Source organism: Anopheles ziemanni, chromosome 3 (assembly GCF_943734765.1).
Source record: "Anopheles ziemanni chromosome 3, idAnoZiCoDA_A2_x.2, whole genome shotgun sequence".
NCBI classification, from domain to species: domain Eukaryota; kingdom Metazoa; phylum Arthropoda; class Insecta; order Diptera; family Culicidae; genus Anopheles; species Anopheles ziemanni.
The window spans coordinates 51528710-51671236 of NC_080706.1; the positions used below are offsets into that span (position 1 = coordinate 51528710).

At 44.6% G+C, this 142527-nt stretch overlaps 10 protein-coding genes across 10 annotated transcripts; 7 read left to right on the plus strand and 3 right to left on the minus strand.

The window, feature by feature from the left end:
- Window positions 1-617: 617 nt before the first annotated feature.
- On the plus strand, window positions 618-1294 carry LOC131284960 (pro-resilin-like). Its single transcript, XM_058313817.1, has 2 exons — window positions 618-644; window positions 821-1294. The coding sequence occupies exons 1-2, from the start codon at window positions 618-620 to the stop codon at window positions 1292-1294; spliced, it is 501 nt and encodes a 166-aa protein (XP_058169800.1).
- A 2763-nt stretch (window positions 1295-4057) lies between these two features.
- On the plus strand, window positions 4058-5252 carry LOC131288256 (keratin, type II cytoskeletal 1). The gene is made up of 2 exons (XM_058317373.1): window positions 4058-4075; window positions 4578-5252. Exons 1-2 carry the CDS (start codon window positions 4058-4060, stop codon window positions 5250-5252), a joined length of 693 nt encoding a protein of 230 aa, XP_058173356.1.
- Window positions 5253-15846: 10594 nt separating this feature from the next.
- On the plus strand, window positions 15847-20603 carry LOC131288248 (sodium-coupled monocarboxylate transporter 2-like). Its single transcript, XM_058317363.1, has 5 exons — window positions 15847-16794; window positions 18499-18999; window positions 19070-19429; window positions 19503-20165; window positions 20234-20603. Exons 1-5 carry the CDS (start codon window positions 16592-16594, stop codon window positions 20322-20324), a joined length of 1818 nt encoding a protein of 605 aa, XP_058173346.1. The 5' UTR covers window positions 15847-16591; the 3' UTR covers window positions 20325-20603.
- A 4831-nt stretch (window positions 20604-25434) lies between these two features.
- Window positions 25435-29871, plus strand: LOC131288245 (protein pygopus). The gene is made up of 2 exons (XM_058317361.1): window positions 25435-28055; window positions 29633-29871. Exons 1-2 carry the CDS (start codon window positions 25531-25533, stop codon window positions 29751-29753), a joined length of 2646 nt encoding a protein of 881 aa, XP_058173344.1. The 5' UTR covers window positions 25435-25530; the 3' UTR covers window positions 29754-29871.
- A 3736-nt stretch (window positions 29872-33607) lies between these two features.
- LOC131288246 (tubulin polyglutamylase TTLL13-like) lies at window positions 33608-39861 on the minus strand. Its single transcript, XM_058317362.1, has 6 exons — window positions 39488-39861; window positions 36770-36835; window positions 36044-36337; window positions 35719-35976; window positions 34284-35409; window positions 33608-34174 (listed from the first exon to the last, which is right to left on the minus strand). The coding sequence occupies exons 1-6, from the start codon at window positions 39859-39861 to the stop codon at window positions 33608-33610; spliced, it is 2685 nt and encodes an 894-aa protein (XP_058173345.1).
- A 4487-nt stretch (window positions 39862-44348) lies between these two features.
- Window positions 44349-45752, plus strand: LOC131288252 (zinc transporter ZIP3). Its single transcript, XM_058317369.1, has 2 exons — window positions 44349-44816; window positions 44879-45752. The coding sequence occupies exons 1-2, from the start codon at window positions 44389-44391 to the stop codon at window positions 45477-45479; spliced, it is 1029 nt and encodes a 342-aa protein (XP_058173352.1). The 5' UTR covers window positions 44349-44388; the 3' UTR covers window positions 45480-45752.
- Window positions 45753-48408: 2656 nt separating this feature from the next.
- On the plus strand, window positions 48409-51125 carry LOC131284961 (uncharacterized). Its single transcript, XM_058313818.1, has 3 exons — window positions 48409-48593; window positions 50008-50462; window positions 50533-51125. Exons 1-3 carry the CDS (start codon window positions 48409-48411, stop codon window positions 51123-51125), a joined length of 1233 nt encoding a protein of 410 aa, XP_058169801.1.
- A 10191-nt stretch (window positions 51126-61316) lies between these two features.
- LOC131288243 (uncharacterized) lies at window positions 61317-69023 on the minus strand. The gene is made up of 7 exons (XM_058317359.1): window positions 68338-69023; window positions 66082-66191; window positions 65872-66004; window positions 65546-65747; window positions 65229-65450; window positions 63451-64614; window positions 61317-63384 (listed from the first exon to the last, which is right to left on the minus strand). The coding sequence occupies exons 1-7, from the start codon at window positions 69021-69023 to the stop codon at window positions 61513-61515; spliced, it is 4389 nt and encodes a 1462-aa protein (XP_058173342.1). The 3' UTR covers window positions 61317-61512.
- A 1653-nt stretch (window positions 69024-70676) lies between these two features.
- LOC131288250 (presenilins-associated rhomboid-like protein, mitochondrial) lies at window positions 70677-72187 on the plus strand. The gene is made up of 5 exons (XM_058317365.1): window positions 70677-70842; window positions 70916-71144; window positions 71223-71520; window positions 71596-71918; window positions 71976-72187. Exons 1-5 carry the CDS (start codon window positions 70793-70795, stop codon window positions 72165-72167), a joined length of 1092 nt encoding a protein of 363 aa, XP_058173348.1. The 5' UTR covers window positions 70677-70792; the 3' UTR covers window positions 72168-72187.
- Window positions 72188-72262: 75 nt separating this feature from the next.
- LOC131288254 (S-formylglutathione hydrolase) lies at window positions 72263-73326 on the minus strand. The gene is made up of 2 exons (XM_058317371.1): window positions 73195-73326; window positions 72263-73129 (listed from the first exon to the last, which is right to left on the minus strand). Exon 2 carries the CDS (start codon window positions 73125-73127, stop codon window positions 72276-72278), a length of 852 nt encoding a protein of 283 aa, XP_058173354.1. The 5' UTR covers window positions 73128-73129; window positions 73195-73326; the 3' UTR covers window positions 72263-72275.
- Window positions 73327-142527: the final 69201 nt, after the last annotated feature.

The following is a 142527-nucleotide window of genomic DNA, read 5'->3' on the forward strand; positions in this document are numbered from 1 at the left end:
ACCTTCACCTGTCTTCTTCCTGCCGGCGATGCTCCTAGTCCCCGTCTTGTGCGCAACACATCGGATTTTCGATCCGCCGGTGCAGGGGGGGTAGGAGAGGCAGGCAACATGGAAAAACAATCGCACGAACTGAACGGTATGGTTGAAATTAATTCGTCTGCCGCGGCACTACCGGGCCATGTATGGCATCGGCGATCGCCGACATCTTCGCAATTCGGAAGAGGATCTCGTCTCTTTCCCGCCCGCGTGGTCACGGCGCTGGTGACGCGCCTCCGAAGCCGGAGCTCCCCGGCGCAGGTTCTTGGTAGCACACAACAATTAGCCGCTCGCTCTCGTAGATTTAACGGCCGCTCGTTTGCAGCTAAGTAGCAATACGTGCCATCCGAGGCGCACACGTATCTAGCGGCTAGATCGATCGCCGTGCGCCGGTTGGGATCCGATGGGCACACACATTATTTCTCAAGGATACACCGGATCCGCCGGTTGGCAACATTGTGGTATAAATCGGCAGGAACCACCGACCGTCCAGCACATTCTGCCGAGTGGCGTTCGGTTGTGAGGAAGAGGTTCCCTAGTTTCTAGTTTCTAGCAGCAGCAGCAGCAGTAGCACTGAAACGATGCGAGGTTTTGGAGTAGCGATAGTGGTAAGTTGGCCAAGCGTTCCCGCAAGCTGGAATTCCCATTCGTGGTGCAGTGAAACGGTTGTCCACAACAACCCCTTAGTGTGATTAAATCAGTGTGCAAAACAGAGTGTAGCTTTGAATAAGTGCTTTCCGTGTTCTAATGAAGTATTCTCTCCATTCTGGGATGCTTTCTGTAGTGCGTAGCGCTCGTGGCTACGGCTCTGGCCGAAGCACCCCTGCCGGGCGGTGGCTACCCCGGTGGAAATGGATACAGTAATGGAAACGGTAACGGAAATGGCGGCCACAGCTTCGGCGGTGGTAACGGTGGTGGTGGATTTGGGGGCAACGGAGGTGGTGGCGCTGGACCGCTGCTACAGAAACCGACCGGGCCGCAGACCACCGAGGGACTGATGATCGATCCGCAGCTGCTGGAGCAGGTGAAGATGGTGCTGCTGCAGCACGAAAGTGAATCGGCCGCGGCCAACGGTGGTGGCTCGAGTGGCCCCAGCACATCGTACGGTCCGCCGCGAGGAAACATGGAACGCATCGTCGGACTGATGCTGGAGCAGCCCGTCCAGAGCATCCAGCTGGCCGAATACTGGCAAGGTGATCAGCAGCAACCGAGCGGCTCGTACGGACCGCCGAGTAGCTCGTACGGTGCTCCTCAATAGATTGAAAGAGAATCCGTGTGCGAGTAGAGCAAATCGAAAGGAGAGAAAAAAAACAAGAAAAATTGCAAGAAAAAAAAACGAAAAATAAATAGAAAATTTGTCACCGTTAAAATGGCACCCTGAATGATTACTCAACGAACATATTTGGTGCATTAGCCAATCAGCAAGAGATACTCCATTACCATAGCCAATATGTACCTCGAAGGTTATTGCTTTTTAATTTTATTTTTGAATACTTTTGCCCAAAACTTAAGCCAATTTAAAAAACCTGAATTTTGTTCCTGTTTCTGGACACGTGATATTTTTATTTTAAATGTACATCTGCTTGCAAAATCATTAGTTTAAACCACAATTGCTAAAGTTCCAAGTAGCTACAGCTACCTGGAAAAGTTTATAGGAAAAAGGGATTGAAGTTCGTGAAGCGAGTGCATATTTAGACCAAAGCTAATCGTTTCCTTTGCGCCTTCATATTAAGAAGAGCTGATACAAGGAGACTGGACAACTGGGAAGTTGATTTCGGCTCATAGGGTTCATCGTAATTTATTCAGCCTTTTCTATTCACATCCGGCAATTACTGTTCTATTACTTTTCATCAGTAGGTAAGTAAGGCAGTGTTATCAGAACGAACATCTCTTGCTTGGCATCCATAGATCTACCTCAACTGTTGAGAAACAACATTGTATATAAGGCGGCCACTAATTTGTAGATCCACTACAGCAGGAACACAGTAGTAAAGTAGTTTTGTTAGAACCTATGGTATTATTTGTGTCATGCCATATGGTAGCGTCCTATCCCGACATCCATGTGCTTATTGCATCCTTTAAATCCTAAACCAATCGCGGACTCGTGACACCCATTAGTCAAAATTTTGCTACACGGTGGGTCAATTGGCGTCATGCGAACATAAAAATAACGCATTTTTCACATAAATCGAATGTCACTTCGTTTTCGTTTGAGCATCTTTTTTTAACACTCTGTTTGCAGAGATCATAAATATCGTAATGCATATTGATCAGTTTGGTGTCTACCTTGACGCCTGAATCCAAAAAGGAAGCCATTCCTCCGTTTTTGATCATAATTTTATAGTCTTGCAAGATGCTCGAAGCTTCGTGCATAGTTTACCTTTTTTTCAACCAATAATGAAACAGTTTATGATACTGCTGACCGTCTTATACGCATGGGCAGCCTATTGGGCATCTTAATTAATGCACTTTAGTATTTTCACTTCAGAATGCATCGGACGACGAAGATGCCACTTCCACAAACGCACCGGATGGTGCGGGTAATGATAAGTTTGTCCTTTTTTTTCGCCAGCATTGCGTGCCGTGGACTGTCCCCATCCTAGCCGATGGGTATCGATCTTCTTCGGCGCCGATCATCACATTGCCTCCCCGGGCTCGAACACCATGCACCATCCCATCCACGACAGCAGTGAAGGGCCATTCGGTGGTGGCCAATCAAGGTGTCCGTGGTGCCATCGTGGGCAATAAATTCGAAACCGGTCAGAAGAGATCCACCACCGGTGGCCGATTGTCGGTTGGGGGCGGGTGGAAAAGTCACCAGATAAAGTCCGCATTCCCGCGCTGGCATGGTAGAAGAACGGGGAAAATGAAAAGAAATTAAAGATAAAACTGCAAAATGTGAAAACGAAACGCAACTGCCGGTGACGGCTGAAGATGGCACTAGGCACCGCAGAGGAGCTTACTTGGGTAATAAAAAAAAACCCCTGCAAGTCTCCACTTCAGCCCAGGGAAATGCTGCCAAAAGTTGGCGATTTTCGATGGGCCTCAGAAAATAAAAGAAAGGCATCTTAACAAGCAAGCCAAGCGGCAGCGGCCTGATGCACACGGTGAGTGATGAAAGTGAAAAACAAAGAAGACTTACCTACCGAAGATAAACCATCTTCCCGGTGCGCAGGGCACGACGTGCGGCGTATCGTTTTCTTGCTGCAGGCGCTACGACTGCTCACGGTTTGCCGGGGACGTCTGTGGGACGGCGAAAAAGAACATCGAAAAGCCCACTGGAAGCACCCCGGCAAGCCTCTCCTGTGTGCGCGCGGGTCGGTTGTTTCGCGCGTGAAGTGGTTTTCGTGAAAATGGCGGGGCATGCGGCTCGACTAGAGAGGGCTGCTTGGACCCGCCAGATATTGGAACGAGCTGGCTGTTTTGTTGTTGTTGTTGTTGTGGCTGTTGTGCTGTTTTTATCTCGCACAACCCACCGGCGCGTCTCCGCCGGATGGAGATGGTACGGGCGGTCGTGAACGCAACCCGCGGTAACGACGACGGTAGTCATGAGAGCGTTGGGCTGAAATTAGAGAAAAATAAAATCAAATAAACCTACCGTAAGCAAATCTCGTCTAGCATTCCGAAATGGTAGGCGCGAATCCGCGCGCAACCCAAGCAACCCCTTTCCAGCGCGCGCGGGAAAGAGAAAGGCTCCAAAAGGCGAACGATTGGCGAACCCGCCCGGCCATGGGAACGATGAAAGTGCCCTATAGTGCGACGGGGCCCAACAGAGACAGCGTTAAAAAATAGTTTTAAAAAAACACAGCCACACACACACGCAAACAAACAGAAGACACTCGCCACTCCAAAAACGTCGTCGGCCGGCGGGAACCGGGTTTTTCGGGAGCTCGCGGGGGGGAACTCCGGATCGGGTATAAAGACTGCTATTTGGCCAACGGAAGGCACACTCGGTCACAACACTCGCTTCAGTTAACATCTAAATTTTAGTCCCCGTGTTTTTTCTATTACCTTAAGCACCATGAACAGCTTTGCCGTGGTAAGTAGTCGTAGTAGGCGATATCCTTGCACTGAAAGTGTACCGTATCCTGTGGTGTGTACGTGTGTATTTGTGCATGTGCTGGTGGTGTTATTCAAATTTTGTGTTCTGATCTGTGTTCCTCGGGACAAAAGTATTTCGCAAAGGGTTCGCTCGAACCAGCCATTGTGTAATTTTTCTCGACTCTTCGATACTTGTTCAACATCCGATGGCGGGAAGTCTCGCTCATTGAGGAGAGCCGTTTTTGGTTCCCGGGCTGCTCTGTTTTTCAAGTACCACCGTGCGATTTGCCGGGGTGGTATGTGGCCGAAAGTAAAAGTGTGTTCACTTGTAAAACCGCAGAGGTAGCCGACGGAACAAATAACAATAAACAAAACAAACAGAAACGCCATCAAGTACAGCCATAAAGTTGGCTATTTATGGCACGAAGCACCGTCGCCACTTCACACCGGAAGTGTCCAGCTGATCCGTGGCACTTAACACCGTCCTCTTGTTGTTACAGTTTTTGGCGTTCGCTTCGCTGGCCGCCGTTGCCGTTGCCGAGCCGCCGTCCCCGTACAGTTACAACCGGCCGTCCGGTGGACACGGAGGCGGCAGCGGTGGTGGCTACAGCCACGGAGGTGGCAGCGGTGGCGGCTACAGCCACGGAGGCGGCAGCGGTGGTGGCTACTCGAGCGGCGGTGGCGGATACGCCAGCAGCTTCTCCAGCGGATCGGCGTTCTCGAGCGGCGGTGGTGGCTACCAGGCCGTCCCGGCCGGTGTGCAGACCTCCGAGGGCCTGAACGTGGACCCGCAGCTGCTGAACGAAATCCGTCAGATTCTGCTCCGCGAGGAAAGCCAGTCATCGTCCTCTTCGTCTTCGGGTGGCGGCTTCGGTGGATACCCGTCGGCGCCTTCTAGCAGCTACGGTGCACCATCCGGCTCGTACGGACCTCCGTCGTCGACCTACGGTGTCCCCAGCGGTGGCTACACGAGCCGCGTCGTTGGCATTGACCTCGAGGGTGTGAAGCAGGCCATCCAGGTGGCTCAGTTCCTGCAGACCTCGTCCGCTTCGGTCCCGTCCGGCTCGTACGGTGCTCCGTCGGTTCCGTCCGGCTCGTACGGCGCTCCGTCGGCCCCGTCCGGCTCGTACGGTGCTCCGTCGCGCCCGTCGGGCTCCTACGGTGCTCCGTTCTAAGGGTCGCACCGCTCATCGGCCATCATCGGAATGCAACAATCGTCATTCCGTAGGCCAAACCGACCCGGACCCTTTCGCCGGACACCACCGTGGACACCGGACAATGTAGGACAACGCGAACAGCCATCCCGAAGCAGCAGAAAAAATGCAACCAACACGCCAATGCACGTAAAGCAGAAACACATGGAAAAAACACGCAAAACACAATCCGCCAAACAACATCCTGCGGCGAGCTAGAACACCTGTCCCACAAAAGCACTGCGGCCACGGGACGGGCCGAGATCCGTGCGGGTGCTCCTTGCCAGCGTCCGCACGGGTCGGGACAGGTGGTGTAGATCCGTGCCGTGGCTTGCCAGCTCCAGATCGCCCTCCTCGTTGCCGCTAGCAAGCTCCATCGCCCCGAGGGCCACCTGAGAACCCCCGAAACACCATCTTCATCAACACTGACCGTGCGCTACCGCACATTCGGCTTCCAAAGGGGGTGGTCTTCTACGGCATCACGAGGGGGAGGGGCGGTTTATCGGGCCGCAACCGTATGGCACGGATCGCACGTGATCTGAGACTGTGACAGCCTTCTTACGTCACCGTTTTTCCATGTAAATATCTCTCTTTATCCTAGCTTCCTTCGTTGTAGTTTAAAGTTTTTGTGTAACTCAAGCAGAAACCGTAACCGAGAAAAAAACTATAAAAAAATAAAAAAATCGAAAAATTTGTCACCGTTAAAAAAACCACTCCGTTTACTTTATTTAGTTACCTTGAATCCACCGCTCGTAGTCGATAAATATCAGCATCAACTTTACGTAAGGTATGGCAGGGTTAAACTACAAAAAGTCTTTCCGAAAGGTAAATCGTTCCGAAGGCAACGAGGTCACAAATCCAATCAAAATTGGTATAAAAAGGGAAAATGTCATTACAAAGTCCAAGAAGAGGGAACAACACTTGGAGATGGAGAATCTATTGTGGATGATCTAATCGGATCATCAACTTATTGTTATAGTAGACATAGGAATAAGTAATTCACGATTACTATGGCAACGATAATACTATATATAAGCAGTGCATCTGCTAATAAAGATCATTCGGTTAAGGAACCATTCTGCAATAGGTTATGGGCCCAGAAGAGTAAAAGCAAAAGTCGAAAATGAGTACTGGAAGTTCCGTTGAACAAAACGCTACGGAGGGAAGAGGAGCAGGATTGCCGACGGCTGGCGTAGGACGGCTCAACGGAATCAATCTTCCCATGGTAGAAAGGTTACGTGGACGTGAAAATTACTCAACATGGGCGTTTGCAATGCGGATGATCTTGATCCGCGAAGGAACTTGGAGTGCCGTGGAACCTGATGAAGGCGAAGTAGTGGACAAAGAGACAAAATTGCGTGCATTGGCAACAATCTGTCTGAGTCTGGAGAGTTACAACTACAGTCTGGTTCAGGACGCAACGGATGCAGCTTCAGCATGGAAGAAATTGGCCGCAGCATTTCAAGACACCGGATTGACCAGGAAGATCGGCTTGCTTCGGAAGTTGACGAACATAAGGTTAACCTCTAGCATGAGCGTAGAAGAGTATGTTAACGAGCTGATGTCGACTAGCCACAAGCTTGCTGCGATCGGATTTCAAGTAGACGATTCCTGGATGGTAGCATTGCTTTTAATGGGATTACCGGATCATTACGAACCAATGATCATGGGGCTGGAAGCATCAGGAGCGAAACTTACGTCGGATGCGGTAAAGGCAAAAATTCTGCAGGACGTGAAGTGTGATAGGAATCTTGATGGCAGCATGAATAACGAAGCATTGTACATAAGAAGAGAGTATAAACCAAAGGCGCAGTATAAGAAAAGGAGCGAAAAGACGTGCTATAATTGTAAAAAGCCTGGACATTTTGCAGCCAAGTGTCCAATGTCTGGAGAAAAAGGAAAATCAAGTTCACTATGGAGTTCGTTTGCTAGTGGCGATGCAAACAGTGAATCTTGGTATTTTGATTCCGGAGCAACTTGTCACATGGCAAAACCGAATCAACATTTTAGTGATGAGACAACGTTGCAGCAAGCGATATGGACAGCGAATAATGGCAGCATGATGGCTATAGCACGAGGTACAGTAAAATTAGAAGAGAATAACGCTAACGTATATGAAGTTCTGAAGGTACCTAATTTGGCTACGAATCTATTGTCTGTGAGTGCAATATGTAAAAAAGGGCACACTGTGATTTTTACAGCAGACAAATGTAAGGTTATAGATACAAATGGAAAAGTTATTGTATCTGGGAAAGAAGAAAAAGGCCTTTATAGATTGCTACAACCGAAACAGACCGGAACACCGCATGCTACAGGACAAAGCAAAGAAACTCAGCCAGTTTTGAGACGAAGTAGTCGCCAGCGTAATTGTCCAAATAGATACAATGAGTTTGTAAGTTACAACACCATTTCAAACCATCCACCGGAAGAAGATATTCCGCAGAGTTACGATGAAGCTATGAGGAGACCTGATCGTGAAAAATGGATCGAGGCAATGAAGCAGGAGATGGTATCCCTGAATGAGAACCAGACGTGGATGATCACCGATTTACCAAAGGGTCGAAAAACCATTCGAAACAAGTGGGTTTTCTCCATCAAGCGAGGATCTGATGGAAATGTGGACCGGTACAAGGCGAGACTAGTTGTTAAAGGATGTTCGCAGAAACCGGGAATCGACTATGAAGAAGTGTATGCTCCTGTAGTGCGATATTCAACTGTCCGATACCTGATGGCACTTGCTACGAAGTTTGATATGGATGTGGACCAGATGGATGTGGTTACCGCATTTTTGCATGGAGAACTAGGTGATGAGCAAATTTTCATGGAGCAACCCGAGGGGTTTGCAATTCCAAATGGAAAAGTATGTAAACTGAAGAAAGCGTTATACGGTTTGAAGCAATCGAGCCGGGTATGGAATGCAAAGTTGAATGAAGTACTGCTAGAATTTGGCCTACAACGATCGAAAGTTGATACTTGTTTATATTGGAAGATGAATGAAGATAAAATGCTGTTCGTAACAATATATGTTGACGATCTGTTAATTTTCACGAATGATAATCCTTTGAAGAAAAGACTAAAACAATTTCTAATGCAGAAATTCAAAATGAAGGATTTAGGCACAGCATCACATTGTCTTGGCATTCGAATCAAGAGAGATCGAAGTGCAGGAATATTATCACTAGATCAACAGTTATATATCGAAGAGATTGTTAGGCGATTTAGAATGGTCGACGCAAAACCTGCAACAACTCCCATGAATCCTGATCTTAAATTGGAAAAGTCAATGTCACCAAAGAATGACGCTGAAGTTGAGGAAATGAGAAGTGTACCGTTTAAAGAAGCAATTGGATGTTTATCCTTTGTAGCGCAAATAACTCGACCTGATATTGCCTTTGCTGTGAATACTGTTAGCCAATTTTCTTCAAATCCCGGAAGACAACATTGGGAGGCTGTGAAGAATATAATAAGATATCTGAAAGGTACAGCGAGCAGGAAATTGCAGTACAGAAAGGATGAAAGCGGAGAATTGGCAGGATATACCGATGCTGATTGGGGAGGAGATCCTGACAGTCGCAGATCAATGAGTGGATACGTGTTTATGTTGCAAGGTGCAGCAATAGCATGGGGCGTAAAGAAGCAACCAACAGTAGCTCTTTCATCTTGCGAAGCAGAATACATGGCTCTCTCTCGAAGCATTCAAGAGGCAATATGGTGGAAAAACCTTTGTTCGGAATTCAGCGATGTAGGAACAGTTCTGATTTATTGCGACAATCAGTCTGCAATCATCATCGCTAAAAACGGATCGTATAACCCTCGGACGAAGCATATAAGCATACGCTACCATTTTGTGAATGAAAGCTTAGAAAATCAAGTGGTGAAACTCGAATATGTATCGAGTAAATTACAACTGGCCGATGGATTCACTAAGCCTTTGCAACGGATGAACCAGGCTAGGTTTTGTAATAGTATAGGAATCGTGAATTAGGGAGGAGTGTTATAGTAGACATAGGAATAAGTAATTCACGATTACTATGGCAACGATAATACTATATATAAGCAGTGCATCTGCTAATAAAGATCATTCGGTTAAGGAACCATTCTGCAATACTTATAACCCTTTCAAATCAATTTTGGAAGGTTGCACCGTCGATCCAGGAGAGTTTGGTTTGATTGCAATAAGCGATTGCTAGCCTAAAAAAAGACTAGCGACGAGTAAATGCGTGTCAAGAGATTCGAAAGGAAATTGGACAGTTTAGATTAATTGAAGATCAAGCTTTTCAAGCTTTATGATACCATCCCCATCCATTGGGCCATCGTGAAACGGCATGTTAAACGGTTTTCTAAGCCATCAGCATGTTTGGAATTAAATTGTAAATGTTCCTTCCAGATTTGTGACGCCAGCTGCAATAAGCGATGCATTAATGCTATGAATGGAAAATTTGATGAAAAAGGCCACGGCGTTTCTCAACGGTATGCCACGGGAATGGTGATTACGTGGACCAGAAAGGAACACCATCGGTCGCGGAGACTCGCTCTTGGGCAAAAACTTACGCTCAATTGTTGCTGTACACGATGGCCCGTTTTGCGTAACATTGCCATTGCCTCATAATTCCTCCGCTGCTTCGCTGGGATTCCCGCTAGGGTTAATGTCTACCCAAGGGAACCGGCCGACCGACAGGGCCGCTGAGCGCTGTCCAATGGAACGCCAGTGTTATGTGTGAGATGTTTTCCCACCCCGAACTGCACCGCTTGATTGGGGATGGATACGGTGGCTTATAATTTCTTAATCTCGTGTAAACTACTACCTAAAGGTTCGTATAAACGAAAGTGAAAAAATAACTAAAACACGTGCTAACGGTGTGCTAAAACTTGAGAAACATATTCCATCGTGGATCAATTCCCCTTCTGTGTTCACCAGATTTTCACCCAGTTTGTTCTGCTCTTGATTATGACTCAAGTCCCCGGGCAAGCCCTTGTGGGGAAAGCATTTTTCATTGACCGGATTAAAGATGAAACGGAGGCGCGTCGAGGTCGACTTCTTCGGTGGCGGCCAAGCGGTATTGCGCAACGGATGCCATTTATAATTGTAACCACCGTGTCTATCGCGAGCCTGGAGATAACGTGACCTGGACTTCCGCAATTCGTTTTTTAATGCACCTAAACGGTCCACTGCAGTATCGTGAGATTACGTTGCGAGTGACGCTTGACATAATTATATTCATAGGTTACTTTCTTTGCCCACTCCCATTGACTATCAATGACCAAAAAAGTAATTAGTATTTAAAAAAACATGTGCGAGCGTAAGAAAAGACGTGTGCCAAGATGATGAGCTGACTGAAAACTGGACTCTTTATTTCATCTATGGTACCAAGATTGGATCGCATCTATGCAAAGCGATCCACCACAAACTCATTTCAACTTTGACCTTCGAAAATCAAATCCTCCAACTCGAATACATCTTTTTTCGGCTTCCGTTGCGAATAATGGGGAAAGGACATATTGTTGATTGGAAACATAGCTTCGATCAACACTTGTTGCGATAAACGTTGATTATTTAGAATACGTCCTTTCTAGCGTTCAAGCCATCCTATCACTTTGTTGCAAAAACATTTCTTCTGACGTTCCACGCGAAGGTCAAAAACCGCTTTTGCACTTTCTCATCCGCATCGCGTAGACAAATAATCGCTGCTGCCCTTATGCAGTGAATGTAAAATAATGCACAAGAAGACACGACAGCCTCTGGCACACTGCAGCAAATAGCAAAGTTTAATCCATCCTTCCCCCCTGAGCGCCCAAACTCGACCCGACGGCTGCCATGTGTCTGGAGTGCATCCACTTTCTCCCGCGTGGGATGCAGCAACGGCGGAAAGAATAGGTTCGGGCCAGGGCCAGGTTAGGTAGGTCACCTCCTTCATTGCATTTTACTTATTCTTCTTCTTCTTTGTGGGGCTGTGAGAAGACGTTCTTCCGGGCCGGCGTATCATGATCATATCATGGTTCGTGGAACGAAATGAAAGCGCAAGGTAAACCAATCATCCCACACTCTAGTTTGGAAGATCCGTTGATATTTCACTTTTTGTTTTTACTTTTTTGTGTGTCGTGCCGATGCAATGTAGCCACGACTGCGTCAATTTGGCGCATCCCCAGTGGAACGCAAACGAGCTACAATCAAATGGCATCACTACTCCGATGGAGAGTAAAAAAGGCAGTAGTTTGAGGCCGAAACCGAAAGCAGAAGCAGTCACGACGGTGACGATGGATCGTCATGCTGTGAAAATTTAATTTCATTAATTTTGCGTTCCAAGAGACTTACGGGCAACCAAACGGAACAGCACACAAAAAAATAAGAAGAAAACTATTATTTATAATTAAATAAAAAAAAATTAAAAGATAACTTATTTTATAATTAAAATTAAAATGTTTCTTAACACTCTGCTACATTTAAAAATGCTGAATACAATTATTATGAAGAATATTATAACTATCAGCAGCACTTTTGCACTTGTTTTTATTTATTAAAGTTCATAGATATTTTTGAACTGTAACTGAACATACATAAATTTTATTAAAGTATAGTAATCGTAAAATTAGTTTATTTTACTGTTACTAAATAACCAATGGAGTGGAATTTTCGTTTAATAGATGCCACTTCACAAACTGACTTGAACCGGGAAGTTTTGGCTGGTTCCTGTGGACGTGTAAATTTTAATTCAAACCGCACTGTTGAGTGAACATTTTATTTTATCACAAAAAATATGTTTCTCTCACAAACAACGGACCCGTCCATCCGTTTCAGACACATTTCATCATCGTTTTGGAACTGCTCGTTAACATCAACTTTCTACAAATTTGCTTCATCTCGATGCTAGCGATAATTTGCATATCAATGCACTGCAGTTTTTGTTTTGCTTTCCTTTGCGCTCAATCTGATGAAGCTGATTTTGCGGAACTAACATTTATGAAATGGACATGCGGGGTAGACGAAAGCTTTTAATAAAACCATAGTTAAATGAAATGCGAAAGGCCATTCGTTATAACGGAACCAACGAAAAGTTCGAAGGATGTTTTTGGATGTCCTCTATGGGGCACGTGGTGAAATGTCCTCGTAGAGACTAGAGAGAATGTATTTTTTTTTTCAACTGTCAAACCTCCAATAAAACCCACAGCTGGGGATTGTCCACCCCTAGGGCATCAGCGACTAATGCACTCGTCTGCATTGTCTAGGTTATTTTTTTTTTTTTGCAACACTATCTAAAGACACCCATAAACGACCAGAGAGGAAGACTCTGGCAGCACATTAATTTATGGGGTTCGAAATGACCCACACCGATTAGCGGGAGCTCGCATAATTTGTGATCCTTCTCCTCCTCTGGCCACCTGCCTCTGTGAGTCCACAACGTGTCGGGTTGTTTGTTAGATAGATATTCAAATGACGCTGACGATCTCTCATTTTTGTCTCCCGAAATCATCGATTTAATCATCACTTTACGTCGCCCGGCGCGGCTTTCCTCCCAGTCCTCACACAAGCTACGAGAGCCTCCTCATAACCAAAGCAGCTACCGTTTGCGTTTGGGTGTGTTTGAACAGCTCGGTTAAGGTAGATTCCGACGGCGTCTAGACAATCCGAAACCATCCACACTTTCCTCGCGGACATCGGTATTCCAATTCATTAGCATAAATGTTTTACGGACGGGTGCAAACATGAACAAATATTAATAGGCGAATGGCTCTCGTACACTTATACTGCACACCTTTCAAGATGCCCCCGGGAGCATCTTCATTAGTGTTTAATCACATTCCATTTCGAGCATTTTTGGAAAGCCCAAAAATACGACGCTGAGCGTCAACAGCCTTGTGACGCAACCGTGGTTATCAATGACGACACGTCGTTCGATTCATTAATTTACATCGGGTACCATTAATCTGTGTTCCGGTCGGGTTTTCTTTGATAACCACCGCCTCTGCTGAAACCGGGCCAAATTAGATTCAATGATATTGAATACCAGCAAACGGTCGCAAAAATAGTTGCTTACTGATAAAAATACCAGAATTATAAAATGAATCAAAATACCAGATGACCATTCACCACCGCTGGGATGCCGTGCCGGATATAATGGATTCCGGTGAGACCACAATTGCTAATATGGCAAATCCCGGTCAGCTGTTGAATGGCTGTCATCGTTCTATCAGCTTCCGAAGGTTGTGTTAAATGGCCTGACTCTGCCATGCATTGCCGAGAAAAATACCCCTGATAAGAATGGCTTGCTGATTGGGCCGACTTGGTGGGGCTACTAAAGCACTACACCACTGACTGGGGAAATCGGAATCAGCGGCCACAAATTGGGCAACAGCGGAACACAAACTTTCGCTTAATTGTACATTCCTCTCGACCTATGCCAACGAATTTACGACAAGGAAGCTGCAAACTTGTTTTAATGAACGTGGATGCAGTTAATGAGTTCAATGTTAGACTTTGATTGTACCTACAACGACATTCGCGGGCATGATTAGAACGGTACGGTGTTCTTGTTCTGTTCTAATCATGCCCGCGCATGTCGTTGTTGCTACAATCAAAGTCTAACAGTGAGAGGGAACCAACGGGTGGGATACAGCATAGACAGACGTTGCTTTTGTTGTTGATCGATAACATTAAAGAATGTTTAAATAAAACCTAGAAGTGAAAAAATCTGAAGTGAAGAAGAAGTGAATTTGACCATCGTTTTACAAATTAAAAATATATATTTATTTTCAAATTATTTCCCACAGCGTAAAATCGAATAGAAATGTTGTCTCTGAGTTTTGAAAGTGCTTTGTTTGGGGAAGCCTTTACAGTAGGCGTTCGAATGATTGAAACAACAAATTTTTCAACCATCTAATCTAGTTGTAATGGTCCAATTTAAACCAATAAATCATATCAGAAACCAAGCGTCACTATCAGAGGCAGAGGCTACCGTGCCGAAAGATGCATGGAACTGCATCCAGCTCACCTTCCATGGCCTTTGTGAACATTTGAACTGATACAACGGCTTATTTGGGTGAAATGGTCATCAGTTATTGGTTCCGTTTTTAGCACTGTTTTTCCCTACCGGATCGAGATTGGGACTTCAGGAAGATACAAAGTACGTTGTTCATCTGCGGGCAGAGTGAAGCATTTCAAACACGTGCCTCAAGCGGAAAAAATGATTGACGAGTCGTGAATTACGATAAGGCTTTGTTCATTACTGGACGCGGATTTAATGTACGAGACCGCTACGCAGAATAATAAAATCAATCAACAATTGTATTGGTTTCGTTCGAAGGCATTATGGAAATGTTATTGACGTCGCGAATTTAATCATAAAAATAAACGATGGTGTTCGTTATAAAAAAAGGATTCATTAATCTTTTGATGCACTGAAATCTCCAGTAAACTACTTAAACGGTTTCGTTCGCAGTGTCGACGAGTTTCGAGTGTTACCCAAATGAGTTTACTTTAAACACTAAATATTGATAAATACTCGTGACAAAATTGAAGCATGGGAACCGACACAAGGGTGCATTGAACGTACCGAAACCGGCCGGTTTAAAGTCGGCATTCTTTTTCGAAGCCATAGTAGGCGGGTGCAAATGAGGTAGATGGACTCGAACCCGATCCCGACCAGTGCGCTGGCCTTTTATTTGTTAGGCCTACACGAGCTGCTGGTGTTTTCTTCATTCCTAAAATGGGCATTGCTCTTGTTCCAACAAAAAATCACTGTTTCAATAAATAAAGATATTGTTAGATTTAGTTGTCACCTTTCTCAGCACAATACGTTATGCAACAAGATTAATTATCGTTCATATTTTCTCCCAACAGCAAACATTATAATTGTGTGTAATTTGCTATTAACTGTGTACGTAGAATACGCTTTAAACGGCAACTTTAATAGGCGTAATTTTTGCTCCATAATTCTTCAAATCAACTCCAATCTACGAAGCCCCGAAGGGCTGTTTAAGGATCATTTACACTTCAACATGCGACAGTTCACTACAATGGGATCGGTAGCGCCTTTTATCGGTAGCGCCTAGGGAAGACCCATGTTCTACTGTCGTGCTAGTAGTTGCTGGGTCGTCGGCACGTGCTGTTTCGTGCTGTGTGTAGTCTCTAACCGGCCAGATGTACTGAAATTATGGATAGCCCGGCTAGTTCGTATCATTCTTTAAAACGACAACAGATAAACTGGTGATCATCCTGCGCGTCTGTTCCAGGCAATGTCCTGGCCGTGCCAACACCTAGATCGCGAGACACCAAGCACTAAACCATAAGCATCGCAAAACCGCAGTCCGATTGCTACTTACTCGGGTGTGAAATAGTTTCTACTACCCAAACAGTGTCTGTTGACCCAGTTTGGCTGGTGCCATCGTTTTAAGTTTCAGCGTGTTCCTTACTGCACGCCAAGCGGCAAATCGATAGAGAAATTGCAATGAACCAGTAAACCCCACAAAAGCGCCCCGTATCCGAAGCCCTTCCACAGTGTGCGGATTTAATCGAGATCAATTGTCGATCATAGCTGCAGTTGTGGCTAGATTTGCGAAGTGATCAGTTAAAGTTTCATGCAAAGCTGGTTCGGTGGGAAGAAGAAACAATCTGCCCCAAAAGATCGATGACGGTGACGAGCTGCAAACCGGATTGCTCCTGATAGTCGTATCTCACCCATGTGGCAGCCATTAAGTTCTCGACGTGCTGACGAACCGCTGTAGGTCGGGGCAGCAGCCGAACGGATCGTGGCGAAATTTTCAGTCACTGCCAGTTTCGGGTACCGACGGGTACACAAGTGCCATTTGGACGAGCTGGCCACTCCGGGGTTGAAGAAGCGAACAAGATTATACAGGATTATTCCGCTGTTCGGGTCGTAAATGACAAAAGCCCACTAGATCAAGTGTGTCCATTATCAACCTGCATTCAAGAAAGGCTCGGCGGAACTGCGGGTACAGACGGGTAGAAGAGGAACTAAAAAAAACAGGTGATAGTGTCATTATATGACGATTGCATCCGACGCATGTGACGGGTAGTATTAGGCGGAAATCCAGTACCCCCCGTGAGAGGAGAAAAAAATCCGGGGCGGAAAAAATACAATCGCCGTAACGCTTCGGCAAATCAATTCTTATCGGTGCTTCAGGCGTAAACCGATCGGTGGTCCGGGAGAGTTCTAGACCGTCCAGAGTTAGTCTTCAGACATCCACCGGATCAGTCGGACGGTGCGGAAGGCAGTAAGCAAGCGAGCGTGGGAGAAGTGAGTGTTGGGACCAGGATACAAAAGGATACTTCCGGCATATCGAACCACAACCAACGTCATCGCAAGATGGTTAAATCGATCTCGGACAACGCGCAGGGCCAGTTTTCGGCGGAGGACTACACGGTGTTTACGATCATGCTCGGGATCTCCACTGCGATCGGTGTGTACTTTGGATTTTTCCAAAAGAAGAAAAACCAAACTACGGAGGAGTACCTGTTAGGTGGCCGGAAGATGAAAACGTTTCCGATTGCGATTTCACTCATTGCCAGGTAAGCCGAATGGACGTACAATGACGGCACAGTGACAAAAATGTTTGAAATGAATGAAACGAACGGTGTGGCTTATGGTGTTCGCGCGTTTTAGTATGAAGTCAATTAGTGATACTTGAGTTAAACATTTGAATTGCGGCCACGAATGATTGCTCCGGAATTGTTCTTTAAAGGCCACTTTAAAAGAAATGTTTTAATTTCAATAATATCTACGTTACGGTAACAATTTTATATAAGATCCATAGCCATAATTGTTCCTTACTATCTGACCTAGATGATGTTGCTGAGTGTGCATTGCAAACGATTATAATCAAAACCGTTCAAGGTTTTGATAAAACTAAACACAAATTTGGATAATCGTGTCTTGTTTGTGGTCAACTTTTTTTTGTGATAAGCAAATGCTAATGTTAAAAGATAAATCATCTGTTGCGGAAGGGAGTTTGTTCAGAGCAAGATCGGCGGGGTGTTTAAGATCGCATAAACAGGGAAGTGAATCATCTTTTTGTTGACTGCTCAGGAAAGAAAGTGATTTACGCGGCTCCCACTTCGCAAGGGTCGCAGAAATTGTCATAGCAAAATCCAATAAAAGTAGCATTTAATTTCTAAATTTGATATAACATTACACCCATTGTGTTATCCTCAACAGTTCCTGCACTAACGGTTTAAAACAATACATATTTTCAAACGAAATTATCTGATTCTTCCGATGATGTTGACAACCACTACTTTTTTTGCGAGAATACCACAGACGGTCTTTGTACGGGAAAAGGACGCTAGAAATTATTGAACAGTGCACCCGTCGTTAACAGGTTTGTTGGCTTTTGTGTTCTTGGAGTAATAAGATAGTCAGGCATCAAATTACAAAAACGGTCTTATTAATCTTCAAAACGGGTGAATCATAATGCAAAAAAAAAAACAATTAAATTTCAATAAGTAATATTTCATCACAGACCACATCTTATTTGAAACAATTGCTCAATTTACGTCGGGACTAGGGCATCTTTAAAACAAACAAGCTCGTTTTTGCTGCACAGGAAATTGAATTTTGCGAGGAAACGATCATGTTTTGTGATCTTTTTGTGTTGTCACACTGCCATAGACAATAAATTGTGTGGTGAAATTGATACGTAGTATGAATTTTTAATTAAGAGGACGCGTGGCATGATTTGCCATGTTTTCTCCTTTTTTAGGTCTCACATCAGAAACCAGCGGACGATTAGTGTGATAAGCCAAAACATCCTTTTTTTGTTGATTCCTTCAACCATTGCGCATTTTGAGTTTTTTTCCTTGTTTTTCTTTTGTTCGATTTTTTTATGTTGAAATAAAAAAGGCTAAACCAAACCAAAAAACAATGTTAGGCACGCGCGTAGTTCGAACTCGTCGCGTTTTTTCCCCGGGACCGTATGGTGAAATCACATCTTAAGCTTCCGTTCAGCAGGGATGTTCCTGTTTTACTCACTAGCTGTTTAGACTATAAATCAGTCCAAATTTGTAAAAAAATATTAACATGCCCATCAACATTTTACGAGTTGTACCCCTTAATTTCCTGTGCTAACTAATCGTACTACCATGGTCATCCCAAATTTGGGTTGTCGGTCGCTTATCGGGCGGTACTTCTATCAACAATAATTCAATCCTACCACTGCACACTACAATTTGTCATTTAATTGCTTTCTTTTCTTACCCTCCCCATTTCCGTTTCAGTCAATTGTCCGGCGTGTCGATAATGTCAGTTCCGGCGGAAATGTATTCGTACGGGGCCCAATATTGGATCATTGCGCCAACGATGATCATCATAACGCTGATCATCAACTACATCTTCGTGCCAGTATTCTATAATAATCAGATCACCAACTGCTACCAGTACCTGGAAGATCGGTTCAGCCCGGCGGTGAAAAAGTTCGTCACGTTTACGTACGTCCTGAACATCTACCTGATACTGCCGATCTTCATTTTCATCCCGGCGCTGGCCTTTTCGCAAGTGAGCGGCGTCAACATCCACCTGATCAACGGGATCGTTTGTGGCGTGTGCATCTTCTACACGATGCTCGGCGGCATCAAGGCCGTCGTGTGGACGGATGTGGTGCAGGGTCTGATCATGTTCGTGTCCTGTTTTCTGGTGGTGTTTATCGGCGTAGCGAAGATTGGGGGTCTGTCGGAGGTATACGAGCGGGCAAGCGCAGCCGATCGTTTGGAAATATTCGAGTAAGTTCGTGGGAGGTTGCAAATAGGTAGATGATTTTTTTTCAACATGCTTTCCTTTCGCTCGCTACAGCATGACCCTCGATGCGACGACTCGCCAGACGTTCTGGACGGCCAGCGTGGGAAACATTTTTCTTTGGACCGGCTACCTTGGGCTTAGCCAGAGCTGCGTTCAGAGGATCGTAGCCGTTCCGAGCATGCGTCATGCTAGGACGGCTCTGTGGATCTTCTGTGCCGGGTTCATCGTTATCATGACATTGAATTGCTTCACGGGCATCGTGATCTTTGCAAAGTACTTTGATTGCGACCCGATCAAGGTCGGTTTAGTACAGAAAGCAGACAAGTTGTTACCATTCTTTGTACAGGACGTTGTTGGCAATCTGAAGGGAATGCCAGGTGTTTTCATATCGTGTGTGTTTAGTGCAGGGTTAAGGTAAGAAATTTGGTAGGATAAAAAATTGTAAGATTGTAAACACTTACCCTTTCAAAAAATGTCTACCTTCCAGCACAATGTCTGCCAATCTAAACTCTCTTGCTGGACTGATCTACGAGGACTACATTCGACCGTTCAAGCTATTCAAGCACACCGATGCCTCGGCCAATTCGACCATGAAGTTGATCATTCTCATCAGTGGTGTGTATTGCATTGCGATGGGTTTGATTGTGGAGCAGTTTGGGCACATCCTGCAGATGGTGGTAACGATTGCGAGCGTCACCCAGGGAGCCGTTATGGGTATATTCTGCCTCGGTATGCTGTGGCCGTGGGCCAACAAACACGGAGCTCTGTGGGGTACGGCTTCCAGTGTGATCGGGATGTCATGGATCATTGCTGGAGCACAGATGGCAATCAGTAACAAGGAGCTAACCTACCCGCCCAGACCGACCAGCGTGGACGGATGCTACGATTACGGTTACAACGTAACGGCCAATGACTTCCCAACGCTGATAGCGCCACAGGATGAAGCTGGGTTTTCAATTTACAACATTTCCTTCGTGTGGTACTCTACGATAGGGACGTTGATTGTGTTTCTGGTAGGCATCCCCGTAAGCTATTTCACGGGGTCACAGGATATGCACAACTTCCGAGCGAAACTTATCTGTCCGCTCGTGCAGTGGATGCTTCCCGATGAGGTGCGACAAAACGAGTTTTCGCTGAAGGCTGAAAATCAGTAAGTAGTACAGTTATTGAATATTTCCTTAAAATAAATTGGCTACAACTTGTTTTTTTCTCTGTTAGGAAATTGACCGCAGATCCGATCAAGGAGTGGACATTTACCGCCAACGAAACCGAAAAGTATAAAGAACGAGTGATTGAGCAGACACTATGATCGCCATACAGCAATGAGATTTAATATGGTACATTATTTCTAAAGCAACCATTCTAGGGTAATTTCAACTTACGTTCCATATAAGACTACATATATCAGTCGGATTGATCACTTTTCTCGTTTTTCATCTACGTTCGTTGCTCATCTCATCGGTCAGTTGTATTTATGTTGTCAATTTTAAATAACGTCAACAAATGTTTGTTTTGATTAATCTACTAGCGTTTATTGTATTGTGTAAATTGTGGTAATAAAACTGTAAGCCATATTCCCGGCTATGTGCAAAAACATTTGTCTCTAATAATAGGAACTATTTTTATCACAGATTAATTTTAGATAACAGTATAGTGTGCGTTGCAAGTTCTGCTGAAAAAGCATAACCGTAACGGCGTTTTTAAAAAGAGTTTTTCGCACGGAACACGGGGTCCACACTACAGCGCGACGTCGCCTGACAGGCGCTGAACTCCATATAAAAAAAATCTTGCGCGATGTCGTGCGAATCGCGCTAGGTTGTTTTTTGCATGGAGTTCAGCGCCTGTCAGGCGACGTCGCGTTTCGCGACGGTGCAGTCTAGAAAGCGTGGAAAATGATATGAGCTCTAGACTGCAGCGCGAGGTCCCGTCGCGAAGCGCGACTACGCCTGACAGGCGGCTGAACTACACTTTAAAAAAAATGTCGAAACGCGACGGGTCGTTGCGCTGGGGTCACATATTTATGGGGTCACACGTACAAGTCGATTGAAAGAATAAAAAATATTAACAAATTTGTTTTTTCATTGGAAACTACCAACCAAGGTTTCTGTATCCAAGACCCATTCAAACATTGGGTAAAAGAGTAAATGAGGCCCCGGGCTAGATTCTCCTCTTCCTACTTGTTCACATTAAGCGCCTGAAGCTATGCAAAGCGCGACGCATGCATACTTTTCAAATATTTGATCGCTAACGGTTCGCTTAAAAGAACATAACGGTTTAAACTAATCACGCAGTGGAGGTTGAATGCGGGTTAATATACTTTTACATGTTAAGTTACTGTAATTTACTAGTAACTAAACTATACCACACATGATGGACAGTATGAAACAATGAGTTTAGCCGAAGAAATGATTTGGAAACGGCGGCGCGCCCGCAGCGAGCGCAGCGAGCGGACTGCGCTAGGTCTACCGAAAAAGAGAGTTTGTTATAGTTTTGAGAAATAAGGGGGGCCCGTGGGCCCCCCTCATACCGCACCCCTAGGTTGATTGCGTAGCCGAAATTAACGGTACACACTACGATTCAAATACTCGTAGGTTGAATTTAAAGAATTAATGTATCACCAATTGCATACATTCAGTTTAAACGTCCACAAGAGGTGTAGCCACGATCGAAAACATGGCGGCCGGGGCCTCATTTACTCTTTTACCAAACATTGTTTTCAAAAACTATTAATTTTGGAAAAATATTTGTTTTGTATATTTCAAAAACTATGAATTTAGGAAAAATATACAGTTTTTAACAAAAGGGCTATTTCAATCAGTATTTCAAGTTGTTACCAAGGTTTTTGAAGCTTGTTGGCGCGCTGCAACTTGGTTCTAGTGGTGGGTAAATCGAATCCCCAAATCTGAATCTCAATCACTCAAACAGTCGCGAGACGATGTAAATCAATCAATACCGGTTTGGAAACCGTGTACAGTCGATATCCGACATACGCGGATAATGGGGACCAATTTACATATTTATTGTTGTGGTTGTACATCTCAAGAATTTACATCGATGTTATAAACCCAATCTACTGTCAAATTTTGAAAACCGCGTTTTCTCCGAATCCGCGTATGTCGAGTACCGCGTATGTCGGATATCTACTGTATCTTCCTAATCTGAATCCCCATCAAATCACAACTGATAACTCGCTTTTTCCGTAATAAAAACATGCTACACATTTCCGATGTGAGGCTGCATGTAGTTCTGTTGATCTTGAAAATCAAAAACCGTATGGAAAAGATGTGCTTCGCAGGTATTGAGATAATCGGACACAGTTATTTTTGTTTGTAATACTGTCTAAAGATGATTCTCGATGGAGAGTAATGTTTTAATAAAAATCCGGTAAAAATTTAAATTTAAGTTAAATTGTTCAAAATCCTTAAACTATGTCCAATCCATTCTAACCAACGTCCGAGTCGAGTCAACTGAAATCAATCACATTGTCTCTAGATTGGCTTGACTAATTGAACTCACTTCGTGTCTGGAGCGGGTTACACCGCGTGTCTACATTAAGCGTACCAGTGACGATGGTGCGCTAGAAAGAGAGAAAAATCGGATTTTACCACCTGGGCCGCACCAGTTTTGTGGTATGGTACGCTTAATGTCAAAGTCAATCAACAGATAGGTTGCAGCATACCATGTAACGAGCCGAAAACCGCCCGCTAGGCAGCTCGAAATATCGTCCTAAAAACGTCCTACGTGCGAACAAACGACCTCTGTTAATGTTAAAGGACCGGCTGCTGGTTGGGTTGGGTGATAAACCCTGCTACCAGAATGAAAAAGCTGGTAAGCTCAACAACCAACAGAAAAGGTAATCGACCCTACAGACAGATATTTAGTATAAACAGAAACACAAACCTTCATATATAACACTGGAAATTCAGACGAGAAGAATGTACACATCCAACGTTTGTTTTGTGTCAGTCAAGTCTTGAGTAGGTATTATAAACGTAAAAACTGTAGTCCACTAGCTTCGGTTTTCGTCGGTGTCAAAGTCCCTTTTAGTGACGAAAACCGGGGCCAGCCTGTACCTATTTAGCGAAGATTTTGGCGGAGATCTCCCACAAGTATCCTAGAAATTTTTGTAAACATTTTTTCAACAAACTGTCACAACAATGGCGGAGCAAAAAACAGCTTTGTCCCGATCTGTCTGTTGATTGTCTTTGCTTAAATGTAGTCATGCGGACATAAAATTAAAATAGATTTGGATCAACTAAGAACCAAATCAATTCGAATCCCAAACGAATCAAACTGATTCGAATCTCAATTGAATCAAATTTTTGGAATCCGTCAAATGGGATTTGAATCTTTAGAATCCGTCCAGGGATCGAATCTTCGAATCTTCCGAATCCCGATTCTGCAAACACTAGGTGTACTACATGGTGCTACAACATGGACGCTTCGTAAAGCGTCGACGGATTATTCGCCGCCGCGAGCAGTTTTTACGGAAGAATTTGCTGGTTTGTGGCAGTGAAAGAAGCCTAAGACTGCTTGGAGTGTGAAATAATAAACGTAAGCACTGTTAGCGTTATCTACGAATGTGCCGAGCGGTGGATTCGTCGTGTGTCTGCGAAAGTTATGTGACGTGAGAAATCAACGAAATCCGTGCGCTGGATTTGTCAAACGGATTACAATCAGTTCTTGTTCACGTTCGCCAAGGCCGGAAAGAAACCGCCGAAGGATGCAGCTGTAAGTGGGTTTACGAAATGGCGTTCGGTGATATCGCTTCGAAATTGCATTCTTGACGAGTGAAAGAAGATCCCGTGCAGGAGGCAACGTTGGAAATTATTTTCCTTCACAGATCTGCAGCATTTATTTTCCTCCAACAAACGAAACGCACCGAAAGCAGGGGCAATGGAGACAGTGTGAACTGTAGTGGTCCTGTTTCCTCGTAAGTGACGGCAGAGCGTGTGCGAGAAAGGGACCACAATATGCGTGGTGTGCTACGCTTTCTGTTTTTGGAGGTACCAGAACACACGGCAAAATGTTAGGTTAGCTTTTGACATCTTCGGAAAGGTCCATCGCAGCAGCTTGGTTGGATTTAAAAGTGAGGCACAAGCAGTGTTTATTCCGCCGTCTGGTATCGTTTGTTCTATGTTCACAGTTTTCCCTCATTCGAAGAGTTCAATCGAGCGAACGCATCAAGACGAGGGCAACGTTTATCGCGGTCGTAAAGATTTTCAAGGATCTTCTCGCTTCCTAGTGTGTATCAGGAAGTCATGCGCTTCCTCCATGGCGAATGAATGTCACACGTAGTTTGACAGTGCTGCGTTTCGTTGTTGTTTACTTATTTGTTTCTTTTGTTTTGCCAATGTCGCCGTTTCTCGCAAAATGCTGCTCACGATAATCGTTTCCACTACTCGTCGGTTCTGAACTAGCAGCAAACCGCAGCAGACCGCAAAAAGGAAAACGTAACATGCACTACGAGCAGCTGTTCACCGGAAAGGTTGTGAACATCTTCGATTTGCATCATTTTCTGAGCAAGCGGACGTATACGTCGGCAACACGGCGATTGAAATCTACCGATGCCTCGCCGGCATCCCAGTTGGTTTGTTGTGCTATTGGGATGATAACGTCGCTGGCTGCTGATAGGCCTTCCTGAGTCATTTGTCGGTTATTTTAGCAGTGTGTTTGCGGATGGGGCACATTTACGATCATTACACCATACACCATAGGCGCCCCCTCGGGAATGAAAAGCCAAAGTCAAGAACATGTTTCCCGTAATCGCCCGGGGTTGTACAGAAAATGTACGCTCGGTTTAGCAATGAATTAATATACGTTCTTTTCACTTTCATTTTAGATTATGTAGCACCGTCCATCGAAACGTTCAGGCACAGCTAAACGCAGCCTTTGCGCTGGAAAAATGTACGATGATCGAATCGTGCGAAATTGGACCAGATTGATAAATGGTGTGGCGTATTCTGCACTAGGAATACCGAATGCCAGTCCCTCGGCAAACACTGATTTAGCGGGGCAAACGATCGTGCTGTGTGCGCGGAGTGACGGTTATCAAGTGTGGGAAACCACAGAAAGCATAAACCATGAGCAATATTAAAGATTAGAACCAACAAGAAACCGACAATTGTATGGCGAAAATTGTATTATTAGGTGTAAAAAGAAGCGTTCACTAGCAGAGCCCTTCTGTCGTGTCTGTGTGCTGTTTCGTGTGAAGGTTGCAGGCTTTTCGTACCTTTTTGTAAATCGTGTAGAGTGAGATACGTGTGTACAAAACTATTGTAAAATTGTGTACTGGTTATATTGTAAAGACTGCAAGTGAGTGTGTGTGTGCGTGTGTGTACGATGGAGTGTATGATAAACAATTTCACGTTTTAGTGGTTAACCGACTCTCCTTAAATACGACCTCCGCGAAAACGCGAGAAAAGTCAGTGGACGAGAGAAGGGGAAAAGTGTACAGAACCGTATTCTGAAAGGAAAGACGGAGCCTACTGCTATTGTAACACAAGCGTTATAGTATGACACACAATCTGGGAATGGCGTCGTATCGGCTACCCGGACCCGGACTATGTCCACCAGATTTCAAATCGCCATCGGAGTCCCCCCAGCTGCCCATCTCCGCGCCGAGCAATCCGAAGAAGCGGAGAAAAACGTCCAACGTCGCGAATGCTAATGCGGTCACCGCGCAACCCACGCCGACACCTTCCCCGCAGGATCTGTTGCCACCTCCGCCAACCGGGTATGGTGATACGATAGTGGCTTCGAACCCTTTCGACGACACGCCCCCTCCGACACCCGCCTCGCACATGGGTCACATGGGCCACCCGCACGGAGGAGGTGGGCACGGACCGGGCCCGGGAATGATGGGGCATATGGGAGGTGGCGGAGGAATGGGACACGGTGGGCCCATGGGCATGAACCATATGGGACCGATGCATGGCGGACATCACATGGGAGGACCGATGGGTGGCCATCCGCACGGGCCACCACACGGTGGACCAATGGGTGGACCGGGAGGGCCGCATGGAGGAGGAATGCCGCACGGGATGCCTCACGGAATGGGACCGCACGGGCCTGGCCACGGATCGCCCCATCCCGGCATGGGTCCCGGGGGGCCACCGCATGGCCCGCCGGGAATGGTGGGAGGACCGGGAGGTCCGGGTGGACCACAGGGCCCCCCGATGCGGGGCATGAGCCCGATGGGTATGGGCAGCCCGATGGGACATCATCATCCGGGAATGCACATGAACGCCGGGATGGGCCAGATGGGTGGAATGCCGCACGGAATGCAGCGGGGTGGCATGAGCCCGATGGGACCGACGATGCCGGGTGCCCAGATGGGTGGTCTGAGTCCCATGGGCGGTGCCATGAACCAGAGCATGTCCCCGATGGGCCCGATGGGCGGTATGTCGCCGATGAGCCAGCAGCAGCAGCAGCAGCAACAGCAGCAGCAGATGAACAACAAATCTGTCGGTAGCCCGATGAGCGGCGGCAACATTGGAAGTCCAATGAATTCGATGCCAGGAATGGGCTCCCCGCACGCGGCCGGCCAGGGCGGTATGCTGGGAAGCCCGATGAACACTAGCGGAGGGCACATGAACAATGGACCGATGGGACCACCGATGAACAGCCCGCTCGGTAATGGGCCACCGAATCACGTGCCACTGGGGCCGAACTCGGCCGGTCACAGTCAAACGCCACAGCCAGTGTCGGCGGCGAATGTAACCGTCGGCGGGCAGACGTCGCCGAATGTGGTGGTAAGCGGCGGAGGACCCGGCCCCGGAGGTGGCAATCCGGGCATGAACAGTAGTAATAGTAGAATGAACCTACCGAACGGTGCAATGGCGACAAATCAGCAATCAGGAAGTATAAATCAATTACCTCATCAACTCGGACCCATGGGTGCGAATCAGCAGCAGCAACAGCAGCAACAAGGTGGTCAGCAGCAAGGTGGCCCGCAGCAGAACAACAGTAGTCAGGGACCGAACAGTCAGGTGCTAGCCGGCAACCAGGGACCCACGCCACCCGGCAATCAGTCATCACAACAGCAGCAGCAGCAACAGCAACAGTCACAACCGCTACAGCCTCATCCGCCACCGCACGGAGGTGGTGGCCAGCATCAGCAGCTTCCCCTGCCTCAACAGTCACCTCACGCTCAACACAACCCCGGTGGCCCCGGTAGTGGGGGTGGTGGCGGTGGCGGTGGCGGCTCTGGTCAGCAGCAACACCAGATGAACCAGATGGTTGGCCCTGGCGGTGGTCCACCGATGGGCAACAACAGCATGGGCGGACCGATGGGCGGTGGCATGATGGGCCCGGGAGGTCCAGTGAATTCGATGGGTGGAGCCGGAATGAACCACCACCCGCATCATCATCACCATCACCATCCGGGAAATCATCAGCAGGGCAATCCACACATGGGCGGCGGAATGGGCGGCGGTGGACCTAACAACATGCACCATCACATGGGCGGTGGTGGAGGCGGAGGAGGTGCGGGCGGTATCATGCCCCCGCACGGGAACATGCCTCCCGGCGGCCTAAGGCCACCGATGCACGGTGGAGGTGGTATGGGAGGCGGAGGAGGAGGCGGTGGCGGCGGTGGAATGGGCCCAGGAGGAATGATGGGAGGCCCGCCGATGGGTGGCCCGATGGGTGGTCACATGGGTGGCATGGGCGGTGGAATGGTTGGAGGAAGTCCGATGCAGTCGCCGCACATGATGGGACCAGGTGGACCGATGGGCGGTCCTATGGGTGGTCCGGGTGGTATGGGAGGCCCAATGGGACCCGGTGGCGGCGGTGGAGGTTTGGGACCTCCGGGCAATGGACCGAACGGACCGAACCATCATCACCATATGGGCATGTTTGGCCCGAAACCGATGCCCGTGACGTCGGGCAAAATGTACCCGCCCGACCAGTCGAAGGTGTTCAACCCGCAGAACCCGAACGCCCCGCCAATCTATCCCTGTGGCGGATGCCACAAGGAGGTGCACGACAACGACCAGGGAATTCTTTGCGAGTCGGGCTGCAACTTTTGGTTTCATCGGTAAGTGTTCATATGTTTATGTTTAATAACAAAACTCTGTCGCTCGCATGAATAGATATTTTAATGAACAAATGCCTATTTATATGGGTTTTTGTTACTGAACATTGGGCTTTCTCAATTTGAGATAAGCGTTTTTGTTACTATTTTGTAATGAAGTCTTTTGTAATAAATCCTTTTTTATACAACTATCTTAAAAATTGAGGAACCCGTAATGTACGTGTCCCTAACAACTGATAAAAATATAACAACTCTGTTAAAGACAACTACGTTTGGAAACTTACATTTTTCTTTCTCTTTTTTAATAATTTTGATATTATGCCAGCAAAATTTTAATGGACGTGCCATACTATCCCCATCCAACGAGAAATAAGTATTTCCTTAAGCGATCAAGTATTTCTAATATTCATGTGTATATACTTGTTGGGGAAAGTGTGGCAAGATGCTCCGTGGGGTAAAAAATGTACCGGTATATTTTTAGCTGAATTAAAAAGATATTAGGTAGTAGAATATGTGCATTGGCGTGTCTATATTTTATGTGAATTTTACGGCTCTCAATTAAGGTTCATCAGAGTAAACAGGATAAAACGCTAGCAATCATGTAAGATTTCCTCACAATAGTGTAATTTGTAACAAGTGTTCAAATAAAATATTGCAATCAACCAGACAACCAAGACATGTTGGACGTCTTATCATTAACTAATTGGAATTATTTAACGAACAGAACAGAACTTGGTTCATAACTCCTTTTATTTTGGTCAAAGGGGCAGGGGCAATATACATCAGCTTACTTAGAGTAGAGTGCACTCCATTTACAGCAAAACACTCAACATTTCCAGAATTTATTCAATATGGCATTGTTGCAGCAGTAATAACTCTATGTTTCACGTATTCTGCAGCAATAGTGCATGCATGAATAAGTAAGATGTTTCGTATTGAAATATATGATTTAAAGTGCATTCCAGCAAAACAATTTGGAGTTGGAGGCAACTCAAAGGTCAACTGAATTTTCTGACGTAGTCTACCTTGTTTTCAAATTGTACATGTACTCAAAAAATCTCAAGTCTTGTCAAATAGCTCTAGTTAAATAATTTTTAGCGGTGTGGGATCTCCCCACTCTCTGAGCCATTCTCCTCCACAGTTCCAAATTACGCGTAGTAAAAAGAGCTCTCAAAACTCTTCGTTTCGTGTAATTATTACAGTCTGAGAGTTTTAATGTCGTTTGATAATTTGTTGGTAGTAGTAGAGAGGGTGGAGAATCGATCTGTGAATTTGGTTTATTTATCTTGGATGGATTGCGAGAAATAAAAATGTTTCGCTTAAGGGAGGTATATTGCCTCACATTACCTTACATTGTTATAAGTTCCAGTGCTGTGGATTCAATAAATGGTCTGATGCATTCAATAAACGCTTAAAAGGAATTGGCACAGCGGGAGTGAGTTGACACATGGATATAAAAGAAAATCTTAACCGCACTACCAAAACTATCGGTTGAGACCGCCTCTATAAACAAAACAAACAAAAAATCGGTTGAGACCGCACCGTGCTGATCGATTTCTTTTTAATTCTTCCCTCTACAGGACCTGCAGTGGACTGACGGAGGCGGCCTTTAATCTGATACACGCGGAGGTGTACGCCGAGTGGTGCTGCGACAAGTGTTTAAACTCTAAAAACATACCGCTGGTCAAGTTTAAACCGTAGTAGAAGCAACCCCGTAGCTCGACCGGCCGGAGCACCGCGGTGCAGCAGCGGCGGGCCTGAGCCACGATCCAACGCAACACAAGCCCGATCGAGCGGCAACACGGTGGTGACGACGACGACGACGACGACGATCATGATCATCGAACGTTCCACGCGCACTTCTTGCGTTGTCGCATTTTTCCTCGGAAATTCCCACCGAATGAGAACGAATGGTTTCGGTGGTGGAATGTCCATTATCGACCAGCAACAAGATGGAGCGGTCACGGCACGTTAATATGAGACCAGGAAATTCATGAGGTTAAGCGGTGTAACGAAGAGATCATTTGGGCATAAGTAGATTGGAGGTTTGCTTGGAGGATGTGTGTGCAATTTTTAAAAGACTGGACTAGACTGCCACAGATAACACAGAGAAAGAGAGAGGAAGGAGGAGGAGGTGAGGAAGAGAGAGGGAGAGTGGAAGCGGTAAACGAAAGTGTTATCTTTCTATTTTCCAGTACAACGCTGATGTTGGTGGCTTGAAGGGTTTTGTTTGTGACTTATTCATCCCGTAACGCACCGACACATCATCTTGCCACGTCAAGATGTACGAAATTATGTGTATATATTTTTTTTTATACTTTTAGAACCCGGTACCTATAATGACGACGTCTATTTATTACCATTGCGTGTGGTCGTTTTTAGCGAAAACAAAGTCTATCCTCATAGAATAAGGACACCGGGCGATAATCTGTACAACGCAACAGCAACAAAATAAAAACAAAAAATGCCTGCCCGTACCTGGTCGCTAGTTGTTCCACACCTAAATACCGGGTGTCACAGCCATCCATCGATGATTATGACCGATGGCTGCGCCGGCCACGTTCTCCTCCTTCCTGGCTAGTCATACTTCTGTTCCTCTTGCCAGTAATGACGACCGGCCGGGAGTTCGCTGTGCAAATGACGGAAGAGGTAGGATGCTTTCCTTTCCGGAGCACCCACACAAACACAAGTGTGCGGGACCGGGTTCCTAACTTCCTTTCTCCCCTTTTGCCGACGCCCACAGCCTCCCGTATGTTAATTTTACACGCGATCGTTTTCTGCGACACATACCTTAAAACACACACACACACACACACATCCTCCCGTAATGCCATGTTAGTCGCTGGAGAATGGGGGAAAATACACCATTTGTTCCCTCTATCTCCTTCCAGCCGGATGAGTGACGGAGCGGCAGTAGTATACACAGAGATTCGGGGATGATAGACATAAAGTGGCGATAAAAATATTAAACCTCAAGCTGTTTTTTTTTATCGAATCCACCGATCGAGGAGGAACCGCCCGTTACTTACCTTTCCAACCGGAAGCGTCGGGCTGGCAAGCATAGGGAGTAGTAGTGTACAAAGCAAAATTGCGTTTGAACAGAGGGGTGTGCCAGTGTTGTGGCGCAGTGTGTCGGGGTGGTCGCACGTTGGAGGTGGTGTTTTGATGCCTTGCTCCACGAGATTGAAAGGAACCGATCGGCGGGTAGCAGTACGAGGTCCTAAGGTTAGAAGAGAATCATGCTCCTTGATGCGAGTGTGTGTATAAGTTAGAAATGAAATCAAAAATGGCCTTCTCAAATATAATGCATATATATACATATAAATATATATATATATATACATATAAATATTAAGTATAAAAATAATTTAATTTAGAACTATAAGAGACAGGACAACAGAGCGAGAAAGCGAATAACAGAGAGATCAAGAGGAATTTGAACATCGCAAATCATTAAAACCTGAAACGGTCCGGAAATGTAAAGGACAAACTCCGATTCGCCGATTGGACACTCCGTACACCACTGGCTAGAAACGGAAGCGTGCTTGTAATGAGAAAGAGTTACGCCACAAAACTTTCGAGGGCGGAGTTGATATAAAATTTAGTGAAAAGTTTTAACGGATAAGCTGTAAGTGAAAATATTTAAATTATTTAATGCAAAACGCGCGAACGAAACCGGTATGTGTGTGTGTGTGTGTGTGTGTGTGCTTTTGTGCGTGTGTGAATGAATGTGGTTAAATAATTGCGAATGAATGCGAAACACGCGTTTTGATGTACACTCATCGTTCGGGGATGGTTGAATGAGGCAAATACAGTGTCCGCACAGTTGTATGATAAACCAACAAACAAACAACAGCTCTAAATCTCTCCAAATCGAGTGGAGGGAATTTTGGGGGAAAACAAGAAACGTTGGAAGAGAAATTGTACATTAAAGCAGGCTGGTATGGAAGAACACAACCTGATATAAGAGGGAAGGAAACTGCTGTCCGCAAGAGAGCGGGTCACACAAGTAATACTTTCTCATAACTCATAAGCAAGACAGTGGAAATGGCACGCTTTATAGCTAAACGGAAAACTCGCGAGCTGGACACGATGGGAAAAAGGGATGGATGGAAGATGCACACACAATCACAGTTTGGAATCTAGATGTCGACGGAAATGGCTCTTGCAGGGTTGAACGAAATGTCATATAGATGCGTACAGTTTAGAAGCCTTTGGAAAGGAAAATGAAAAGCAAAAAAAACCTGAATGTGATAGTCGAAGTGTGCGGCGAAGTTGGTTGGTTGGTTGCCACGTGCTGGTTGTGAGTTGCGCTGGTAGAGAAGATGGCAAACAAAATGGAAGCTCATTTGTGTACCCGGTATGCTCTGAATCCTTTTTACCGTGGTCGTTAATTTCCTAACGGTCCCATTGCAAGTTAATAAATTTGTAAAGTCAAAACACGCTTACCGTTTTCTTTTTCTTTTACTTTTCTTCCAAAACCCATCAGAGCATTGTAAATTAATTCATGAATCATGGTTTACCAAATAACCACCATGACTTCTTGTATTGCACCCATCTCGCACCATTCGTGTCCATCTCGCACCAACAGCAATAATTAGACTCAACGAAAACAAACAAATGCTATTTCGAGTGCCATGTTTCCAGCGTGTCTCCCACATGATCCGTTGCCGTATGCATTATGTTTTGCCCGGGGGGTTTCCCTGGGCTGGCGACACTTGGCCATCGGGTACAACCTCCTCGCCAGACCGTCATTATTGCCGAGATTCGTGGCCCCGGGTGTGTCGGTTTATTATACATTGAGATTGTTCTGCTGCTCTAGTACTGATTTACAACGCTGTAAAAGTCACTGCACGGCACACGCGTGGCAGCAAAGAAGAAAACAAAACAAAAAAACAGAAACCTACTTCTTGTATTGTAACGTGTTTAGTTAAATTTTTATGTTTAACGATGAAGGGGAGGGGTGGTGAAACCGGACAAAATCACAACGGCAGATCACAGACGTGTCAGAAGCGATAGAGAATGAGGTAAGGTGAAAGTAGCGCAACGAGCGAAACAGACACAAAACAGAAAGAGAAACAAAAGATTGTTCAATTTACCGTGTACATATAGATTCTAATGATTATTATTTGTTATTCCTTTATTATTAATAAACATTAAATTTTTAATCAAATGATGCGTGTCTGGGTGAGTTGTCCCGGGATTTTTTTTTTAGGCGAGGATATGCCAACTATTCGCGGGGGCTGGTGATTGATCCTCGTACATAGCCCACCCTGGCGGCAGCAGAGTCCCTCACAATGCGAGGAATGAAGACATACGGTTTGATTTCGGAACTGAACGCTCGATATGGATTGCTAGAGCAAGGCCCTCTAGGACCGGCCAATAAAGTAAAGAACACACATGTGTTTGCAGTCCGATAGAACATCTGGAACATCTTGGAATGCAACCGTCACCATCCAGATTTTGCCCCCCGGTCGTGGTTCTGGTCCTTGCCGAAGGCTGCTGATGGTGAGGGTTGTATCGCACGGCCTGGTCGCACCGTGCCGAAGTCAATACTAGATAATCTTGTCCGAGGTGTAGTACTGGCGTGATTCCATACTGTGCCGTTTGACCACGTTCGTCACCTGGCGCGCCATCGTTGATTTGGTGCTGCGGTAGTTGGTCGGTTGCGTGGCGAGAAGATACGGCAGTGGGGGTCGGCTCTGCACCGGTACTTCCGAGCACTGCATCCACGAGGTGACGTCATTGATCGCGACCAGACTTTTGATTTGCAGTTTCTGGAGCTGCTGGCTTTGCTGCTGCTGCTGCTGCTGCTGCTGATTCGCATGGTGATGGTTGTAATGATGAAGATGATGCGCGCTCGGATTCGGCAGACTGGGCAGACAGGTGGTGGTGCCGTTGGCGGTGGAGCTCAACGTGCCACCACCGTGATTGCCAGGGTAGGGAGCGACCGATCCCGCAACGGTGCTGGTGCTGTGGATGGTCGAGAACGTGTGGTTCGATTGCGGTGACGACTCCGACTGGGTGAGGTGATCGTTGGCGATCAGCTTCGCGTACGTGTCCTTGTACTTGCGCCGATCGGAGTCTGTAAGCAGTTTGTTCCGGTGGAAGTTGATGTACAACTGGGGCGATGGAGGAATTAAGAAGCAGCGACATTAGAGTGAGTATAATTATTCCAGATTAGTGGCCTAGTTCGCATGAAATACTATCTACAAAATTCGGTACACTTACACTCTGCACCAGTCCACACGTGCGGATAAGAAAATCCCGCTGGCCCAGCAACGCCATCCGCTCCCGTTCCTCGTAATCCGCAATTGGGTCCGGCGTGAAGTCGTCGTGTTTTTTCGTCACCTTCGAGACCTTCCGCTTGCGGATCTTCTTCTTCGCCGCTAGCGATCCGGCACCGGTACCGCCGCCGCCGCCACCCGCTCCGTCCTCTCCTCCGCACAGGCCGCCCTTCTGCAGCTTCGGATTGTGCTTGTGCAGGATGGCCTGGTTCAGCCGGAAGCGTTCCTCCAGCTCGATGCGCTGCTGTTTGGCACACTCCTCGCGTCGCTTACTTGCCGCCGTCTCGTTGTACACCGAGGCGTGGCTTTGGGCGATGAAGAACTGCAGGTACCGGTTCGGATCGCCCGGTGCGGGCAGAATGCGCCGGTACCCGCCGAGATGTGTCTCCTCCCAGTTGATCTGTTCGGCCCACGGGCCCATCCCTTCCTCGCCGGACAGATCGTCATCGTTCTCGTTCGTACCGTCGCGGCTCCCGGACGCACCCGTCTGTCCCGGCTGCTGCTGCTGCTGTCCCTGCTCCTTGGGACCAGTCTGCTTCGAGTAGTCCCGGAGCCGCTGCAGCAGCCGATTCTGGATGCGCCGTTTGTCCTCCTCCAGCACACGCTTCTTCACTTCACCGTTGAGATTGAGCATAACGAAGGTGTCCGCGATGAGGGCCTCCTTGATCTCCTTGTCGATCGCCTCGTCCGTATGGAACGAGGGCGAGTGGTTCACCTCCAGCACGTACGGTTTCAGCTTGTGGTCGATCAGGATGTCGAAGCCAAGCACCTCGAAGCACGCCTGTATAATGTCGTGCGTCGGGAAGCTTGCCGTATAGGTGTGCTTCAGCATCGGCCATGCGCTCATCACCGTCTTCACGATCACGTCGTCGATGTTGCTCCACAGCTCGGCTATGTCGTAGCCTTCGGCCGTCAGGATACGGTTCAGCGTCGAGAAGCGACGCTTCGAGCCGGCCTCGTCGTCATTCGAAAACGTCCGGCTGTACTTGTTGACGGAGTAGTTTGTCAGATGCATGAAGTTGTTGGACGCATTTGTTACACACGGTTCTTTGTACTTGTTGGTAGCGAATCTGAAAATAACATTTTAATCCAGTGAGTGAACAGTTTTGATTCAGAGGTTTGCATACCATGATAGGCCTTAAAAGTTTTACCACCTATTGGGCGACCTTTCTCAGGTTGCAAATCAATTTTAATTAGATAATAAATGTATGTTTCACAAATTCCAAACTTTTCGTCCAGATACTACTCAAGGCAGCTGATAGTCTAGGTTTATTCTTTCCCAATTTTGAATAAACCATTTTTATACCACCCACCACCCAGTTCTAAGGATAGTAACGTAACGGTCAGTTCAGAACTATGTATTGTGATGTATAACTTACCTTGCTAATCCCTCATTGTACACGAAAATTCGCAGTGGATCGGTCGACGTGACCAGCGTGTAGACGCGCAGATCGAACTTGTAACCATCGATGAGCAGCGGTTTCGTGATGTACACCTGGCAGATCATCCGGTCCTTCGGGTTGATTTCTTTAAGATTTTTCGTCAGAAAAATGCCCTTTCCCTGCGAACCTTGGTCCGGCTTCAGGATGAACGTTTTGCTGCGATGTGTCCGGCTGTAGGCGATCGCATCACCTAGGCTAAAGAATTGGAATGCAGTACTCGTGAGTGTCGGGTTACCGGTTAACCGTACCATGGCGTACTTACTCTGCCGGGAAGCACCAAGTTTTCGGGAAAATCTGATAATCCAACGGGAATAGCTTCAGCATGCGATTCAGGTTCCTCGCCAGCAAATCCTTGCGACAGATTTCGAACATGCCCGGAAAGTGGTTCACCTTCTGGAAGCGGCGCATGTCGCGGCAAAAGTCCACCCCGACGAACGAGTCCGTCCAGCAGACGTTCCATAGGTCGGATTCACCGACGAGCCGGTAGCCAAGTCGCTTGCAGACCCGCGGAATGATGTCGTAGCGGCAGTTGAGAATGCAAATACTGATCGGTAACCTGCACCGGAAGCGGCAGATCGGAAATGAGAATTATGTTACTATGCTGTGGTACATCGGAAGGATAATGGACGATGATGATGGTTTTTGAAAATAACCCGAAACGAATACAACAGGACGATGAAGAATGGAACATCCCAAGAGGCGCACCGTATGACAAAGTTATAGCTTAACAATATGATTCCATTATAGTGGTGATTAGTGCAGCGCAAGATGAATAAGCCTTCCGGTCCGGTACCGTTCCAAGTCTCATGTTGGCGGTATATGCAGCACAGAATGGCCATTTGTTCCAGGTTTTTCTGCGGCGTTTAAAGTTTCTGTTAAAATTCGCGATGATCAACACTTCAAATGATAAGTCCGCTAAGCGCACGATGATGGTCATGATCGGAAAACATAGTAATGGATGGATTTGGCGGATTTTATTAGCGCTTACGTTTTCTTCGATTTCTTGATTCTATGTACATGGCGCGCATTTTGGTCGAGAGCACTTCTACAACAACTGCGGCAGCCAGCGAGCCAACAACGGAAGGAAGGAATTGGAAAATAAGAGAAAAGAAGACACAGATGTACACACACACTCACGCACGCAAGATTATTGTTGGAAAACCTACGGAACACGGCTTTGTGGTCCGGTTAACACTCTACTTCGAATAACACTTTGTTGATACACTATATTGTGCCGACAAAGCATCGGTGTTCTTCATTATCCACCCAACACGCTCATGTGTGCTCATCCTAATCAAACTACTAAAGCGAATACATGTACTAGTAAAATAAAATATTTATATTGCTCAAAGGAACTTGTTACACAAAATTTATAATTTGGTGTTTTATGATTTTTTTAGAGCGTGTTTTTTAGTGCTGACAATTACACATCCTAAATAGCTTTTCGTATAAAGTATAATTCCACAACTTGTATATGGATAGTTCCTTTTCAGATATTCGCTTTGTTTCAAAGATAACTTTGCGAACTATACTAATTAAACTTTTTATATTTACTGTAAATTACACATACTGCATATTAGATAATCGATCTCTTTTCAGACTCTACTGCACTGCCCATACTCGCATATCAGTCCCATTTGACTTTTCATCACTTTTGAGTTAGACCCATGACTAATGTTCATTTTCAATATATTTTCCAAAAAAAATCTCATAGTGGCCATTTAGTGCATGCTAATGTGAAAAAAATACCCAATTGACTGCGTCCCATATTGAAAGTACCCGCATAACAGTCCCATATATGACTTCTTTGCTTAAAATACAGAAAAGTTATAGTTATTGAAAGTTCAACAATTTTGTAATGTAAAGTAATTAAAATAATCAACAAATAGTAGTAAATCAAGTGTTTTTAACGAATTATACACTGTTAAAATGCAAATATCCGTATGGAATGAAAACCCTAACAACGATGTTTTGACAAGCAAGGTAAACAAAGTATGCTATAAGATGGGACTGATATGCGAGTACTTTTGCTTTCGCCTTCGAAAGTACTCGCATATCGTGTCCCATCTAGTTTATTTTCACCATTTTAATATCAAAAGCGTTTATTTTATACAAAACGTCATTCTCAGTGAAATGTTTATGTTACAATACAATAGTTGTGATCAACCAATCATGTATTTTGTATCACTAATAACAGCAAAACAATTTCTAAAGTAAAAATGTTCAATCGTTATTTTCTCAAAATGGTGATTTTGCAAATGGGACTCATATGCGAGTATGGGCAGTGCATTGCAGCTCTAAAATCTCTCCCATATTAAAGGATATAGAAAACCACAAAGGCGTCTACGATTCGGATAGAATGGCATGTTTAGCGGACTTTGATCCTGAAGCTTATTTATGTGAGACACACAAATTAACTAATCACATTACCAGCGAAAAGCCTAAAAGCTACGGGTGGGGGGTAACAAACTTGATACATTAAATTACTTCATGAAAAAAAGTATACTATCAAAACCGCACGGTGCTAAATTTAACCTCCCCGAAGCATCCTGCCAACGTTCCAAATCGGGAAGTTGGTGGTTCCAAAAATAACCACCTAATAAATAGTGTAGTATTTTCTACAACGAATTTTGGGTTACCGGGCGGGTGCGATCGACCAGAAGGTAAAGGAGCCAGTTCCATTCTTTCGAAAAATCACCCGCGGCACGCAAGGGCGGGTACAAAGGGTTTAGCTATGAAAAGTGAGCTTCGAAGTTTTTCCCCAATTTTCTCTTTCGGCCCTCGCGGACAGCAGAAGCTGAAGCAACAAATAATCAACAAAACTTCGTTCGCAACCATTCACCACGAGACGGAAGCGAACCGGGTACGACCACGGCCACCCCGGGTTGCCTAGGCGCACGGATTGGGGACTGTTTAGGCGAAGGAGGACTTTCCTAATGGTCGTGGTTCTCTGCCATAGCGCGACACAGCAAACGGCAACAGTATGCCTATCGATTTAAGCAATCTAGCTGTCGGTTGGTGCTACTCCAGGACTCACGCTTACGTTTCAGGACTCCAGCTCGCAAGGGGGCCGCAGTGCAACGCCATTTTTATTGCCATTTTACCGCAACCGCGTGGTTCTGGACGAGCCCCCGTTCGGTCTAGGGTGGCTAGACAGCTGGATCACCAGTTAGAGACACAGCTTGAGTGAGGCAAATAGCCGGAACACCAAGGCGAGCATGGAAAACTGTCGGACCAGAAATTATCCATTTCCTTTCGCATTCTCTTGCGGCATTCGGTGGCTTAGACTAAGGGCGAACATCATGCTCGTGAAAACGCTGCAAAACTGGAGCAAACTTCATTCAACTCCTCAAAACGTACACACCCACACCAACCGGAACTCGATGGACTGATGGCCTCCTTTTAACGAGTGGAGACCTCTTTCTTCCTTCAATTCGCAACCATCGAAATAGGGTTTATAGAGGTGAAAGCAAAAAAAAAAGATAAGATTCTCGTATTATGTTCTAAGTATGATAAGGCGAATTGTACTTCAATCTGTAAGCACGTGACTTTTCAAAGTAGTTCAAAGCTACCACAGCTTAGGCAACAAAACAATCCTACCATATCAGAATCAGAGTGATGGCTTTGTTAGACGCTTGCAACAAAACATACTAAATCCTTGTTCATAGTAGATAGAAGCATGGACGTTTCGCTACGGAATACTCACTTCACCTCCTTTTTACTCTCATCATCACCGTCGCGGTGATGATGGTGATGATGGTGGTGATGATGATGATGGTTGCAGAGATGTTTCGCAGATTTCGGACCCGACTCGCCGCAGTAGACCGCATAGTTGCGATTGTTCATCCGCAGCAGGCCCTGCTGGCCCTGGAGTTGCTTGCACGGTTGGCCGGAGTTAGCGCCGCACTCGGTGGCACTTTTCGACGAAAACGACGTCTCGGTGGTATCCATTTCGGACTCCGTGTCGGAGCTTGTCCCCGACTCGGCCGTGCCAGATGACGTCTCATCGTTGGAGTCGGCATCATCGCTCGAGCTTTTCGGTGCACTCTGTTTCAATTTGTTGTAGCTACGGTTGATCATTTCGGGCGGTCGGTATACTTCCGGGACAAGGGGAGTACTTTGCTGCGGGAAAGTACTGTGACAATTTTCACACCTGCAAAATTTGTCCAAGAACACAACTTGAATGCTTCAACGACCGTAGACCAACAAGCGTTTGCAAATTCGAGACTTAGATTTTCATAGAAGCGATACTAACCAATCGACACATTCGCTAGTTAGACACCACCGAACACTTGAACACTTTGGCGCTGATATTATGACACTTCTGTAATATTTAGAACGTGCCGTATTACCCCCACACTGTTAGGGGCTAGATGCTTTTTCCAATTTTTCTCCAAAATTATTTGTCCCCAGCAATATCGCCTGGCATTTAGCAGTACCACACTCAATACACCGTCAAAAGCTCGAAATACCAATCATCCACGTAGACTGGTATGAATACACTTGGTGCTTACACTTTTGTGCGAAAACTCCTTGAGTACTAGATGCAGACGGAATCGCTTCCCTAAAATCCACATAGGCGCGTACCTCTAGGGAGTGACTGAACGAAATGAAAGCCGATGCCGAACTAAAAATAGTGGTTCGCCTGAGTTAAACTCGGAGCTAGAGAACCGACAAAGGACGAGCGAACCCTAGAATTAGCTCCTGGTAAGTCTTCTTGTCAGTTGGCTGTAGGCATACGTAGGTTATAGATACACCCCCGACTACCTAGGGGTGCAGCGCCAGTCTGTTTTAAGTTTTGCCGGAAAAATGGTGAAAGAGAGTTCTGCCAGTGACGAAAGGGAAGTGCCTTACCTCGAGGCACTAGTGGACCACATCACTGCAGGGGGGCTCATAGTAGTCGTCATCGCCGTCGTCATCGTCCCCATGTCCGCGGTTCCATACACCCCAACAAGCGCTGTACGATTGCGCGGGAAAACTTTTTCGCGTAGTAGAGTTCGGAGGGACCCTGGTGAACCATAGAGCCGGAGAAGTGACGTGCCAGTCTGCCGAGGTACCGCACTGTCTGATATTGCAATCAGTCTACGAACGATGTCATGGCGAATGGTGCCTGGTTTCTGGGATTGAGGCCCCACAAAGCGGGGGTGGGGGGGCACAGGATTGCCGGCTTTAGTCACGAACTTGTGCGCTGTTGGGCCGTAGTCGCTACCGCGATGGTTTTAGTTCCGGTAAACAGTGTGCCGTTGCGAAGGAAAGGTTGAACTTCATGGGAAAATTGAAGGAATACAGGCACCGACACTAGTTGGTTGTGACATGCGACATAGGGATTCCTCGCTTTTGAGAGTGAGAGCTCGTCCTTTGAAACGATGTATGAGACGGTGAACACTGATCGGGAGTTTTACCCACAAAACTAGTTCGAAACAAATCGAACCAGAAGTAAACCTTGGTAACAGTGAACCCATATAAAAAGTTGCCTTTTATAATGTTATTAAAAAGTTACACAATGAAGTTTTAAGTAGAAATACTCCGTATTCCTAACCGTTTTCCATTCAATCGAACCACCAATTGGAGGAGGAGTTGGGTAATGGTATACAACAAAGATGATTCAAAACCTAATCCAGATTGGGCTTGCAGAACCTCTTCGTTAATCTGTTTATAGTTTAATAAGCTGATCCTTATCGTCATAACCACTTGGTCATAAAACTATCTGAAACGTTCCAAGAAAATTCCATTCCCCTTCATTCCAGAGTCCCATCATAGCTCTGGAGGCGAAAGCAAAGGTCTAGAATTGTTTATGAATCATCGCTGGTCACGAAATTGTCAAAGGAGAACATCCTAATTCGCCCATATATTACCGGTGTGTACTGACCTGCTTTACTGGGAAACTTTTTCTGATTTTACGGACGATGGGAGGAAAAATATAATGACACACATAAACGGTTTGTGGGGTTGGAAATCAGATAATTTGATGATTGATTTTTGAAGGACACGCATTATTCAGCACCGATGGTGGGGTGAAATGATTTGCAAAGAAAGGAAACATGCCGATTCTGTCCATGCCATCAGCGACTCGTTCACAGTTAAGACTTCGTTTGTTCGTTACGTAGAGCTGTGTGTTTTTTGTAAAGGAAAACGTGTTGCATGTTACAATGAGAAAACAAGTGGAGGGTAGGGCCTCACATTAATTAAGCCAGCATGATTCCCGAACAGATACTTTGTTGTTGATACAGTTGACCTTTAATGAGACCGGTGGCCTTTACATGCAATTTTCTCTAAGATGTTTCGAAGGAAGAGTTGAGTTGGAAGTTGTGCTGGGTTAACCAAAGGACTTAATTAGATCATAAAGATTACAGATTACAGAACGCAAAAAACTCTCCGACGGCCACTGCTCCACAATTCCACTTATCTGAGCGTTTGTGGGGAACCTAGAAAATTATATTGATATTTGAGTTTTTGTTTATGTTTTATGCCATAGTTTATAAACGGGTCAATAAAGTCTCGACCGTGACCATAGCCTAACAAGCGTTAACGAATGGGAACAATGTTTCATCTACTGGCAAAATATAATTACCATCGGAAACACGTTTTTGTCGCCTTGCTTCAAACAACGGTTGCGATTGTTATAGCAACATCGAAATAATACAACCAACAGTCAGCCGCGACCGGTAGGTATGTTTTTGGGCTAGCCAGCCATTTCTCCAGATACGCCGTCGCACGCCGGTTTAGTTTCCAGTACGTGCTTGTCGGGGCAAGGTAACCGCCGAGACGAAGATGGTGAAAAAAAAACGAGCGTCCAGGAAATGTTAACTGCAACTAAAAAGTTAAACATAATTCAGGTACATGGCATTGACGTGAACATAATTGGAAACACTTTTGTCCCTGGCAAATTTGCGTAGTGCTTCGCATTGTTGGAGAGCTACGCCGAAAGGAGGGAAGGCGAAAGAAATTCAACACCGCTGACAGGTAGGGGTTTCGGTTTTAAATGTTTTGAGCAAACTTTGGCAAAGGGGTGCCTGGTGGCAACATATCACAATGGAACACTGAATTTTATGAAAAATGTGTTTTTTTGTACCTTCTAAGCACGATGGAAATCTAAGATAAAGCTTCTTTGGATCATTGCCAGTGATGTCCAAATAGCTTCCAAATAATGTATTTTTCAAGAAGTAACATATACTAGGTTTTTTCCAATTTTTAACATGGCCCATTTCCATTTTTAACATGGCATCGACATTGAAACATTACGATTATTTTTTAATTCTCGAGGAATACTGGTCGATTTGAATTTGCCTTCAAAACGGCAACTGTCAAACTACACTAGACGACCTGGTTTCATCTTGTGCCTTGGGTAGTCAGATGTTTATGTTGTTGATTACTCACGAACGTGTTATTTCAAGGTCTTGTGCAGTGGTGGGAATGCGGGGAAGGCTTACAGAAAAACAAAATCGACTCGTTCGCTTGTTTGCGGTTCTGCTTCAAGCCTCGTCACCTGTGCAAATCTATGGTGCGTCTACGTGAAAGCAAAATTAAACTTCCAGTACAAAGTCTTACCATCACTTGAAAGGTACGTTGAATTCAGGGTGGTACAAAGCGCGCGTTAATGTGCTTTAAAGTGTGTCGACAGTGGAATTGTATTTCGTGCTATAAAGGAATCTAGTCGGACCATTTTTAGTTGCAAAATCCTACTTCATTTTGGTTCGATTATACCTTGAGAAGAACGTGCTTTGTTCTGCCCAAACAAAACGTAAACAACGAGCATATGATTTGTGGTAGAATCGATCATGCGTCGTATGAGTACAGGGTGACTCATTTTTAGTTTGATTATTTTGAAACCAAACATAACGGTGTTGGTGATTTTATTTGTTCCCATGGTTCTTGTCTCCTTTCAGCGATTAACTTCTTTCTGTATCAAACCTCAGTTCGCTTTTTATGTGCTGAAAATTAATCTAACCAGACAACAAGCTTTCGAGCTGTACGTGTTTGGTCAAGTGTGCTAGGAACAGAAATAAACAGCCTACGTTGTTTTTACCTGTTAGCACCCGAGCGATGGAGGTTGTTTTCAGCGATACTCGATCGCCATTGAAAGATTTTCAGTTATTATTCGATCGCTCTCAGTATCGGTTCGTTTTAACAGGTACAAAATGGTATCAAAAACACACTCTAAAGACGATTTCTTTTACCTCTAAATTATTGCTTTGCTTATCTTCCATGTTGTTTCTCTTATCGTCCACCCATCGTGCTAATCTCTGCTCTCGGTGAACATTCTATTCCATTACTTTATGTAATCTTTGCAAACATTGACCTCGTTAGAACCGAAGCGTGTATCTGAGCCGGCACAACGCACGGAGATAACGGAGATAAATGAGTCGACTAAAACTATCTCATAATTATTGCAGGATACACCACCGTACGGAATGTGACGCGCTGACAAGACAGTAGGACCGGACCTCGTGGGCGGTAGATTTGCTATTGCATTTAATACGAACATTTTGAGATCATCGGTGGTGAGTTTTGATCACGCTCCGTTATTTTGCAACAACCCCTCCTTGCACCATGGACGAAGCGGAAGCACATGTGGCGACGAACAGCTCGGGAGACAGTACTGGTAGTATGGGTTCCAACGAGGCGAAACTGTTGGCGATCGTAGTACTTGGTGCAGGTAGCTTTATGTGCGGTGTGTTACCTCTATACTGCTCGCAGCGTAATCGGCAACGACACCCGGGGATGCTTTCGTTCCTGCTCTGCTTTGGAGCGGGTGTACTGCTGGCCACATCGATCGTTCACATGTTGCCCGAGATCCGCGAAGCGCTAAACCAGTACGCCGAGATTGTGTTCTGTACGGGATTCTTTCTCATGTACGCCATGGATGAGCTGATGCTGTTCTGTGGTATCGGTGCCCACGATCACGGGGAACAAGAACAGATACCTGCCGTACGCCGGCGTAGTGTCGATGCAGAATCGGATACCAATAGCGTTGGAAGCGCTAGCCGCTGTTACGGTTCCAACGAGGAGACAAAATCACTGTTAGAACAGCAACGGTAAGCAAGGAAATTCCGCGTCACACAAAAATTCACTTCATTTGTCTTCCGTCCATTTCCAGAAGTGACTCCGAAACTCACCTCACTCATCGATTGGCGGAAAATATCCTCGACGTCACGAACGTTCGTACGAGATCGACCCCGATCCCGACCAACCGTCCCGTACTGCAATCAACTGCTGTCGAGGCGCATTTGACGGGTGTATTCGGTTTGCTGCTTGCCCTAAGCATGCACTCCCTGTTGGAGGGACTAGCGATCGGTGTGCAGAATTCAGGCCCCAAAGTACTGCTGCTCCTGGGGGCCGTTAGTGCGCACAAGTTTGTCGTCGGCTTCGCACTTGGCGTTCAGTTATGTGCGTACGGCACCAGGCACCGTTGCTCGCACATCCTACAGGTGCTAACGTTTTCCCTCGGCTCGGTAGCTGGCATAGGGATCGGGATGGGCTTGGACGGTTTGAATCAAACACTGACCGATCTCATCATGCCCGCCCTGCAGGGCCTTGCCGGGGGAACGCTCCTGTACGTAACGGTGAGCGAAGTGCTGCCGAAGGAACGAAGCAAACGGCAGCACATCTCGCGAAGGTTTGGTCCGGTGCAGCTTGTAGCGGTTATACTAGGGTTTTCTCTGATGTCCGTCCTGAGTCTCGTGCTTAGCGATGAGTAGTTTGGGGTGGCCGTGAGGGCGAAATTGTGATCTGGTTTAAAACATTAAAATAGCCAAATAGTAAGATAACCAAATGGTAAAACGTTCCAAGGAGAAGCAATCACCCTGAACCTACGTCACCAACAGTGCCAACATACTTCATTGATGGACATTCATCTGGAGAGAAGCCCTGAGAAGCAGCTGATGGTGGGCAGCAGACTGTAGCTTTTAGTGTACTTTTACAACACTCGAAATAGTTTTTTTTAATACGGTACCGTTAGGAAGTTTTACATATTAATAAAAAAAAATTAGCTTATAGTACCACACCAAGTTTTTTTTGTAATCAATGCGTGTCCATATTCAACTGGAATTGTGAGTGAAAAATGGAATCGTCGCGAGGTGAATGCGCCATGTTTTTTTTTAGTTTAACACAGAAACAATATTCTCTTCCATCAACTGGCTCAATAATATCGTTGGGCCTTACCGGTGACCTACTTCTGCAACCGGATCATCCACACATCCAGGCCCGGTGTGGTAAAATGTAAATTTATCACTTCCAGCGAAGCAGTGCCAGAAAAAAAAAACAATCGGGGCAATTCCAGCCTACTCTCAAAGGAACGGAACAGCCGTTGTCCTTGCCAAGCTTATCTTTGGGTAGGGGGTTTGTTAACAAAAACAAAAAAAGGCCCACCATCACTCAAACCGGCTCCGCGGAAAAGATGTGTCGAAACAGCGTGCAGCGTGAAGGCACTAGGTTGGCTGAACAACAACCGCCCGTACATCGCACAAAGAGAAATGCAAATATGATTTGAATGAGCATCATCGTGGGGATGGAGAGGGGAAAAAAACTCATTGGCGTCAACCGGCGGTAACCTTCAAGACACGGCGGCGGCGATAACGTGGTGCGCGGTGGAGGCAAAAGTGATAGCAGCGTGTGTTTTGGGTAGCGCCGGACACGATCGCACCGATTCGCGATCATCGATGCAAATTTGTATCGCCTTTCCTTGTCCCGTCCGGATCTTGCTGGATGGGCCGTCCTCTTCATGCGCGATCATTTCACTGGGGACTTTCGAAAAAACGGGAAATCACACGGGGCGCCAGTGAACGATGGGAGTTGCTAGCGGGGGTGGGTGGACATGTTTACTGTCTACTAATACAAATACGTGAAATTATGATGTAGTACGGTAACATTAAGTACAAAAGAAAATCTATCTTAGGCATTTTAGTTAGTATTGATTTGCTGGAAAATAAATTATCTGAATGCTAAAACTACTAAAGATTTAATAATAATTTATTTTTTCATTATCTTGCTTCTGGATGCAAACATTTTCCATTTTTGATTGCCTTAGGTGGGTTCCTTGTTGTACAGGGAAACTATACTGTTAGCTACTCAAAAAGCTTTGAAATCCAAAACTAATAGATCTAAAATAAACGAAATACACTACGCTACTTTAAAATTTACCTTTGCACGAATTATTTTACGTTACTTTATTATTTTCCTCGGTTCTTGTTTTACTTTACACCAAATATTTTCTCTGAATTATTAATGGACCGACAGAGTTAGATTAGGTTGCTTACTTTGGAATGATTTTTTTTAGTACTTGTTTATGCTCTTGGTTTAGTTTTTTTATGATTATCCCAAAGTCAATTTATATTTTTGGATAATAATAAAACAACTGAACAACTCATTCAGAAATGTGTACCCTGTCATGTTTTTCCTAACCGTGTAAAACTTAGTTTAATTCTACAACATATCGAATAAAATATATCCTTCGCCAGTATCGTTTCGGGTGTTTCGTGTAAGGATTCAATGCATCAATGCAATTTTTGAAGCCTATATATACAAAACCGGAATTCATTTAAAAGAAATTCAATATTTTTTCCCACCAGACACTAATAAAAAAATCCCACTGTCCAGTCTTCTTGATCCAGGTTCGCGAATGTTTTGCGCCGATCTTTCGTATTTACTCTCGACCGTGTATCGGTTGTTGGGGACAGTGAAGACAAAAAACCAAACAACCGAAACATACATATCGGACCATCAAACCGACATGGATGTCACCGACGGCGGTGTCCTTTCCCAGCGTCCTCCTTCCTTGCTTCAGCCTGTGGCGCAAAAGCTCGTGCGGGTAAGTGTGTGTGTGTGCTTCGAAACGGATGTAGAAAGTCACCAACCGATCGTCAACCCCCCGGGTCCGCACAGAGTCACCGGTCCTTCTTGTGCTGCACGAGAGCACCCTTTTTGCTGGGATGGTACGGTCGGACTGGTGTTGGCCTCCGCTCCGGCTGACATTGCGCAAACGACCATACGTGCGTACGGATCGATCGCGGCTCTCGTGCGCGGGTTTGAGTCACTTGAATATCTCTTTTTTCACACGTTTGGCGTGATTCAGCCAAAGCACCAGGCTGTCCAGGCAGGTAATTGGGTAATAGCCCTTCTACGGTAATCCGTCAGCAGTGCGATCAAACAGACGATCCGAGAGTCAGTGGCCAGACGCGGTAAGAGTGAACAAAGGTTGAACGAAGAAAGCACTCGCCATTCCGGGGAGACACGCACGCACGCACGCAGACCGTTTTTTTTCTGCCCCACATATTATTCTACGCCAGTCCGGTTCCGGCTACCGGTGTTTGCTGCGGGCGCGATCGCGATCGTTAGATAATGTCATTCATGTGTCGCCCACTTGTCTGACCGTTGGGGCGGAACAGGGCGGAAGCGACGACACGTGTGACACGTTGAAAGTGAAAATAAACGCAAAACGTGACGCAACGGGCGAGTGTGATCGATCGCGCTGAACCATTAGGTGAAATTGTTTGTGGTGTTTTTCCCAGTGGAAGCAAACGACTAACCACCATTGCAACCACCGAAGCCAATGTCAGTGAACCCCCGATAACGCGTCCGATAGTATTTCAAACAAATAGAGTGCCAAATTGAACAACAGTGGAAAATAAAATGATGCCATTGAAATATTGCCACGTGGCTTTGCTGCTGTTCGTTGCAGCCGGTGTTGGTGTTGGCGCGATCTACGTGGTGGAAAGTGGTGGCCGGAAGTCGTTTGTGCGGCTCGGGGCGCACCACTGGACAGATGGCAGCGACGGTGGGCTGTGGTCGAGCCTGCTGGAGGAGTACACCGTGGGGTAAGCAATTTAGATTCGGGTTCGGTTCTAGAGAGTGTAGAGTATGCTGCATAGAAAATGGATACATACGAGGGGGGACACAAAAGTAACGGGAAGTAGGTAGTAAGGATGGGTGGCGGAATAGGGGGTCAGGTTCAACATTTTATGTTTGAAGCTTAGCCTTTCCTTGATCAGCATGCAAAGTTTTGTAGCGTCTTTGAGATTTTTTTCACTGTAACGATTTTTTTCGAAATCATATTTTCAGCCCATGCACAGCATAAATCAGATTGTAATGAAAATCTGCCAACAAATGAAGATTGGTGAAATCATAAACTTTATATATAATCAGGCAGGAAGTAGTATACTGGCCAAAAAGAAACCACTATCGCATTATATTGCGCGAAGTAACGGATTTGAATTGAATTTTATCTTCAACAAAATCTACTTTTGCGTCCTTTTACAAAGCTACTCTGTATTTTAAAACCATTTAATATACTTTGGAGGCTCTATCATCAAAGCGAAAATCATATTAAAGTTAGGAAGATTTTTTTAAACTCAACATACCGCTTACTGAAATTTAACAGCTTTCGGCGTTCCTTATAATGAATTTGTTAGTAATCATGTTTGTTTCATGTATCTTTTTCGAAATCATGTTTGTAGTTAATTTTTCGAAGAATCAATATGAAGTTCTATTTGAAAGAAGAGAGCAAGAAGTCGGTCTATCTTACAGTAGATTAGATTGAACAAGGATATAATTGCCCATTGTATGTGTATGTATGTATGTACACGAAATTTTATATAAAATATTTGGCATTCTCTCTCAAATTCAGTGATTGTTTGTAAATTGTATATGGCTTGGAATGGCTGGAATCCGATGAATAGTGCGGCCCGTTGTAGAATTCTAGAAAGACATTTTTAATTGTTTTTGCAATGGTTTGCAAAGTGAAAAAATAATAAGGACATCGAATCCGTTACTGGGGTGTGCATCGTAAATACCATACCTCGATTCTCGATAAAAAGGAAGGCTTTATAATTTGCGAAAGACGCTGTTCAATGGTACATTATTTTTAACCATATATTTTCCGGGGAACTGCTGGAGAAAACTTGTTCCGGTGTAAGGGGCGTAGCAGAAGGGTGTGCTTGATCACGCCCTGAGGTTACTCCAGGAAAAATAAAATCGAGTCTTGACGTAGGTATGTTTGCATGCAGCCTCGATCCGATCGACCGGACGCCATCGAAATGATTGTGCGTCACCCGGCAATTTGTAAATGCGCGCGTTATGCACGCGAAATCGAATTGGAAAGGAAGGCGTTACGCCGATGGGGTCGATAGAAAGCCGGCACGCGCGCCCCTACCCACACCCAGTGTGTGTGTTTGTGTGTACATTTTGTGTGTTTTGATCTCTGTGAGGTGTTTGTGTTTGCTTATTTCGTAGGTTGAACGGCAGCACCGGGTTTTCCAGCGCACCGAGGGAAAGTCGGGTAATGCAGGCGACCGTCGTCGCCGGGCCGAAGTACATTCCCACCTCCAGTTTCTACATCAACAAGCGGATCGGCGAGGCGCTGGAGCTCGATGGTGCAGCGCAGCATCGCCCGCATCGGGTCGCACCGCCGGTGGGGAAAGTGATCGCCAGCACCGGCGCCGGGGGCAATCTGTTCGGCGACGCGAGCCAGGGGCACGCGGGGGCGACCTTCACACCGATGCGCCAAACGTTCGGTGGCGCCAGCCCGACCGAGCTGCTCGCCTCACCGCGGGAAGTTTCCGAGACCGATCTGTATCTGCTGGGCGCGATCGAGAAGCTGGTGTACCGGGTGGACTACATGGAGAACCGCCTGCGCCGGGCAGAGCAGATCATCTACTTTCTGATGGCAGGCAACAGCCAGAAGCAGGGTATGGGACAGACTTCTTCTTCACTCCCCCGGAGAGCATGTGATAATGGCATTTTTCTTATCCTCTTCAGAGCCGTGCCCGCAGAACTTCACGCAAGTACACGATCGCTGCTACCACTTCGACATCGAGCGAGGTCTCAACTGGAAGTCGGCGAGCACGATGTGCAAATCGTACGGCGCTCATCTGGCCGAATTTGAAACGATCGCCGAGTTCCAGGACGTCGTCGCGTACATCCTGAACAACCCGGTCAACCGCGGGAAGGACTTTTGGCTCGGTGGGCTCAACCCGGGGCTCCTCTGGATCTGGGCAAACTCGGCCAAACCGGTCAATCCCAACACCAACCTCAGCACCATCACCGGAGCGACGAAGAAGCAGTCCATCATCACAACCCCGGCCACACCGCTCGATACAACCAACGGTGGCGGGACAGCCAAGCAGGAAGCAACCAAGATCGTTAACAACGCCTCCAAGCATCCGACGCTGGAGATCACTGGGAACGGGCGATGCCTGCGGTTGTCCTACAATTCCGCACTCTACACCTACGGCTACCGCGGGGAGGATTGCTCCGCCCAGTTCAACTACGTGTGCGAGCTGAAGGACAAAACACTCGATAACGAAATTTCCCGGATAGCGAAAGAGTTGAAGCTTAACGACATCCCGTAGGTAAACATCCGTTACTGTTAGAGTCCCTTAAATTGTCCAATTATGGTAAGACGGTTTTGTTACGCGAAACGTAATGAAATATATTTATTGCCCCACTTTTCCAAACCGTCACTTTTCTTTCTTCGGGCTCGGGTGCGAATGTTTCGGACCATTTTCGGATCAACAAGACGCGCAATGAATTGGACGGCGTACTACAACGATTTCTACCATATGTTTTAGCTTGTTCGTATATTTGTTTTAGGCACATCCATCATATGAATATAAGATTTTCATTGTTCGTTTTCCCACTCGTCGTCTCAAATCGTTCGATCGTGACACAATTTCTATCTCCCCTCCGCACCCTACCGCAACAGACATCTATCGCCACGCACCGCGGGATTGGTTTTGGTACGCGATTTAAAATCGCTATGTCCTCTTTGTTTTACACTTTTGCCACCACAACATTGCGCGCTAATCCTAAATATTTCTGTTCTATCCGAAATGTGTTTAAGGATACATATATATATGTATAATAAGTCTAAACGCTTACTTGCGTGTTTTGTTTCGTCGTTACGTGTTGTTGTTGTTGTTGCTGTTCGATCCTTTCGATTGGATTTTTGTTTCTTGTTGGTAAAATAAAATGGAAACACAGAACAAAAATCCAACATTCACAGCGGCGCCCCTGCTTGTACGAGCGGTTACACGGACCCGTGTCTTCGTTCCGATCGCAAACGATAGTATTAAAATTAGTAAACAGGGACGTAGATTGATTAACATTTTAGTTTAGCCTAGCATGTAACGCGTTTGCAGATTGAAAGATAAAAAATAACAAACAAACATTCATAACCAAAATATATAGATATATCTTTGCGATTGTACGCACTTTCGCGCTTCACTTCACGCCCAATTGGGTGTTTTGCTCTTTGCTCCGCGTTGAGGGCGTTCCTTGAAACCCTTCGATTGGGACGTGTGTGTGTGGTGACACTTTTTGTTCTTAAAGAGTGGTATCTTATGGTATAACTTACGCTTGAACGTAACTTTGTTCTGAAAACTATTTTATTCCTTTCCACTCGCCACTCCCCCTCCGTATCCTAGCTTCTCAACAGAAACAAAACAAATAAATGTAACGTTTGATTTTGCAAAAAACATAACTCAACACTTAACAATTAATTTGCACTCTTTGTGTTTATGCGTAATTGGGTTTCGTTTTTGTTCTATCCGCTCTTTCCTTTCCGGTGCGTGTATGTAATCGAAGAAATCTTTCTGCACATCGAAACAGTGAAATTAAAACACGTAAGGATCTGCGCACTCCTCCGCCTTCCATTTATACCCTCCCTGCTAAAATGTGCACCGAGGGGAACCTGTTTTTCCATCGTTTTTTTCTTGCTTTACTTCCCCCGGATTTCGATGTGTGACTTTCACTCTCTCGTATGGATGGGTTTGCTTAAGTTTCATCTACTAATAAAAGTGCGCATACATATATCGCATCCGAGGCCGAACACGACGAACGTGTGCTCTTGCCCGGAAGAGTGACACTTCAGTTCGGTACCGCTGAACCGGCCTCCTGGCCGTTCGAATTGAACAATTTCACAGTTTAGCTACTACTGCCGTTTTGCTTTGTTTTTTTTTTGTTACCAACCGTTTTCCGTTTGATTTTGGTGGGTTTTTATTGTTGATCGGTATCGCGCCAGACGAGAGAAGCTCGTTAGGTCCTTTCCACCGTTGGCGGGGGTTTTTGTACATCCCCCCGTAGAAGCCACCCCACAAAAAGGTGTAGATTATCTGTATGTTTCTGTACTCGATAAATTTAATTTTGTTTTGATTTCCTAAAATTTGTTAATTTGTTTTTAGCACTTGATGTTTTTGTTCTATACTCTTTGCTTAAGTTTGGTTCACAATTAGATTTTCCTATTCAGTGTAAATAATTTTGGTCCGAGATTTAAACCTTCCGTTACGTGATCTAACCCTTGGCTCCCTATCGTTTCGGTGCAAAATACGTTATCCAAATGTTTGTGTATGCGGTTTAAGTTTCTTTTTTTTTTCATAGCCAAAAGTTTGTTGTTTCTGTTTAACATTGACACTAGTTGGTGAAATAACACGGTTAGACATATCTACTTGCTATTTTGCGGTGGTTCCAGATTGGTTTCGCCTACATTCTTCTTCACGTGCCATCATCAGCGTTTGGTGCGAGTGTTTGGTAGTCGTTATAATTGTTTGCAAAGTGACAATAATTTAGAGCAGAAGCAGAAAAAAGCAGTTTGTTTGAACATGGAATTAATGTCCTTTCCAAAGTTAGCGCAAGAAACTATCCTTGAAAGCTGCGAGTAAATATAAATATTTTTCTTTATGCCGAGATTGTACGAGAAAGTTGCTAAAGTGCGAGATCAAGAGAAAATGAGGAAATTGAGTGAAGGAAGTGCCCCAGTGGCCATTGGTGACCACAAAAGTTTTCCACACTCGACCGCGCAAACCTCTGGGGGGAGGGGGCAAGTTTGTATAGTGCGCGCCCGACGCAAACAACTGTTTGATTTACAAGCAATATCTGTTTGTTTGACGTTTGACTTTAAATTCTGTATGAATAAATAACACATTAGAAAACGGGCAGATCGTTGGTTGGGGGAGAAGAAAAAGAAACCCAGCTGCTGACCGTTGCATTGGCACAACCCTTTTGCCCAGATGCTCTTCCCGCATCGCCCGGCCGGTCAATCGGCGAGCCTTCGATAGTGCGGCGGGCTGCTGTTACTAGGCTGCCTAACTAAACATTACCCACACCTCGCGTCGTGTCCTAATCAAGCGCGCTCAGTGTGCTCACCACTAAACAAGTGCATTTACATAACGCCTGACGCACTCCACTCCTGCTCTTGGCCAGCGTTCGTTCCACCGGCTGCATTCAGCCTGCCAACCATTCCCTCCACCCGCCTCCCGGTCCCGGTGGTTCGCGTTTCGGGAGACCGATATAAGCCATAAAATGTGCAGTTTATTATTGACGCCGGTGAGTGGGTGGAAGGTGTGAAGTGGTGCGAAGGTGGTTAGAACGACACGTGGCGTATGTGGGAAAGATCGAGCCGGCTTGATGAGTGAGCAAACGATTAGGGACGCTGATAGGGGCCCGATCCCCGCACCCTCCGGTGACGTCAGCGCCGAACGGGGATCGGAAAAGGGGGTGTTAGGTGGTATGATTTATATACCAACCAACAGGTATACTCGACCCAGTACACAACATTGTGTGTACTATCTCCCCCCCCCCCCCCTTCACCCCACCCACGGGACTTCCTTACCATCCCCCTCCATGGGATGGCCAGAATTGAAACGTAGACATTAAGTGAATTATCAATACTACGTCCGTTGCAAAGAAAGGAAAGTGTTGGGTGAGTAAAGGCAGTGCACAAACAATGACCTAAAGAGGCGCATCTTGTGGGGAGCGTGTGGCATTGGAGCATACATGGACCCCCATTGCATCCCTCGCGCCCCCCCGGGGGGGGTGCAACCGTGTCGCTCGTGCCGTTAGAGTGTGGTTACACAACGACCACGTTTTGGTGAGCGTATGTGTGTGTGTGTGTATATAGTACTAGCAAGTCGATGAACTTGCGATGCCGTTCAAGGGCAAGGTTTCATTTTTTGCTCTGGATGCGCTGGAATAGCGACGCGATGCCATCAATGCATTCGCCGGAGGAAAAAGTGCACCCTGTCTGTGCATCGAATAAGGTTTACTTTCATCACCAACTCTATCGATCTGTGTTTGGTGTAATAATTTGCCACCTATTTTTAACACCCACTGGCGTTCACAGGGTATCCACAAAGCGTGCTCGAGTTACCGTAGAATGGTTAAAATTAGCAACCGATTCCAGGAACACGGGAACAAGATCGTTCGGTCTGTTAACATCGGTTTTTGTCGAGCCATTTGGGACGGTGTAAGTGCAAACTTTCACCCTACACACCCGGGCATGGCGGAGGCCATACGCCGGTGCACGTGAGGGGACGCTTATCGGACCACCCCTACGGTCAGGAATGGGTATAACACATTCCAGGAAAGCCCACCCGGGTAACACACACTTGATCCGCGGTAGCACATGGTTGGCCGGCCAAGAGGGAGGGAGGGGGAGATAAACGTACAACTCATATGGTCATCGTATCGGCAATCATGTTTTTCCCGCAACTCGAGGCAATGGTTTCTCTTAGGTGTCGGGCCACCTCGATGACGTACATCTTGTGAATGAAAGTGGAGTAGATTGCTTCCCCGTGGAAACACGGTGCAACATTGGGAATAACATTCCTTAAAGATAAAGGAAACCCCCAGGAAGATTATAACCCCAGTGTGAAGTCTTTGATTTCCAAAAGTGTGTCCAGAAATAAAAAAGGGGTCCATGAGTCCAGAGAATACAAATACTTTTTCAGAAAATGGGTATGAATTTAGTCCGGTTCTTGCGTTAGTTGGTTAGAGTCCTATACTGGGTGGATAGCACGAACCTTTTGACAGATTCCGGTTGGTTTCACCATTTGTTTACAATGCGTACTTTGATTTATTCTTACCAACTATCAATGAAACTACATCAAAGATTCGTTACGTGTGAACGCTAAAAGGTTCGGCGAACCTTTTTTTGGCATTCGTTTGGAATAGTGTGCGAAAGGTTCGCCATCAAAGGTTCGTCTCGTGTGACCGTACCATATCAGTTTTAAGTTGGATTCGTGTCCTAGCACCATAAGATTAGTAAGCCCAGTAGAGATTGAGATGAGTTAGTTAGATTGATAGCAATTAAACGTCCTGATGAAATCAATAATGAATAAGTGTGAATAATTAAATGAATGCGACGTCGTATTCGATCTTATTTGAAAAAATCAAAATCATTCGCACGCTATTTGCAGATGAAAATTGGATAAGCCATGGACTACTAGAACTGAATTAGTTCTGCGTAAAGAAAAAGTATGGAAAAGTAAGATTTAGTGAACATTGATCATGACCAGAGTGGATGACGGAAAGATAGAAAACGATGCAAATTAATATTGAAGGCAAAGCACATTTAATTAAAATTTAAATATATAGACATGATTCGTGGACAGCATGACAAGCTCTAGGACTTTTGTCTCAGAAAGTCCGAATAAAATGAAAAACTAGACAACAAATTAAAAGGGTTCAAATGTTAATGCTAAAACGGACACAGCATGAGACATATTTTTTTATAAAAAAAACTTCAACATCTTTCATTTATCATTGTGATTTTTATCTCGCATATGTTAATTGCACTAGCCTCTCAGAAAAAAGACCGCTATGTGTCTAGTTCATATGTTTGGGCACCTCACGTAGTCATTGTACACTGTTCAAAAGTACTATTTTTGATTACTCTCGTTATAGTTGTTTTCCCTTTTGAGAAGGATTTTATTATACAATACCTCTTTAACCATTTTTCGTATTACAGTCAGCCGCAATATTGAGCATAAAACTAAACGAGCTGTCTTTTTTTTCTATAACTCGCGCAAATATTGACTTAATTTGATTTTTTAAATTTATTTTGATAGCGAAGTTGTCGGACAACACAAATATACACTTTTTTTACATAACCGGTGTGTATTTTTTATGGTAAAATAATGAGTAAAAAAGGCCTATTTGCCGTGAAGAATCTTGCCGACAGAGGACGAAAACGGATTTTGACTCTAGCTGATAAAGAGAAAATTATCCGCACAATAACTAAAAGATCCTAAAATATCCTCCATTACAAAACTGGCCTAGGAATATTCCAACATCATTGGTAAATCTGTGAGCGTTTATACTATCCGGCGGTTTGCTCACAACAACAATCTTCACGGTTGAGTTTCTCGAAAAAAGCCTCTACTTTCCAAGATGAAAGACTCTTATTTGCAAAAGAGTATGTTGGGAAGCTCAATGAGTTTTAGAAAAACGTTTTATTCACGGACGAAACAAAAATTAATCTATCTGCGTCTGATGGAAGGCAGATGGTGTGGCGGAAACCTGGTTCGGCACTGAAGACCCAACATTTATGCCCAACAGTCAAGTATGGAGGAGTTAGTGTAATGTTTTGAGGTTCAATGGCTGTTGGTGGGTCTGGAACAATGCAGTTTATTGACACCACCATGGACAAAATGGGCTATTTGAACATCTTCCATAACCTAAAACTCACTGTTGAAAAATTGAACCAACCGCGCCACTTCTAGTTCCAGCAGGACAACGATCCAAAGCATACCTCATAAATGATACGCGAGTGGTTACTATAAACGTTCCTAAACAGCTGAAAACTTCTCCTCAGTCACTGGACTTAAACCCAATTGAACATTTATGGTGGTAGGTGAAGCACCGCCTGACTAACACCAGCAGCGGCCGAAAACTATACTAGAGCTCAAAAAGACGATCCAGGATATATGGAATAGTATCCCAGAATCGGTGACCAAAAACCTAGTGGAATCAATGCCAAAATGGTTGCAGGCAGTACTGGATGCAAAAGATGGCCATACAAACCATTTTACTATATGTTTTTTTAATTTGACCCCAATTTGGGCCTCAGATTATGAAGTACTCAAACTCAAAAGTACTCGATCTGTACGCTTAATTTTTCGTTGAAGGAAATAGTCCTTTTTCATTTATTGTTTTACTATAAAAAATACAGACTAATTATGTAAAACAAAGTGTATATTTGTATCGTCTGATAAACTTGCTATCAAACTAAATTTAAAAAAATTAAATTAGGTCAATGTTTGCGCGAGTGATAGGAGAAAAACCACAGGTCGTTTAGTTGTATGCTGAATATTGCGGCTGACTGTATATACTTGGAAATACTATATAAAACGTTTACTCGGTTGATTATGTGTTAACATAATACAAAGCACTAAGTGGATAATAGTCTGTAATAATTTAAGTGCTTTTTCAGGAAAATTATGAGAATGTCGAGATTAGCAGGGCATGCATATGATAACTCGATAACTAAATAAGTAGCAGTAATTCATCGCCAATTCGTTGACTGGTACAAATGCAAGCCATTTTTCCCTGTTTGCATTATCAAAGACCATGCTTCGGTGGTACCTTGCCATATTGAGCGGCACAGACTCCCGTTAACGGAAACGTATCTTTGAGGCATCAATTTGCCCTGCTGCTGATGCATAAATCAATTGCATACCTGTACCTTTCTGGTACACAGCACGGCGCGACCGGCGAGACCAATTTAGATTTTTCAATCGCCTTGCCATGTAATGGCCACCCGGCACGTGTACAATAACCGTGCGTAAACGTGTTTTTTTTCTGTTTGCTTAACGCTGCACGTCGTCTAGTATGAGACGGTTCGACGATCGCGATCGGCAGCGGAGCATGTTGCAAGTGCACCGGCTAATTCGCAAGTAAGTGACACTACGGTAAACAAGTTCCTCGCGGGGCACTTTTCGCTGTGCAAACAAGCACTGACCGCGACGAAGAAATCTTTTCCGGCAGACATTTCATTGCATACCCTGGGGTTTTTCTAGATATTTATGTTTTTTTTTAATATAATTGAAGGACCTAGGTCGCATTGAAATTAAAGTCACTTCAGAAGCAATAAAATAAATTGAAAAAGTTGCCTTATCGAAAACAACAACCATAGGGCAAAAATATGCAACAAACCAGAAATTAATGTATGTCATCGTCGTCTTGGGCGTCTAAGCCAAGATAGAACGAAGAAAATTTTGCGCAAGAATTTGGCAACAGGTGTAAAGTTTGAACCAGGAAAAGGTGAATATAGTTCAATTGCGCAAAGGAAATGTTATAAGCAAAAGAGTTGACAATTTGAGTCCACCGTTGCATGTACACGTGAGCGTTTCAATCGAACATTGAATAAAGTCAGACCTATGATGATTGATGCTTCGATGGCTATATCGATGTGCTATAAATCAGCTGCAAAGGCGGTATATTTAATGAACTGTAGTGCAACAGTAGCTTTACCGGAAAAAACAAAGCTGGCGGAATGTTGGTTCCGAGATATGCCAAATATAGTTGGCGGAGAAAACCCAGAATCATCGAAGCAAGAGGGGGAAGCGTTGCAGTTACAGTTGTCGAACCAAATGAAGATTTGGATGGCGTTGAAGCGGATCAACATGAGATGAAATTACAAGAGATTAACCGGCTAAGGCGCAGTAAAAGGAAGCGCACATTACCTGGTCATATCACAGGTTTTGTAATAAGAAGCGAATTTTTGAAACAGTAGTGAATCGCTTTCGAATGAAGAAATGCAATCCGACACAATTTTAACGTTTGGTGAAGCAAATCTAAATGTCGGATTGAGAGGGGGTGAATCTACTATAAATTATGGGTATCCCGAATTTAACAATATACCCGGATTTGAAGTTTTCGGGTGACGATAGTTTTTGGATGCGGATGGTGTTTTGCGTTCTCCATAAGCCATCCACCCTGATTTTTGCCAATATGAATGTACATTGGTAAACAAAAAGTTCCATCGTTGGTATTGAGATGAGATGTGGTCAAGCATGAGCAACATATTCGCAAGAAAGCCTGCAACTAGTCTAACGCTCCTGGGAAAACAGCTTCGTCGATGCGGTTGATTTGTTATGCTTTGATTAACTAGTATGGCAACTGAAAACAGCCGGTGCTTAAAGAAAGAGATCCTGTGTCGCAGTTAAGTAGCTAAAGCTTGCCGGACTCATGCGATCCTCTAGTTGCGGCACTAGGGCTAGGGTCGTGTTTTGCAGGTTCCTCGGGTTACTTTAATTTCCCACTAAGCCGATGTTATTGAATCGAAGTGATCCAGCGCAAGGTCAGTTTACCAGATTATCATCCTCGTTTTCTGCTATTAGGATTAGAACCATTCGATAAAAGCCACAAAAATGTTCAACGTAACTGGTCTTCTCTGTGGTTACATTGACGCTCCCCAAATGTCCTGACCAATTATAATTTTAAGTTCCACAGCTTACTTTGAGGCAGCGTCTCTTTCTGTCCAAGCCAAATGTCCTGGCGATAGTATAGGCTGGACAGTTTCAGTTTTTCACGTTGATACAATAAATGCGGAACGTGGCAATTTCGAAATAATCATTCACAATCGTTCGATCTATTTTGTCTAATCATGATTCTATAACATCCCACACAGTTTTGCGTTGCCTAAAGAACAACCGAAGCATTTTCCACACACATTTGACATTAAATGATGCGATCATTTGTGTGATAAATTAACATCAACAGATTTAAAAACTTTCTCCATTCCACCAAACAAACAGATGGTATTGGTAAGATAATCATTTAAAGCGAAGGCGCAAAACGACGCAATTATTTTAAAACGAAGGTGTCCCTTCACCAGATCCCTGCTTGTACCTCACCCGCGTCGTGAATGATGAAACATTTCCATTTACCGTTAATGTCCAACCATCATCCCCAACTAGACGCAATAAAATCGTAAACATCGTACATGCGCTCCTCAATGCACGACTAAGACGGTCTGCTTGGCGTAGATTGCAAGCGCGCATGGAGGGTGTGGGAAAGGGTGAACCATTATCGACCACCAATACTGGCCCAATTCTAGCCCTATTTTGCAACCAAACGCCGATCGTGCCAAGTCGAGAGAACTACGAGAGATGATGGCTGGCCGGCCGGCCGGCATAACCTCCGTTGGCGGATGGAACGAAGCAAAGTCAAACGTCGCTGAATGCGGCGTCGCTACTAGCGTTTTCCCTAAACCCTTCCCCTACCCGGTCGTTTTAAAGGCAACGTGGCTTGCTGCATACAGCGAACGGCGAATGGGGAACATGACGTGGACTGGCCGTGACCGTGCGGCGCTCTCATGCGCAAGTGTGAAAAGTGTGTGCACTATTTCAAGGCCAATGTCATGGCTGTAGCGCAACATAGTTGCATTCCGTATCTCCGTGTGTATGTGAGTCTGTTCTAGGGATTGACTTCATCTTCCCACATCCCACATCCTCCCCCGGATGGGTACCAATCCCCAACCGGTGCTGGATTGGGGACGGGAGGTGGGTTTAGTAAATGCAATCTAATGGCACTTGTTGGACGAGTGCCCTAAAGTAGTGTATGCGAACGGATGCAGTCGACACCACCGCAACCTTTCCCCGCCATTGGGTTCCATTTGCCGTCACCGCACATCTTTCTCTTTTTCACTTCCTTTCCCTCTTTCTCTCTCTCTTTCTCTCACTCTTGATCTCACTTCCTCGCTATAAGCTCGATGCACTTGCATGTAGACGACGTTATTCCGAGGGTAATGAACGGCCGGCGCGCACTCGCGCTTATATACAAACGTACAAACAATCTGAACCGCAGTTGATGGCACGTGGTGAATAAATTACCAAACAAATAAAACTACCCGATACACAATGTGGCTACAATGTAGCGCCACGCCGCTTCCACCAGATACGACGACGATGACGCCCGATGATCCCGTCCGGCGGGCATGTTTTGGGGCTCATGACGACTCTACAGGTTCTGCAGGAGCTCGGAATCGATCATCGAATCGGTCACACTGTCCAGATCGTTGGCGAGTCCCTCGATGCCGTCGGTAAGGTTCGGAATTGCGGCTGTCGGTGGTGCGATCGGATCATCGGTGGCCGAATGCAACTCCGCGCCAACACCAACGTGATGATGATGCTGCTCTCCCCCCGTCACGGTTCCGTTCGCATCGGTTCCATCGGTTTGGCCGGGAGCGCCGGAAACGTTCGATCCGCCGGGGCCTCCCGAGTAGAACGAACCCGACGAGGACTTGCTGCGATCGACCGAGTTTCCATTGATCAGAAAGTCGCGCGATGTCTCCGGACTGTACTGGAACAGTTGCTCGTGGCAGCCATCATTCAGAGCGATCGGCGTCGAAGGGACCGACTTGGGCAGCTCGAACATCGACTTTCCCAGCCCTCCGCTCGACGATACAGTACCAATCGAGTTGGTTTCGATGCAGCTGGCCGTGGCAGAAGTGGTGGAAAAGTTCCCACCGAAACCCACACCAATGTGGTGTGGTACTGGGGTGGATGGAACCGATCGGGAAATGATGTTGTAGTTGGCTGCCCGAGGGAAAAACCCACCATCCTGATGTTGCTGCTGCTGCTGCTGTTGTTGCTGTTGCTGCTGTTGCTGCTGGTGCTGTTCGAGCAGCTCCGGAAGGGACAGTTCCGCTTCCTCGATCTTTATCGACGAGTTCAGCTGGGACGATTGGTCGTTCAGCATGTCGAAGATGTGGCCGGTGTCGGTAAAGTCGTCGAATTCCGAGGGGACCGGAGTTTGGGAGACGGAAGTGTAGTTGGAATTGCAGTAACCATCGTAGTTGGGAATCAGCGGGACGCTGCTCGAGCGGGATTCGAGTGAGGATAGCAGCCCATTCGGTCCTCCGCCAACGCCACCACCGGACAATGCTCCAGCGGAATGTTGGTTTCCGTGTGGTGCACAAATCGGCTGGAACGAGCTCGGCGTTGAGGAGAGGAGGGTACAGTTTAGCCCATTAATTCCGGCACCAAAGCGGTACGGCTGAATGATCGAGGGACTCGGTGGGGCAGACGCGGGTAGTTCGTTTTTAATGTACCCTCCACCCATCGAGCCGCGTGTCTGATGCTGCTGTTGATAAGAACCGGCCAGTTGAAGTTGCTGCTGAAAGTGTTGCTGTTGATGTTGCTGAAGATTCAGTGTCAACCCGTTCGATAGTTTATTGGCCTTTCGGTGGATCGGGGTACTGCGCGGGCTCACGAAGGGGCTTGCGGTTGGTGTGTGATTAATGTTGCTATTAGAAGACTGCTGTTGCTGCTGTTGTTGTTGCTTGCCACCCGGTCCCATTCTCGTACTCACCTCCGTTATGGGAACGAAGTTTAAATTTTTGCGCCGAACCGTTGGACTTTGCAACGCTTGGCTAAATGCCATCCCATTCAGCTGTCCCATAGAGTAGTTTCCTCCTCCTGTCCCCTCGATGCTTCCGACAAACTTTGTCTTTTGATGATCGGTTCCGGTGATGCCCAGCGCGTTGGAACCGGTCGCGTTGACGGCTTCTCCCGTCGGCCCGGTTGTGTGAGTGTTGTGGCGCTGGGAGAGCATCGCCAATGAAGCCGCGGCCGAACCGGGCGCCAGGCCTACACCTGCCTGCTGGTTCTGGTTCATGTTGGCCTCGTACGCGCTCGGGCCAGCCATCTGTTGCGCATTCTGGTTTTGGCTATTCTGGTTCTTCTCTAGAATCATCCGTATCTGGAAGAGCTTCTCACTTTCGTCAAACAGTCCGGAAGCACCGTAACCGCCAGTGGACGAGCTGTCGTGTTCCATCGACGCACTTCCCCGTCCATCCATAGACTCCATTTGCTGCTGCTGTTGTTGTTGCTGCTGTTGCTGTTGGTGCTGTTGCTGCTGTTGTTGTTGCAATTGGTGCTGTAGTTGTTGCATTGCCCCACCACCCGGCTGCTGGTGACCGCCGTCATCCTCCGGGAAGTATTTCAGCAACTCCTGGTCCTGATCCTGCGAATTCTCCTCGTCGTTTAGGTACCCGTCGAGCGCATTTTTGTCCATGTTGCAAATACTGATGACCCGTTCGCGCGGTATGATAAACTCGTCCCGGTTCGGATCCTGCGATTCGATCAGTATCAGGTTGCCCTGCTCATCGTACCGTGGCGCACTGTTGTTCTGTGCTTCGAGTGACTGCTGCTGGCGCTGCTGGAGCAGCTTCAGACGCTTTTGTCGCCCGGCGAACGAATTGTTTTGGTTCAGCGGACGTTTCTGTCCACTGGAGGGTCGATTGGGGAAGAACAGCGGTGGTTGATTGTGCATCAGCGCTGGATGCTGCCGCTGATGCTCCAGATGATGACGCTGCTGCTGCTGCTGTTGGACGGCCTTCAGGTGCTGCGCTTGACGCACCTTTTTGCAGTTAAAGTTCGACGGTAGCAGGTCCTGCGGACTGCGCATACCTCCCTCCATGAGCCGTTGGTGCATCAGTTGCTGCTGATGCTGCTGCTGCAGGTGCTGTTGCTGCATTTGCGGTGGGTGATTCGCGTACGCAATGACCGACGGACCGGTCATCGATGGTGACGGTGACTGAAGGAGGGCACTGTTCGCTGACGTAATCAAGAGATCCTTCTTCATCGATTCCAAGACACCGTCACTAGTATCACAGTTCAGATTTGTACTAGGCTGCTGCTGATGCGGCTGACGTCCTCCTTGCTGCAACATCATCAGCTTACCACCAGCGCCACCGGCAGTCGACATCGCGACGGGCGTATTATTGTTGTCCTCGTCGAGATAGTCCTGCTGCTCCCGTTTGATCATGTGCTGCTGCAGCAGCAGCTGCTGACTGTGCAGTCCCGCACTATGCGCACTGTTTGGTGTCGGCGCTACCGTCTGCGGACCGACGCCAGACGCTAGCTTTGTACTTACGGTTCTTTGCTGAGCCTCGATCGCGCCGAATGGCCCTGCGGCACCGTTCGGTTGGCCGTTCGGCTCACCACCGCCGTCGTCAGGGGTGCTCGTTGTACGTGTTGGTGGTGGTTCCGGTGCATCACAAACGCTGCTCGAGAGTGTCTTCCTTCGCTTCTTGCGCCGCTTCTTCATCGCTACCGCCTGCTCGAGTACGGGTGAAGAAAGCGAGCATACCAGCAAAAACGACCATAGTAGATGAGATCGCATCACAAAAGAAGAGAAAAACGCAGACGAAAAATGAATGAAGGAAAACGAAAAAAAGAAACATTAATCCGTTCTCTGGCACCCCCACCCAATGAGTGACTGGTCACGTTTTCGAGCGCGTGTCCTTCACTAAGCTCATATAGCCAAGCATGTTCGAACGCGAAGGATAAGGTTTCGAGCACTTGCTGGCCGATTATTGGTAACAGAAATTCTCAACCATTCAGACCATTTAGATGTAAGCAATATGGTAAATTTTGAATGGCTCCAAGCAGCAATGCAACGACTACAATCCGCAGATGTACCGGTTCGCCGCCATCTTTTTTATTTTAATACAATTTTCTGCAGTAGGTTGTATTCGACAAAATTATATATTCTTCTGTGTAAGTGTTTTTCCATTCAATTTTGAATCTTTATAATTTTTGATTGAGAATCTCTGATCTACAGGTTGTGAAACGGTAGCCAGGCCCTCATACCTTTCCCGTTGTGAATGGGGACACCACTCAAGGAAGGGAAATTCATAGCTGAACAAAAACTTCTCTCCGTTTACTTACCGACATTTTACGCTTTTCTTTCATCTCACGCTGAAGGATCTTCTTGTGCAGCTGCTGCCGGCTTGCGATCCCGGTCGGTGTGTTCAGGTTGTTCTTCGCGATAAACCCGGCCAGCTCGTTGATCGATCCGAAGCAGGCCGGTAGCATCGCTTCGGCCCACACCTTGATCACTTTCCACGATTCTTCATCACCGAAACTTTGTTCCTCGTTGACGCACTGCTTCTGTCGGGAGAGAAACGAAACATAAAGGAATGGGGAAGGTGAGGTAAAAGTTAAATTCCCATTCTTTTTAGCTATCATGGCACCGATATTCTTACCTCACCCGTGCCACCCGCATTACTGAGATCGGGAAGCTTTGGGGTGGGCAGCTTCGTTGCCTTGCGCATGGCCGCGTAGCAGTATCTGGAATGTCCTCTCGTGCCCAGCCGCCGGGGACGAATGCCGGGAAATACCTGCTTCATAACCTTGCCAAAGTCGGCCGTCGACAGTGGCTTGATGTTGATCCTAGCACAGTAGGCGCTGCATTTTGGGATATTGGAAAAATGCATGTACATCGGTATGATGAAATAGTAGAACGTTTTACGATCAAGTTGCCTGCGTAGAGCGTCAGGGCTTGCTGCCTTAATCAAAGTACACCACTTACACATAATCGTCGTAGACTTCTTGCTTCGGAATTGACACATTTGGGTCGTGCTCCAGATGCGATCGAACCCAGTTGATCGTATGATTGATCTCGAGTCGTGTTCCGAGCGGATTCTGAGACTGACGCAAAGGATCTGTTGTGTTGCAGGCGAAAGTTTAAAAAATACCATGAGTGTCATAAAATGGTTCTCTTTGGCTAGTTTTGCTTTACCTGTTTCAGGATATCCACCGGGCATGCGAAGGTACAACAGCAACCGTTCGGGTGGTCGCAGGCTGGAAATTTTTTCCAGAATATCCACAATTTGCTTCTTGGTGTTGTCGCTGAAAGTAGTACCGGTAATATTGGAACATTCGTAAGTGGGGTAAATGTATGGTGTAAGGCCAATGAGTTCGAAAAAACAACTTCAAGGACACACGCGGTCACAAAGCGGAGGGGAAAGCGAGATGTATTTCGAAAAATGGTGTGATTATTACACGAATCTCGAATGTTGATTCAACCGTCCGACAACGCGTACATCTTACAGTAATGTGCGATCCGGTTTTACCCGGATCTAGCTGCATTAAGAGCAGCATGTTCGCGCAAAACAAATCGATCTGCGCGTATCCTATTCTTCGACTGTCCATCATTGTAGACTTTTCGCTATCGCATACGATAAGAGACCGACTCGGACTCGGTTGAGCGATACGATGGTGCTAAGATCATCGCCATCGATAACATTTTCCCCCGGCCGGGACCAAGGTAGATGGGGTTTTAGAATTCGAAAGACTATGCCAATTATTTACAATGAATCATCAACATGTTAAACGTTCCTGCCGTAGGGTTGAGATGGCCAGTTAGTGATAAGCCAGCGGAAAACAAAAAGCTTTCCAATCGCCCGACCATGTGGCGTGTGTAGAGGTGTAAATTTGTCCCAATTAATGCGCTTTTAAGGTGCCGCAACACGGCGCGTGCGTTGTTAGGTATAGTAAAGTAGCAGCACCACTGCTGACGACAATCATCGATCGCTGCGGACGATTTAATTTTTCATTGCCACTAATTCTGTTGCCCAATGATGTTGAAATTGATGTACAGTCAGACTTTTCATTTCTATAGCAAACGTGCATCAGTAACCAAGTATTTCCTGTGTGCAATGCAAACAATACGCAATTATTTTTTTGCAAATTTTGTGTAGAAAATATTTTTTCTGAAAACTGCTTTTTCCATTCTGCTTATACCCTTTCTGTTTGCCGATAATTTTGATACTAAAGGGCGTTGGTTTTCATTCGTACTAATTTGAGTAATTGCCTACTCACAATTTGTTTGGTGAGTAAGGCACCCACGATGTCGGATTTGGATTTCTTTAAAAAAAAGCTAATTAAAAAAAACCTATTTCTGAATTGCAGCAAAGTTCAAATACCAGCACCAATATTTCATGCAAGAAAATAAACAATCATTCGCTCTTCTGCATTTGTAAGAACTTTGATGATCTCTTAGCTTAATTTTATTTTCAACAAAATTATGCTCGATCTGCTTTTAAAATTTGTTGGTCCAACACCATCCTAAAACATGTTCATCAAATAAATCGTGAAGAGAAGTAGATTAACGCAGATTTTAAAATCATTTTCATCTCTCAAATCTAAGTCATTGTCAAAAATTTACATTTTGAGTGGAATTACTGTCACCAAAATATAATTAAAACTGTTTCAATTATTTGATAATGAAGTTATGCATCCTTTGAAGCAAGCATTTATGCCTTTTGTAGTGTTAGGAAGCAGGAATCGATAACAGTTCGTATCCATACTAGCAAAACTGATGATCGTTACATTGCTTAGATAGTAACAACATTCTATGAGTAGCCAAAATTTGAATAGATTTCCCTCCGTATACTAAGTTTAGGTTTATCAGTTTGACGGATCGAGGGTCAATAAAAATTGCTTTTATGGCAACAATCGTGAAGTAAATATTAAATTTAACTAATAAATTCATCTGACCAAAAATACCCTCAGTGTAAAGAATTGAAGTGGCGCGGTGGTGAGGAATCAAAATCAAACGATAAGGTGCGGGCGCGCGAAGCCAGATAACGATAATAACATGCGATGATTTGTTTTTTCTTCTTTAACGATGACGGCGTATGCGACGTCCGTAGGGGTTTTGCGTTTGTCTTGGGGATAGGCGATCTCGCGACCGTTTTGTTCTGTAATGTTTGTGTATTTTGTGTTTTTTTTTGTATCATGAATCTTGCTGCAATTGACAGTCGTTGGCTGGGGCTGGGACGAAAGAAACAGGGGTAGATGGTAGAGGCGGCTGACTGGTGTGTTTCGATTCGGAGCAGAGATTAGCCTCAATGTGGATGGACTCAGTTGAAGGTGTGTAAGATTAGCGGAGTGATTGGCGTGTGTCTCAAGCGGCACAAACATCGGTCCGTCTGGTCTTTGGCCAGACAAACAGACCCTGACCGGTCGGGAATGGTGGTAGTGTGTCGCTTACCTGACGGAGTTTTCAAACATTTCTTGAATCTGTTGCTCGCGCTCTTTGTCTCCTCCGAGTGGACCGTGGGGGCTGTAGTGGTCCGGGTTGGCTGCCAGCATCGCCCGCATGGCGGCAACACCCGGATCGCGTTCGATATCGGCATCCTGGTGTGGCTCGTCTATACCCATCCCACCCACGACTGCCCCGGGTTGATGCGGTGTCTGGGCCACCGCTCCTCCGTTGGTGGCCGTCAACTCGTAGCTTGCACTAAGCTTTCCCAGCTTCAACTTGTTGATGGCCATTTGAGTGAGATAATCTCCACCTGCACCGCCCACCGGATTCAGAACGGCAGCAGGGATTGAGGAAGAGGTGGAAGATACCGCACCGCCGGAAGCGGACGTTGTAGTAAGCATGGATTGGTGGTGCAGCGGAAACGTTCCGCCCGGTAGGACAATGTTCGCGGTGCTGACGGAGGACGACACGGTGCACGACGAGGACGACGACGAAGATGATGACGACGAAGACGAGGACGACGATGGCGATGGGACGGGTTGCTGCGGTGACGGGACGGCTGCTGGTACTTTTCCATAGCCTACTGCTGCCGCAGCACCGGCGCTACCTCCGAAGATGGCGGAGGTAAGGTTCGAAGGTAGCCCGACTGGAAGAGACTGTTTCCACGGTTGAAAAGAGTTGGCCTGAGACATTTCCCTTGGGCGCAACGATTTGGGGGGTTTGAGAACACCGCCGAGAAATGAGAAGCACACACACAGACAAAAACCTTCCTGTACCGCCGAACTATCTATTTTAACTTCAGTAGTTTCTCTTCGTTCGCACCTTCAGCTCCCGCGAACTGCATCGATCATTGGAAGTAGATTTTGCCGCAGCAACGGAGGCTGTGGAGCGATTGGGTGGGAGGACGGCGATAAACATGAAACTTGATTTAAAAAAAATCACACACACACACACGCACAGATTGCAGAAAGCCCAAGGATGGAGTGGAGCGAATGGGCGAACATAAAATAAACTACAAAGGAAAAGCAAATGAACCCGAAAGTTGAAGCTTTTTTTCTTACTGCTGCCCTTTTTTCTTCTTTTCACACAATGGGCAGCAGAGAGACGTAAGAAACTATTGCTATTTTTTCTTTTTCTTTTCACATCACTTTAATCACAGGCGCCGCGCACATTCGCCAACACATTTCCACTTGTTCCACCGAACGCCAGGGAGGAAAAATGACTGAGCTTCAAACTGGAAAATTACATCTTGCTGTAACGGAGGGTATGCTGCACTTGGTTTGGTTTGTTTTGCTTTCCTTTTGGAGGTGGTAGTAGCCACGAAAACTTGGTAAATCTTAGTGAGACGTTGGCCACTACTAGCGCCACATCCGGGCGAGATGTAAATGGCGAATTTGCCTCCGACACTCACTAAGTCACCGATATGGCACCGTGCTCAAGATCGCGTCAAACCGCGTCGCCGTATGTCGATGGACCACTGGTGGTTGCGAGATTTTCTGTGGACGATTTGCATTCGATGGCGGTGGCTTCGCGGTGGTAGTAGTAAGTAGGGCTGCCGAAACGGATAAAGCCGATTGACGACGGGCGATAACGCCACACCAGGCTGATGGGGTCGGTGTGCGTGTGTATGCCTGTGCGTTAGAAGGCACTGGAAAACATTTTCAACATCCTTCGCCTTCCGGATGGAGCAGAGCGGAAGGTAGACACTTTGACACAATCGTCGAACTTGTCACTGCTGGAGGTAACTTCTCGGTGCACACGGTTTTACAGGGAATGCACGCAATGACTTTTTTTCTTAAGATCACGGCAAAAGCTACACACACGGCATGGCCAGCTGGTGGGACATTCCGTCGGGTTTAGTGGCCTTGCTACCTCGAGCTGGCAGCGGAACGACAAAGAAGAGAGACGGTCTCTGCGGCACACCATCGACTGGACCGAGCAGGAGCAGCGCGGAAGATATTAGCAGTACTACTAAATGAAAACCGAAATGGACAGAGGAACGAGAGTGATCGGATTGGCAAACTGACAACTGGTACAGAGCTGCATCAGCTGTTGCAGTGCAAGATGACTGTAGGCGAAGCTGTGCGCATTCCCTTATGCCATTTTTTGACCGAATTGTTGTAGCTTTAATATGATCCCACGGATGAACGAGTTCATCTTGAAGGTTTAAAATTCGATACACACTTCATTCTCATATAAGACCGCTCTAATGAAGTGCTTTCGAGCAAAACAGGAAATAGGAAAGTTTTATTGCACAAAGTCATATCCAAAGCGAGTATAAACCTTGGTAGTGTGTTTAAACGTCAGCTGACGTATTGACGTTTTATTGTTTTGTGTGGTTGATTCTCGTGCGATTCGTAAACAGTGAAAACTTGTGTAACACGGTGTGAAATAGTATACGTATTGTAAGATGCAATAGTTTGACGTTGTTTCGTTAGTGTACCTTCTAGTTGAACTAGAAATGGCTCTCCGTTTGTTGCTAAACTGTCGGGAGATCCCCGCTGCAATCAGGTACTGGTCTGCGGTTCACATCCCGCTCGAAATGTTTGTTTTTAACCGGCAGTTCCCTCCGGTGTTCCAACAGGGCTAATTCGCTGATACAGTATCCTCGAATAATATTGCACAATGTTGGCGGTGGAGGCGTTGGTCGGCAGCTCAACATACTGCGGTACACACGTAATGCTCGAAACACGCGATCGGAATCGTTTGCGCCAAAGCAAACGATCGTTCCCACAGAGGTGCAAGGTATCGTAATCGAGTCCGGTTATATTGATCCGTCGAAAATATGGCGATCATTTCTGTTCACGGTTGCGGTAAGCTAAGGTTTTGTTTCTCCTACTCGAAAGTCAACTTAGAACAAATAATTCACATTCGAAAACCGACCGTTTCAGTTTAGCACTGGTAGTTTCGTGGCAGTTTCCATCTGGGAGTATGAGACGGTACGCTCTCGTGCGATGCAGGCGCTGCGGAGTAAACTGAGCGTAAATTGGTTCAAGGATCGTATGCGACAGAACCGACACGAGATGGAGCAGTGGCAAAAGGATTTGAGTGGTTGGTGGAACAGACTTTCGCCCGGGGAGCGGATATTTGCTCCGATCTGCGCCTTTAACGTACTTGTCTATGGTCTTTGGCGGATCCCAAGCCTTGCGCCGACGATGGTGAAATATTTCGCCTCAAACCCCGCAGCAAGTAAGAACCATCTCAGGGGGGTCAGAATCATTCCGTTGGAAACTAATGGAGGAAAACTCATTGCTTTCCTTGCAGAAGCCGTCTGCTGGCCTATGGTTCTCTCCACGTTCAGCCATTACTCATTGTTTCACATTTTGGCGAACATGTACGTACTGCATAGCTTCTCGCACGCCGCCGTTGCCACACTGGGAAGGGAGCAATTCCTGGGAATGTACCTGAGCGCCGGTGTGGTTGCATCGTTCGCAAGTCACGTGTTAAAAACGATTTCACGGCAACCTGGACTTTCGCTTGGGGCATCCGGTGCTATTATGGCCGTCCTTTCCTACGTGTGCACACAGTATCCGGACACTCAGCTAAGCATATTGTTCCTGCCGATGTACACGTTTTCGGCTGGCGCGGTAAGCATAACTGTGATTGCACATATAGGGGTATTCTTAATTCCTTTTTCATCGTAGGCCATCAAAGTTATCATGGGTATCGATTTGGCCGGCGTACTACTCGGATGGAAAGTGTTTGACCATGCCGCCCATCTTGGTGGAGCCATGTTTGGGCTGTTTTGGTGCTACATCGGCAGCCAGAACGTGTGGCCGATGCGGGAGTACTTTATCGGTTATTGGCACGAACTAAGAGGGCCACCAAGAAAATGACCTTCAAGCATGAAGTAAAAGCACGAAAAACAAATAAAAGAAATAAAATTCAACACTTTATTGCTTCATCATTCATCATTCAGCTTCGAGAGGGACACGGCAAATTCTCTATTGCAGGTGTCTGGCGTGGTAAGCGATATGCTCGCCAATAAATGAAGCAACGTAGAAGTAGCTGTGGTCGTACCCTTCGCGCATGTTTAGAACACAAGGCACCTGGGCCGCACGACAGGCATCGACTAGATTTTGAGGCAACAGTTGGCCATCTTTCAGAAAACTATCTTCCGATCCCTGATCAAGGTACAGCTCCAGCGGTGGACCATTGTAGCTGGCTACCAATTCGGAAGCGTCCCAGTTTTTCCATTCATCTTTCTTGTCCGCTCCCAGGTAACCGCCGAAAGCCTTTTCTCCCCACGGGCACTTGCTAGGGTTGCTGATGGGAGCGAACGCCGAAACAGATTTGTACAGGCCGGGGTTTTTCAGTGCACAGATAAGCGCCCCATGACCACCCATGCTGTGGCCGGAGATGCTTATCTTATCGGCCACCGTTGGGAAGTTGTTGTTCACCACCTCGATCAGCTCCTGCGTTACGTAGCTGAACATACGGTAGTGCTTACTCCACGGTTCCTGCGTAGCGTCGACGTAGAATCCGGCCCCGGAGCCGAAGTCCCACGAATCGTCCTGCCCCGCGATTTCAACATTTCGGGGCGAGGTGTCGGGACAGACGATGATCAGATTGTTCTCGGTGGCGTAACGCTGGGCACCGGCCTTTTGAATAAAGTTGGTTTCATTGCAAGTTAACCCCGACAGCCAGTAGAGAACGGGCAGCTTACGATCGTCCGCGGCCGACGGCAGGAAGATGGCAAATTTCATTTCGCATGCTAACTCCTTCGACTGGTGCGAGTACACCTTCTGGAGTCCCCCGAAACATTTGGTAGTAGAAATCAACGATATGACCGTCATGGCTGTGGGAATGGAGTGTTTAGTGATGCTTAGTTGAACCACACGCAGATGGGTTTTCTATACTTACTTGAATAAACGCGAGGTGTTATCCTCAGAATGGTAGAGCTATGTTGCAGAAAAGAAAAAATCTTTCTAAATGCTTTAATACTAAACACCGAATGAAAATGCAAAGTTTGTTATCACTAAGCCGGGGCTTAAGTGTCTAGTGTTGGCAGAATCGAGATAGATTCGATCCCTAGACGGACTCCAAAGATTTGAATCCCATCTGACGGATTCTAAAAATTTGATTAGATTGGGATTCATATCGGATTTGATTTGTTTGGGATTCGTATCAGATTTGATTTGTTTGGGACTCGATTTGTTTCGGTTCTGACTTGATCCCAATCTATTTGAAATTGATATGACTCGATCTAGGTGAGGTGAGTTCAATTAGTCACGTAACTAGTAGATCTAGAGAGAATTTGATTGATTTCAGTTTACTCGACGCGGGCGCTGGTTTAAATGGATTGGACATGAATAAAGGTTTTTGCACGATTTAATGTAGTTCAAAATACATTCATGAATCTGTTTTTAACAAAGAAATACAGTAGAACCGATATGATTACGGAGTGACAATTATTCAGACCAGCACCTAATTTACATTTTTACCGGGTTATGAATAAACACATGTTCGTTCCGCGATAAAGTCCCCGTCGGGAAAGTGCGGAAAAACATCGCAAAGGACTAGCTTCACTGTTTAAGTGACCCACGATGGATTCAATTTGAATGATAACGCTGTCATAATTGTATTTAAAACATAATAAATGCTACTCTTCTTGGAATAAACTCGGGTAAATCAGTTAGTCTGCATATTCACAAAAAGGACTAGATGGTTCGTGTTGTTTGAATACAATTAGAAGAATAATGTCAACTGTACTGATATTCTTATGTAAATCATTCATTGAATTAAACACAACATATGAAAAATCGGCATTGGATGAGCATGTATGATATGACGGATTGGGATTCGGATTCGAAGATCCGGATCTCAGAATGGATTTGAATCGAAAGATTCGAATCCCTGTAGGGATTCAGTTTCCCCACCACTAGTGATCACACAATCAACCTACAATAATCTACAATATCTACGAAAGGTCTGCAATCTACAGTAAAATCTACAATAAAAATGTGCCTAATGAGCTAATACGTTACTTTATGAAAATTTGTATTTGAAAAAGTAACCGTTTCTTAAATTCTTGAATTTTTGTTCAAGTTGTTTCTCCCATTGAACTGGCCTATTTGAAACAAATAAGTAATTTTTTAAGCAAAAATGTGAGGATGTTAAACCACATCAAAATGTTTTGAATTTTATAAGTAATGCAGAAAGGAGGTGACCGTTCAATACTTTTGACTTTGGTGTATTATTGAAATAAATGTGGTATACATACAATAGTTTTGCTTCACATGATATGTTGTAATAGATAATTCAACGTATTCCACCAAAACCCATTTATCGTCCATTCATTAAGCAATGATTTAAAATACATGTGATATTTCCAACGTGGCTGTACTCATATACAGTTTGACCTTCAATTAAAATAGTTGTTTCAGATCTGTTCAAAAATTAATAAAAAATGTAAGATATCGGATTGTTTTAATTAATTTTACTATGAAATTAACAACTTTTATCATGCTTATTCTGTTTAAACTATACAATCTTATCATATCTACGTATCCGGTAGATGCCCAGCTAAATCTTAAACGTTATTATAAAAAGTTATGCATATGTTGGAAAGTTTTACAGCGACCACAAAAGTAAGCTTAAAATAAAATATACATTATTATCAAAAGCACTTCAGCATGTTCTTTTTTTGCAGAAAGTAAAAAAATCTACCCTAACTATTGACGTTGGTTCGAACGTGTTGCTAATTCAATAGTGTTGCTTCAAGAGTGCAGCTGGAAATGTATTCTGCCCGTAACTTTTTATGAAAATATTTCTATAACTTTCCCCATCTGTTGAACGCCATAAGGACAATATCTGAAAGGATCGGCTGCTGAAGGAAACGTGCAAAAAAGGGGTAAGGAATAGAAAGGGCAAATAGCATTTAGATATCTCAACTGTAACGTGCGAAAGTATTTATTGTGATTGCTGAACGAGCATAACTTTTCAGGAAAGATATTTTTAGTTATACCCAAGAATAACTTGACAAACGGTCGAACAACTGTGCCACTTTTATCGCCCGATACTAGCTCGATGGAGACTTTTATTGGAATGCAAGCACGTAAAGCGCAGGAATGTACAGAAGCGTGGATGGTTTCGTTACCTTACGCCGTTAGAAGAGCAGAGAGATGGCGGGAAATGTTTTCATTAGCCATCTGCCAATTAAAGCAAAAACCGATTCTTTCGTTTGCATAGTTATCCAGCGGCTCTTGTATGTTCGGACGAGTAAAGTGCAATTTCTTGTGAAACCCTCGGGGAGAAGACAATGACTTAGCTCAAGGTAATGAAGATTGCAGCTTCTTGCAATTGATGCCAATTAATTAAGCACTTGAATATCCGTTCCGCACTTGTCTACAGATAAAATGAGGTCCATTAAGTGGGGTATAACATTTTAAAGTCACCATATATACTAGTTTATACAGTAATTTTTCTGTTTATTTTAAAAAAGTTTTCAGAATGCCCTTTGATACTTTGATGCACAATTTATGGACATAATAGTTCTATTTTTATGTGTTGTGTTTATGCACGTAATAGTACTTTTTTGTATGTGATGCAATATGTTTCTCGAATTTGACTTCAAAATGCCAATGAATATATTGCAAAACCACGAAATAACAATAACATTTCCCAAATGGGGCCCTTATTTACCGCGGAATGCGTATGGTTCGTAACGGGTTTTCTAGCAATCCATAATCTGCCCGCATGGCTGCCCATCGTCCAGGCACAACAAGCGCAAATCCGTGCTTCAACCCAAAACCACCTGTTTCCGTCCGTACTTACGCCCTACATACTGTAGGCTAATGAATGCCAACTCACTGATCTGCTGGAAAATCCCGGACGAGTGTACTCGAAGGTGTGGAAGCAAGTTCCGTTGTTTGGACCTTTAATGAATTAGGATTGCACCCGTCCTCCCAGCGCGTCTCGCTTCCAACGCACGGTCTACTGTATGTCAACCTTCTTTTACGTCGGCCAAAGTTTGCGCTGATTGCGAGCAATTTTATTCAGTTTCTCATTTGCATTTTAATTGACTCCACCGCGGACCCTTTCGGCGGAAGGTGTTTGTGTTGTGGTTCGCGAGCAGCACTTTTTAGGACGACAATCACCCTAAGGTAGCGCATGATAGGTACTGTTTGTGCACCGCCCGATCGAAACTTCCCACGTCACACGTTGACAGGTGGCGCAATTTGTCCGATTTTTTCAGTGAATACGCAAGATGGATGTGGATTGATGATGGGACGGTGGAGATTGGTTGCAGTGGAACCCGCAACTTCGGACAACGGGTCTCTTTTTTGATAAAAAAAAGTAAACGCATGTTAGAACGTGGCGAAGTGTTTGATGAAGGATCAGTTGTTTACCATCAAAACCACGTGTTAGCAAACCGAAAGCGTGTTACTGAACGAAAATGTGAAACTTGTTAAATCTCTTGTGGCAGACTTTCCAAGATACATGTCTTGAAGATGAATTGTAGCTATTGTATTTTAGCAAATGTATGAAACACCTTTTAAAAATGTACATAAATCATAAAGTTTATGATTGTAATATATTTATCAATTTTAAAATTTGTGGCTAGTGCAAGTTAGTGATAAAATTTACTTATGCCAGGTTATTGCCGTGAATAGATTACATGCATTTAATATGAACTAGAAGTCAAATTACATAGCGGGTTTTCATATTATAATAGTTATTCTCGTGGAATGGCTTCTCTAATTTTATATTTTTTACTTTTCAACTCAAAGTGTCTAGCTATTGTGTCAAGCAAGAAAATAATGTCTTTTCTTTTCCCATCATGATCTGATGGCAGGATGACTCGTGAGTGTAAAATGAAGGACTTTTTAAATAATGAAACAAGCATGTTGCAATTTAAAAATTCCAAAGGAAATCCGTATTTTATCTGGTTACGACTTCCGTAATCCGTAATCAGCATTGTTTTGTGAAATAAGCTTAATTATTATAAAATAAATACAATATAAATGTATAATAAACCTTTAATTTGCCAACCCTACCCACCTAATGGAGTTAAAACATGGAAAAGTAGTCAAGAACCTCAACAAACTTGTTTGGACGTTTTGATTCAGCACATTTTATTATTACTTTTATAATGTTACCACGTAATTGTACATGGAAAAAATTACTTCTTCATTAAACGTCTCTTTACGATCATTTTCATTGGTTAATTTTACTAGAGCTACCCTTAAGCCGGAGTTATAGAATTTAAGGAATAATTTTCAGCAATCAGCTCGTTTTTCGGAGCCTTCCATTAATAATTCTCAAAATATACAATTTTTCTAAGTAAAACGAGTGAGTATTTGCTCATGATTTACTAATATAAAGGTTCGAAGTACAGGTTTTGACTATGTTTAAAGCAACATGTTCACATTCCATAGCATGTTTTTCGCTGCAAATTATTTGTCACGATGCTCACTATTGTTTATCTAGGTTTGTTATATATTTTTGCTATCGCTACATTAACCTTCGCGGTCGTAAAGCACCCGCTGCTCAAGATTTCCGGGAGCCAAAGGTAGGATGGCAAAATAGTGGAGTGTTGTATTATTTACACCGATGGCACTTGCTGTGGTACTTTCGCACGATCCCCGCGCTTGCCACAAATGCCCCCTTTCCTCCTCCTTTTCCCCTTTACTAGGCACTATTGCGCTACGATGTGCTGTCAGGTCGTTTTCGCTTCATTACACATTCGGTGTGTGCCTTTATTTCGTGCACTAGACCGTAAACTTTCCTGTCAGTAGCTTAAGATTAAACATGAGCATCTTCTGCTGCTGCTGCTGCTGGTGCCAACGGTGCCCTAGAAATGGTGCCTAATCTCGAAGGAAAACCTTCGCTACGGAGTCTCTCCGAGGTGAACCTGGGCTGCCAGGGCGTCGTAGGCGATCACCTCTGTACAGGGCCACAGGCACACAAGGCCACTCGTATATTCTAACGCAGCATAAGCTCGGGGTATTAAATATCGTCACACACCGTTGTTTTATGGCACATCTTTCACCGGAGAGTCAGCTGGCACGCGGACAAAATGGGCGCGCGGTGAAAGGCGTGCATAATTTTCACCATTACCGCTAATGCTTTTATGTGTACTTTGACTTTCAACCTGTCGTCAGGGTGCGACAGGTTGTGCAAGAGAACCGACCCAGATGGTTCAATGGTCCAGTGACACGGAAGAGGGAAGGTGTTAGCGAAAAGGGAAAAATAAAAGAAATCGCCCCAAAACTCTCCACCACCTCTCTTGAGCAACGAAAGCAGGGAAAGGAACTAATGAAGCACGCCACCCCGCCATGAACGCGGCTGAGGCGTGGGTTTAGCTTGTCGGTCACGTTGCATTGGGTTTCTGGTTCCTCTTTTCATTTGGTTAAACCTGTGTTTCCGGCTTCCTGGGCCCGGCGTCCCTGAAGCTGTCCCCGAGGGAATCAGTTTAATCGATGCCGTGAGAGTCACGTCCACGATGGACGGGTTTCACTCGGGGTCGTGCCACTTTACCGGTTCCCCCAGGCAGCTTATCTGATCCGACGAACGTTCATGCACGTCTGTGCAACACCAGGAAGAAGCGAACGTACCCGGGTATCCCGTGGGAAAAGTGTGGAGAAGTAAAACTTGTACTCCTGACAGGCATTTCACGGCGTGGCGGACCACGCGAAATCTTAGATATGCGTCAAACCCTGGCCAAAAAGAAAGAAAGAGTACTACAAAGGGGGGAAAATCGAGCACAAAAGCTCTAAAAAGTCCCGACGAGGAAAGGATACACGGCTTATTTATATATTTATTTTACCTTAGCCGTACGTTCGGCTTTTTTACGAGTGCTTTTATCTTGCCATGGCATGGCGGCGCATAAATGCAGGGGAACGTTGATCCATGATCCATCCCCAGTGGCTCCGTACGAAACATTCATTTTCCTCGCTGTGGGTCGAGACGATTTAGGTGCTGTGCGCTTCAGTTCCTACAGAGAAGGCCCCGAAAAACAGGGATCTTGGAAATGGTTAGTTACTAAGACACAGTCTACATGCGAACATGCGAACCAATTCACAAAATCGCATTTCCCGAGCCAATCGAATGCCAAATCTTCGGAGAGTGTCCAGTGAAAATACTACTACCAAGTTTGCCGACCGACGGGACAATATTGTGTGGGGTTTTCCTCGCAATGTTTATGCCTTAGACGCGCGCCCAAAATGGGTTGATGAGGGTTGAGCAACAGGCGGGCTCAAAGTTTTTCGCTTCTTCTAGCGAGGTGACTCTATGAGAGGGAATAAAAATAATAGTACGAGACATTTTGAGCCTACTTCATCTGCCTTATCAGACAGGATGTAGAGAATGAGGAAGTTTTAATAGTTTTCTGGGAATGATTTTCTTGAAATGTGCAGTCCCTTTTTTATGCCTCTGTTGGGACAGAATGCTGGTAGAATATTAATGAGCGGGTTTTATTCACTGTTTCTCCGAATTACTAACAGGATGGGTCTTTTTAATTTTGATCATACAAACAAGTATTCTTTATCATTTCTAATAAAAAAATAAGTAAACTTTAGAAGAAACATAAGAAAAAATGAACTTAACTACAGAAATATAAATAAACATTTTTAAACAACGGTGATCTCCATTTTGTGTGTTTTCCTTTTACATAGATTTTATTCAAGATTTCGAAAAGCTGTCTTTTATTCTTATCTCAATTCAAGAAGAACATTTTTCATGATTCCATGTGCTTCGGCATGGAAGAACACATAAGTTGTTGATTAAACTATTTTTAATTTTAAATGAAGTATGTAGTTATTGTAGTAGAGAAGATTGTAAGAGTCTAGAGTGTTTTTTACTTTAGCATTTAATTTAACTACTTTAAGCTATGGTCGAGAGCAGGCACATTAATTAACAGTTATAAACTACAATTTAAAAAAAAAAACAAAACCAAAAACAAAATCTTGGGGGTCCGCGACAGCCGAGCGGTAGCGCCGGTTAGAAAATCGGCCCATGAGCGCCGGGGCTCACGACCTCGACGGCGTGGGTTCGAATCCCAACCGAGACCGGACCCTCCCCTGTTCGAGAGGACTGACTATGACCACGTACAACAGGAAAACAAGTCTCGTAAGCCCTTAACGGGCAGGCATGACCAAGAGATCGTTACGCCAAGAAGAAGAAGAAGAAACTACAATTTAATAGGAACTGATATGTGTTTAAAAAAATAAGTATTCAATATGCAATCGTTAAACATTACACTTTTTAACAAGTTTGTAAGATTTTTTAATGTATGCATACTTTACAAAAAAAAGGATGCAAGCGACAAGTCAATCTATTTGATATGGAAAGCTTCTTATGCGACATGGTATGAAATGCGAAGAGAAACGATAGTACATCCCTTCGCCCATTTATCAGCACGACGCAAAGTTGTTAACAGTGTGATGGATTGTTCAATAATGTATACACTTTTGTAATCAATTTGCCATGTTAATGGATGAAGAGATGAAACAACATGTTCTGCACAGTCCAAACGGAACGCCATCAATGCTCTTGTGCTCATTCAGGACATGATCTGGCACTGATGTACGGCCGGCATTGCTCATCCATGCAGAAGTAGCCATGCGTGAGGTGTTAACAGCCTATGTGCCATGAAAGTGCTCTTCTAGCTGTCTGCTGATGGATGCTTGCTACTTATGATGCGAACGGTTCACCGGTCCGAGAGCCCGCTTGGTTAAATTGGTACGATCAGTGGCCAAACGGAGGCTCCGGACAGAAGGTACGTCGTTATTCAAAAATAGATAGATAAAGACGTCGCTCGCCCGGGCTGTCAATGTAACGGAGTTGTTTTCTAAATATTTGATTTAATATAGAGCATGGTGCTGTTGCAAGCTCACCGCAGCCGGGTTAGTTCATTCGGGTCGGAGCATCTAAGGTACTAATGCGTTTGAACTTACCTCGCAGGTGAACCAGGGGGGAATGCATCCGGTGTGCATCCGACGGCCGGTGCAAGGATTGAAAAGAGACGTTTGATATTCTTCCTATGTTTCCTGGTTTTACATCCCAACTTCCGCCCCAAACCTGCCCTTGGAGCACCGGGAAGGGACCACTCATGGGCAATCAATAATACACTCGAGTTACGAATTGGTTCCTTCCATTGCTGTATTGCTCTCTTGAATAGATTTGTGGCACATCGAACTTTCTATGGTTGGTTGTGGTACGGATGCTGCCGGGACAGGTTGCTGCCCGTGGGGTTAGTCGTAAGGATATGTTGACCTGTGGCATTATCTGCTCTGGTATCACTTGAAAAGAGCACACGGCACATATGGGTTTAGGAGTGGTTTCAAAAATAGATCCACATTCGTTCAATCTGAATGCCCGGAGATGGAGGCTTTGAGTAGGGCATTCAGGTGGTGACATGGTGAAACCTTCTATGCGGAGGATTAGTTCCCCTTTTCCTGTTTATTTGCAATATACGAAGGTTGGAGTTCATTGCTACTTTCGCTTCTGTATGGGGTTCTGTTTTTGATTCGCTCGAATCAGTCCGGTAAGCTTACCTTCGTTAATCTTGCGACTGAAGTAAGTGATGTTAAAAAGAGAGAGATGAGTGGGAGGGGGGAGGAAGGAGGCGATGAGAACAGGAGATCTAAAATGATGATAACAGCTACCATTGCAGCCGAAAGTGAACGTAAACCAAGTAGTGGATTAAAATGGTTCAATCAAAGTTTTCCACTTGGACATGAATGGACTATTGCTATTGACGTGTGGATCGCTTATAGTCACTTGCTAAAGTATCGTTACATGTACAGTAATTTCTTACAAAATAAAACATTGAGCATTGATAAATAATAAGCAACATTTATTATAGTTTTGCAATATGTTTTTAACATTACAGAAGCGTTACTTTTAGATTACTTTTATGGAAAAAAAACTGCATTGGAGATCAAATTGAATGACTAATGAATAAATAATATCAATATTTGAGTTGTACAGGCGTGCAAGTCTTTTCATAGGATGTTCTATAATGGAGCAGAAATAAAAACATTTTATAAATGGTATCTGCAAACATCAAAGAACTAACCGGGCTGACATGAGACAACTTATTATTGAAACTAGACCTCAAAGACCAATGTGGTTACTCTATGGTTTAAAACAGGGCTCAATTTTTATCAGATTTGCTCACGATGTCAGGTTTGTTTTTTTCCCAAAAATTAAGATTAATATTGTTGAAAGACCTCGTTTTATGTTGAAAAAACAAAATCAAAATTCAAAAATAAAGTTCAACATATTTTGTCATTTACATTTTTCATGTAACTTTACTATTCAGATAGTTGATACTCCGTTCCAAAGGGTAGTACTTTGAAAACATTAAATCATCGTTTAAGGTATCCGGTCCGCGCTTTCGGTTTCCTTTTAATCATCTGGCCTTTTTTGGGAAATGTATGGCGACCCTTGGTCTACGAAGTTAGAAACCAATCTTTGGGACCTTTTTATCCGCTTTCGGTAGGGGAATTCTTAATATTTTAAAAATTACAAAGACTGCCAAAATCACTTGACCAGTACGTGAGTTCTGCATATCCATTAATGTAAAGAGCAAGAGTGCAGTGAACCTTTGGCGATTTGACCAGGAAAGTGGTAAAAAGAGTTTTGATTTTTTAATTGTTCAAAACGTAAAAGTAAAGGCGTCCAAGTGTTAAAGTTGGAATATTTTATTGACTTACTGTAGAAACAACTATTTCTTCATTGGTCATTCCGTGCAGTAATATTAACCTTAGTAGTGTATCGTGGTGTGGATGTTGGGCAAGCTGCTTTCAACTGCCGGAAATGGGGCATCTGTCAAATGGCGTTCGAATGAGTTACCAGCAAACGAGCTTTATCCGTCCGTTAGTGTGGAACAGCTGCAGTGTCTTTCTGTTTCTCTCTCCCCCTCTAAACATCGCTTAGTGACAACACGTTCAACTTGACCAACATCCGAACGAGGGCGCATAATAGAAAGCAGCAGTAAATATGATCTAAAATTTAATCCCTGTTGCTTCCCTGGAAGGCCGTCCAGGATTCGTGTGAGATGCGCATCACCACGTCAGCCCCCCTTCCAACCGGCCGCCCAGGATGTTTGGTCTGTGGGGCCCATGTTTTCGTGTTTTCCATTTCCCGTTCCAAGCCAAACGGAACGGAACTTCAGCAGATGACTGGCAAATCGAAAAAGTTTATCATTTCTCATTTTCTCCACAGCAGCCGGAGTGGGTGCCGTATGGTATATGATGGCGGAGGGTCGTCATTCCTCCCCCGCTGCTGCCACCTCACTACAAAGAAGCTAGTCCGTCACTGTCACGGGAAAAGCGGTGGGCCTCACACCCTCCTCAACGACAACGGTCGCAAGACGCGGCAGTACGATTTAGCTGATGTTGGATGATTTCCGTTTGAGTGTCGTTTCCTTTTTTTCCATCGTTCGAATCGGGGGTCATGGCACGGGAGGAATGACGTGTTCGTCTTCTTACGTTCTTATTTTTTTTTTGTATTTCCTCTCCCGCACCCAGAGACGGTGCTGAAATGTTTTACGTGCCACACGGTCACACTCCGCGTGGGGCAACGCGATGTTGTCACACCGGACGCGAATGGGATTTGGCTCCCGGTTGGCATCCCTTTTCAAACGTCCCGAGCGCAATCCGGCCAACGGCGGGGCCGAGCCAGCCGATCTTACGTACGCTCTGTCTGTCCGGAGAAGGCTTCCACGGGTCTCGAGTGGGTTGTGGCGAACGCTTCGCATACGCGCTCACGTGCAATGCAAATTGAATCACGTTTGGAGGATAAATTTTTTCAACAAATAAAATTCTCATCACTCGGATGATTTATGAATAAAATATGCAGTAGATTTAAGCAGCGCCGGTCACCCGGCGTACGGCGTGGCGTACTGTTTGCTGGAAGGATGAAGAAGCCGTCGAGCGTTGAGGTTTCTGCGAACGGTATGTGGCACAACTTGGCCACTACATCAAATTCACTCAACCACGCTCCGTGCTGGGCGGCGGAAACTGGGTATGTGCGGGTGTGCGAGAGGGGTCGGGAGAGTGGCCTCGGTAGGCCAAAGTACCCGCACTTCCCGCTGGAGAAACCGTCGCAAGAGGTGGCGGTTCGGTTGCTTTTTGTTGCGCGTCCCGCGAACGCGAAAGTCAAGCAGTTGGACCGGAAGTTGACAAACTTTTGCTGCAAAGCCATTTGTCTTTTTCGTCCGTGAGTCCGTGGCGTGAAGCTATCGGGAAAGTTGTTTCGGCTGCGGAACCGTGCAAGTTCGGTGTATAAATACACGAATGATTCAGTTTGCTGTCAGCTAGGCTATTTGTTGCGAAATGGAGAGATTAAATAGTTCCAAGTTGGCAGTGTTGATCTTGTGAAGTGCGCGTGTGTTTCAAAGTTTTACCTTTGTGCCTGCTAATCTCTATCAGGTGTAGTTGCTTTAAAGCTTTAATAGGGTATATTTGAACTTTATGCTAGTAACTTTATGCCTGAATGATTCGTTTCGTATTTAATTTACTCGTAAAATGCGGTAGAATTTATCTTACACCTGTAATTAAATATATTTACATATTCGTGTGCTTTAGGGGTAGGACCAGTATCGGTGAGTGAGAAGTGAGATTTCAGTAAATTATTTAACTTGTATCATTGGATTTTAAACACTCAATAAATGATACGATACACACCGTTAACTATTACTATAGTTTGAAATTAAAAGAACACAAAACTTTGCAAACATTGCCAAGACAAGAAAAATACACCTTTTACCACTGTTTAGCGCGATGGCCAAGGCGTTTAGTGACACCTTCCAAAACATTAATACGATCGCCGGAGCTATTAAGACAGCGCGAGCGCCCTTTAGCAACTCCATCCAAAGCATTAGAAGATGACAGACCCTTCTAAGATAATGGGAGCACCCTTTGCGCGTTGACCGCACCTATTAGACCGTTCGCCGCACCTTTTAGCGGCAGTCATTTTTCCGAGCCTTTTGTGAGCGCTTTTGTTCAAAGAGTCGATTGTAGAGGTGGATGCTTCATTTCGTGGTTTGAATTTTTGACCTTTTGTATCTTAGAAGGGTCTGTCATCTTCTTAATGCTTTGGATGGAGTTGCTAAACGGCGCTCGCGCTGTCTTAATAGCTCCGGCGATCGTATTAATGTTTTGGAAGGTGTCACTAAACGCCTTGGCCATCGCGCTAAACAGTGGTAAAAGGAGTAATAAAATAGCTTTTCCCTGCAAGTATGGCAATGCACTTAATGCATGAATCAGGCATAGTTTTGTATACTCCAATGCTTTTCTTTCCTTGTTATTTCTCACAATAGCTAAAGGACCTCTAAAGAAACGTTTTTAAAAGATCGTAACGAAATGAAATCACACCCTCAGACCATGAGCCACTCCGGGGAAACTTTTTAAATACCTGCTTCGTGGTGAAAGAGGAATTTAATTATCACCCCGCTTGAACCGAATCTGCATCGAAATTGATGCGATGTATTTTACAGCACCTGACGTTGCAAGACGTTTGCAGCGTGGAATTCGAAGCGCTCACATTCAAGTCCCACATTCCCGTGGCGGAACGAGCAGTAACAAAAAAAAAAAAAAACAAAGCAAAGACTAAGTAATACCAGAGCTGGAGAAAATCAAAACCCACTGGCCACAATTTGTCTCGCGCCCAGCTTGTCGTCAGCGTGAAGATTGTGGAGTTCCAAGGAAAATAGACGAGCAAAAGAAAAGAAAGAAAAAAACAATAAAGCGCCTCAAGAATGTGCCGTGTATAAGTAAGGGGTTTTTCTCTGCGCTTGGAATCAAAGGTACGAAAACTGATGATCTGCTTAACAACTTTCAATATTCATGAGACACTGCAAAGATGGAAAGAATGTGAAATGAGTGTCGGACGGCAAAGAAAGCGAAGCATATAGAACGCGCGAAGGAAAAACGCAGTAAATGCAAAAACACTTGGCACCAACATATCTGGCCGACGATGAGGTTGGGTGACGAAAACCGACAGATTGTTACGGGTGAAACAGAGACGGCAGAGGGACAGAGAGAGAGAGAGAGAGAGAGAGAGAGAAAGGTTAAAAGGAAAATTGTAGCGATGAAAGAAAACCTGCGGCTGATCAAAACGCAGTGGAACGAGTGAGAAACAATTGAATGGAATGGAAATGTACGCCATGCAGCAAAAGTGAGGAAAAAAGAAAACCAAAGAAAATTGAACCAACAGTTCCTTCAGCACCGGTCACGAAAGACACGAAATCCATGCTCAAAGAAATTCATTTAATTAATTTAAATATTCAATGCTGATATCATAATCACATTCATGGGTTCACGGGAGCGATACGAGCTCGGGGGATTTGTGGTGAGCTCCCCCTGTCTGAGAGCCGTCGGGATTCCCCGCGCACGTCTTGGGCACTACAGCCGACCGGGCTTCTGGTGGCATTCCTTTGGGTGAAACTTTTGTTAGACCAGTCTACAACACGCAACAGTCGAATAGAACAGGAGCTGTCAAACTTGAGAGCTCACATTATGAATTACTGGCAACACTGATGAAGTGTCAAATAAATCTCTCTTCTTGCCTAAAACGTCCAAGTGTAAGCACGTGTGTTTTTCATTGAGTTCAACAGGTTATGTGCCCAGCGCCTTTGCGAAGGAAATTCGTGGATATCTAAAAACAAAAATGGATTTGGCCAAGATCAGCGTGATGCGGCTAAACGGTAAAAACTACCGTGCGTGGGCGTTTAAGGTGCAGATGCTGCTGATGAGAGAAGGTACGTGGTGTTTTGTGGAGGGTAGTGCTCCTAACCCGGTGACTCCGGCTTGGACGGAAGGGGACTCAAAAGCACGTGCCACGATTGCGCTGTTGGTGGAGGACAGCCAACACAACCTCATCATCAACAAGGCCACAGCAAAAGAAACTTGGGATACGCTGAAAGCGCATCACTCAAAGCAAACCCTGACCGGTAAAGTTTCGCTGCTTAAGGAAATTTGCAGCACAAACTACCGGGAAGGTGAAAGCATGGAGGAGTTTCTTTACGCCATGGAGGAGCTGTATTCTCGGCTAGAAGATGCCGGTGAGAGGCTGTCGGAATACATGCAAGTGGCGATGATCCTGAGGAGCCTACCGAAAGCGTTTGACTCTCTAACAACTGCTCTGGAAAGCAGATCTGACACGGAGCTGACGATCACTTTAGTTCGAGCAAAATTGATCGATGAGAGTGAAAAGCTGTACGGCAACAATGCTCAGGAAGAGCGGGTCCTAAAAAGCGAGGCCAGACACATGGTATGTTTCTTTTGCCATCAGCCCGGGCATAAGAAGCAACAGTGTAAGGAATTCTTGGCTCGCAAGAATGGAGGAGGAATGCCGAAAAATCAGCGGAAACCAAACGGTAATCATCGAGTAAAACTAGTTCGTGAAAATGATGCAAGATCGTTCACGTTTATGGTGCGTACGTGTGGAACAGCAAATAGCACCAATACATGGCTGATTGACTCGGGTGCCACGTCACACATGTGTAGTGACAGGAACGCGTTCACGGGCCTAAAGCTAGGAGGCTGTTTGAGTGTCGCCGTAGCTGATGGCAATGAAAATCGAGTTGAAGGCGTCGGTAATTGTTTGATAAAGTGTGCAAGTGAGAACGGGAAAACAATTAACCTTACATTAACAGAGGTTCTGTATGTTCCTACTTTGCAAGGCAATATGATTTCTGTTGGAAAGCTTGCTGAAAAGGGTGTTAATACAGTTTTCGATGAGAAAGGCTGCAAATTGGTATTTGAAAAAACAACGCTAGCCATAGCGGACAAGAGAAGTGACATGTATTGGCTTCGACTTGCCGGAGAAAAAGTGATGAAAACGACCACCCAGCAGCACAACACTAAATGTCAGCACACTTGGCACAGGCGTTTCGGACATCGGGATCCAGAAGTTCTCAATGAGATTAAGAAAAAAGATTTGGCAACCGGTTTAGAAATTGTAGACTGTGGAATTCGCTGGACATGTGAGTGCTGTATCGAATGTAAAATGGCTCGACCCTCTTTCCCGAAAGTGGCCGAGAAAACATCGACCAAGGTACTCGACATCATCCATAGTGACGTGTGCGGCCCAATGGAGGAGACAACCCCGGGTGGGTGCCGTTATTTTATGACTCTAATTGATGATCATAGTCGGTACACCCAAGTATACTTCTTGAAGAAGAAATCTGACGTTGAAGATCGCATTCGGGAATACGTCAGAATGGTTGAAACCCAGTTCGGTCGCAAGCCACAGGCAATTCGTTCCGATCAAGGAGGAGAGTACTCCAGCAAATCGTTGAGGAAATTTTATGCGGACGAGGGCATAAAGGCAGAGTATACCACAGCCTACTCGCCTCAACAAAACGGTGTCGCGGAGCGAAAGAATAGATCCATATGCGAAATGAGCCGCTGCATGCTCGTTGATGCAGGAATGCATAAGAGATATTGGGCGGAAGCAACTAATACCGCTTGCTATCTGCAGAACCGTTTACCATCTGCAGCACTAGGGCGTACACCATTCGAGATGTGGTATGGCAGGAAACCAGAACTGAATCATCTACGACTTTTCGGGTGCTCGGGCTATGTACTGATTCCATCGGCAAAAAGGAGCAAGCTAGATGTCAAAGCAGTAAAAATGACATTTGTGGGTTATTCAGCGGAACACAAAGCGTACAGAATGCTCGATATGCGTACGGGACAGATTAGTATCAGTAGAGATGTTCGCTTCATAGAACTTGGAGATGGATCTAAGGAGAAACGTGTTGGAATCGAAAGCGAGCGGAATCTGGGTAGCGCAAACAGTGAAATTGAGTGGACACTTAATGAATGGAAGATTCAAAATGAGGAGTGTGATGTAAATTCCGAGAATGACTTCTATGACTGTAACGAAGATGACTGGCTGAAAGGATTGTCACTTAATGACAATGAAGGTGATCCTACTTCTAACAACGCGACAGAAATTCGCAGATCACACCGGAAAACGGCAGGTGTTCCACCAGCCAGGTACTCCGGAGGAGTGAATTTGGCGAAACAGATTGTGACTGAGCCAAGATCGTACAATGAAGCAGTGTCCAGTCTGGAGTGTGCCAAATGGAAAGAAGCGATGGATGACGAAATGCAATCACATCACGATAATGGCACATGGAAACTAACGAAATTGCCTCCAGGAAGAAAAGCCATTGGTTCAAAATGGATTTATAAGTGCAAGTCTGATGAGGAAGGCAACCTCGTGCGGTTCAAAGCACGGTTAGTGGCGCAGGGATTCTGCCAAAAGTTCGGTACGGACTACGACCTTGTATTTGCTCCTGTAGTAAAGCAGGTCACATTCCGGACAATGTTGACCGTTGCAAGCCAGCGGAATATGATGACTAAGCACGTCGATATAAAAACTGCGTATCTTCACGGACAGTTACAGGAGGAGATTTTTATGCGCCAACCTCCGGGATATGAAAGTGGCGTCGACGGTGAAGTTTGTTTGTTGCAACGAAGTATATACGGATTGAAACAGGCAGCACGCGTCTGGAACATTAAAATTAACGAAGTTCTAAAGCAGATGGAGTTCGCACAGTCACTGGCGGACCCATGCCTATACATTCGGGAGAGATCAGATAAGTGCATGTTCGTACTTATTTACGTTGACGACGTGATTGTAATTTGTGACATGGAAGAAGAATTTGCTGAGGTAGTCGGTGGACTGCAGCAACACTTTACGATTAGCGTCATGGGAAATCTGCGGTTTTTCCTTGGTATGCGTGTTAGGTTAGTCAACGGGCAGTACTGCATTGACCAGCAAGCTTATATGGAACGACTATTGGAAAGGTTTCATATGCACGATGCAAAACCGTCTAAGTACCCAATGGATCCTGGATTCCTACAACAAAAGGAGGAGAATGATAGACGTTTGGATTCACCGGAAGCTTACCAAAGTCTAATCGGGGCTTTGTTGTACGTCGCAGTTACCACCAGACCTGACATTGCCATTGCTACATCGATTCTGGGCAGACGGGTGAAGGAGCCATCCTTGTCCGATTGGACAGAGGCCAAACGTATCCTACGGTACCTAAAGTATACAAAGGACTCAGTATTGTACCTAGGAAGCTTAGGAAAGACGCTTGAGTGTTTTGTGGACGCAGATTGGGCGGGCGACGCTAGCGATCGCAAATCAAATTCAGGTTTCCTCTTTAAGTTTGGCGGTGGTCTCATTGAATGGGGGTGCCACAAACAAAACTGTGTGGCATTATCGAGCACCGAAGCAGAATATGTAGCTCTTGCAGAGTGTCTTCAAGAACTAAAATGGTTACAAAAGTTGATGAAAGATGTCAATGTGCAACTGGCTCTCCCCATCCTGGTAAACGAGGACAACCAAAGCTGCATAGCTTTGACAAGAGGTGACCGATCGGAACGGAAATCGAAGCATATCGAAACGAAGTACAATTTTGTTAAAGATATGGTTCGGGAAGGCATAATAGAGGTCAAATATTGCCCAACCGAAAATATGGAAGCGGATTTGCTTACAAAACCACTGCAAGCCGTAAGACTGCAACAACTGAGGGAAACGATCGGCATCCGACCATTCCGCGTTGAGGAGGAGTGTTAGACCAGTCTACAACACGCAACAGTCGAATAGAACAGGAGCTGTCAAACTTGAGAGCTCACATTATGAATTACTGGCAACACTGATGAAGTGTCAAATAAATCTCTCTTCTTGCCTAAAACGTCCAAGTGTAAGCACGTGTGTTTTTCATTGAGTTCAACAACTTTTTCACGGTTTTCACACCATGACGTGTACACGGTGTCGCTTGCCGGGTGTGGGCTTTACTTCATTAGAATGAGAACCGGGCGAAGGTAATGAAGATCATCGAAGGTTGTGAGCGAGCGGTTTGCAGTACAATTTTAATTGCATTTTTTCCAACCCCCACGACGACGACCGGCTCGTTCCATGTCGTGGGGCGATTTTGGCTTCGAGTTACGTTGAAAATCATTGGCACGCTAAGCCACACCAACTTTTGTCGTCACTCGGTCGTTTCGTGGTGGTTGCACTGTTGCGCGAGGTCATACCGGCCCGGGCAGGAAGGATCGTTTTGGGGCAACGAAATTGGCACAGCTACACCATTGTTTCCCACATCATGGCGGTTTTCTAGCGCCAAACGACGGGGAAAAGGTAATCGCGTATAAACAGTGCCACTGATTACACGGTGCTGCTTCCTTGGTGGTGGGACAATTTTCGAATGTTTGAAAACGGTGCGTTTCTTGCGCGCGCCAAGTGTTATTGCGAAAGTTTTATCGACGTGAAAAGCGCGCTCCGTTCTACTGTGGCGATGCCGTCGGGTTCCGCTACCGCTCGGTCGGAAACGGAAGACAGAGCGAGCAGCGAAGGACATCACCGTTTAGATCTTTGGCTTTTCTAAAAGCACCGTTGGATGGGTTTAAACCCTTGCCTCCGACTACCGTGGCTCCACCAGCCAAGGAAACCCTCCGAATGCCGTCGGATGCCGCGGTGCAGATGCAATCTGACTACCGTGGAAATATTTTACATAATTACATCTACCGGATACTGGCACTGGGGCGGTTTTGCCGTGCACCCAATGCACCGGAAGCGGGCCGTTTAGCCGGGCCGAAAGCGTGCACTCCGGGCCGAAGCGTTGCGAAGTATAATTTCACCTTAATTAACTGATAATTAAATATTTAACTTTCGTATTAATTAAAATGTAATCGAATTTCAAGCTTCAGCTTCCCGGCACCGGGTGCCGGGGCCAGCGGTGTCGCTCGCGCGTGTCCCAGCACGATGCGCGCCCGATGAACGTGAAGATTACGGTGGTGACGTGCAAAATTCTCACACAACGACCGCCCCACCGTGACTGCACAGGTGCTTTCGGCCACGGGAAGTGGGGAGCTTTTTCGGGTAAGATTTAAATAAATATGGTTAGTTAGGTGGATCCTTTTTTAAGGGGAAGTGTGTTTTAACAACCACATTTACGTGCGCGGGAAGTTGTCGGACGGAAATCCAAATCTAAGCACCGATGAGAAATGCAAATGTTTCGCGGGAAATTTTGGTTGAAACATTTTATTGTTTGTGCGTTGAAAAGGATGGTATTTGTTCCTGTAAACAAACCACCGGTGCTTCAACGTTTTTGGATGATAAATTGTTCCTGGCGACGCATCAACTGCTACTGACTGATGTCCACACGTTTTAGAACGATTGCTTCCCCTTACACTCACCAGTTCATTAGCCTCCCAGAACTCCCCTGTGGAAAGCACCGAGCAGTTCGTTTTCATGCAATTTTCATCATTAATTTTCCATCCACCGTTGCTAATTGATATTTTAAACCCACTGGGTGCGTCTTCGCGTTTTGTTCGTCGTTTCCGAATGTGCGCGATCGTCTCAGATCATCATCCTTTTCCGGACGGGAAGATGGTTCGCTGGCAAATGGATAATTAATAATCTTGCCAGCACGCAACGGCAAGCCGGAGCGATTGTGTAGCCCTCGCTTACCGTGGCCGCCTGTCCAGTTGAGCCGGGCCGCGTTGGAAGCGCCAGCGCGATTATTGGCCTTGTCGATGTGAATTCTGCTGGCTGGTGCGAACGTGAGTGATCACCCCGCTGACAGGAAATGAATCGATGACAGTTAATTAATAATTATTCTAATCCTGTTCATCCCGAACGGTAGGCTACGGTCCCTTTGACGCCGTGCTGGTTGTTGCGTTGTGCGGTAAACAGCTTTTTCCTCACCCCATTCTAGCGGTGAGCTAATAGATGATTTATGATAGGATTTTCAGTGATATTTCTCAACAATAGAAATTACATCCACCGTGCTGGGAATTGTTCTTCGTACACGTGCCATATCATTAAAGCATCATTTAGTAATTTTTTTCCTTTATTTTTAGTTTTTATTGATTACAAAAAAATTGTATTCGAAAAATGTCCTCGAATAACGTTTGTATTAAAAAAAAACAGATTTGGACAGATTTTCATATGTAATAGGAATAACAAGTGTGCAAGAGCATGGAATAAAATAAATTTTATTGTAAATTGTGGTATTATCAGTTTAGAATTTTAAACAATTATTTGAACGAGTCGCTGTGAGGGCGACTTTACGGTAGTTAACCGGAACCTAAGCGATAACCGACAAAAATATGTGTTTCTGTTCTTGTAAGGCTTACATGTTTAACTTGTGCGTTTCGTTTAGGCTTCAAAACTAGTTCCATTTTGGCTTCAAAATAATTGAAGCAGAATTTACGTGCAGGATTATCCCAAAATTATTTATCAATAGCAATTGCGATACCTTGAGAGGGTTAGCACTATAGGTTATTACGTTGATGTTAATCTGACTCATCCGCTCTACTCATCTTTGGGCATACTACACAGTGCCAGATATGGTCCAAAACACTGTATCCTTTTCTCATACAAGAGGCTATTTCCGCTTACCCCTGTGTGCATTTCAGCACGCTTAAGTTATCGTGACAACACTACAGAAGAACCTCAGCTTTAACGTTTCCTTTTTGCTGATTTACAGTCACAGTATAATTTTCTTTGGGACTTTGGTGTGGCATATATATTTAAGACACATTGTTAAGACATTAAGATATTAGTTTCAAAAGAAACTCAAGGTACCAAATTATTGTAAAAGAAGAAGTATTTTTAAATCAATTAATTTGTACTTTGGATTTAAATTTGGTTCCTGTTATAATTGTTTGGGGTTTGTATAATAAAATATGATGGTTATTTCTCGTGATGACTTTCTTGTACAAAAAAAAGTTGTTTCTCAAAAATCGATAAAATGTTTGCGACAAATTGAACAGAGAGTTTAAAAAAAAAATTAGCTAAACTCTAAAGTTAAGCTTTTTTTGTAGTGCAACTTATGCCTTAAGTCAGTTTTGGTAAAGTTCACTTTTAGATTTATTTTAGATTCACACGCCATTTTTTATTCATTTGGTACCGTGAGCAGTAAGAATTACGTCATAAGCGCTATTTATTTGTATGTCTTGAAAAAATTGTACATACCTTATATTATCCACTACATGTCGGCGTAGTATATATTAATGGTGAATATCACTATTGAATAGAATTGACGAAGGTTCATGGTAGTCAATTGTTTTTTTTTTTTGTATTTGTATTGGTATTTACTAATTCAAATATTGTCTCGATTTATGGCACCTTTTCAATTTTGCTCATAATCCCTAAATAGATTTTTCAGCTGTACAAAGTCAACTGAGCATCACTTATACTATTTTTGAAGAATAAAGTCCAACTGAGCAGTAAATTCTTGTATGTCATGTTTGGATAAAGAAAGTAACACATACGTTTCATTGCATAGAAAACATTTCCCGTTCTTGTCCAAGGTTACACGTTCCAGCACTGGTAAGGGTTTGAGTACGTTTCGGTTGAGAAAAAATGTGAGCATCGTAGGGGGACTCGTCAACAGCTCGTTATACATCTAGGGTCCTTAATGGTTGATTGATTCACGCGAATGTTTCCCCACTCCTTCCTCCGTCCCTTTTTCTGCTCCTACTCCATCAACTAAACCAGGTTCACGAAAGAGGTTGTTCAATTTGTTTCGAATTCGTTACATTCGCTACGAAGAATTTCGCTCAATCGTCACTTACGCTGTGAGTGGGTAGTACACCTGGGGGAGGGATTTTCCTACCCTTCACTCACCATGGTCGATCCCCATCCCTTGCTGTTGTTGCTAACGTTAGTTGTTGACCGGAATGCGATGGATACGTGTGGCAAAAGGAAGAGTGTAGCTAAAGCTATCTAGAGTTATGTTCCACCGGGTGGAAGGGAAACGAGAAGAGTGCTAGTTTGGAAGTACCGGCATGGGCAGGGTAAACTGCCTGGAAGGTTGTTATTTTCTTGAATGCTCATTCGTAAGGTACGATTGAAAAGAAGCAACGAAATCAGCGCTTCAGAGCTGGCAATTGAAATGTGCTTGGTGAAAGGACATTTTATTGCATTTGATGCTTTCATCAGTGCTACATAATGTGCTACATCCAGACCCAACGGCTGTCCTTCGAGCCAAAGCGGGATGTTCAAAGCAAAACGCCCGACCGGGCCATTCGAAATAAATCAGCTGTTTTCTTCCTAGCTCACATAGCGACGGTGAGCAAGTTGCCGCTGGGCAAGCCGTTTTTATTCAGCATCTTCCCTGACGGGGCAGCTTCACGAAAGCGGTCACAATTACGTTGCGGTCACACGAAACGGGTGGCGGCAGTTTTTAAATGAACAGTAGCGGTCCAGTTTTCCTTACATTTCCGCATCCGCCCCATTCCGCCGCCCGTTCCCCCGTCTGTCGTTCACGTGCCAATAGTGGCCGCGGCTCTTTTCACCCTCGGTTAGATAGTTGATAAAACTTGCAGCCCTGGTTCTAATGCCCGGCCGGCTTGAATGGTGAAAAATTGAAAGCTACAAGCAAAAGCAATTAAAATTTTACAAAAGCTGTTAACAGACAACCGGTACGGTGGACCGGTAAGTGTTTGAAGCGTCGCCCGGGGTCCGAGGGAACAGACTTGCCCATAAAAAGGAAACGACCTCCGTAGTCATTTTGTCGAACATTCCGGAAGGGTCCCTGCGGAGGCAGCCCCCAGTGGAAGGAAGAGCGAGACAAAAAAAAAAAGGACATCAGGAATGGACCGGTTTTTGAAAATGCTCAGATTTATATTTCTTGTCCCCTGTTGGAGCTCCGGAGTCCATGTGGTTCATAGGCTGAAACATAAGCATAGCCGTGCCGATATTCTCACTATGTTGCCACCGAATGGAGACGCATGGTGGCTCGTAGGTTGGTTCGGGATTTCGAGGTAGGTAAAAACCTATTTTTATCCACCAACTTCAGGTGGGGTTGTTGCTGAACGGAATGTTTGTTGGACGGTTTTTTTCTCGTTTCCTAGAAAGTGGCACTCCACCGGGAGTTTATTTCATTTCCAATTCGGTACGCTTTGTGTAAAATTTGTGCGCGAAACGTTGGAACCGAGTATTACACCCACGAACGGAACGATATGATGGGTTTTCGCCATGTACAATTCAACATAAAAGGCACAGGTGTTGACGAGGAACAGATAGTGTTCGGTTATGCTAATGTAGTGAAATGGAAAAAGAAAAAAGCTGTCCGCTGTGTTACCGATAGCTTTCCCGCGACGGCATAACACCGGGAAACTATAAAACTATAAAGTCCTTTGGATAGCAGCCAGCGTACCATTTGCAGGCTTATAATTGCGAAACAGATAGTGACATCAGATTGGGAAACTCACCTCGCCGCCAGCGGCCCTCCAGCCCCTATTCACGAAGGGTATTTTCGTTTCGGTTCGCTAGTTTTTGGTGGGCGAATAAAATAAAGATTATTACCGGCGTTGTAGGTGAATCCAAAATCCGTGCCTCCGAAAGCTCGTTGCCAAATGACGGCCAGATGGTTCGAACCGGCACTAACCCCTTTCAGCAACAGGGAAGTTTATCGCTACCAGCCCCACATGAGTGTGTGTTGCTCTGTAATACAGTTGTCGACAGGAACGACTGTTTGCTAAAGTTTACCCACTCGTGCCGTTTCATGGCCAAAGTCCCAAATCCACAAAAGGATAATTTTTTTTTCAAATTCGAAAAAGAATCGCACAACCTAAAAACATTCCAAAACGGGAAGTGAGGGCGGTTTTGCTATTAGGGGAACTTGTAGCGTAAACTAAAAAAAAACACCTCCCCACTAGATCCCGTTTCATATGTAGTGTCGGTGTTATGTGGATGTTATTTTGTTTTCCGTTATGATGCTCTGTCTTTTCATTTGGTTTTATGCGAGCCTAGTTTTGTCTGTTGCCAGCCTCCCGCCACTCCTGCCACAGTGAGGGTGGCAAATCAACGAACTTAATAAACAGGAAGCATTTTCGTGTTCTAGGTTGGCGAGTTGGGGTTATTTTTTGTGTGTTTTTCTATCCTTCTGCCGCTTCAATTCCACTATCGACTCATCGTGGCATCGTGGTTAGTTTTGTTAGCAGGCATAACGAAAATATGCGAGCAGTTGTTAGTTCCCTCCCACTCAATGGTTCTGTAGGGATTTTTTTGTGTAGGCCCTCACCCGGGCGAATTCGGACTCGATGACGCGGACAAGGGGTCCGTTTCATCGAATTTGTTGATTCCTCCTGTTGCTATGAGGCGCTCGAGTCGATCGAACGAGGGGCGGAAACGTGCTGCCCGGCTTTCGATGGGAGGATTTGTGAAATAATTGGATTCGAGCCGGAACGGAGATGTTAATGCCAGTGAAATGCTCGACGATGCCTGTTTTGCAACGTCGAGTGGTAATATGCGTAGGCTAAGGTTCGGTGGAAGTTGCTTGTTTTTATCCCCCATTCGGTTTGGCTTTTCATTAACTACTTTGATTGACTGACTTCGATAGCATAAACGTTTCCAAAATTAGCTTCAATACGGGACAGAAGACCAACGGAGGGAATAAGTAGAATTGTGAATAGAAATAGAATCTAGCTTGATTTCATTTTGTTTTTCTAATAAAAAGTTACACTTCTGTCCACTAACGGGGCGCTGGTTTAGTGTCATCCAGTTAATTAAAACATCGTGCCGCAATTCAACCCGAACGGCGCTCAATTACTTTCACTTCAAAGCATATCCGCTTTCGAGTTTCGCATAGTAAATAGAGTTTGGTTCACTTACTGCTCATAAATGATCAAGGACATTACGATGCACTGGCTGCACTTGCATCCGTTGGCATCAACGAACCGATTAGTACGTGCTTTGCCATCATAATTGTTTTTCCACTAGCACGCACTCCATACGATGCCGGTTCACATTCCTCCCAAACCCCGCTCTCCGGTTTGCACGCGAGTGTGGTGCAAAGCGATCTGAACTGATTTTAACAAAATGCTGCCCTGTGATAAAATTATTGAAAGCCGTTTAATTAAACTTTTTGCACCGATAAGAACCATAAATTGAATGCCGTTTGAGGTTATCGTTGGCAGATCGCGCCAGCGAGCGCACGGCCTTTCGAGCCGGCCGGAGCCGTGTAGTTATTTATGCAACATGCAGTCAGCTGTACACATACACACGCGTAAGGGCATGCATGCTGTGAACGGCTGAGTATTAAACAGTCGGACACGTGCATTTAAAGACCGCTAAAGGCGATTGTGGCGTGCATTATACAAGCGGGATGCAAGGTAGGCAGATAAGCGAACGTACAAATATCACATGCGGATGAACTGCATCGTAGCTTTGACGAGCGGAACGAGAAAGGAGATGGAGTAGAAGCAACGGATCGCTTTGGCTCTTTCAAAGGGTGATTATCAAATAGCAGAATGATTACTTACAACTGTGTCATTTAAGCAAAAAAAAGATAACATTCATGATCAGGAAATTGCGAGGAATCAATCGAAGTGACGCCATATTGCGTCTAAATTTGCAAACCCCTCATTCGTGAGCGTGTTTAAAGTGAGATTTAAATTTCAATAAGAATCCACCAGGTAAAATGCATACCGGATTATTGCTTGTGTGGTGGCTGTTATATTTTCACCATGCGCAGCGAAACCTTTGTCAATTGAGTTTTTGGTGATTAAAGCCCCATCAGATATTTTGCCAACGAGCACATGGAGGGATTATTTTCGTTCCGTGTGGATCGTAAACGTGAACTATATAGGTCGTTTGATACATGTGGTTTAGTTGCTAGGAGAAAAATGATAGTTCAAACTGATAATTTGACACTCCCTATCAGGTGTGGATGATCTATGCGTTGCTCTATGTAATTCAATATTTTTGTTATTGTGACCCTCACATTAAACTAGTTGGTAGAGTTTTGTATTCCTGGAGCTGATAAAGGAAAAAAATCTGTTGTGTTCAGCATAAAATGTCTGGATGCGGGATATAGTCCATCCATTGTGCCGAAACAAACAAGTCGTTCTTATTTGATTTAAAAAATCCAAATTGGTTCTAGCGAAAACTATGATTAATTAATGTTTTCCGTTTTACAAAACTTTAAGTTCATTAAAGTTGCCCAAATTTGTGAAGAACCTTCGGACAAAGTTAGCAAAACCAAGGGTTGGATAGGTTTTTAATTGTTGATCTCTTAAACTGTAATCAAAAGATCTTACATAAAGATGGGAAAAATTGTCAAAGCATTAATACTAATACAGATAAGAATTAAAACTATTTGAGTTTGTTTAAAATGACTCGACTACCCTAGTAAACCATGTGAGTAATTCTGACTAGTCATTTACTACAATGAAGAACATTGATGGTGTGGTTACATTTATAGTTTTGTGTCATTTTTGCTATTAAAAAAGGTTTAACTCGGATGATTATAACAGTTTAAGCAGAAATTGTGAAGTAAGCAGAAAAATTCTGTGAAGCAAAACATCAAAATGGCATGGCATTCATGCATGATGCATGCTGCTGCTTTTCAGTATTTAAACTCAAACTGGTCATTATATTATCTGAGATGATTGGCAGATATTTTACTGATGCACTAAACATGCGTTTTCTTTTAGCATTTATTTAGAACTTTTGGAAAGAAACCTTGTGTTCAAACCTAGTTGATACCATGCCAGCAAATAAACCAATAAATGGATGAAAGCAAAACATTGGATTTCCTTGTAAAACTGAAGGGAATGAAAAGAATATTTACATTTATCAAATTCTAAAAAATAATGTAACTATAAATTGGTTTGGGATTTTGCCTTTCACACCCACTTGGTGGGTCAAGTTTTTAATTGACATTTAAGTGGTCTTCTGGTTAGTGGTTAACATTTAAGCAAGTGGAAAATCGTTGAAAATAGTTCTACGTTTGATCATAAGGCAGATGATAAACTTTAAATTTCTGTATTTGTTCAAAGCAATTTAGCAGTTTTTAACCAAAACAAAATTCTTCTTATTCTTTGGCATAATGACCGTCTTCGGTCATGTTTACTCTCATTGGGTTTAGCTAGACTTTTTCTGTTTGTGATATGACTGGGTCGTTGAGGTGTTATCTCATTTTAATAGGCAAAAGTAACAACAGTATTTTTCCTACGTAAAATGCTGTTTACAATAATATTTCTCTTTAGTTAGGTTTCATACTTTTTTGTACAGAATAAGCAGTCTTCTTTTCATGTTTTAATTAGATTTTGCTCGATCTCTGCTCAGTTGGAAGGATTTAAAAAATGTGTTATCGTGATCGTTACCACCTTGCAGAAGCATGCAATTTATGTTCGTGGTATGAACATACTATGTGTTTTTCGTATCCCTCGGCCAAATCATTGAATCAAAATATCACCGCATAAGTGAGTTGTTTCTTCAATTATTTTGCTACGCTCTCAAGCACCTGTTGTGCCCGGTTTCCCGTTGCTCTCTTTTGCATCCGTTGGCACGTTGTTTTCCCCGTAACCCACGTAAACCTCAGCAAACTCGTAATATTTGTTTTGGTCGGGAAAACTTAGACAATTGCAATGGCCGTCGCTAGCCTGTTGCCCAAGTGCTGTTGCAAACGCAAACCGTGCTCGTGCAACTGTAGAAACGTTTCGTCTGCCGAAGACAGCCTCAACGACTGCGAGTCGCACTCGCATCCCTGCACGAATCCGGAAAAGCGGACGGCGTTAGGATGCCTTTGTGCCCGCACTGCGTTCGTTCGGCCAGCGCCGTGAGGTAAGCGACGAGAACTCTTGTGCAAGTATTGAACGGTTCTGCTGAGTACACCTAACGGATGGGTTTTTGTGGTTTGAGAGCTGGAACAACAAGCGTGCTTGAAACAATTTACGACCAACTCTCCGGCGGCTGCTGGGAGGCCGTCGGGATGCGCCTGGTGCCGGCAGAAGTGGCTACTGGTAGGACTTTGTTCTTTGCTTCATCAGCCGCGTTGTGTGTCTTTAACCAGCAACAGTTTTTCTTCCCTCCATTCAACGACTCCTTCGCTCTCACTCTCTCTCTCTCTCTCTCTCTCTCTCTCTCTCTCTCTCTCTCTCTCTCTCTCTCTCTCTCTTCTCTCTCTCTCTCTCTCTCTGTCTCTTGAGAGTCAAGCACCAATGCATAGGGGTGTGCAGTTTACAGCGCAAGGCTGGCGCGACGGAGTTGACGAAAAGATCGTCAACAAACCGTCGAAAATGTAGTCGGCACCCGGTTTTCGATGAAGCACCCTTTCGGAACGGGAAAAGGCGCTCGGGGGGAAAGGGGGAACCACATAAAACGAGACGCTTCCTAAGAAGCTGTCAGTGGAAGCGGTCTCGTCGTGAAACAAAAGCATCAAGTGGAAGTGTTTTCCGCTGAGCCGTGCTGATTGTGGAAAGTGGCGATGGGATGATGATAAAAGCAAGCCCGTTCCTCCAATCTCTCTCCCCCAAACCCGACGAGAGTGCGATGCCCTCGAACGTGGCGCGTCAAGAGCGGAACCGGGATTGCAATGAGAGTTAAATAAATACCTCACTCCAACCGGTTTGGAACGAAACCGCTATCGAGTTTTTCTGTTTTCTGTCCGCCGCCATCAACGGTACTTCGGGGTAAAGAAAATGAATCTTGCGTCCAGTGGAGGAAGAAAACTTGTTTTCTAATGGGCAAGGGTTGCATGAATTGTTTCAATGTTGTTATAAACGGAAAATGAAACATCCACCCCCTCCCGGACGCGAGGGTGGGTGGCTGATTGTTCCCCTTCCGTCTGGGTCCGACGTTTGTTTCCATTTACCTCCGCAAGTGGGCGCTATTTAATGGAGAATCGTTGAAATGAAAAACAAAAAGGAGAACAACGTTTTTGTCCCCATTTATGGTCCCACTCTCAGTGCGCTGGGTTGGATGGTGACATGGATTTTCTTTTCACCTTGCACCGCGGGATGCTGTTTGGCTTCGGGGCGATGGGGTTGGCGAAGCGTTGACAGCACCGTCGGGGGTACGCCTTTGAATGCAATCGCTTTGATGCATTCCGTGCCGCTGCATAAGACGTTGACAAAGGAGCCAAAGGCAAGCCGGTTACGGTTACGGATTACGCCCGCTGGCAAACCGCTCGGAGGTGTACGGCCCGGCACCCCCGGCAGACACTTCGCCCATCTTGGTGGTTGGTTATTTATTTCCCATTCCCTTGTTGATTGCAGAATGATGCTTGAATTTCGTGCGTCACAATGCTCATTGTGCCTCAGGACAATGCTTATGGTTTTGGGGTTCTTTTCAGCCCGCTAGAAGTGGCTAACCCTTAAAGGCACATTACATTGAAACAATATGAATAAATTAAAATTTAATAATGATTAGTTTATATCTTGAAAGAGTAAGTAGGGCCATTTCATTTAAAAGTGCGCTAGGATAAAGATTTATGTAAGTGTTGCTCCACCAACGTAGTCCTCAAGCTGCATTCAGATTATAGCTTCCGTGTAAACGAGGTACGATTCGTCGAGTATACATACCTTTAGGGTGTTCTGATATACCTGCCAAATGGCTGAGAAAACGGGGTAAATCCTATTTCTAAAACTACGTTTGGCAAAAAGGGGCAGCTATTACCGCATCGACGGCCACAGTTCGGACATCGACGGAGAATATTCCCATAATCAAGTTCCCGTGTACCGAGGGAAAGGCTGTAAGATGTTAAGACGCATTTCCTCGCAAAACTCGAACCAATAAAAAAACATTCATAGAATAACAGACTGAAAAATGCGTCGCAGTCAAAGCGCAGTTTCACGTACTATATTACAGGTAAAATAGAAACGTCTCAACGCAGAAAAAAGGTGCATAGAATAAACAGATGAAAAAGACCTAGGATACATCGTAAAACCTCATTACCAGATATGTACCGGATAGAAAACTTAGGATACATTAAAATATCATTATATCAGGTACGATCGTGATCCAAAAAAGCGAACAAAATATCCTAAAAAACGAAAACGAAAACACAACGTTTAGCCAACATAAATGAGCATGAACAAAATGTACATAAGGGTAGATGTTGGATTTGATGGCGTTCTACAATGTATCAATACGTTCTAATAGTTTTTGCATACCTGGATTGCACTTTCAAATACCATTGTTGATGCGTTCGAATGATTCTAAAGTTAATTATTTATTTTGGAAAAGAAATTTTAAAATGTATTTACACATTTACAAGTTCGCTCAAGGTTAGATTTGAAGAAAAGTAACGTAACGTTATTGAAATCAGGACTTGAATGTTATGTGTAAATCCAGAGTGCAATTTGATTAGTGGTTCAGGACGCGCGCGCCTGTTTTTAGTACTTCAAGGGTTACCAATAGAACACAAGCTACTACTGTGCATAGATCCGGATTATTTCAAGCTAAACATTAGTGATTCCACGAGTTCCGTCGCCGGTTTATGATTGCTTGACGTGAACGAGTTTTGTTTGAGTGATTGTGTGTGAGTGTTGACAATTCTCCGCCCGTCAGCTTTATGCGCGTCCCTATTCCAGCGCTAACAAGCGGTGGCGTTTTTGAAAAGTAAATTATTGTGCGGGGAAGTAAAATGCAAACATTTGCAACTCCCATCGTCGGTGCGAAATGATTGCTGGTATTGTTATTGTGTTTCATCATTAGAAGTGTCAGGTTGAGTAGTTTAGACAGTAATCTGATGTGGTGGAAAGAAAACAAAATCCTTCTTAGGCTTAGCGACCCCCTCCATGTTACATTGTGAACCTAATTGTATTCCGCTCGGTTTTAAGAAGACGGTACGATTAATTCCACCCGGCTGGATTGGATCCATTCTCTTTTCGTACCTGAGTGAGCAGCCGCCTAAAACGGCATCGATCTGTTTGTGTTCCAATGGGTGAAGCTAATGAAATTGAGCTAAGAATTTCCCCGACGCCAGGTAGCGTGTTACAAATCAGGCGTTCCATTCCATAAATAAACCCATTTGCCTCCCGATTCCCGTCGCATACATTTGCGCTTCGTCAGTTTAAATATGTTAATTAGCAATCGGCCGGGGGATGGGCGGGTGGCGGGTGGAATCTGTTTGTCTGGTTAGGTTTAAACGTAACAGCATCAAGGAGCCACCGGAGGGGTGGAAGAAGGGCAGGTTTCCGGTCGGCCGGGCGGCTGGCTGTCAGCGAACGATAATGAATCCTGATTTTCCACCCGGATGCACAAAAGATAAAACACAAACAGCAACACGGGTCGTGCGTTTTGGACGGTCGTCGATCACAGGGTTCAGCATTGATCCTCCCCCTCCCTCCGGAAACCCGAGTCCCGAAACGTAAATCGTCGAAGGTCGCTTCGTTACCTTCGGCAGGCCGATGATTACGGGCGACCCGGGCCAGCCTGGTATTCGTTTGCAAGAATGTGGGACACTGTGTCCCACGCCCTGCTTCATCAAGCTTCCCCGTTCCACACGGGAAGAAAAACAAAGCCATACTGATTCGAAGGGGGGAAGATCATTTTCCCTTTGTTTTGGTGTTGCTTTTACGAATCCGGCCCCGGTTTTTTGCCACGCTGCTAATCCTGCATTATTCCGTGTGCCCTACGGCACCTCCGTCCCGAGTAGGAGCTGCCTAATGGAGACAAACCCGGCGGGGTTGTGAAATCTAGAAAGTATGCAAAATGACAAATAAAAAACCTTCCCCGGCAGTCAATGGTGTTGGTGCTTGGGCGAGAAGAAAAGCGAAAGCGGATGAGCAGCTGGAAGCGGGTGAAGCCGCCCCGTTGGGAAGGACGGTTCGTCTTGGATGGTCGTACAAATGGTGGTTTTGCGAAGGAATGCAAACATCACCGGCATTAGAAGAATCGCTGGCAGAATCAACACACTCCACACAGGGCAGAGTCTTCGTCGTGAGATAAGTCCTGCTTAAGAAGGCAAAGAACACACAGACCACACACAGCTTCCGGGCAGGCAGTAGTAACCATAGGGTTGTGCCATTTCTGGGCTTTCCAGCAGGGAGAAGAAGGTACAAAAAAAAAAAAAAAATACGGCGTGCACAAATAAAGGCTCAACTATGGACCGGAGCGCACTTGGCAGCACTAGCAAAGCATAGGACTAGAGCAGCGGCACGGGTTGGTGTAAGGGTAAAATAATGAATGCATTGTTACTTGCCTCATTAACTACCACTTCATCTGGTTTCTCGGTCGTACCTCTTCACCAGAGCCGAACCGGAAGCCCGTCCCCGCGTCCCTTGCCAAGTGCTCAAGGGCAGCACTAATCCTGCGGTGCTCCTTCCGACTTATGCTTCTTATGCCACTGACATTCTCCGTAACGTACCAGACTTTCATGCTCGACTTTGCTGGGCGGAATCTGCTTCCGATTTTATTTTTCGCTTTCCCCACTTTCAAAGGCTTTCTTTCCGTCTCGAACATGTCCCGCTTCGCCTTTCCTTGCCCTCCGCATGTACTCCGCGGAGTTGAGGGCCTCGCAACCGGGGGCGACGATGGTAATGGGAAGCACCACCGATGCTGACTTTTCTAATGGGTTGGAAAATCTTGGCGTATTTATTCAAGACCGTACAGTGCTACTGCCGCCATCAGCGCCAGCCAGGGACTGGAGTGTTTGGTGGTTGAGATGCAGGAAAAACCACGCTATGGCAAGGGAATGCTTATCGGGACCGTTTGACTGAAGTATGCAACATGGCCCCTGGGCGTTGGTGAAGAAAAGCAGAACAGGTGTAAAAGAAATGAATTACGTCATTGTCCAAGGTGGATGTGGAAGTGTGATGCCATGCAGGTAGCCTGTTATTTGTTTCGTTTTGTTTCAATCGTGTTTGTTTGATTAATGCTTTTGTAATGTTATAGAGAAAAAGTCTCGGTGGTAAAATTATTTAAACTTTAAAATTGCAGAATTATTAAATCGGTAATCAAAATCAAAGGATGATTGAGCAGGTGAACAGAAATGTCAAATGTCAAATCAAGGTAAACATTTGTGTAAGCCATTATGATAGTTTTTTTTTATGTTAAACAATAACAAAACAAAACATCACATATTTACATCGCTTATTTCTAATTTTTACAATATCATTTGTCGTAATTCGGTTTTATCCATATTGCTATTCATATCCGTACTATAGATTACCTTTATATAATTTGCAAATAGTCCTAGTATTTTTATCCTGTTAGCTTTCTTCACGTTGTTTAGTTCTGGTTTAATTATATGGTTGATTTTAGGCAACCTAATTTGGAACTCTGTCATTATTTCTACTTAATTCTGCCATTGTATCTCTACAGTTTTACATTGCGCTATTTTATAAGTCTCTCTGTGGGTCTTCTATTTGACCACAAGTTGCACAGTTGGGTTTAGCTGACATGCCATATTTGAACTTTAATTCCTGTGTGTAGAGCTTTTCATTAACTACCATGTATAAGATGAATCTTTGTTCAGAATTTAGCTTGTTTTCGTTGATGTTTCTCCAAATTCTATTCCACTTTAGAGCGCCATGCTGTTTTGCTATAGGAGCTTGCCCAATTGAATTCAAAATGGAACTATAAATGGTTTTTGCTGAAGGCCGTTCTACAGTCATTCTTGGAAGGTATGCTAATTCAGTTCTTATTATGATCATACATGGATAGATTGAAGGTATGTCAGCTATGTTGGGTGGATTTTCCCATAGTTTGAACCTGTTACTGATCCGAACCTGTTAGATAGCTTTTGTCGAAACTATGAGAAATTAGAGTCATGTAAAATCCATGAGAAAGAGCGACAATAAAACAGCTCTATCTCTCTATTCTGCCGCAAACACTGGGCTAATTCAGTCACTTGGAAATAGCGAAACTTGCCCGAAAAATAACGTAAAATGATATATGATATTCTCCCTATATGCCATAAATAATTTGTATCTTTAAAGTAGATGTTTACCCATAGGCATAGCCCAATATAAAATATTTCATTTGCAAGTATTATATATTCAGCGCTTTGACTGTCATTTCCTTTATTTTATCTATCTTATGTTTTGTTTCAGAGGTGTTTTTATTATTAGACCCCATAAATACATGCAAAAATGGATGAAAGAACTCAGCTGTCGAGGAAGTGGTGGCCATAAAAGCTCTAAATTTGATTCTCCTGTGATCGAACCTTGCGGCTGGCTCAGCGAGTCGTTTTAATGGTACATTAATGGAGCCCATCCACGGATTCGGGCGACATATTTGTGCGCAACGCAAAGCCCCGGTGTCAGCATCTTCCGGAAGCCATTATCCGCTTAATGGGCACCGGAGCGGAATGGACTAGGGCAACTCCACAACCATTGGCAGCGGTGAAAAACGTGTCCTTGGAGAGCTATGTAACCGAAAAGAGATACTGCGAGCTACATCTTGATGGTACGCGCGCCTCAGAAGGAGCTTTAGCATGCCTCTTTTTAGACGTAGGAAGAGTGTTGCAAGTGGCACCGATCGGATGGATACGGAATATTTAGTATCGATGGGGTTGTGCGAGCTTTATTTTATCGAAGCCACTGTGGGGTAGGTTTCGACGGGCAGAGATATTGATGCGATACTATTCCCTGCTCATAAATACTGGCAGTTACTGCCCCCGGTTGGCTTCGCAGTGTGATTTGTACGACTAGCCATAAATTTCGACGCTTTCACTGATTCAAAAGGACATATTCTTCGTACTGGAGCCTACGTCTTCAATTGTACCGAGAATGCTTATTCGTCTTTTTTTTCTCTCCCCTTACATCGTATTGATGTTCCATTAGAGGCAATGTGTCAATGATGATAGTTTTGGTTCGTTACTTTGATACCTTTCTGCTCCGGAAAGATGTTTGCGGAGTGGAGCAAAGTAACGTTTTGAGAATCCGGTACCGTTTGATGTTCTTCGCTTGTCATGACCAGTTTTCTTAGGAATTCGCAATCTTCTTGTGCATAACGAGTGATTGAATATATTTCTAAATGTGCACGAGTGGCAAAATTCACTGAAATGGTTCTATTATATCGTGTTGTTGATTAGCAACCGTGTCCCCAGTGTCCCCATGTGATCTGCTTGCACATTTGCTCATTTATAAACATAAAACGACCTCCCGGTCGTAGCCAGTGGTCATTTCGGTTTCGTTCATGTTGTTGTTGTGGCAAAAGTTTCAACTCGTTCTTTGCTGCCGTGTCGCTAATGGTGGGTGTTGATGTGGAAAAACCACAGAAGCAGGCAGCTTCCGCCAACGGGTGGCGGGTTTTCCATTCCATTTGCCACGCTTTGGTGGCCGAGGCTGCCGTAAGCACCGTGGCCATTTGTTTGGAGAAGTCTTTTTGATCATGCCCTGAATGTTTGAGCACCGGTGGTCGGTCCGTTCAGGCGATGCGATTGTTTCGTTGTGTGTAGGTGGACGTTTGCTTGATTTGAAACAAAAGTATAACTGGAAACGCTAAAGAACACCAGAGCCGTATTTTCGGATTGCTTTTTTTTCTCAGAAACAGGTATTTCGCTTCTGCTCTCTTTCCCTGCATCATGAAGTTCCCAGTTATATCCAGAAGCTTAATTCCAACGAAAGAATTCAAAACAATAGTACAAAGAGGTTTTTCATCGTTTGTTTTTTTGAGCATATTTAAGAATACTTGTTTATACATGAAAAAATGTTCTTGTTTTGTGTAAATTTAAAAAAGCAGTGGTATAAAAGACTTTGTTTTAATCTGAAACTAGTTTATATTCTGTACATTTCAACATGCTGATCCATACAGTTCTTTTATCAAACTGTGGGCACGACATATTTGACACAAGTTTAGATGTAAGACCTCTTTCCGGACGCTGGTCCCGAATGGTCATAAAACACACACAGAAGAAAGCATTAAATAAGTGATAGTGAGTTAGCAGCATCATGTTATGCACGTGTTAGGCAGTATAAATCCTGGCATCTCCGCCCGGAGGGACCACGGGACTTTTTAATTATGGCTTCGTCTCTCATTAGCAAGGGCTCGCTCGGACGTTTCATTCAAACTGTATTTTTTGCATGGTTTTTCCGTTGGTCATGTTGTTAGTTTAACAAATTGGTTCTTTGTACGTTGCAATTTTAAGCCCGGGCAGCGTTTTGTGCTCCAAGTTCATCCATTGAACGCAGTGGTGGTTGGTATCGTACGAACCACATTTAATTAGGTGATGATGGAGGAAGCTTATAATTCATTTGTTATATATTCTGTACGGTTTCATAAGCGGTGAATAAGATGTAAGTATTTGGCTCAGCTAGATGGTTGAGGGGATTCGGTTTTATTCATTCAATAATTTGATTATTTTTAGTTTTCAGTGAATGCTTTTGTTTCGATGTTTATGTTTCGTATTTTTTTCTGTGTTGTTTCTTTGGTTTTAGATATTGTTTAATTTAGAATTTACACAACACAAACAAATCACGGTTATATTTTGCGTTCACTTTTGTTTTTCATTAAGCGCAACAACCATTAGCAAAATTGCAACCCCTTGGAACCACTGAAGAGTGATTTATGGCTGGAAATGCTACACAGAACAAGCACCCCATCTCAATTTCTCGCTCTTTCTGGGTGGACACATAATAATAAGCTTCCTTTTACATGACCTTGTAACGGTGACCTGGTCCCTAGGAAGACCTACTTCGGGACACTACGGCATAAATCACCTTCCCAATCGATGGGTGAGGAATAATTTCTCTGTGACAAGACGCAGCCAGACGTAAAGCCAGATTGGTGCCGGTTCCAAATCAACCGTAAACTATAAGTCACACAGCCGATTGTGCCGGGATAGGGCTCTACTTTCGGTAGCCGATGGCAAATGAGCCATCGCTAAACTGGGCCCACACCCGGGACGAACCTTCTCGAAAGGGGCCCGCAGGGGAAACTAATGCCACCAGCTGACACAAACACACACAATGGCGCATTGTGTGCAGTGTCTTCCTTTGCTTCCGTATGTATTTTATGTACATAATAATGGGGAAATTTCGATCAACCGAGGACAGTCAATATCGCTCCGGTTTGGTGGTGGGGAGGGAATGGAAGCAATGGTAGAGGAATGAACCTTTGTCCTGAAATGAACGGCTGCTCCAGATTCGACGGCAAACGTCATATGGGATCATGTGTGCCCGTGGGATATCCGCTGGAGAATGATGATAGTAAGGAGCAAAATTGTGGTTCTGTGAGATGCATGATTGAGGGAAAATGATTACAATATCAATGAAGAAAGTATCGATCTGCTTTAACTGCTACGAGCTTGATCGGTGCGGCAAGCTGAAAAAAGATCCGGTACGTGGGTTTGTAAAGTTAGTATGCTTATGTTACATCAAATGAGCTTTGCTGATGTGTCAATTGAGCTCTTGGTAATGTTGCGTTTAAATTAAGTATCCTTCTATGAGTTGTAATTATCGTACCGCAAAATCATGACATGAAAACTGTGTCACACTGACTGAATGAACATTTGATTGTGATGGAAGCTAAAGCGTGGCCAAATAAAGTCCTACGATAAGCTGTCAACAACAAGCAGCTTCCATTGAAAATACCTTCCGAAATGGCGAGTGCGCCACACCACAGCTGAAACCCACGCCAACAAACTGGCCGCCAAAGATGCCAAAGGTAACGGCAAGATAGACCGCGACAGAACAGCGTGTGCCCGCGCAAATGTACGTGTGCCGATTTCGAACTCAATGGATGGCCGTTTGCTGTGTTTGTGTGTGTGCGTGCGTGGTGGTGGTGGTGGTTTTTCCAATATATTTGGGATTAAAATCGAACCAGCGCGCCTTGGCAGTGCCCTCGTATGTGGCCACCACGTGGCCCGGTATGTGTATGTCGGCGTGACAGGCCAAGGACGAGACGGTTGTGCCCGTGGCACCACCCCACATCACGTGGAGATGGTTGGGAGTGTAAAGTTAAAGGGAGAAATGTCAAAAGAAGGAAATAGGCCACGGGACTAGAAAATAATAAAACGGAGGTCGGGAAGGGGCTGAAAGTCGTCGCACGGTGGTAGGAAAAGAAAAATAGCTTTTCTTTCGAACTTTTGGATAATGTGGCAGCGCGAAAGCGATTTATGCCCTCGGGCAAGAAACGCATCACGGGAGATCATTTCGGTGGGTTGCGAAAAAAAGCACACACAACGAAACCATCGAACGCGGGTAGCGTGAGGCAATATAAGGGACACAAAGAAAATAACCAACGAGAGAGTCGTGTGGGAACATGGAAGGAGGAGGGGGGGGGGGGAGTCAGAATGTGGGTGGAATCGACAAGACCGTGAAAAAAAGAACACAAAAAAACAAAATGGCATAAAGCAAACGCGGAGGGAAAAAATATAGAATCACTCCGGATAGAATAAAATAGCAGGAAGTAAGTAAGTACACCGAAAGTAGCTCTGAATAGATCCTCTCCAATCAGTGGTCCATAGAAAGTGCGGGGCCAAGTATTTCCGGGGCGGACCAAAGTGGCGGCCGAGGAGGCAGTTTCGGTGGAGTGCGTTCGATGGATAGATTGACTAACGTTGCCGAGGGGCTATATAAGGCGTAAGATGATGGAAATAGCTAGAATGGGTTTTTTTTCGTTCTCTCATTGATGAACCTTTTTTTCATTGAGGGGATCCTTTGGGGAGGGAGCAAACCGAAGGGAATAAAAAACACAAAACCCGGCAAAGAAGAGCGAAAAGCCACGTTAGATGTCAGCACGTATAAATTTCGCCATTTTCCAGCAGGGAAGATTTCAGTGAAACTAATTTACACCGCTAAATCGGCTGGTGGGATAAAGAGCTCGGCTTTGCCGCGACGCTTGTCGGCGGGGGAGGGGAGGAGTGGTTCGAACGGCTTCCGGGAGAACCGGCCGGCAATAAAACGGTGCCTGGTTTTAGTAGCTATTTCCAGCTTCCGCACCACTGCCACGTCGATGATTTGCCGGTTAATATACATTTTCTCCGACCGGTTCCCTCTTTGACCGTCCGGGAAAAAGCGGGAAACGCTACGTACGCCACCGGGCGGCTCCATCGTCGGCACGGTACGAGCCACCAGGCGTCTCCATGTCGCCACGGCCGGGGTGACTTTTCCGTGCGGCAATTTATTCACAATGCCAATACCCGCCCGGTTCTCGTTCGCGCACCGTTCGGCTCTTTCGCTCCGTGTTCGGCTGACATCATTTATATTCAAAATGTGATCAATATACCGAATAATAATACATTTTCGCAATACTTGACAACGAGCTGCGGCCGCCCGTTCCACCCAGGCCCGTCGGTTGCTACCCCTTCCGGGGGGTCGATGCGAAGCTCGGCCACCAGCGATCCATTCTAGCTGTGTTGCTGTGAGCCGTGGTGAGGCAGAGTAATAGTCGTCCGTCGGGCAGCATCCCTCTCATCCACACGGATGGGGCACTGGGGGGTCCTGGACGGGCGGCTGGGAGGAAAAGAAATGCTGAAAATCTTTCGTGGAAGTTCCTGACAAGCGTGAGATGTTATTTCGTACACCTTGCACCGTGCGGCCCATCTACGCCACAGAAGTTCGTTATTTATTTTGTCATGCCATGGCACTTCGTGTGTTGTTGGTGTGCGGGAAAGAGACGGCACGAGCGAGCTATCGGTTTCGGTGGTATTTTCCACGGTGGTGCTGCTGTATTTTTTTTTGCTATGGTTGTTGGTCCCTCTCTTTCGCACGTTCTCATCGCGCATTGCAGCGCTCGTCTGTTCAATGCTTCATCATCATCATCTCATTTTCATTCTTTCGGAATTTTCTTCCAGCATTTCACAATAGATTCCCATGTTATTTTAGGGGCGGGGGAGCCGAAAGGAGGACACTGGCGCTAGGTTTGTGTGAAACTTCTCATAACTTTTCCGTGGTGTGGTTGGGTAGTATTCGGCTGTGTTCGAACCATTTTTTCGCACTTTTTTCTCCCTCGCACGTGCTGCCCTGGTCCTGGTTTGTGTCTTTTTTTTTTGTCATCGAGTGTCGTTGACGTGTCCATTGCCACGGTGCGTGGATAGAGCCGGCGGTGGGGGTGGAAAAAGGAAACATTATCATATTTTCAGCATTATGAGTGTCGTCGTTCGTTTCGGTTGGTACGTTTGTCTTGTCACTCGAATGGCCAAAGTTTTGCGCCAAGGGCGATCGATGTGGCGTACCCCGAGAAAGAAACTGTACGCTGTTGGTTGCGAATTTTGGCGCAGAGAAATGCAATGAGATTGCTTATGACTGGTCTGTGGCATGGCTAGTGCGGAGTGTATTCGCTAAAGCTCAGCCTCGTAAGTGTTTTTTTGCACATCTTACAATAATAGTCTCGCTGCTGATAGTTCGAAGGGTGGATAGCGCTACTGGGTACAAAAAGTCTGTCAAAGACTTGATTGAATCGCTGCCACGAGAAAGGGATTCTATTCTCTTCGTTGAACTATGGACATTCAGTTGGACGTTCGTATGGACTGGGTATGTTCTAGAGCTGTGTCAACTGGCTGCAAAAATATACTGATCAAACGAGTCGAAGTTTATTCCGATAGCTTATCTTCTTAGGGTGCAAACAGTATGCAAGTCCGTTTTTCGTACACTCAATCTGGGGTATTTCGTTTTGGAGCATATCCAACATGGTAGAAGTATGTTATGAGACATAAGTTTATGATAGATTTTAATGCGAAAGGAAAACATATCAGATATTAAGAACAACATGAAACGATCATAGCAACTTGGTTTCAAATATTTTATTATATTGTGTACTAAATAATGTATACAGTTAGGTTGTTGGTACAGAAGATTGAAACGGAACGTTCTGACGCTCTTATGATGTAAAACGTTTTAATGTTAACTTAATACTTTTAGAAGTGTTTTTCCTTTTTTTGACCCTAGTACTTTGTGGAATACACAATAGTTTTGTGTTTGTATGTATGGGTGTTATGGGTGCTAGGTAGAATTCGTTATTCTAGAAACTGTTTATGATGTGGCATGGCTTCAACCGATCGTTTGTTACCTGTCCGTTTGTGTTCTCTAAATATCTCTTTTTCGGACCTTTTTTTATTTAGGATTATGATCGTACCTGGTACACAGACCTTTATTATTTCCGGTTTACACATGTAGTTTCATTCAAAACCACCGTCGTACCTGATACTACATTAAAATCGATCCTGGGGTTTTTACGAATTATTTTACAACTTCCTGTAACCATTATACCTCTTGTAGCCAAGGCACCACGCCTTTTTATTTAAAAACGCATTTTTATGACGACGTAGAGACCACGTTCGGCTCAAATACACATTTTTTTCTGTTAGTTTCGTTTGAATTGTAATTTTTTACAAAATAGTAAGAATTGGTTCTCGTTGTTTTTAATTTAAACATTTAACATTTTGAGTGCTTCCAAAACTCCATGATAACATTGACTGAGTCTGCATTTCCACTTATGTGAGTTTTCTATTTGCTTTCAACTCAATTCAATTATCAGACGCAAAGAAAGAAAACATGGAATTGAGATGCCTTTCTCAAACTCTTTGATAAAAAGCATTTTCTTAGCATGCTTGTTACATTTGAGACAAATGGCATTATTGCTTAAGCAAAGTACTACTTTTATAATCAATGGATTGGAGGCTTAACCTTTCGAAATGCGATTGAGTTCGTCAATGAGCCTATCGTCAATCATGGCCTGTGCTAGAAATCCCCTTCGGTTGAATCTGATTGCTTTTGATCTTTCGACAATTTGCAATTCGACGGTGTGCGAATGGGGCGGGGTGCTAACACTCCAGGATTATTCATAATTCATCTCGCAGCTTATATCAAAGTCAGCAACCGGTGAGAGAGAAGGCGTACGTCAAAAGGTGATGGCCCGGGAGGATGGGTTTGACAGAACGTAGGATTTCGCCACCGTAAGAACTGAGGGCTTCGCCTGCCCGTTGGTACCACGTATGACTGATTGAAACCAATTTTTGGAAATTATGAGATGAAAGGTTGTTGAAAATTGCGGTAGAAAAAAAAATCAAATCGATTGACTTGTCTGTGGCTCAGGGTAATCGAAGGATTTGTCTTACGGACTGAAAATCATGAATGTGGCCGACTTCCAGCAGATATGTTTGGAGGAAGGAAGATATGCTTTCTTTTCAAAATGTTCTGTTGATGTTCAAATCTTGTGGTTTTTGTTCGAGGTAGAAAATATGAAAGCAGTATTTACGTTCATCATCGTAAAGTACTTCTTTAAAAGGTACTAGCATTCATTGAACTCCCAATGATTGGCTCTGTATTGAGTCCAGCATGCTCGATGCCAGATTTACCGGGAAACACTAATGAGCGTACAGGATTCCCTCAAACAAGCCGACTGCTAAAGTTGATTGATAAAAACCAATTTCTATTGCCTGCCTGCCTAGAAGCTTGCATATGTCCGAGCGGAATAGCTCGAAGGGTTGGCACGTGTCGGCAGGTACCCCAGGAGAAATGACAATTCCATAACACCCGTACTTTCGAGAGTTTGGAAAGTCTGTCCGAACGCAATCATTTGCACTATGAAATTGAAGCTGGATCATTGTACTGATCCGGTGGTATTTGTACTCGATATGCTCTACTGCTGCGAAACATCCGGCGGGGGCAACTCCGGTGGTCTCGTAACAGCTCATCGGATACGGATACCCCTCCGGGCGGTAATAATTGAACCGATTCCGGTACTCTAGTACAAACGACCGGTTCCGGTGGTCCTCAAGTTCGGGGAGTAAAATAGACGAGCAAAATGTGCACAAGCGACGGTAGTAAAGGGATCGGACAAACTATGGACGATGGTATGAGAGCGAGTGCCCATCGGGACCACTGACTGCGGCGAATGGAATGGATTGAGTGTCCTTGAGGAGTTCGGTCCCTGGCGTGACTCTTGCTGCCGGATGTTTTGTGCTTCATTATATCGGCTTTTTCGTTGCCTACACCCGTTGCTTCATAATGGCTTCTCGGAGTTAAAGCTTCGCCCACTGCTGTTCATCCAGTTAGTTGTTTCTTCCCGCAAGAATGGAGAATTCCTCCTCGGATGGAATGGTCACCGAGGCGGGCGGGGTTTGGTAAGGATGAGTGGAAGGATAATAGCAAGTAGAGTGAAATACGGAAGTCCGTCCATCTGTGTGAATGAAAATTGAAATAACGCCGCTTGAGAGCTGAACGCAATACGGGAAGTAGAGTGAACGGAGTGCCATTCCCCGGAACCGGTTCCCTTCGCTGCAGTCGCGTGCAAAAGAAACCGGAACCAATGCGATGGGCATGCAATTGTCAGATATTGACATTAATAACGATGGTACTTTCACGAGCTCGTTGGTGTCTCCTCTTCAATATCTCAGCGGACGGAGGGAACCAAGGGGACGTGCAAGGATGGAAATCCCTTCGGGAGGCGCTCTGCTTTCCGGCCAACGGTTTAGGCTGACGTGCTCACCGGACAGCAGTAGCAGCGCCACGGAGCGTTTGGAGCTTGAGAAAGTGAGCGACTGAATGTCCCGTGGTGTGGCAAATTGTTGATAAGAATGCGACGGATTCACATCAATCGGACGCACGCCCAGGGGCAGAAGCCGACCAGGGTGCACGTAATTGTACCGAGAACCGGTGAAATGGGACACGAGAGCAAGAGAATGGAAATGTAAATGAATCCAATTACGTAGCTATCATACTTCGCTGGAACATATTTGAAGCTCGTTAGAATGCGGAGGAATGCTGGTGGACTCAATTCTTGGGAAAAAGCAAATTATTACATTATTAACACAATGGAAATCTGTTACAAATAAAAGACGACCAATTGTTTTCTTTTTCCTCGGCTGAAGGTTTTTTGTTTGAAATTTAATAACGTCTGCATGAAAAAAAAAATAGACAAATGTTAACGACTTTACATGCAAAAACGGAAAGCATTTCTTTTAAATTCAGAACAAGTTTGACAACTGTATCATTTAAATTGAATCCGCCGTGGCCGAAACATTAAACCTACTGCGTTTGATCATATGTTGAAACATCCTGCTTTATCCAAGTACCACGTGACTAAAAATTATTCAAAACCCGACGGCGAGTACGATCCAGTGGTTTGGACATACCTGGTCACAGAAAATCATGCCCAAAAGTGCATCGGAGGAGTTGAACGGGACAAATATAATTAATATACCCAGCACTGCTAACTCTCTACATGCCTATCAACTACAACCAATCGAAAAGTATTCACAACTCTTAAAGGTAGGACTTAAAGTCCAAACGGAGTAGCATTTGGCCATGTATGCCACACGACAACTGAAAAACATTCCTACACGAATAGTTTTGTCGGCTATGGCTAAAGTTTCGGCTAAGGCAGGCTTACTGGCCGTCAGAATATTTTTTGAAAGTATTGAAAAGATATAACTTTACAATAACATGCACTTCATTCAAATAGCTAGGTTAATTTTTTTCTTAACGCCGATGAAATTTTGTCTATTTTTTTTAATGCAAACGTTTTTACAATACCTGTGTGAAATATTTATCTACCGTAGAAAGGTTTATATGCCGGGGTAGGAAGAAATAAAGCTCAGCTCAAAGTTTACAAAAACCATGAAGTTGAAGCACGACAGCGGGGTAATCGTGCTAAACTGGGAAATATTCATACTGACGTTACCTGAATGTGAAATACAAGATTGTACCTGTTTTCTCCATTTTTCAAATAACTTCCGTTCAAATATTCATCAATGCAGAATTTCAAAAAACTGTACAACGCTGGCTAAAGGGATGGGAATGTTTAATACTTTTTTTGGTACTGATCTACTGCGATTTACTGTGTTTTTATTGCCACTTAATGAAATTACCAAGTTGTTGCATATTAAACATAACCTTTGCTTATTTCATGGAAGGATTCTGAGTTCCATTTGCTGTTTCAAGAAACTTCATAAAACCAAATCTGTTCACGTTTCACCTCCACTCACACCATCTTTTGATGTGGACGCAATCGGTGCTTCTGTTTGCATTCGTCCGGCGGCCATCAAACGACCGGTTTAAATTTCCTACCGGCCGGATGGGCACGGTGCATCCCGTTTGTGTGACTTACAATTTCAATTACAATCGTCCAGTGGTCTGGCTACGGTCCCGGTCCTGGTGGCTCGGAACGATCGTACTACGACGATGGCCCGACCGGCAATCTTCACTCCACTGGTAGCATTTGTTTGCCCGGCATGCCGGAGGGTTCGATCCGGCAACGATAAGATCCCGGTGGGAAAACGGCACCGGATAACCGGTGTCCGATCGGGCATCGAACCGGGCGTACGCTCGTTAATGCTGGTTCGCAACGGAGCGGCCGTATGAATATGAAGAATAGCGCAGCACCAAGATTTACTAGCATTCAACAGGAAGCAAACGAAACGTTCCTCCTCGTCGACACGTGAGTTTGTGTGTCGACGTTTGCCTGGCGCACCAGGAAGGTCGTGGTCTCGAGGCACGCGGCACAACTTAGCCCTGGTGTGGCGGATGCGAGGGAACGTTCGCATCCCAAAGGCACAGCTGCCGGATCGTCGACGACAAATTCAAACGAAATCGTCCCTGGTATCTCGGGAACTTATCCACACACTCACGCGCCCACATCCACACGGCACGGTACGTGCAGCTGGTGCACGGATGACACGGGGTGCCACGTGGGGAGCTGGTGCGCCACGAATGCTTGGAATTTCATCATTATATCCTTTTTCCTGTGGTGTCTGCAGGTCGGGAGTCTTGACAACGGAGAAGCATGCCGGTACGGCGCGGAAAAAGGGGGCCCACTGTGGGAATGCCATTATACCTGGAATGGCATCGATTCGGAATGATAATCGACGGCCGACGCACCGACGGTGGGTGGGATGGCCTCGCCGGGCAGTAATTTATGGCGACAGTTTATTGATGACGATTGCGACGATCGTTGATGGAGTATTTATGGGGTTTTGCAAATGCCGTCCCGTTTTATCGAAGCATGTGCCGGTGGAATGGAGGAGGGAGGGAAGGAGGGGGGGGGGGGGAGGTAGGTGACGAGTTGTAAGTCGTTTATCGGCAGAATCTGTCGGTGGACGAACCATCCTGCGTAATGAGAATGATGATACTCAACAGTTGATTTGTGACCGGGCAATATTTGCTTAATTATGTCTGGTTTGATGATCTCCTTCTGCCGTTGGAGCATCTTCGTGTTGTGCCGCTTTCGTTTTGATGTCAACGATGACATTTGCTCCGGTTTTGCTCTTGATGTGCCTTCACATCATATCATTCATGCCATTTTGAATCATAATTAAAAACAAAACCAAATCGCTTCATTGCGACATTTACCAAAAACCGCGGGAAGTTTTCCAAACATTAATCCAATGCTGATTAGATATTCGACACAGGATTCAATCGTTCAGATAGTTAATACCATTTGCACAACATCCCCACAATCCAGCCCCACCTGAATGCCGTTCGCAGTGTGCATGTCTGGTCCGAGGCCGGTTTGTACAAATTGAATCGAAACCATCCACGGATCGTTTGTGCGCCTGTTTGCGAGGAAACGCGTTTCCTTCCCCGTCCGGTTGTCATATCATATCCGATCGCCCCTCTAGTTGATCGTGCAGTCAGGGCGGGAGGAGCGGTGCCGGGGGCCAGTGAAAATTCACAGTCACAGAAATCGAAGCGAACCAAATTTTACGCCAAGCCAACTCCACAATAGGGCCGCAATCAAGCGTTTTCGGTCGGGCGGAGAAAATCGTTTGTAGCAATCTGCATAAATTTGCACCCAACTTTTACGCCCTCCTTCCCATCCGGCTCAGACACCCGCACATCGCACACCCTGAGGGTATGTTCGATGAGGACCAGGATGGGGGGAGGCCAACGGGGGATTTCGGGGTACCGGGATCGGCCTATTGCTGGTGCACTTCGTTTCGCGATCGCGCTGCAACGGGAGGGCAACGGGGCCATGCATAAATATGCATTTACTTAATTCATATCTTTATCTGCACCGCCCGGATGACGGCGTCGCTGATGACGGCGAAGGTAGGGATGGGAAAACGGTGGCAAGGGTTAAAGTACCGGAGGCATAGAACGTCGTGTTTGCGCCTGAATGTCACAGCCGACAGTTGAGAAGCGCGAGCGTGCCATTTTTCCCTCCCAGGATAACTCCTGGCCGACGGTAGTTTTCACGTCGGGCGGCAAATTCGGTAATGAACAACTTTCGATGCAAGTTTCCGCGGTTTGTTGAACATTTCACCCGGCAAATGACAGTACCTGGTGGGGAAAGGGGTGCGCTACGGAACCGAGACTTCGAATGCTTTTTGCCTACCGCGGATCCTGCAGGCCTGCGATCGGCGATGTTGTGATAAGATGCCGAACGCTAACGACGCCACTGATGGCGACCGATTCGTTTAGCGCCATGTGCACGAGTCCTCGGCTTGCACCAAGCTCTGTCGCTGTCAAAAACTTGTGAGTCAGCCAAAAACTTCTGGCTGGCGGGATCCAGCGGGTTTGAGGTTTTGTTTATGTGAGACCGGGATAAATGCCACCAATAAACTGCACCAGCAGCAAACAGTCGAACGCCTCGCAAACGCTGGTTTGATGTTGTACCCTGTGCACCATTCGCCGACGAGTATTTTCGACAACTCTGCCGGCTCCTGCCGTAGAGGGATCCTCTAACCGGCCCGGCATTCCGGCAGCGAGTTCATTATTTTGACTTAATTAATTTAAACGAAAACATTTCACCATTTATGCTTTCGTAAAGTGAGCGAACGAAGCGCGATCGAATTCGCCTTGACGTACCTCCAGCCCCTCATACACATTCACACACACACACACACACACACAAATGCACAGAATGAAGCGGGAAATTCGATTTAAAATTGCAACCCCATCGCAAAAGCATTTCCGCATCGCGGCTCGGTTCCCTTAATCCTTGAACCATTGCATTCTGGAACGGTTGCTTAATTGAACAGAACTGGATGTAATTTTGGCCGTTCAGGCGTGTTAGCTTCATCCACATTTACAACGCCCTTCTTCATCGATGGTCACCGACAGTGAGCCACGTAGGTTGACCAATGGATTGTGGCGGATAAAATTGTTCCCGAAGTAGACAAATTATGATACGCTCGGTCCTACATTGCTTTGTGCGTCGATTGCGCCGGCGTAAGCAATTGAACAAGAATGGTCATGCATGTTTGTGCATTGATTACGTTACTGGAAAGGTAACTGAAGTTGGAAGTTGATTTCAGCGCTAAATTTATTTTAATGATTTGAGCTTATTTTACGTACAAGTTGGAGCAAGATCGCGTACCATCCGCTTTACGGCTTTAGTTTTTGTTATCAAGAGACAGTATGGTGGTCCGTATACGATGCCCTTATCCTGTAGTGTCCATATGAGTTAAGAGTATACATGTGACAACAAGGATGTAGAACGAGTTGGAATAAGTTTTTTTTTCAACCTGTGTAGAAACTCACGTACCAGATCAGTAATTTTTATTATTTCATATAACAGTGTTGCAATCAACATTTAAAAAAAAGTCAAACAGAATAATGTTCTACAGTGTTTTAAATGCCCTGGATTGAATGGATCAATATATGTATGATGTTTAAGAAGTGAGTTGCATCAATTTCCCTTCTTCGTAAACGAGCTTCCAAAGTAAATTCTTACCTTATCCTGGAAACGATATACAACGTGTTCAGTACCTGGAAGGTAGTCGCGTAGAAACCATTTTTAAATTCTTTATACCGGCAAACTGGACCCGAACTTTGCTTACCTCAAAACAATAGGTCATAAATATCCCTGAGCGTAGGGTAAACTTTTCTTACAGCTGTTGTGTTACGACCCATCTTCGAAATTTGGGTAATTCCAACAAGACCAACACGTACCTGTCTGCTATATAAGATAAATGTTTTCGACAAAATCTGCAGTACTAATCTTCAGCTCAGGCGGAACACATCGTAACACACAAGAGTTTGTTGTGTGATAGAGTACGTGTTGTGACGTGGTGAAGAACTAGTGCTCCAAGTGGTCATTCCATGCCGACACCGCGAATGGCTCAGTTCTTCGTCATTTCTCCTTCGTTGGACCAGAGAATTCGACGGATATTTCGGTAAGAGTAACCCTTAGTTAATTTTTGTTCACGAATTTCCCGAAAAGATTCTCGGTGAAATCTGTGTGGTTTTCGTGTTTGTTTTTTGGCATCTTTCGACATTCCCTCATTCGAGTTTTGAAACGAAGTTTAAAAAACCTCCTTATGGGAGTACACACTGGTTAGTGACTAAATCAGGTTTTGGGTGGTCGTTGACGCTTTAGCCAACGCACAAATGTACTCTTTGGGAGTCTTATATCTTGGATATAAATGCCAGGGGTTTGACGTACCTTTTTACAAGGATTTTAAGAACGATAAAAAGTGATTCAGAAGTGACCTTTGTTCAAGCGCATGTTTGATAAGGTTTAGCGATGAAGTGAAAAGTGTTGAGTGACAATGATCTATCCGAAACTATGAAACAAGTGAGGCATTATTCTATTCTAGTGGGAGAATAATTTTGCAAGATCTTCAAACTGGTCGCGATGTTACTGTTTCTTTCAAATGTTATAAAACACGCGCTACACAATGTGGTTCATAGCGATGGCTCATTGTTCCATTCTATACTATTCGGTACTAGCTGATGGGTATCAAACGTATACCCCATTTTGATGTATGTTTTCGATTGGGATCAGAAAGTATATCTTTCGACGATAACATTAATGATCATATGAAGATCAAAAGTCTTGTGAACGTGTCCATTTTTGCAAAAGTCATCAATATTGTTATGAGACTCTTCTTAGTTTGTCGAATTGGGTCTTTGATTCTTGCTTTTAGGAGATATTTACATCCTGTCCCCTAATATTATTATTTGTTTATTTCTTTCGGTTACATTTCATCGATAAGTGTAAATTAGGTAGAGGTACTTTTTTTAAAGTTTTTTTTAAAATTATTTCTTTCCATGTATTAACTGTTTGAAAACATAAAAGTTAGAATTATTGACATGAAAATATATTTTATTCTATGCATTTCATATTCTGCCTCGAGCGAAATCGCTCGTGAGGTCTACCATTATGTGATGGACCTCCTCCTCGCCTTTTTTGTATGTTAGCCAATCGGCTATTATTTCAAGAATGGCCAACGGAGGTTGTAACGAGGCGGTTGTCCGAGCGGGCGCGAAGGTGAACCCAACCGAGTGCGTCGTCGTTTCTCACGCGAGAATTTTCGCCGGATTTGGAGGTCCGCCGATTTCAGTATCAACGTGTTCGGCCCGTGTTGTGACGTGCTAACAACGGTGCGAACGACGTGTGATACTTCAATCTAGAGTTAGGGCAAACCGAGAACCCGGTCCGCAGCGTGACGTGACGCTAACGGAGAGGTGTTCCGCGAGTTATCCTTAACTCCTTTTGGACGAGGAATTGGGGTGCTTTAGTGTGACCGGTGAACGTAAGCGAGATAGAGGATCTTGCCCTAACATGCGAGATTTCCTGGTATGGTCCGATCCTTGTTACGCGATCTTCTATTCTACTCTTTTCTCGTGGAAAGCGTGACCTAGATTTTATCTCGTTTACTTAGGTCTTTCTAGCATCCTTGCGAGTCCCGATGTTTATGATCTGAGCCTGATCTCGCTTTTGAACGAACGCATCGTTGCATGGGTCCTATCTTCGTTTCATTTCGTTAGTCGACCACACGCATCGCCTAAACCTCTTGGTATCGACGCGTCGTGTCTTTTTCTTATCGTGTTTATTTAGGATCACGATCGCGTACCGAGAGTTTACATCGGTAATCGGCTATCGCCGCTTATCCCTATTCTCGTGTCCTTCGCGCTGTCCTAAACTAACAGGCGTTGGAAAACGATCCTCATCGTCGTTGGTTTCGGTTAAAAGCGCGCAAGTGAAGGTTCCCTATCATAAAGTATAAAAAATATGTTTCCGGCGCGATTCTCCGCGCCTGGCGATCTCGTCGCACTTTCAAGGGGGTATTCGACCTACATTCCTTTAATTTAATATCGAAATCCTAAAGGATGAACGAAACGTATCGTCCGTTCGTAACACCGCCCCTCGTAAAACGCGTACATCAAGTTTTACGCAAAAAATAGGACGATGTTTTTAAATATTTCTCGAATTATAAGTGCCCAATGCTAGTATTTGATGTAAATATAAGAAAATTATTTCTGGTGAATATATTTTTATTAATAATATATTTTCTTTTTCTTTTTTTACTTTTATATGCGACCGAGCGCGAAGTCGCTAGTGAGGTCTACCATTAGGTGGTAGACCTCCCTTTCCGTTTTTTTATAAGTGAGCCAATCGGCTACTGTCTCTAAAACTGCCAACGGAGGCCGTTTTCCTACCGCCCGCGCGGTTTCTACAATATCCCGGATCATGTTCCGGATGTAAGTGTCTAGACTCTGTTCGCGCGCGCGATACATTTTTTCCTTTTTATAAGTACTTTGGCCGGGCGGGAGATGAATGCTGCAGGCGTTGGTGACGAAGCTGGCGGCGAAGATGCTGGCAGGCGTCGGTGACGGTGCAGTCGGCGGGTTCGTCGGCGGGCGTTGGTAACGGGCTGGCGGCGGGGTCGTCGTCAGGCGTTGGTACGGAGCTGGCGGCGGGTTGTGGGCTGGCGTCGGTAACGGAGCTGGCAGCGGGATGCTGATAAACGTCGTCGCTAGGGCTGACGGCGGTATGTGTGAAGTTCTTTATTGTTTGAGCAAAATTTCGTAATAAAGAACCCCCCTTCATCATGAGCCTTTATTACCTGCTCGACGACTTGTTTTGCTTCGTTTAAGTCATGAAAGCTATCGTTATAGTCATCAACGTAATGTTGATCGATTATTGGCGATAGCGCTAAAGGATATTTATCCTTTAGACGTTCGGCATTAGCATTTTTAGCCGCTTGCGCACAAGAAGGCGAGCAGGTAGAACCAAAGGTCATTACCTTCATTACGTACATGTCGGGATAGCGCTTTTCACAATCCCTCCATATGAAGCGCTGAGCGTGCTGATCTTCTTCTTTTATGCGCACTTGATGGAACATTTCTTTAATGTTTCCACAAACGGCATGTTTTCCCTCTCGAAATTTTAGGAGAATTAGAACAAGGGATGTTGTACTATCGGGTCCTGACAGTAATGCGTCATTAAGGGACTGCCCCTTAATCTTAGCCGCAGCGTCAAAGACCAGACGCGGTTTGGGAGGATCTTTGTTTTTATTAATGACGATGAATGTGGGAAGGTAAAAGAGAGTTTTACAGTCCCTTATGATTTCTACCGGGGATAATTTTCTGGCGTACCCCTTGTCAACATAACCCTTTACCGTATCGTTGGCCCATTTCATTAATTCGGGGTCTTTACGGAGTTTTTGTTCGAGGTTTTCAAGCCTACTTATGTTATAAAAGAGGCTATCGGGAAATATATGGTTGTCTCGTTTCCACAAGAGACCAACCTCGTAGTGCCCGTCGACGAATTTTAAGGTTTTCTTTAAAACTTCGTTCGCTCTTTTATCATCTTCTCCTTCGGGTAGTTTTTCTACATGTTTTACTCCGAAGTCTTCTACTGAAAAGTAATTTGACATCTTTTTATTGAGGTCAATGTCCTTTTGGATTACCATTATTCTGGGAGTTTGGCGACTGATTGTTTCCTCGCCGAAAATTACCCATCCAAGTCGAGTTCTCGAAGCGATCGGTTCGCCGGGATTCCCGCCTTTACTTTCAATTACCATTAGTAAATGGGTCTGATTCAGACCAAGTAATATGGTGGGGCGAACCTTCTCGTAATCTTGGATGGGTAACCCTTTCAAATGTTTATATTTCTCCGAGAGTTTTCGGTAATCCATGGATTGACATGGTAGGCTTAAATTTTGTATGGTTCTTACGTCCTTTATCGGATACGTTTTCTTTGTTGAACCTTGTATCTTAAATGATACTTGCCTACTTTCGTCATAGTCGGACGTCAATTCTTGCGTCCATTTTAAACTTAAAGGTACATTCTTTCCCTTTAAGTTTAGTTGGTCAGCGATGCTTTCTTCCATTAGTGTTAGACACGCACCTGTGTCTAGGAAGGCATACGTTTTTACCTTGTGAACACCGTTTATTAGCGTCACTGGTACAATTTGATAATATGAATCATCTTGTCCATTGAAAGAATGGCTATTTACTGGAGCTGGGTATACTTCCCTTGTTATCTCCCTTGGTCTATGCAACAACGGGTGATGCTTTAGTTTGCATCCGTCAACGTTGCATACCGTTTTTATTTTACAAAGTTTGATTGAATGTCCGACCTTCAAGCAATTGAAACATATATATGTACCCGCCAAAGAAGCCTGTCTTTCCGATAGCGTTTGTTTTTTAAATTTTTCACATTGCGACAAAAGATGTGATTGTTTGCACACTGGACAACCCTTGTTGGTTGTATTGATTCGTTTTTCTTTTATCGGCTGTTCCTCTTTGGCTGGTTGGTTCGTTTTCGAACCTTTTTCCTCCGTACTCCTAGCCGGTCGTTCGTGGACGTTTATGTTGCTTTTTTGTTGAGGGTCATAAGCCTTGGCTATTTCCTACTCTTCGGCGTATGGTCTAAGCCAATTCTCTAGATCAGTTAATGTCATGATTTCCGCCTTTTTGTTCGCCGCCTTGGTTTTTCTCACATATCTAGCTCTTTTTAAATGAAGCGAGTACGGAAGTTTTGCGATTAGATCAGAGACTAAACAATGATCGTTTTGATATACGGGTCTTTCCATTAACTTGATATTTCGAATTAAGTTCTGAAGTGCCTCGTGCATTTCCGGTACCAAATTATTGGAATCTTTCTTCAAACGAGTAAGGTCTTTCAGAAGATCCACGTATATCATCTCCGGATCCCCGTACTTTTCTTCCAATATGGACATTGTAACGAAGCGGATTGTCCAGCCGAGCGCGAAGGTACTCGACCGAGTGCGTCGTCGTTCCTGACGCGAGAATCTGCACCGGATTTGGAAGTCCGTCGATTTCGGTATCAACGTGTTCGGCCCGTGTTGTGACGTGCCAACGACGGTGCAAACAGCGTGTGATACCTTGATCTAAAATTAAGGGAAACCGAGAACCCGGTCCGCAGCGTGACGTGCCGCTGAACGGAGAGGTGTTCCGCGAGTTGTCCTTAACTCTTTTCGGACGAGGAGTTGGGAATGCTTGGCAGCGTGACCGGTCCGAGCCGTGACTTGCCGGCAGCGGAGAGGACCACGCAGAAGCGGGAAACTTATTGAATCTTCTAAAGTTCCGTCCGAGCCGTGACTTGCCGACGTCGGAGAGAAGCCTTCAGAATTTTCTCTAAGTCTCTGGAAAGGGTTTACGAGAAGCTGGTCTGCAGCGTGACGTGCCGCTGAACAGAGCAGAATCTAGCGTAAGTTCGGAAGGGTTTGGGTACTTCGTGAACTAATTTCGGATGAACTTGAGTAAGGAATTTCAGGTACTTTACTCGTAGGCGTCCTGGTGAAGATAACTCCTTTATTCAAAGTTTTGAGCGCTTATATACTAAAACGCTCCTTATCTTCTAATGAACGTAAGCGAGATAGAGGATCTCGCTCTAACACGCGAGATTTCCTGGTACGGTTCGATCCTCGTTACGCAATCTTCTATTCTGCTCTTTCCGCGTGGAAAGCGTGACCTAGATTTTATCTTGTTTACTTAGGTCTTTCTAGAATCCTTGCGAGTTTCGACGTTTATGATCTTAGTTTGATCTCGCTTTCGAACGCATCGTTGCGTGGGTCTTATCTTCGATTCATTTCGTTAGTCGACCACACGCATCGCCTAAACCTCTTGGTACCGACGCGTCGTGTCCTTTTCATTATTGTGTTTATTTAGGATCACGATCGCGAACGTACCGAGAGTTTACATAAAGGATCTAAGCCTAGCGAAGTTTACGGGAGGTCCCGTTGGTACTGCGTTATCGGCTATCGCCGGTTATCCTTATTCTCGTATCCTTCGCGCTGTCCTAAACTAACGGGCGTTGGAAATACGATCTTTATCGTTGTAGATTTCGGTTTAGCGCGCAAGTTCTTCCGAAGGTTCCCTATCGTAAAACATAAAAAATATGTTTCCGGCGCGATTTTCTGCGCCTGGCGATCTCGTCGCACTTTAAAGGGGGTATTCTACCTAAATTCCTTCAAATTTAATTTCTTGATAATTTGGTTAAGTGAACTCCTAAAAATTGAACGAAACATATCGTCCGTTCGTAACACCGCCCCTCGTAAAACGCGTACCTCAAGTTTTACGCAAAATTAGGACGATGTTTTTTTTTTTTTTTTAAATGTTCTGGAATTATAAGTGCCCAATGTTATTAAAGTTGTAGATATAAGAAGATTATTTAAATTTCTGGTTAAAATAAAATTTTATTTATTGATATCCTTTTTTTTTTTTTATATAAATTTCCTTTTCTTTTATTTTATTTTAAGAAATTTGTCTTTTACATATATTTTTCGTTATATGCGACCCAAATAGAAGTCGCTAGCGAGGTCTACCATTATGTGGTAGACCTCTCTTTCTGTTTTCTTATAGGTCAGCCAATCGGCGACCGTTTCTAGAATGGCCAACGGAGGCCTTCTACGCTCCGCCCGTGCGGTCACCACTATCTCTTTTATCATTTCACGAATATAATCGTGATAACAACTTTCGTGCAATGGATGCATTTTTTATCGATCGCGTTAGCAAAAAATCGGCACAGGTGGCTGGCTGGTCGATCGTAGTCGTCGGTGGAGATCGGCGCGTTGATCGGCTTAGCGGCTGAAGGTGGCGGATGGCTTGTAGTAGGCGGCGGTTGCGAGGACGAGTGGATTGCTTGTAGTAGGCGGCGGTTGCGAGGACGAGTGTCTTCACTGGAGTCGAAAACGAAAGTGAAGCTGCGTCCTAAATCTCGTCGACGGTATCCTCGAGAGGTCCTTTAGAAAGGGACGGGTACAGACTAATTGGGCGTCTAGCCGTCTTCTTCAGTTCTTCAATTACCGTCAAGGGTCGTTCTTCAAGTGTTGCATTCGTCTTTGCAGCGGTATCTTCCTTCTCGTTCGAAGAGGATTCCATCTTACCCTTCATGTTTTGTTTATGGGTAAGAAGCGACGTGAGGGAATCCCAAAATGCTGCAATTAGCTGCCATTCAAAACCGTAAATGTCGAAAAGAATTCTTCCATGGATTATCGTATCCATGACGAACTTGATCGTTCTGCCGATGATGTAGATGCCGATCGCCGTTGATGTTACGTTTCCTAGCCAAGTTGACCAGGATACAAGTTTCGACCAGTACCTCTGGAGCCACCATGTAACGAAGCGGATTGTCCAGCCGAGCGCGAAGGTACTCGACCGAGTGCGTCGTCGTTCCTGACGCGAGAATCTGCACCGGATTTGGAAGTCCGTCGATTTCGGTATCAACGTGTTCGGCCCGTGTTGTGACGTGCCAACGACGGTGCAAACAGCGTGTGATACCTTGATCTAAAATTAAGGGAAACCGAGAACCCGGTCCGCAGCGTGACGTGCCGCTGAACGGAGAGGTGTTCCGCGAGTTGTCCTTAACTCTTTTCGGACGAGGAGTTGGGAATGCTTGGCAGCGTGACCGGTCCGAGCCGTGACTTGCCGGCAGCGGAGAGGACCACGCAGAAGCGGGAAACTTATTGAATCTTCTAAAGTTCCGTCCGAGCCGTGACTTGCCGACGTCGGAGAGAAGCCTTCAGAATTTTCTCTAAGTCTTTGGAAAGGGTTTACGAGAAGCTGGTCTGCAGCGTGACGTGCCGCTGAACAGAGCAGAATCTAGCGTAAGTTCGGAAGGGTTTGGGTACTTCGTGAACTAATTTCGGATGAACTTGAGTAAGGAATTTCAGGTACTTTACTCGTAGGCGTCCTGGTGAAGATAACTCCTTTATTCAAAGTTTTGAGCGCTTATATACTAAAACGCTCCTTATCTTCTAATGAACGTAAGCGAGATAGAGGATCTCGCTCTAACACGCGAGATTTCCTGGTACGGTTCGATCCTCGTTACGCAATCTTCTATTCTGCTCTTTCCGCGTGGAAAGCGTGACCTAGATTTTATCTTGTTTACTTAGGTCTTTCTAGAATCCTTGCGAGTTTCGACGTTTATGATCTTAGTTTGATCTCGCTTTCGAACGCATCGTTGCGTGGGTCTTATCTTCGATTCATTTCGTTAGTCGACCACACGCATCGCCTAAACCTCTTGGTACCGACGCGTCGTGTCCTTTTCATTATTGTGTTTATTTAGGATCACGATCGCGAACGTACCGAGAGTTTACATAAAGGATCTAAGCCTAGCGAAGTTTACGGGAGGTCCCGTTGGTACTGCGTTATCGGCTATCGCCGGTTATCCTTATTCTCGTATCCTTCGCGCTGTCCTAAACTAACGGGCGTTGGAAATACGATCTTTATCGTTGTAGATTTCGGTTTAGCGCGCAAGTTCTTCCGAAGGTTCCCTATCGTAAAACATAAAAAATATGTTTCCGGCGCGATTTTCTGCGCCTGGCGATCTCGTCGCACTTTAAAGGGGGTATTCTACCTAAATTCCTTCAAATTTAATTTCTTGATAATTTGGTTAAGTGAACTCCTAAAAATTGAACGAAACATATCGTCCGTTCGTAACAGACATTATATCATTTAAATGCTCAGAGTTGCGCAACAGCAGGCGAACGCATTTAAGAGCCGGTCCTACCAAGGCTTGATTAAGTTGGTATAGATTTTCTATATCCGAAAAGTTGCCTTCCCGTGTAGTGTTATCATATGTTCCCTTGAACATTGGCCAATCCTTGAAATTACCGCTAAATTTGGGTAACTGCACTAAAGATCGTCTTTTTAGCATCGTTCCCATTGGTCCTCTTTCTTGAGCCCTGACCAAGCCTCGTACAAATTGGGAATCTTCAACCTCGTCACCGTCTAAGGAAAGTGCTAGAGAGTTCATTTTTACTGGCTTTTTACTGGGAGCTTCCGACGAACTCTTCATTGAAGCAGTTTCTTCTTGGTTTTGATCGGCGCAAGAAGTTTTCGAAGATTTCCCTGGCTCTTCGTTGACTGTTACTTTATGACTTCTTTTAATAATGTCTAGTAACTCTTCAATTCGAGCCTCGAGTCTATTGGTGTTATATTTAGCGGCGTGGCATCTTGGACATAACCATGGTTCATCTTCCGCTGGCTTACGAGTCTTCCTTGCGCAAGTTAAATGGAACGTATGATCACAATGATCACAAGTTAACAACACCCGCCCTTCTTGGCGTCACGTAAATTTGTTTTTTTAGAAATCCCTTTTGGTTCCCTTTTTATTGTCCGTTCTTCTAAAGAATTATTTATGTAAATGAAGAAATTTTTATTTAATTTTTTCTTTAAATGCGAACAAGTGCAAAGTCGCTAGTGAGGTCTACCATTATGTGGTAGACCTCCCTTTCCGTTTTTATAAGTAAGCCAATCGGCTACTGTAACGAGGCGGTTATCCGACCGGGCGCGAAGGTGAACCCGACCGAGTGCGTCGTCGTCTGTCACGCGAGTATTCCCCAACAGGACACTTGGTAGTCCGATGGTTTCGGAATCAACGGGTTCCGTCCGGGACGTGACTGGCCGACGCCGGAGAAAACCACGCTTGATGACGAAACCTTCAAGTTAAGGCAAATCGGGAACCCGGTCCGCAGCGCGACACGCCGCTGACGGAGAGGAATTCCAACGGATTTTCCTTAACCTTCTGGACGATGGAAGGGATCGAACTTGTCGAAGTTTCGAAGTTCCGTCCGAGCCGTGACTGGCCGACGTCGGAGAGAAGCCTTCGAGTTTTCTCTAAGTTCGGTAAAGGAATAGAACTTGTCTAATTTTCAAAGTTCCGTCCGAGCCGTGACTGGCCGACGTCGGAGAGAAACCTTCGAAATTTTTCTAAGTTCGATTGGGAAAGGGGACTTGTCAAATTTTGAAGTTCCGTCCGAGCCGTGACTGGCCGACGTCGGAGAGAAGCCTTCGAAAATTTTCTAAGTCTTGGAATTGGGAATGAGGAGCCTAGTTTTGAATTATTGGGCGTCGAAGTAAAATTCTTTCGTTCACAAGTATCGGTTGAAAAATGACTGCTTTATTAAAAGTTTCAAGCGCTTATATACTAAAACGCTCCTTATCCTCTAATGAACGTAAGGGAGATGGAGGATCTCGTTCTAACACGCGAGAATTTGTGCTTAGTTTGTTATCTTGCGAGTCCTGAATTTTACGGTCTTATCCTATCCTCGCTTTCGTTGCGTTCGCGTCGTTGCGTGGGTCCTAACGGGGTGCGTTCCTTGCGCTACGATTACGCAACGCATGCGCACATGCGTCGGCCGTTGCGTAATGTTTATTCATCCCACGCATCGCCTTAGACTCTTGGTACCGACGCGCCGTGTCTTCGTTTCATGTTTATTTAGGACCACGATCGCGATCGTTACCGAGAGTTTACATTTAAATTTGTTCTTTGCCTTCCTTGGGCGCGCCCCGTTGGCGCGCAACAGCGGTAATCGCCGTTTTCTTCTATTCTCGCGTGTTTCGCTTCATCCTAAACTAACAAGCGTCGCAAGTACGATCTCGTTCGTACTTGACCCAAATTCTTTTAGCGTGTAAGTTTAAGATAATCTTTGCCCCTTTCTGGCATCATAAACTATAAAAAATATGCATCCGGTACGAATGTTCCGTTCCTACCATGATATGATAGACCTCATTCTCAGTTTTTTTTGTAATTTAGCCAATCGGCTATAGTCTCTAACACGGCCAACGGAGGCCGTCTTCCTTCCGCCCGTGCGGTCGCTACAACGTCCCGGATCATATTCCTGATATAGTAATCTAAAGAATTTTCGCGCGCGCGATACATTATAAGGCTTCGTTTGCACTATCGGTTCGTCGGTGCTGTTGGCGAGCGTCGATGACGGAGTTGGTGGAGATGCTGGCGAGCGTCGATGACGGAGCTGGCGTAGATGCTGGCGAGCGTCGATGACGGAGCTGGCGTAGATGCTGGTGAGCGTCGATGATGGAGCTGGCGGAGATGCTGTTGGTCGGCGGTGTACCACCTGCCTCCGAATGTAAACTTTGCTGGAAGTAATGGAGTGCATTCGATTTGGGTTCCTCTTAATTGAAGCATTCGTGTTACTGGAGCCATGAACATTGATTTGTTATTGTACTTTACCGGTATTTCTTGGAAGCATTCGTTTCTGCTATCGTACGTAACGAATACCGGTTTGCACTCAAGCACGTATAATATTTCTGTGGCTACGACGGCGGTGTATCCGGATCTTTTTACTAGGTTAGTGACGAACTCGCTCGGATTCAAACGTGCGAGCGTTAATTTGGTTTCCATCAAAGCCTTATCGATTTTGCACATTTCTGTCATTACCGTAGCGTACACTTCGTTTAATTTCTGACCTAAGTAGCTTTCAACTAGTGTGATTTTTGAGTTGAAATATGTGAACAGGTCGAAATTATTTCCATGGCTACGTCTTTTTTTAAACGGTGATCGATAACCTTTTAGCTCTAGGATGAATATTCTTGGGTGGTCGGTTACGTAACTGTCGTATTCACAAATTTGGGTATTGTCTCGAGCTCTAATTGAGTACATATGCGTGTTTGTGATTAACGTGTAGACTGCTTTCGCTCGGGTCTTTTGATCGTCGTCGAAAGTTTTGTTGACCGTCCCTTTGTAGATCACGTCGAAATCCAGCTCCTCGCATTGTCGCCTTAGGTCCACATTCCACGTACTATAACCATACTCTGCATCTAAGCACCAGCCAGCCGAGTGGATACACGATATCCCGTTGCGAAGCGTAATCTGGTCGTTCTCGATGTCTGCTGTAGCTGTGTAATCGTACATGCTGATTTCGTACTCGTAGTACACCAGGGCGTCTTCCCAAGTATAACCAGCCGTTTTGTAGATGCCGCCGTTGCAAGCCGAGCCTTTTAGATTCCCTACAACAAGCGTTTGTCCTCTGGTTGTGTGGTTTCTTGGGATCTCTCTAATTTTTTGATCTACGGTTAAAGATAATTCCCCTTGAGCCTGTGCGATCCTACATTCATCCGGCGTGAATTCTTTAACGATATATGCGTATCCATTTTCGTAATCTGAGGTGTGTGAGAATGATCCGCAATGTCTAATTGATCTTTTAATTACTACTTTGCATTGATGTACGTGGACGAGCATTTTTGGACTTCTTTGTAGAACCTGAATCTTAACTTCTTGAGTAGTTACGTTCTTTGTCATTGGTACGCAAGATGCTACTCCCATCAACGAGTAGCTGGTAATGTTGATATCATTGCTTGCACAATCGTAGGCAATTAATCCTTGCGAGATGTTTCCGAATACCTGCGCAATAAGGAGTAGCAACGTCATAATCACGAGTGATTTTGAGTTCAACAACATTACCTTTGATTTGCTAACACCGCTACGAGGCTCGTAATGGATATTCAAAGGATCCGCCTTACGTTTCGTAGCTGTAGCGTGTTTTGTTTTAGCCTGCATTTCATCCGTACCCCAAGAGCAAGGATTGATGGCTAGTTTTTTCTTAGGTCGTTTCCTTTTTTGGGATTTAGGGTTGGATTCTTTACCAGACTCGAAGTGAAGGGCAACAAAGTTTTCACTTTCAGCGTTCAGGTCTACCTTTGTTTTCTTTTTGATTGTTTTCGGGTCATTAGTTTTTGCGTTTGCGCTTCCTTTTTCATTCATGTTTTCCTTATTATTCAAATCTTACCGGAGGAGTCGAACCTTCACTCAACCGTCTGTCTAATGGCAGACACTTCAGCCGGCTTCTATAGCCAATTTGGCAGTGATGCGGTTTGATGACCGGAGATTTCTTTCTTCGTCCGTCCTGCTGACGGAAACATCCGTAAGAGTTATCTTTTGAGAATTTACTCTAACTCACAATTCACTTCTCAACCTCCCTTCTTTTTAGAGGTATATGGTCTGCATTATTGCCTCGGGCCCTCTGTCTTCTGCGGAGAAATGTCTAGAGAAAAGAGAACTTTTCTTGCGATATTCTGACTCCGCCCAGTCTGCAGGTACACCTTCTCGTGGTACGTTGTGTAATCCTTTGTTTTGTTGCTTGCAAAACTAAGCACCTTATCAGTATCTATGTTGAAAGAGAATGACATTACTCGAAGCTTATTATAGGTTTTTTAACAAAACAGTTTATTATTTGATTTTGAATAGAACAGAGAGAGTTGAAAAAAAAATTAAAAGCTAAACTATACATGAAATGTTGTCGAAGCGAAACCAAAAACTAACTAATGATCTTCACCCTCCAAATTAACAACAACAACCTTTATGTGATTCAAGTACTTCGTTGTTGCAGCAATAGTATGTCAAAGAAAGTAGAGGAATAACTGAGGTTGAACACAGAAAAATAGAAAGCTTTTGTCTTGCAGTTCGTCTGTACAGAAAAAAGCAGTAAACATGATCTTTACTTTAACAAGGTTTCGATGACAATAATCTCAAGCGAACAACCGAAGAAGTCACATAACATTTTTTAAAATACAGTAAGTTTTAACATTTCTAAAACAAAAAAGCAATGTCTACAATACGGATCGTACCGTAAAGCTAGATTAAAAACAAAATGAACATAAAAACAATGAGAAAACAAAAACACAAAAGAGCACCCATAGTAAAAAAAAAGAAAAAAAAGAAAAAAAAAAGATAAATTTTACGTTTTATGCAACAGAATAATAAAAAAATAAAAATACAACGTTTATACGAAAAGAAGGCATAAGCCTCAAACATTAGAATTTTCAGGAGCATGGCAACAATCTGTGTCACAATGCGACAATCAGATTGATTTATGAGTTGACGCGCCGTTTGCTGGGACGAGTAGAAAGAACTGGAAGGCTTCGCAACGGATCATATCATGGACTACATGTTTTCCGGGTACATCGGCAGCAGTGTTTAACATCTGGTCAATCAACATCATCCTGTGTGAATGTCGATAACGATCAACTATATTGGCATCTCGTGTTTGGCTGAAGTACATAGGACTGTGGTCATTAGTAACGGATCGTCTAAGTGAGCATGCTCCATCGCGGAAGAGCGGTGTTCCCGATTGGGATCACTTTAACTGAATGACTCAGGACTGGAATCCTGAACAGCATGTCGTATGAACTGTCATAAAACAACTTGGAAGAGCTGCGACAGTGTCTGACATCCATCATCAGACGACCACTGGCACTGAAGAGTTGATGCAATACTTTGTGGAGGAGTGAACATAGGACAGGAGTTCTAAAGCAATGGATCGCATGGACGAGCGCATAAGTATGCGGAGTTTAACTTGTCGAGCCGTGTAAGAGAGCCGAGAGGAACTGCAACCATCAACGGTGGTTCGAATGAACGAGCATGTATTATCCTATAACTGAGTGCAGGGTCCAAGGTGTCATATGGATTTAGTTGCAGTATGCCTATAATGTCGTCATTGACATCTATTCGATGCTCAAAAACCTTGTCTGACTGGGACTTAAAAGACACAATATGTTGCAAACAGAAGACCCATCGATCCTGATCCCATCGAGACGCAAGATCCAGATCATACGAGAATGCGACAGTAAAAATATGAACGTCGCAACATACAGAGATGACAGCTACCGGGTATGGGACCTGCAATTGCAAGATATGCTGACGTGATGTTTATTAACTATAATGTCATCGACGAATGAATGCCGACCGTACACAACGGTGTTGAGAAGATCCTTACTCGACTCCAGAGAAAGCCTAGGAGATTATTGAAGATATTAGCTGCTACAAAACATGGAAGAGCAGAAAGAAAGTTGAATACAACGCTGTGTAGCATCCGGATAAAAGGAACAATAGGCAGAAGTAGCAGAAGATAGTTCATCGGAAAGATTGAAATATCCAGCTGAAATCAATTGTGAACACGAACTGAGGTGTGGGAGTAATGCAATTATTAATATAATTAAAAATCAAAGCTTATGAAGAAGCACAATGTGAATGGAATGACTTGATGAAGGTAGAGCTGTTTTGATTAAAATAAGTGTTTTAGGTTCTAGGAACGCAAACAATGAGCACCGGGTGTTCTTTTTCGTGATAACATAAGAAGCTTCATTCGGTTTTAGCATGCGTTGAGTGTTTGTCTTTTGAAATCGCCGGAATGTATGATGGTTCATTTGCGATGGAACATACATCATAGATTGTATTTTAGTTCAGGCTCTTTCCAGCCAACAAGGCTTCAGCAACGAAGAAAATCAAGATAGTATGAAATAATAGCGATAGTTGTTAAACAAATTTTGTTTTATTATACTTTTATAAAATAAAATTCAACACAATAAAATCATATGAAACAATGCATCTGTAGTGAATATGTTCAAATTATGTTCAAAGTACGAGTAATATTTATCTGGAAAGAAATTGTTTGTGAGTTAACGGAAGGTAAGCAATTTAAACCTGTTTCTTTCATTTTGTATCACAGAGTTGCAAAGAATGTTTGAAGAAACCGTTAACAAAAGCCTTCAATGTGACAATGTCCAAGTACTATGATGCCTGATCCACAGGTTTTGTTTTTGAAAATTATATCAAACTGTACACAACGGCTCAGGCTCTGAGTAGCAACAACATGCTACTTCTAAATCAAGAATACCGCTGAAGGTCTTTGCTTATGGTGCGGGTAAAAGAATACGGGAGTAATTACCATTTCAATTTCTACCAGTGGACCAAGCACGATCATTTTCCTACCTGAAAATTACGAGTAATAGGTTGTTTTCGGCGAAGGGTAGATAGTTTCTTACGTCATTGGTTTGTACCCTATCGTCGGAATCGGGTAATTTGAATACGTACCTGTACGTACCTGTATGGTATAAAAGATAAATGTTTTCGACAAAATCTGCAGTGCTAATCTTCAACTCAGTCGAAACACATCGAAACACACAAGAGTTTGTTGTGTGATAGAGTACGTGTTGTGACGTGGTGAAGACCTAGTGCTCCAAGCGGTTATTCCACGCCAACATCGCGAATGGCTCAGTTCTTCGTCATTTATTCTTCGTTGGACCAGAGAATTCGGCGGATATTTCGGTAAGAGTAACCCTTAGTTAAATTTTGTTCACGAATTTCCCGAAAAGTTTCACTCTCGGTGAGATCTGTGTGGTTTTCGTGTTTGTTTATTGGCATCTTTCGCCATTCCCTCATTGGAGTTTTTAATCGAAGTTGTAAAAACCTTCTTATGGGAGTACACACTGGTTAGTGACTAAATCAGGTTTTGGGCGGTCGTTAACGTTTTAGCCAACGCAGAAATGTATTCTTTGGGAGTCTTCTATAGTGGATATGAATGCCAGGGGATTGACGTACCTTTATCCAAGGATTTTTAGAAGGCTTCAAAGTGATTCATAAGTGTCCTTTTTTCAAGCGCAAGTTTGATTCTACTGAGTTATATATTCTGAATATAACAACTGAAGCATATATGCTACTTCGCATTGTTACTGTTTCTCTCAAATGTTATAAAACACTCGCTACACAATGTGGTTCATAATGATGGCTCATTGTTCCATCCTATACTATTCGGAACTAGCTGATGGATTTCAAACATATGCTTTTTAATCATATATCACATGAGCAATATATACCACATGTTGATGTATGTTTTCGATTGGGATCAGAAAGTATTTCTTTCGACGATAAGATTAATGATCATATGAAGATCAAAAGTCTTGTGAACGTATCCATTTTTGCAAAAGTCATCAATATTGTTACGAGAGTGTGGCGATTTCTCAGTTTGTCGAATTGTGTCTTTGTCTCTTGCTTTTAGGAGATATTTACATAACTTAACTTAACTTAAGCTTAACTTAATATGCCTGGCATGCACGCTTATACCGTGAGATACATTGCGCCAGCCTCCAACATGTATGGTGTTAAAATGCTTTATTCCATTCGAAACATTTTTGTGCTAGATTTGACGAAAGGGTTGTGGTCAGGACCATGTCGTTGTTGATTTTGTGTGAGAATCGTCGGACATGGTGTTTGAGGTTGTATACAATTTTTGGTCGGATAGATCTTTTAAGTCGGAGGAAAAGATGATGTATTGGACAGTGTTAAGTGTGTTGTGTGGAATAGTCGTAATTGGTGTACCGTCAATTAGTTTAGTCAACGTTTGCAGTTTTTTTTAAAGGGGATAGAGATCGGGTTTTCAAGAGATACTTGGAGCCGCCATCTATCAGGTTACTTGGTACCGGCCGTCCGACAGTATCTTGGAGACTTTTTCCTACAATGAATGAGCTGGGTGGTAGCGTCTTTCCTTCGGTGGCTTGAAGAACCAGGAACTTCGGGTCTCCTTCGTCGGAGTCCATCCATTCTGGTATCGTCCTTGTCCTTGAGCCGAGAGGAGGACACACCCTCTCGGGAGGGTGTGTGCTGACAAGCCGTCGGCCCACTCACTTACTTTTTCTTGTACGGCACTCAGAACTGTTTATAAAAGTTTATTTTTACACGAATCGCACGAATTGTCTTGATTCACAAATGGTTTGTTTTTAAATGTCCCGCAAAGAATCCTTTTTATAATAATAATATATAATATATAATGTGGCACCTTTGGAACTCATCAGCCAAGCTCTTAGGTTTATCGTTTTTTTTTTAAAAGCAGCTGGTAAAAACTGTTATGCCGAGGCACTTACACAATGCCGTTAGTGCATGATCCTCATAAAGTGTCAGTATAGAAAGGGCATATGCTGTATCCATTCGCAGTAATATTCGTATAGCTTCGCAAGCCTTATGAATTCTTACTAAGAAGCTATGCATTCGTTGTAGATCTCAGCTTAAAATTTCCAAACTACAAAATCTGTGTGCCTCTCCAACATTTTTTCTTGCAATTAATCTAGTCAAAATATTATATTCGATTGAAGTCTTTTCCAATCGAGAAAAAAACATCAATACTTCTTCAACTTGGAATACCCAAATAATGACGTTACCAGTTCCATCAAAGTAAGGGATGCCCTGAACAAATTCAGGCATCATTACGGATTCAAAAAAATCAGTTCGAGTTATGAGCTTAGTGTTATCTTGATTCATCCTGCAAGAATTATTCAGCTCCTGTCTATAATAAAGGTTTCTTTTCATACGAGAAAGATGATTTATAATAATTCAGGTTTAGCGTTGCGTTTCTCTCTTAGCTTAAAATATTTTCGGATACCTTAAATTATTTGACTTGCAGCAACCAAATGAGTTGGACTAGGATTTGAATTCTGGCCTTGTAGACTTCGCGTGAAACTGTTGACACATTGCTGTGGTCCCGTTTGATGCCTCTACTAGAGGTTTCCTTTGTCCTTCTCGATGAAACCATTGAAGTGCTGGTGTATTTGACGTAGAGCAGGATAGGTTTCACTTTGCTGTTCTATATTGTACTGGCGCTTCACAATCTGAATGTCCAACCTATCCGGTTAACGATCTTGGATTTCGGGGGTGAAATGTTTTGTCTTTTTAAGGCTTGAGAATTGAGGCTTTTAGAATTCTGTGTCTCTACGACGTGTATTGTTTGATTGGTTTTGTTGAAATTTGTCTCAACTGAAGAAAAAAACACTTTATTTTGAGTACATTTGCCCGAGTGACTAAAATTTTCGTGCCTCTTTATCGTAATTTTTCTCGGAGAACGGAGAAGTGATCAAGCGTTAGGAGTTATGGAAATAAGGAGCATAGTTTCGGATTTTTGGGACGGCGAAATAAAATTCGTTCGTCCTCAAGTGTCTGGTTGAAAATAACTGCTTTATTTAAATTTTCATGCGCTTATATACTAAAACGCTTCTTATCTTCTAATAACGTAAGCGAGATAGAGGATCTCGTTCTAACACGCGAGAATTTTGTGCTTAATGCTCGATCCTTCTTACGCAGTTTTCCTTTTTGTTTTTCCTTATAGAAAACGTGTTCCTACATAGTTTGTGTTGTACTTATTATTGGGTGTTTATTAAAACAATCTTAAACGTTAGATTATACTTATGCACAGTGGTGGCTGCGGAGAGGTGCGTGCGTTCGCCTTGGCTGTAGCTGGTGGAAAGGGCCGAACGACCACGCTGTCTCCAGCTCGTGTCATCTCGCTGGTGACGTATGACCGGCATACATGTTTATACCTAGCGATACATTGCCCCAGCCTCCAACATCTCCCTCCTATGAAGACTGTTCTCCATATCGGTTTGGAGCGGAACGGTTACGGCTGGAACGACGTGGAGCCGCAGGTTGTGCTTGATCAGATTCTTGAACTGGCGTATCTATTGGGTCATTGTTTTGAGAGGGAAAAGCTAGTTGACTAGGTCTCGTTGGAGTATCCTCGTTTGATTGAAACTGTTCTACGAGCGTACCATGTAAGATTCTGATCTGATGAATCCCTATTGTTAATAATTTCCCTTAAATCGCCGCGAGTACTTAGTTGGTTAGTGTGAGCCCTAATGAGTTTTCCTCCATCTAGTAGTACATTATATAATACGTTTCCTACTGGCTTAATCACAACACCTGCCAACCACGAAAGTTTTCCTGTCTTGAAAGTACTTGCGTAGACCTTCTGATTCTTCTCAAAAACTCTCTTTTTAGCGCCGTGATGTCTATTGAATTGATCTTCCATACGGCGGTTTCTTTTTTGTTCGTATGTCGTCTGTGTAGTGTAGTTTCTTTAATGCTGCATTTTTAGCATATGCATGCATTACTTTGAAAGCGATTTTTATAACCTTTTGCAGTATTAGTAGTGAAAGCAAAATTTAATGACGTTTATTTTGTAGTCGTGCAGTTCGTGCTGTTCGGAGTGCACATTTTGCGTCTGTATAATGACTAAATCATTATCGCCTCGTACGTCGCTTTCCGGGTTTGAAGATTTGTTATTACCCATGATGCACTTTTCCACTGAATGTTTTTAACAGCTGTCTTGTGGGCACTATCACTTAAGCACCTAGCTTGAACGCTGACTGCACATAGTGTCTTATTTTTCTAGCACAACATTTTTTTTTTCTTTTTGTGGTCGCTTGAGCAATGCACCTAGTGTCTTTTGCTTGTCAGCTTTTTTTTTGAGAGATGTACGTCACTCTTTAAACTTCACACCATAACTTTTTTTTTTTGGGTCGTTATTAACACTTTTACGTTTCCGTAACTAAATTTTCGCACTTCTGCCAACGATTGAAGATTAACTACATGGTCGCCATGTGATGTGATGGAACTTGCGCGGTTCCGCTGCGGCCTTCGAGCCCTGTTGCGGTAGGTCAGCGTCGGCTGACGAAGATCGAACCGAAAACGGTATTTCTTGGGGGGCTTAGGGGAAACCCCTTTCCCTTACAGGAAAAACAAGACGTTTGGTTAAGAGGTTTGATGTCTAGTCCAGACAATCCGAATGAGATCTGACCTGGCTGACTGCTCGTCGCTTTTATTTATGCTATTCGTATCGTGCGTGTTTCGGTGCGTTGTTTTACAAATAGTTTTGGTGTGTTGGTTAATCCTATTTCACCATGAGGGTGGTCCGATTTCTAGGACATGTTATGTGTCACAATATTTTATGGGTTTGAAGTGTTTTGGGTTTACAATGAGTATGTCGCAATTATTTATGAGGGTCCGAAATGTTTTGGGTTGCATGGCACTGATTGCCGGGCACTGTTG

What these genes read in the sequence shown, in the direction of transcription:
- LOC131288248 (XM_058317363.1), top strand. Translation starts at nt 16,592, where the DNA reads ATGGTTAAATCGATCTCGGACAACGCGCAGGGCCAGTTTTCGGCGGAG. An exon ending in GCGATTTCACTCATTGCCAG is followed by an intron (nt 16,795 to 18,498) that starts GTAAGCCGAATG and finishes TTTCCGTTTCAG; the next exon opens with TCAATTGTCCGGCGTGTCGA. An exon ending in GTGTTTAGTGCAGGGTTAAG is followed by an intron (nt 19,430 to 19,502) that starts GTAAGAAATTTG and finishes TCTACCTTCCAG; the next exon opens with CACAATGTCTGCCAATCTAA.
- LOC131284961 (XM_058313818.1), top strand. Translation starts at nt 48,409, where the DNA reads ATGATGCCATTGAAATATTGCCACGTGGCTTTGCTGCTGTTCGTTGCA. An exon ending in CTGGAGGAGTACACCGTGGG is followed by an intron (nt 48,594 to 50,007) that starts GTAAGCAATTTA and finishes CTTATTTCGTAG; the next exon opens with GTTGAACGGCAGCACCGGGT. An exon ending in AGGCAACAGCCAGAAGCAGG is followed by an intron (nt 50,463 to 50,532) that starts GTATGGGACAGA and finishes TATCCTCTTCAG; the next exon opens with AGCCGTGCCCGCAGAACTTC.
- LOC131288252 (XM_058317369.1), top strand. Translation starts at nt 44,389, where the DNA reads ATGGGTTCCAACGAGGCGAAACTGTTGGCGATCGTAGTACTTGGTGCA. An exon ending in TCACTGTTAGAACAGCAACG is followed by an intron (nt 44,817 to 44,878) that starts GTAAGCAAGGAA and finishes GTCCATTTCCAG; the next exon opens with AAGTGACTCCGAAACTCACC.
- LOC131288245 (XM_058317361.1), top strand. Translation starts at nt 25,531, where the DNA reads ATGACACACAATCTGGGAATGGCGTCGTATCGGCTACCCGGACCCGGA. An exon ending in TGCAACTTTTGGTTTCATCG is followed by an intron (nt 28,056 to 29,632) that starts GTAAGTGTTCAT and finishes TTCCCTCTACAG; the next exon opens with GACCTGCAGTGGACTGACGG.
- LOC131288243 (XM_058317359.1), bottom strand. Translation starts at nt 69,023, where the DNA reads ATGTCTCAGGCCAACTCTTTTCAACCGTGGAAACAGTCTCTTCCAGTC. An exon ending in CGGTGGATATCCTGAAACAG is followed by an intron (nt 66,005 to 66,081) that starts GTAAAGCAAAAC and finishes GCAACACAACAG; the next exon opens with ATCCTTTGCGTCAGTCTCAG. An exon ending in ATGCGGGTGGCACGGGTGAG is followed by an intron (nt 65,451 to 65,545) that starts GTAAGAATATCG and finishes CTCTCCCGACAG; the next exon opens with AAGCAGTGCGTCAACGAGGA.
- LOC131288254 (XM_058317371.1), bottom strand. Translation starts at nt 73,127, where the DNA reads ATGACGGTCATATCGTTGATTTCTACTACCAAATGTTTCGGGGGACTC.
- LOC131288250 (XM_058317365.1), top strand. Translation starts at nt 70,793, where the DNA reads ATGGCTCTCCGTTTGTTGCTAAACTGTCGGGAGATCCCCGCTGCAATC. An exon ending in CGCCTCAAACCCCGCAGCAA is followed by an intron (nt 71,521 to 71,595) that starts GTAAGAACCATC and finishes CTTTCCTTGCAG; the next exon opens with AAGCCGTCTGCTGGCCTATG. An exon ending in ACACGTTTTCGGCTGGCGCG is followed by an intron (nt 71,919 to 71,975) that starts GTAAGCATAACT and finishes TTTTCATCGTAG; the next exon opens with GCCATCAAAGTTATCATGGG.
- LOC131288246 (XM_058317362.1), bottom strand. Translation starts at nt 39,861, where the DNA reads ATGATCAACCGTAGCTACAACAAATTGAAACAGAGTGCACCGAAAAGC. An exon ending in ATCAAGAAATCGAAGAAAAC is followed by an intron (nt 36,338 to 36,769) that starts GTAAGCGCTAAT and finishes CTTCCGGTGCAG; the next exon opens with GTTACCGATCAGTATTTGCA. An exon ending in CGTGTGGACTGGTGCAGAGT is followed by an intron (nt 34,175 to 34,283) that starts GTAAGTGTACCG and finishes CCATCGCCCCAG; the next exon opens with TTGTACATCAACTTCCACCG.
- LOC131284960 (XM_058313817.1), top strand. Translation starts at nt 618, where the DNA reads ATGCGAGGTTTTGGAGTAGCGATAGTG. An exon ending in GTTTTGGAGTAGCGATAGTG is followed by an intron (nt 645 to 820) that starts GTAAGTTGGCCA and finishes TGCTTTCTGTAG; the next exon opens with TGCGTAGCGCTCGTGGCTAC.